At 36.1% G+C, this 121,896-nt stretch overlaps 17 protein-coding genes across 30 annotated transcripts in view; 9 read left to right on the top strand and 8 right to left on the bottom strand.

Moving 5' to 3' along the window:
• The window catches only part of LOC111806044 (FAD/NAD(P)-binding oxidoreductase), a 4,620-nt gene extending 2,648 nt beyond the window's left edge, over positions 1–1,972 (bottom strand). For all 3 annotated transcript variants that reach the window (XM_023691383.2, XM_023691381.2, XM_023691380.2), the window contains exons 1-7: positions 1,756–1,972; positions 1,424–1,466; positions 1,206–1,281; positions 750–809; positions 588–638; positions 133–187; positions 1–24 (exon numbers count right to left, since the gene is read on the bottom strand). The exon at positions 1–24 is cut by the window's left edge and continues 47 nt beyond it. In XM_023691383.2, coding sequence (XP_023547151.2) covers positions 1–24; positions 133–187; positions 588–638; positions 750–809; positions 1,206–1,281; positions 1,424–1,466; positions 1,756–1,923 — 477 coding nt within the window. In that variant the 5' untranslated portion in view covers positions 1,924–1,972. The remainder of the gene's footprint in view (positions 25–132; positions 188–587; positions 639–749; positions 810–1,205; positions 1,282–1,423; positions 1,467–1,755) is intronic.
• A 5,372-nt stretch (positions 1,973–7,344) lies between these two features.
• LOC111805111 (protein kinase PINOID 2) lies at positions 7,345–9,977 on the top strand. Its single transcript, XM_023690006.2, has 2 exons — positions 7,345–7,982; positions 9,005–9,977. The coding sequence occupies exons 1-2, from the start codon at positions 7,426–7,428 to the stop codon at positions 9,882–9,884; spliced, it is 1,437 nt and encodes a 478-aa protein (XP_023545774.2). The 5' UTR covers positions 7,345–7,425; the 3' UTR covers positions 9,885–9,977.
• Positions 9,978–17,063: 7,086 nt separating this feature from the next.
• On the top strand, positions 17,064–19,172 carry LOC111805031 (early nodulin-93). Its single transcript, XM_023689893.2, has 4 exons — positions 17,064–17,260; positions 17,772–17,833; positions 18,745–18,820; positions 18,895–19,172. Exons 1-4 carry the CDS (start codon positions 17,170–17,172, stop codon positions 18,999–19,001), a joined length of 336 nt encoding a protein of 111 aa, XP_023545661.1. The 5' UTR covers positions 17,064–17,169; the 3' UTR covers positions 19,002–19,172.
• A 934-nt stretch (positions 19,173–20,106) lies between these two features.
• Positions 20,107–21,398, top strand: LOC111805906 (uncharacterized). Its single transcript, XM_023691196.2, has 4 exons — positions 20,107–20,135; positions 20,197–20,511; positions 21,012–21,076; positions 21,203–21,398. The coding sequence occupies exons 2-4, from the start codon at positions 20,219–20,221 to the stop codon at positions 21,214–21,216; spliced, it is 372 nt and encodes a 123-aa protein (XP_023546964.2). The 5' UTR covers positions 20,107–20,135; positions 20,197–20,218; the 3' UTR covers positions 21,217–21,398.
• A 407-nt stretch (positions 21,399–21,805) lies between these two features.
• Positions 21,806–23,907, top strand: LOC111805646 (zinc finger CCCH domain-containing protein 39). The gene is made up of 2 exons (XM_023690793.2): positions 21,806–23,142; positions 23,355–23,907. The coding sequence occupies exons 1-2, from the start codon at positions 22,353–22,355 to the stop codon at positions 23,600–23,602; spliced, it is 1,038 nt and encodes a 345-aa protein (XP_023546561.2). The 5' UTR covers positions 21,806–22,352; the 3' UTR covers positions 23,603–23,907.
• Positions 23,908–24,762: 855 nt separating this feature from the next.
• NUDX19 (nudix hydrolase homolog 19) lies at positions 24,763–28,552 on the top strand. Its single transcript, XM_023691332.2, has 6 exons — positions 24,763–25,400; positions 26,360–26,500; positions 26,609–26,713; positions 26,807–26,906; positions 27,876–27,968; positions 28,056–28,552. Exons 1-6 carry the CDS (start codon positions 24,780–24,782, stop codon positions 28,325–28,327), a joined length of 1,332 nt encoding a protein of 443 aa, XP_023547100.2. The 5' UTR covers positions 24,763–24,779; the 3' UTR covers positions 28,328–28,552.
• A 2,398-nt stretch (positions 28,553–30,950) lies between these two features.
• Positions 30,951–36,776, top strand: LOC111805066 (Plant Tudor-like RNA-binding protein). Of its 3 annotated transcripts, XR_015422815.1 has the most exons (5): positions 30,951–31,149; positions 32,009–32,425; positions 33,094–34,350; positions 34,441–34,529; positions 35,393–36,768. XR_015422815.1 is itself a non-coding variant. In XM_087128016.1 (3 exons), exons 2-3 carry the CDS (start codon positions 32,024–32,026, stop codon positions 33,862–33,864), a joined length of 1,173 nt encoding a protein of 390 aa, XP_086984142.1. In that variant the 5' UTR covers positions 30,951–31,149; positions 32,009–32,023; the 3' UTR covers positions 33,865–34,361. The 3 variants fall into 3 exon arrangements, 1 of the variants encoding a protein (XP_086984142.1); XR_015422814.1 differs by having other exon boundaries at positions 34,441–36,776; XM_087128016.1 differs by lacking the exons at positions 34,441–34,529; positions 35,393–36,768 and having other exon boundaries at positions 33,094–34,361.
• Positions 36,777–41,450: 4,674 nt separating this feature from the next.
• On the bottom strand, positions 41,451–44,633 carry LOC111805330 (cytochrome P450 734A1). The gene is made up of 5 exons (XM_023690357.2): positions 44,229–44,633; positions 43,403–43,626; positions 42,876–43,120; positions 42,407–42,770; positions 41,451–42,280 (listed from the first exon to the last, which is right to left on the bottom strand). The coding sequence occupies exons 1-5, from the start codon at positions 44,488–44,490 to the stop codon at positions 41,822–41,824; spliced, it is 1,554 nt and encodes a 517-aa protein (XP_023546125.2). The 5' UTR covers positions 44,491–44,633; the 3' UTR covers positions 41,451–41,821.
• A 9,654-nt stretch (positions 44,634–54,287) lies between these two features.
• On the top strand, positions 54,288–58,148 carry LOC111805333 (uncharacterized). Of its 2 annotated transcripts, XM_023690363.2 has the most exons (5): positions 54,288–54,447; positions 54,544–54,620; positions 54,717–54,807; positions 57,293–57,372; positions 57,652–58,148. In XM_023690363.2, exons 1-4 carry the CDS (start codon positions 54,419–54,421, stop codon positions 57,321–57,323), a joined length of 228 nt encoding a protein of 75 aa, XP_023546131.1. In that variant the 5' UTR covers positions 54,288–54,418; the 3' UTR covers positions 57,324–57,372; positions 57,652–58,148. The 2 variants fall into 2 exon arrangements, with proteins under 2 accessions (XP_023546131.1, XP_023546130.1); XM_023690362.2 differs by having other exon boundaries at positions 57,293–58,148.
• Positions 58,149–58,356: 208 nt separating this feature from the next.
• On the bottom strand, positions 58,357–59,713 carry LOC111805332 (EG45-like domain containing protein 2). Of its 2 annotated transcripts, XM_023690361.2 has the most exons (4): positions 59,422–59,713; positions 59,022–59,328; positions 58,765–58,810; positions 58,357–58,612 (listed from the first exon to the last, which is right to left on the bottom strand). In XM_023690361.2, the coding sequence occupies exons 1-3, from the start codon at positions 59,564–59,566 to the stop codon at positions 58,804–58,806; spliced, it is 459 nt and encodes a 152-aa protein (XP_023546129.2). In that variant the 5' UTR covers positions 59,567–59,713; the 3' UTR covers positions 58,357–58,612; positions 58,765–58,803. The 2 variants fall into 2 exon arrangements, with proteins under 2 accessions (XP_023546129.2, XP_023546128.2); XM_023690360.2 differs by lacking the exon at positions 58,357–58,612 and having other exon boundaries at positions 58,675–58,810.
• Positions 59,714–60,847: 1,134 nt separating this feature from the next.
• Positions 60,848–64,600, bottom strand: LOC111805331 (26S proteasome regulatory subunit 8 homolog A). Its single transcript, XM_023690358.2, has 9 exons — positions 64,333–64,600; positions 63,739–63,836; positions 62,906–63,130; positions 62,720–62,782; positions 62,464–62,627; positions 61,964–62,120; positions 61,767–61,865; positions 61,474–61,584; positions 60,848–61,393 (listed from the first exon to the last, which is right to left on the bottom strand). Exons 1-9 carry the CDS (start codon positions 64,529–64,531, stop codon positions 61,253–61,255), a joined length of 1,257 nt encoding a protein of 418 aa, XP_023546126.2. The 5' UTR covers positions 64,532–64,600; the 3' UTR covers positions 60,848–61,252.
• Positions 64,601–72,853: 8,253 nt separating this feature from the next.
• GONST4 (golgi nucleotide sugar transporter 4) lies at positions 72,854–74,547 on the top strand. Its single transcript, XM_023691019.2, has one exon. The coding sequence runs from the start codon at positions 73,309–73,311 to the stop codon at positions 74,326–74,328; it is 1,020 nt and encodes a 339-aa protein (XP_023546787.2). The 5' UTR covers positions 72,854–73,308; the 3' UTR covers positions 74,329–74,547.
• Positions 74,548–77,151: 2,604 nt separating this feature from the next.
• Positions 77,152–80,461, top strand: LOC111806093 (RNA-binding (RRM/RBD/RNP motifs) family protein). The gene is made up of 9 exons (XM_023691448.2): positions 77,152–77,322; positions 77,880–77,978; positions 78,085–78,548; positions 78,678–78,744; positions 78,847–78,900; positions 79,219–79,287; positions 79,404–79,469; positions 79,553–79,621; positions 80,003–80,461. Exons 1-9 carry the CDS (start codon positions 77,212–77,214, stop codon positions 80,042–80,044), a joined length of 1,041 nt encoding a protein of 346 aa, XP_023547216.1. The 5' UTR covers positions 77,152–77,211; the 3' UTR covers positions 80,045–80,461.
• Positions 80,462–82,220: 1,759 nt separating this feature from the next.
• LOC111805381 (myb family transcription factor EFM) lies at positions 82,221–85,782 on the bottom strand. Of its 3 annotated transcripts, XM_087128127.1 has the most exons (5): positions 85,623–85,768; positions 85,465–85,530; positions 83,840–84,505; positions 83,503–83,579; positions 82,221–82,794 (listed from the first exon to the last, which is right to left on the bottom strand). In XM_087128127.1, exons 2-5 carry the CDS (start codon positions 85,481–85,483, stop codon positions 82,336–82,338), a joined length of 1,221 nt encoding a protein of 406 aa, XP_086984253.1. In that variant the 5' UTR covers positions 85,484–85,530; positions 85,623–85,768; the 3' UTR covers positions 82,221–82,335. The 3 variants fall into 3 exon arrangements, with proteins under 3 accessions (XP_086984253.1, XP_086984252.1, XP_086984254.1); XM_087128126.1 differs by having other exon boundaries at positions 85,465–85,778; XM_087128128.1 differs by having other exon boundaries at positions 82,367–82,786; positions 85,465–85,782.
• A 9,960-nt stretch (positions 85,783–95,742) lies between these two features.
• Positions 95,743–100,286, bottom strand: LOC111805380 (putative inactive receptor kinase At2g26730). Its single transcript, XM_023690446.2, has 2 exons — positions 98,617–100,286; positions 95,743–96,657 (listed from the first exon to the last, which is right to left on the bottom strand). The coding sequence occupies exons 1-2, from the start codon at positions 99,914–99,916 to the stop codon at positions 95,990–95,992; spliced, it is 1,968 nt and encodes a 655-aa protein (XP_023546214.2). The 5' UTR covers positions 99,917–100,286; the 3' UTR covers positions 95,743–95,989.
• Positions 100,287–104,953: 4,667 nt separating this feature from the next.
• LOC111785448 (ABC transporter G family member 32) lies at positions 104,954–114,508 on the bottom strand. Its single transcript, XM_087128409.1, has 24 exons — positions 113,965–114,508; positions 113,456–113,576; positions 113,242–113,330; positions 113,067–113,151; positions 112,797–112,956; positions 112,651–112,727; positions 112,488–112,541; positions 112,248–112,338; positions 111,869–112,170; positions 111,506–111,787; positions 110,981–111,297; positions 110,725–110,885; positions 110,541–110,644; positions 110,287–110,446; positions 109,663–109,785; positions 109,455–109,546; positions 109,042–109,374; positions 108,670–108,960; positions 107,695–107,778; positions 107,484–107,617; positions 107,178–107,405; positions 106,312–106,483; positions 105,989–106,243; positions 104,954–105,295 (listed from the first exon to the last, which is right to left on the bottom strand). The coding sequence occupies exons 1-24, from the start codon at positions 114,237–114,239 to the stop codon at positions 105,023–105,025; spliced, it is 4,263 nt and encodes a 1,420-aa protein (XP_086984535.1). The 5' UTR covers positions 114,240–114,508; the 3' UTR covers positions 104,954–105,022.
• Positions 114,509–117,879: 3,371 nt separating this feature from the next.
• Positions 117,880–121,240, bottom strand: LOC111805662 (serine/threonine protein phosphatase 2A 57 kDa regulatory subunit B' kappa isoform-like). Of its 6 annotated transcripts, none has more exons than XM_087128420.1 (3): positions 120,980–121,240; positions 118,797–119,990; positions 117,880–118,593 (listed from the first exon to the last, which is right to left on the bottom strand). In XM_087128420.1, the coding sequence occupies exons 2-3, from the start codon at positions 119,940–119,942 to the stop codon at positions 118,237–118,239; spliced, it is 1,503 nt and encodes a 500-aa protein (XP_086984546.1). In that variant the 5' UTR covers positions 119,943–119,990; positions 120,980–121,240; the 3' UTR covers positions 117,880–118,236. The 6 variants fall into 6 exon arrangements, with proteins under 6 accessions (XP_086984546.1, XP_086984544.1, XP_086984545.1 ...); XM_087128418.1 differs by having other exon boundaries at positions 118,797–120,095; positions 120,980–121,239; XM_087128419.1 differs by having other exon boundaries at positions 118,797–120,103; positions 120,980–121,239.
• Between the last annotated feature and the right edge of the window lie 656 nt (positions 121,241–121,896).

Consider the following 121,896-nt stretch of genomic DNA (forward strand, 5'->3'; position numbering starts at 1 on the left):
ACTCATTTTTCCTTGAGGATATACCTGCAAAATTCACGAAAGAAACCACAAATTAAGTAATCATATAGAAGTTTTGTCTTTAAAAGGATAAGTAGATACATTAAGGAAATATACATGTGAAGAACAACATACCTTAATCAGTAGATCAAAGTATCCCTTTGAATCAGGATCTGATATAGGTGTATACCTGGACAGAATAATTATACAGGGAATCACATTACATACATCAATAAATACAATCGAGTCTCATCTTGATGTTTCAAAAAACAGACTCGCAAACAAAATCATTTCATGAAGATCAAGTAAATATAAAGAAGAGAGGTTGGATTGCTGGTGAATAAGAAGGTAGCAAAGTAGCTGGAATATCATAAAGATTGAACTGTGAATATTGAATGGACTGGCTGGAAGTCTCAACTTCCCAAGGAGGTAAGTATTTTGAAAACATAATCAATTGGCTGAATTATAAAAGACTTTTTATCATTATGCTAAACCCTCAAAAACTCCAACTTACTGATACCAAATTTTCAATAATCAAATATAGGTAAAATCAAAATCAAGCATGCCAATATTTGCACAAGATGACTTACGGGCGTACAACGTATTTTACTTTCCCCTCAGCATCTACTCCACTTGGTGCTCTGTGGTTACAACAACACACCGGGATGAATAACCAGAAGCATAATCCTTTTAACTTAGCAGTCATGACCAAATTGAAAAAGAAGGGTGGAAGAGGAAAGAGAAAAACTTACCTCGTCAGGAGGCATGAAGCGACATGCAACCCCAATTTTTCAGTAGGATCAAATGAAAACCTGCCCCAATTTGTGTATTAGAAAATATTGCATACATAAAAAGTCCCTACTTATAATTAGTAGCATTACTGCACAAATTACTTGGGTGAGGTTATGATATATTGGAGTGTAGAAAGAAGAAAGGAGCTGAGAGCAAACACAAAAATACATAGTAGTGTGACGAAATGTATTGAGACTAGTGGCTCCGGTCATTATTTCAAGGGGAAAAGTTTGGGGCGTAGTCTTAGTAATTGTTTTCTGCTAACCCCACATCAATTCCATACCTGAAATCTAAAATTAAAGACATCTCTATAAAATGGGGATCCGAAAATTGAAGCATCTATATAGTATTCAAAGCAAATAGATGCTTCATTATCCTACTAAAGTGCCATAAAACGGGGATCCTAAATTTTGTACCTGAATAACTGAGTATCATGAGTAACCCGTGCAGTGTCTTGCAGCTTGAATTCAATCCATTTATCCGACTTGAGTGCTGGAAATGGAAGTGCACAAAACCGTTTTTCATGGATTATGAAATGTAAGAAAAAACTAAAAAATTTAAAAGTTCATTCAAGCCAGATTCTTCTTTCTTTTATAACAAATTGTTCTAGAAATAGCAAATGAAACAAACTGACCAACTTTTGGGCCTCCCGCTTCACTGTTTTGATCTAGATGAACCTGTGAATAACATTTACCAATAGAACATTAAGCTCCAAAGAGATGCTTCATCCTAGACGTCCATTAAATTTCGATAATCATAAGAATAAAATACGCCGCAACAACCAAATCATACGAACAAACGACGAAAATGAAGCTCAGTAATAAACCAATCCATCACAACGATTTCAAATCATGAAAATAAATAAGAATGTAACAATTCAATACAATCAACCTCCGAAATGGATCTTATAACCGGCACATACAATTAAAAACAAGATAAGAAAACACGAAAATCCAGCTGAATTACCAAATCCGATGATGAAACATAATACATATACGAGATTCCGCCAGAAACTGCAGCAATAGCTCCGATAGGGAATCTATACTTAGAAGAATGGATCTTTGATTGGCCTCCAAATGCATTGGAGCGTAGAGCTGGAGCAGCGTTGCCAAGCCTTCGGAGGAACGTAGCCATGATCGCCAGAGGAAAGAAAAGAGTACGAAATGTGTAATGGAATAATTGCAGCACTGCACACAAACAAACCCCCTGCCTTTTGATACTTTGAGAAATGGACATGTAACGGGCCCACTTTTGAAAATGGGCCTAGCCACTGGGCCTGGTTTCTTGGTCCTACTTGAGCCCAATTCGAATGCAATTATTTGGGCCTCTAGTTTGTAGCCCAATTCTTATTGGGCCACCCGCTGCCCTAAAACAAATATAAAATTATATGTTTCCGTACGGCCCTTTTTCTCATACTATTTTATTATTTTTTTTAAAAAATACCGTCGATACAATAATATTGGGAAAAATAACAATTTTGCCCCCAAACTTTCAATTTTTTTCAAAAATACCCTTCAATTTTAAATATTTTCATTAATACTTTTTTAATAATAATAAAAAATAATAATGTATTTAAATATCCATAAATTTTAAAATTAGTATTAACACGATAATTCTTATAAACGAAGTTTTAATTTTTTTTTCTTTTTTTACTATCAACACTTTATAAATTATATCTCTTTTTAAAATTATTTTCGAAACGTGGTATAAACGATAAGATCATTTTTTTTTTTTTAAGTTTTTAAAAAAGTTGAAAAAGTTTTTAAAATAATTTTAAAAATTAAAAAAGGTATATTCGGAAACTTTTTTGAAAGCTTAATGATATTTTAGAAATAAGACTACGGGCGCGAACACAATGGTCTCTGACAAGGACCAGGAACTCATTCGAATTTTGGATCTTTATATGTCAGTGCTTTTTAACCGTAGGCATCTTGCCAGTAAGTTAGTGGGCTCATCATGAATTAGGTCGGGGTGAGATGGATCAAAGAAAGGTAGCTTGCATCTCTCCTGGACGGATGGCGACTTATATAGTGGTCGGCCTTCCTACCAGGATGCCTCCTTCCTCGAAGAGCCCCCTTTACCAGTATTAGTAAAAAATAAAATAAATGTATTTTTTTAGATTTTTTAGATTTTTTAAAAAATTCAATTAATTTGAATATAATAAATTAAATATAGGAATTAAATTTGAAAATTTATAAAATAAAAAGAAAAGAAATAATATTTAAAATAGAGGGAGGGAGTAATGATATGAGACAGTAAGGCATTCAAAGCACAGTTTTCAAAACAGTCCTTTCTTGGATTAACTTTTATTTTAAGGTCCTTTTTGGATTGACTAATGAAATGTGGATTAGACCAAATTGCCCTTGCCCCAGCTGGAAGAATTCCCTATACATTTATTTAATATACTTAGGATAAAAAGTACATTAATTTCTCTGTGACACGAATCTTTATAATAAAAAGCTAACATATTTATATATTATTCATTTTAATAATGTTTTACTCTATAGTTTATAAAAATATAAGGACAGCCCCTTTTGACCAACATTATTTTTATATACAATTAATTAAATTTAATTATAAAAAAAAACATGAGAAGAAGCTGCCCATGATGATATGTCTGAAAAAAACAACAGTTCAGAAGTCATCTATGCATCCCCATGTCTTTTTTTTTTTTTTTTAATTATTATTTTAAATTTTTTACATTTTCACTGAATTTTATGCCTTCCCATTTATAATTTAACCCTTCCGTTTTTTTTATATAAGGATGTGGAAATTTCTCTTTAACATATGCGTTTTGAAACTATGAGGGTGATGGTGATACGTCATGAGTCAAAGTCGACAATATCTACTAGCGATGAGTTTGAGCTATTACAGATGGTATCAAATCCATGTTTTGAGCCGTGTGCTAGCAGGTGGATTGTGAGATTACACGTAAGTTGGAGAGAGGAACAAAACATGTTTTTATAAGAATGTAGAAACCTCTCTTACCGAACATGTTTTGAAACCTTTAGGAGAATCTAGAAGGAAAAAACCTAAATAGGACAATATTTACTAGTGGTATTGTTACAATATATGTCTAAACTAATAAATATCGAGCGTTAAAATATATATATATATATATATATATATATCTTTTGACAGTGTAGAGCTGTTGGCCATGTTTGGTTGCTCAGTAAAATTAGTACAACATAACTCCAAGATGCTGACCGTAGGTCTTTGGTTTTTTCCCAACTTTTCTTCTAAATTATTAGGGTATACACGGATCGGGTCGGTTGAACGGTCCGAGTAATCCACGATAATGTTAACTAAAATCTCATAAAACTCAAATATCAAACATTTATAAGTCACAACGCACCATCAACATCGATTACAAACATCAAACATTACTGATTTTCATAATAAAAGTACAGTAGAATTGAGTTGAATTGTAACCTTATTTTTCAGTGGGTCGAGCTAATAAAAAAAATATCGACTCGTTTCCATTACTTTCTCTCGAATCTTGCTAAACTGTAACTCATGATAGCTCTCGACTCGTTCAAGCTTATGGCTTATGTCACTAGCACTCGGTTCTACTACTGGCTATCGGCTCTCACTTAACCAAAACGAACATTGTGAAGTGATCCGAATGCTAGTATATACGCATAACGATAACGTTTCTATAGTAAGACGATTGGTTAGAGCGTAAAACGACGTTTTAGCGACGGGATGTTATGGAAAAGGTGAAGTAAAGGGGAGAAGAATGTATGGGGCAAAGTGATGGAGGGGGGGAATGGCTATGTGTGTTCAAACTTCTGCAGCTCTGCAGGTTTTTCTGAGATTGCTGACTGAAATGGCAACCAAAGAGAGAAGATGATAAGATCTTGCACACCAAAAGTGGTGAATTTTAAAAAAAGATTGAACAAAAAGCCATCTCAAAGTCCTTTGCAAATCCCACATAACTGGGGGATAAGATTTCGTTCGTTCTCTCTCTCTCGATTGTGACTTAATTTTCAAGAAACATCTCGATCGATCGAGTTATGTTCGGGTTTACGATCTAACAATCTGTAACAGCTCAAACCCACTAGTAGTAGATATTGTTCGTTTTGACCTGTTATGTATCTCACGGTTTTAAGATGTGTCTGTTAGGGAGAGGTTTTCATACCCTTTCTTATGATATATTTGTAGACTATCTTTACATACCAAACCGAGTCATTTTAAAATGTTTGTTGTCATTCACGTGCTTTTAACACTGTTCTAAACCAACCATGCTTTAAAGTTTTCATGGTTGAAGCCTATTAATCATCATATCCTCGTGAGCACTCTCATTCGGATGTTATATTCGTTCGTTCATGTACTTATCATTTACTCGAGCATCACGAAGAGTAAGTGAAATCCGACCAACTAAAGTTTGATTTTTCATCGCTAAAAAAAATTTATATAATATTTATTGTCACCCATCATGATCGGTAAGAATAGTTTTCACTCTTAAGAAGCGAGGAGTAGGTAACCTGACCTATCGTAGGTGATGCATAGGTATGTCGGGGTCATTTGATGTCGAATCTTGAATATAGAGCGTTATATTACATTTCTAGTGTAATTTCAACGACATTATCGAGCGGCGGAGAGATTTGATAAAAAAAAAAAAAAATCAATTTTTTTAATATTAAAAAACTTTATAATATATAATAATAATAATTTGTAGATTGTTTGGGTTCACATGTGTGAGAAAAGCGAGGATGGAAAAGTAAATTAAAGGACCGAACTACGTGACAGTAGGTGGTGGATATCAATTAGAGGCACGGGCGCTTCGTGCACCGCTGCCGTACTGAAATTACTTAACTACCCTCATCTTTCCACGACGTCGTTTTACTCTTAGGATACGTTTTATTTTATACGCTTTGATCATCCGCCTTTTTGACCGTATATATTTCCTGAATTACCCACATGTTTTGGAGAAATAACAAGAATGCCACGCTCGTTCTCCTTTGCCACGTATGTAATATGATAAAAAAAAAACATGGATAAAATGATGGGAAAATAATAAAATAAATTTTGAATTTTGATCCATTTGGATAAGATATTGGATTGTGCCACTTGCCTAAAATCGGTTCGCCAACTAATCCTTAAATTATATGGTCGTCGTGCTTAATAGCGACGATTCATTAAATTCAAAATTGACCGTTCGAAACCCGTTACAAACTTCGTGAGGACCGAGACAGGGATTTCATACATTTTTTCCATCTTCTACATCTTGAGAGATTATGTAAAAGATTTGAATCAAATCCTAGCAGCACGACGAGTGTAGTGCTCTCCCATTATACTGTTTTTACAGTTTAGGGTGTTCCCAGATCGAAAACTCTATCCATGGCAAGGTACTGATCTCGATCTCGATTCTTGACTCAACATAGATTTTTGTGCTTGAGTTATTTCAAAGATATGATGTAACGTTAAGTATAATTTTTAAAAACTAAAATTTTAATCTTAATTCCACACTGTGGAGACGACATATTGAGACGGTGGGCAAAGCTCAGGTCTTTGTTATGCCTGTGGAGACGTTGTCATCCCGATCGTGGTTGGCATATATAGTGAGGGAGCAGAGATTTGGGAGAGATCAAGGGTACAAATGACAATAATCCATGTCTCCAGTCTAGAACCTTATTCCAAGAGCAAGATGTTGATCTCGATCTCCCTTGGTGGTGTCATTCTCAATGATTGTTGACTCAGTTAGATGAACACGACTCTCCACAATGGTATGGTATTGTTCACTTTGAGCATAAACCCTCATGCCTTTGCTCTAGGCTTCTCAAAAGGTCTCGTACCAGTAGAGATAGTATTTTTCGATTATAAACCCATAATCATTCCCTAAATTGGCGGATGTGGGACTTTAATCAACATCCAACTGACTCAACATGGATTTTGTACCTGAGTTGGGCTGTTAAAAAAAAAACATTTAAAAAAAAAACGGAAGAAATCCACGTCCTCGTTCTATAGTTTGTTCTCCTCCCCAACCAATGAGGGACATCACAATCCGCCCCCCTTCGGGGCCAGCGTACTCGCTGGCACTCTTTCTCAAGGCTTTAAAAACGTGTCTACTAGGGGAAGGTTTCCACACTCTTATAAATGGTGGTTTGTTCTCCTCCCCAACCAATGTGGGACATCACAATCCACCCCCTTCTGGCCCAGTGTCCTCGCTGGCACTCTTTTCTTCCTCCAATCGATGTGAGACCACCTCCAAATCCACCCCCATTTGGGGCCCAACCACCCCTTTCAGGGACCCAAATGATGGTTTGTTCTCCTCCCCAACCAACGTGTGACATCACAAGCCACCCCCTTCGGGGCCCAGTGTCCTTGCTGGCACTCTTTCGTTCCTCCAATCGATATGGGACCGCTTCCAAATCCACCCCTGGTCTAGTACACAGGAACAAACCTGTTTTCACTCCCTCTTTCATTCTCCATCGAAACCGAATTATCTATCTTCATTCAAGTAGAGTTCCCGAGTTAATTGGACATCTCGGGCCAGATCAAATAAAAACAAAGGAAAAAGAAAAAAGAAAAAAGAAAAACATTATAATGTCTCTATATATAAAAACCAACACAAACACAACAAGAATCTCAACCAAGCCTTCTCTCTTTGAGTATTTTCCTTTCCGTTCCGCCATGGCAGCCATAGCCAGAGACGAGTCAGACTACGACAGCAGCTGCTCCTCCATAACACTCCCAGACTCCACCCGTAGCTGGATGAGCAACCTAAGCTTCGGCAGCAGCAGAAGCTCACCCACAGACGCCACTTCTCCAGTACAAAAGCCACACAAAGCCAACGAAGTAGCATGGGAAGCGATGCGGTGGCTCCGGGGAGCAAAAGGGGAGGTGGGGTTGGAGAATTTCCGGCTTCTACGGCGGTTGGGGAGCGGAGACATTGGGAATGTTTATCTCTGCCAGATAAGGAAGCCGACGCCGACGGCGCGTGTCGGGCAGTGCTGCTACGCGATGAAAGTGGTGGACAGAGAAGCGGTGTGTGTGAGGAATAAGGAAAGAAGAGCGGAGATGGAAAAGGAGATCCTGAAAATGATTGATCATCCGTTCTTGCCCACGCTCTATGCCGCGTTTGAAGCTTCGCATTACTCTTGTTTGGTTATGGAGTTTTGTCCCGGCGGTGATTTGTACGCCGCTCGCCTCCGTCAGCCGGCGAAACGATTCTCCATTTCTTCTGCCAAGTATGTTCCTCTTTTCCATTTTTAATTAAATATTAAAAATTTAAATATATATATATATATATATATATATCTATTTACTTTACTTTCATTTTATAATTTTTTTACTATTTATTTTCTAACGAATCTAAAAAAAATATAATTTTTATAATTTTAATTTCCTTTTTAGATAAAATTTTTTATTAAATATTTAAAAATAAATAAATCGAGGTTTTACAAATTTACGAGGTTATATGGGTTGAAAAATTATTATATATATATATATATATATATATAATAATTTATTTATATTTATATATATATATATATAATAATTTATTTATATTTACTTTACTTTAATTTTATAATTTTTTTTACTGTTTATTTTCTAACAAATCTAAAAAAATATAATTTTATTTTTTTTAATTTTTTTTAGATGAAAATTTTGATTAAATATTTGAAAATATATATATATATATATATATATATATTTATTTATTTATTTATTTTTGAGTTTAGGAGGGTTATATGGGTTGAAAATTTTACGGGGTTGAGTCTGGAAGATGTTACAACCCGACTCAACCAAATTCACGAACGCTCATAATAATTACTCTAAAAGTAATTATGGATTGATATGAGTATTTTACTGTTAACCTAAGTTTAATTATGTAAATTAAACACATTTTAACGATAATTGACATATATTTGTACAGGGTTGAGTCTAAAAGATGTCACAGCCTGACTCATCCATGATAATTATTCCAAAAGTAAATACGGACGGATATGAGTATTTTTCTGTTAACCTAAGTTTAATTATATAAATAAACATATTTTAACGATAATTGACGTATACTTGTTAAAAAGAAAAATTATGACTTAGAGATTAAAAATTTGGATTTCTGGGTCGTGACGTGACGTTGATAAGAAAGTACTAAAAGACGGGTATTTTTTTTTAATGAATTTAGGGACGAAAGTAAAATAAAATAAAATAGAGATGATATTATAATTTTATAAATATTAATGTTTTTTTTTTTCGTTTGGGACAGGTTTTATGCGGCGGAGATAATTTTAGCCCTAGAGTATTTGCACATGATGGGCATAGTTTACAGAGATTTGAAGCCGGAAAACGTGCTGGTCAGACACGACGGTCACATAATGCTGTCGGATTTCGATCTCTGTCTCAAATGCGACGTCGTTCCGAAGCTAATCCGTTCCAGAACCACCGCCTCTGACGTCACCGAACGTTACGTCCGATCTTACTCCACGTCATCAACCACCTCCTGCGCCGCCGTCCCAATTAAGCCAGTCCTCTCCTGTTTCTCCATTTCCCGCCGCAGGAAACCAACCACCGTCACGACAATCACCGAACACGCCGACGACGATGGATACAACGAGGAATTCGACACGGAACCGGAATTAGTAGCGGAGCCGATCAATGCTCGATCGAAATCCTTCGTCGGAACCCACGAATATTTGGCGCCGGAGGTTATTTCCGGTCAAGGACACGGCAGCGCAGTGGATTGGTGGACGGTGGGGATTTTCTTATACGAAATGGTGTACGGAAAAACCCCATTTAAAGGGGAAAACAATGAGAAGACATTAATGAACATATTGAGACAGCCATTGAGGTTTCCAAGAATTGGGTTTAGTAGCAGCAAAGAGTATGAAGAAATGGTGAAAGTTGAGGATTTAATCAAGAAGCTTTTGGTGAAGAATCCCAAGAAGAGAATTGGAAGCTTAAAGGGTTCAATTGAAATCAAAAGACATGAATTTTTCAAAGGAGTGAATTGGGCTTTAATCCGCTCGGTTCGACCTCCCCATGTCCCGAATTCCGACCACCTTAATCGCTCCAAAAACCCTAAATTGACCAAACAACAACGACAACAACCCTATCAAATCCCTTCTGACCGTTTCGATTACTTCTAAATTAGCTTCAGCTCATTTCTTAGTCTTTTGTATGTATATAGACGAAACTGAAAAGAAAAAAAAAAAAAAAAAACAAGAAACGATCGAAAGATATATGTATTTTGTTACGAGTGATTTAGTATTAGATTAACGTGTTTGTACTTAGATTCTCCGCTTATAATCTATATTTAATATAGATATACAAAAGGAGTAAAAAGAAAAAATTCCATAATTGCTTCAATGTGATTCTCATGATGATCACTATTGTAAAATCATGTGATGTCAATTATTACATTATATATATATATATATATATATATATATATATATATATAGAATAGACCAAAGAACAAAAGAGGGGAAAGGTAGGGTTTTCTTTTTGTTGGCTTTTAACATTCATTTTTATGAAACTAATTTACTTTTTAAAAAAATATTTATAAAAATAAGAAAAAGATAGATCCCGTGACGATTATCAATCCTTTCTAACCGATGTGGGATCTCACAGTTTGTCTGTTTTGGCCCGTTACGTATCGTTGTTAGTCTTATGATTTTAAAACGAGTCTACTAGAAAGAGGTTTCTATGCTTCATTCTGCTCTCAAAACGATGTGGGATCTCACAATTTGTCTGATTTGACATGTTAGTATCGTCGTTAGTCTCATGATTTTAAAACACGTCTATTAGGGAGAGGTTTCTATACTCTTATAAGGAATGTTTCGTTCCGCTCTCCAAACAATGTGGGATCTCACAGCTTATCCACTTTAGTCTGTTACGTATCGTTGTTAGCCTCATGATTTTAAAACGCATCTACTAAGAAGTTTCCACACTTTTATAAGAAATGCTTCGTTCCTCTCTCCAAACGATATGCGATCTCACAATTACACTTTTATAAGGAATGATTTGTTCTACTCTCCAAAACGATGTGCGATCTCACAATTTGTCCGATTTGACATGTTACGTATTGTCGTTAGCCTCATGATTTTAAAACACGTTTGTTAATGAGAGGTTTCTACACTCTTATAAGAAATGTTTCGTTCCGCTCTCCTAACGATATGGGATCTTACAGTTTATCCACTTTAGTTTGTTATGTATCGTTGTTAGCCTCATGATTTTAAAACGCGTCTACTAAGGAGAAGTTTCCACACTTCAAACGATATGGGATCTCACAATTTGTCCGGTTTGACCCGTTACGTATCGTTGTCAGCCTCACGATTTTAAAACACATCTACTTGAGAGAGATTTCTACACCCTTGTAAAAAATGTTTTGTTTCCCTCTCCATCTGATATGGAATCTCACACGGTTGGTCGTATATGAACATTATAAAAGTATTTAATTTTTTTTTAATATAATAACATGATTTAGAAAACTATATAATTCTATTTGGTTCAAAATTAAAAAGTAGATAAAAGTTAGTCTTCCTTGCTTATGATTTTCTTTAGTTTTACTCATTACCAACAAAGAAAGAAAAGGAAAAGGAAAAAGGAAAAAGGAAAAGTAAAAGAAATGTATAGCATGCTCCCATTGCATTTTCTAGGTGGAAAAAGCTCTTTTTTAAATATTATAATTTCAAAAATCTCGACACGAGGTCAAAAATTCAAACCGACCCACAATATTATTTGAACGTTCAACTAATATTAGCTTCAATAGGCCTGTTCAAATGATTTGATAACTTGAATAACTCGGACTACATAACTCACACTAGATTGAGCTGATTTTTTTTTTTCTTTTTTACTTGGGTTGAACTGGATTTTTGAAAAACCGCTCTTGAGTTGAATTTTTTTTTTTTTTTTTTGTCACCCTTTGGGTTACACCCCGTACTGACCCAATATGAAATGGTAAAAACCCATCTAGGATGAAAGCATGTAAAAGGGGTTTGGAACGGGCATGCAACCATAGACAACACGTTCTGGACAAGCAAGACTAGGATATCTGTCATGCGGCCATTGACAACATGCCTTGGACATGCATGACGGTGACATCCTCCTTCACTCAATTGGTTGACGTCCCTGTCAACAGACATAGACAAGCAAGAATGTGACATCTGTCATGCTTTAGGCAAGCATGACCATGACATCTCCTGTCAACCGACTCGGATAAACAAGACTAGAGTTTACAACTCATCCCAACCCAATTATGTATTTTAGGGTTAGGTTGGATTTGATCGCACGTTGTTCTTTTTTTAATTATTTAAAAGATTCTCCTTATCACGATACATGTTACGTTAATATCTAAAATGTCATTAAGTTCAAATATCAAATAGTTTCCAGTCACAATGCATCACTAGCATCAGTTACAAACATTATTGTTGGATGGGTCGGGCTCATAAACAATTTAACCCAACCGAAACTGGAAGAAAAAAAATCTAATTCAATTCAACTTTCATAGTTCGGGTTGGTTAAGTTATTTAGCCATATAAACATACCTGTTCAGTTAATCAACCTGGTTGGTCCAAAAGTTTGTCCGAACCCCGGGTTGTGCGTTACATTTATCACTAAAATTAGGGTTAAAAATACAAAAATATTTACCATTTTTTCATGATCTCTAGTGGTATGATAGAAAATGATTAGGCTATGTAACAAAGCTAGTAATAAATTAATTGGACACTCCAACTTAATCATTCTATTATAATCTTTTTGAATTCCAAGCAACTCCATGATATAGGGATTATTTGAGAGCGTTAAAAAGTAAATTTATGAAACATATAGTATTTGCTTCAATAATTATTTGAAAGTTACCATATATTTTTAACCCTAACTTTTTCGAAAAGAGAGTTTCATAATGTCAAGGTAGAAATTATATAACGTTATAAAGATTCGTCTTTATGATCTGTTCGAGGGAAAGAGAAGAAGAGTATAACAGCCCAAGCCTATCGCTAGCAGATATTGTCTGCTTTGGCCCCATTAGGTATCGTCATCCGTCTCACGGTTTTAAAACGCGTCTACTAGGAAGAGGTTTTCATACTAAGGAATGCTTCGTTCCCCTCCCCAATGAAGGTAAGATCTCACAATCCACCCTGTTTAGAGGCCCAACGTCCTCGCTGACACATCGTCCGATGTCTGGCTCTGATATCATTTATAACAACCCAAGCCCACCGCTAGTAGATATTGTCCTCTTTGGCCCGTTACGTATCGCCGTCAGCCTCACGGTTTTAAAATGTATCTACTAGGGAGAGGTTTCCACACTAAGGAATGCTTCGTTCCCCTCCCCAACCAATGTAAGATCTCACAATCCACCCCGTTTAGGGGTCCAACGTCCTCGCTGACACATCGTCCAATGTCTGGCTCTAATATCATTTATAATAACTCAAGCCCACCACTAGTAGTTATTGTCCTCTTCGGCCCGTTACGTATCGCCATCAGTCTCACAGTTTTAAAGTGTGTCTACTGAGGAGTATTTTGTTTTCCTCTCTAACCGATGTGGAATCTCACACACAGAGAGACCCTTAATAAATAGCTTGTTTCATCCAACGATGTAAATGTCGGTCTCATTATTCCAACCTCTCAAATAACTTCAACAGTGAGAAACTACTACTCGTCCCAACTAGGGATATGCTGAGATTTGCGAAGAGAAACACCTTACGACGTTCATAACCAATTGAGAATAGGCGAAGCTTCGTTTGTATTTGAAAATAACAGGCGACTATTTTCGAGCTACTTTTTACTTATTACTAGCCACGTTACTAATTTTGAGCCACAACTATTTATTATAGTTGGTAAAGTTTTTTCACAAGATACAGTGATCTAACCATTGCAAGTGTAGGGATCAAACTATCAACGTTTAAGGCGATAGCCGTTGATATCCACTGAACTATGTTCAAATTGGTATAAAATGAAGAGTTCCCGACCTAAAAAAAGGGCGTTTTAGGTCTCGAGGAGGTGATTGAATGGACGAAAGTTTGGATCGATAGAGTGGTCAGCTGGGTACCTATGTGTGGCTGTTCAAGCACGCGAGGCCCCTCTCTTCTTCCCCACACACCATTAAATCTTCACAATTCAAGAAAAACTAAGCACAAATCACAAACTTTCACTCAAAAACCAAAAAGAAACACTAAGTTCATCATTTTGTTCATCAAACAACAAAAGAAGTGATCCATTGGCCCCATTTTCCCTCATCATTCCTCTCTATAAATCAATTTTATTAATACTTTCTTCGCCTTTTAATGGTCGGTAAAATGATCTATCAAACAAACGGGAACGTCGTGTGTAGTTGACATAATATATAGCTCGTATGGTTCGAGTTCAAACAAGGTTTTATATTGATAACAGAGAGATCTATAGTTGTTCGAGTGCTTATGTGTATTACCAAGACCCAATCTAATTATTATGAAAAATCATGTTAAGATGGTAATACGAGCCTAATACGTGCCCATGACCTAATCAAGCTCTGGGGAAGGTTGCCTCAACCTCAGCTCGGGAGAAGCCGAGACTGATGTGAGTATGACCTAAGGTACTCTCGGTTGAGTTGCTTTCCTTCTTCATTTTAAATTTAGAGGAAAATCGAAAATTTTAATTTGTCTCGTATAAATAATAATAATAATTTATAAAATATTAATATTGAAATATTTCATTTATATATGGAAATTCCAACAAAAAGAAATAAATAAATAAAAGAAAATAAAGGTGAGGAGATGATCCGATCATAATGTAAAAAGATTTTGTATTATGATAACTCCCATAAATTTAAAATCATTTTATTATATTTTTTTTCCAATTTTTTAAAAATAAAAAATAAATAAATAGGAGAGGCTCCCCCTATTTAGCTAACAGCCAAATTATAGGCTAGCGTGAAATTACCATATGGCCCACTAATTGTAAATTATTAACATGTGCAAAAATTATTATTATTATTATGACAAAATTTTAAATTTATTTTTTATTTATTACTTATTATTATAATTAGAATAATTTCTAATTACCCAATAATTTATTATAATATATAATAATAATAATTTTTTTTTTAATACATAATAAAATTAAAATATTATTTGAAAAAATAAAAATAAAAAAAAGCCTTTTGTTTTTCTGTGGGTTCAAAAGGGAGCAAAATGCTGTTAGGCCAGTTGGTTTTGCTCCAAATGGGAGTCAAGTCCAAACATGGTAAAAAAATAGTTACTTATTTTAGCGGTAAAAATTCAATATTTGTGGTTAAAAATTAAATTAAATTAAATTAAAACGGGTTTTCAACCTTCTAATTTTACTTTAAAACGTGTCTAATAAACTTACTAAGTTTAATAAATAAAGTATTTAATATATAACCGCCTTAGACCACTCCCAGCAGATATTGTGTGCTTTAACCCCTCCCGTATCTGTGAGTTTAGGTTTTTATACTCTTCTAAATGGACAATATTTGCTAGTAGTGGGTTTGAACGGTTATAAATCATATCAGAGCAAGACATTAGCGGTGTGTCAACGAGGAAGTTGGGCCCCCAAAAAACAAAGTATTTCTTATAAACGTGTGGATACTGCTCCCTGATGACGTGTTTGAGGCTAACGATGATACATAACGGACTAAAACGAACAATGTCGGCTAGCAAACCGTCAATCATCTACGATTCTCTTTATCCAAAAATTGAAAAGGGTTGAGTGTCACCCACCAAGATTTGTCAATTTTTTTTATTATTTATTTATTTATTTACCAAATAAAGACACTCATTTTAAAGCAGCTTGAGAAAGCCCATAGGTGCTTAATATGCAAAACAACCAGAAATCACAGCCATTCAATTTGACACGTGTTCAAATCCTATACGAAATTTCAGGTTCATAGAATCAAAATTCAAAAGCACCCATAGTTTTTAGAACAACCTCTCATATTGCAATCTCGTGGATTTTGTTTTTGTTAAAAAAAATAAATAATAATAATAATAATAATAAATAATTGAAATATAAATTTAATATTTTAACCCATCTATTTAGACTTTTTTTTTTAATAGTTACCATACTTGAAAAAAAAATATATTTAAATTAATTATTAATATGGTATTTTTTGTAAATGAGTTTGTCAAATTAAAAAATTAAATATTTTAATAATTACTAAAAAAAAATTATTAAAAAATAATTTAGACATGAAATTGAGTGAAGGGTAGGAAATAGACCAACATTTTGTCCTTTGTCTTTATAAGTTCTTGTTATTAATTACTAATTCATTTATCATGTTACTTGGTATGAATTTGTAATATTTTATGTTTAAGATTCAAATCACGTAACCCAAATAAAGAATTCGAGACTGTATCCGAATAAGAGTGATCATGATAATAGCTGTAACAGTATAAGTTCATCACTAGTAGATATTGTCTTCTTTAGCATTTCTCTTCCGAGCTTTAGTCAGGATAAATCTGACCACTTTCCCTGTTCCCGCCTATTATATGGGATATTTTCAAGAGTGAACGTTACATGAGATATTTTAAGTCCTCTCTAGCCTTTATCTTCCGAGCTTTAGTCGGGATAAATCTGACCCTTTCTCCTGTTCCCGCCTACGTATATGGGATATTTTCAAAAGTGAACGTTTTATGGGATATTTTAAGTTCTCTTTAGCCTTTCTCTTCCGAGCTTTAGTCGGGATAAATCTGACCCCTTCCCCTGTTCCCTCGGGATAAATCTGACCCCTTCCCTTGTTCCCGCCTACGTATATGAGATGTTTTCAGAAGTGAACGTATATGGGATATTTTAAGAAGTGAACATCTTTCTTAGTCGCAGGGTCCGGGAAAAGAATAGGAAAGGTGATTTCACTATATTTCTGACCAGGAACAGGCCCTATCAGTTTTAAAATGTGTGCTAGGGGGAAGTTTCCACACCCTTACAAAGAATGTTTAGTTCTTCTCTCCGACCAATGTGGGATCTCACAATCCACCCTCCGTCGGGGTCCAATGTTCAATCAACCCCTTTTCAGGGCTAAGCGTTCTCGTTGGCATACTAATCGACCTGGGGTCTCACTGCTAAAAATGGCTTAAAAGAACGGAAAGTTATTACTTAATTAGAATTAGAATTAGAAGTTAATTTCTTAATTAACTTTTTAAGAGGAGGGCATAAATGGAATTTAGTAAAAAATAAGGGACATTTTGGGGAGGAAGATTGAGGGAATCGAGAAACTACAACAGAAACCAGATGAAAAGAGAAGAAAACAAGAGACTGAGGAGACGCTGGAATTCGGGAAAACCATCAAACTCACTCCTACCACTGAAATCATGTGAGCTTCAATTGCTCAGATTCACTTCATTTCATTAATTCATTCATCTTAAATGTTTATAAATACTCAGCCATTTTTCAATTACACTTCAAACTGAATCTTCCCTGTTTTTTGATCTTCCAACAATGGCGAAGAATTTGGCTCAGGGATTTCTCGAGAGAAACAATTTGGCCTCTCATGACCCAAAAGTGGCCATGGCGAAGCGCTGTGCTAGAGGTAAACCTTTCGATCTTTTCTTTTTACGAGAATTTTTATGAGGAAAAGAAATTTAATGGGTCTGTTGGATTTTTAATTGCTCTGCTTTGATGATACCACGCTGTGATGAATTTGATGAGTTGAGTTGTTGACAGTAGTGAGTGATTGATCATTATGATGGGTTTAAGATTTGGTTTTTTGATAGTGCCTTTTAGGTGTTCGACGAAATTCCCCAAAGAGGGTTTTGTTGTTTTAGCTTCAAGAATGGATTGAAGTAAAAGTAATATGATTGGGAACCATTTTCAACTTCCCCCACCAACTCTTCTTTTTTAGTTAATGATTTAAGGTAAAAGCTAAAGAGAGATGGGGTGTGATCGATGCGCATGTTGTGTTCTTGACTGATTTGATTGTTTTGATGTATTGGGTTGTGGCCCATGATCCACTTCAGATTTGGTGCCATGAAAATAATTGAATTCTGATGTTGTGTTTTTCAAATCATTCTCTTCACAAATTTGCTTTTATTGATGAACAGAGGGTGTGATAGCTGGAGCTAAAGCAGCTGCCATTGCAAGTATTGCCACTGCTATTCCCACTGTAAGTTTCCACCTTCATAATGCACATACAGATCTTTATATTTCCTTTTCTGAAGAACTTAATCATCAACTGATGTAGATTACCTTAACGCACTACTAGTCATGAATTGATGTGGATATTTGGTTTTATTGCTGGTGTAATAGCCCAAGTCTACCGTCATCGCTAGGCTAGTAGATATTGTCCTCTTTGAGCTTTCCCTCGAGATTTTTAAAATGCATCTACTGGAGAGAGGTTTTCACCTCCTCAATTGATGTGGGATCTCACAATCCACCCCCTTCGGGGCCCAACGTCCTCGTTGACACTTGTTTCCTTTTCCAATTGACATGGGATCCCCCAATCCACCCCTTCGGATCCAGCATCTTTACTGACACACCGCCTCGTGTCCACCCCCTTTGGAGCACTGCCTTTGGAGCTTAGCCTTTCGCTGGCACATCGCCTGGTGTTTGGTAATGGCCCAAGCCCACCACTAGGTCCTCTTTGGGCTTTCCTTTTCTGGTTTCCCTCAAGATTATTAAAATGCTTCTACAACAGACAGGTTTCTACACCCTTACCTTATAAAGAATGTTTAGTTCTCTTCCCCATGAAGCCTACTTTCTATTTTGTTCCCTAAAATTTGTCCCTCCCCATGAAAATTTCTGGATCTTCCCCTAATGAGATAGAGGCACCATGCAACTGCTCTTTCACCGATCATGGTGGTTGGAGCTAGCTGCTGGCTGGCCACATCCTTCAACCTGAACGATAAGAGACATGTTTGAGAGTGATTTTGAAATGGTTAGAATCACTTCCATGCATGCTTGTAATCGATTTTGATGGTACAAAAATTGAATATAAAAGTGTAAAATCAACGTGATTTTAGATACTACTAGATTTGAGCTATCCAATCCATAAGTAGAGTTGTTATCATTTTGCAGCTGGCCAGCGTGAGGATGCTGCCATGGGCAAAAGCTAATCTGAATCACGCAGCTCAAGCTCTCATAATCTCTTCAGGTTTATCTCTTTCTTCTTCCCTCTTAGCAATAGCCAAATCATTTCGTATTCTTACATGGACTTCGGAATGGCAGTGGCTGGAGCAGCTTACTTCATAGTGGCTGACAAGACTGTTCTAGCAACAGCAAGAAGAAACTCCTTCAAGCAAAAACCCAACGCTGAAACATATGAATTCAATTGAATTCTCAACCTTCAAATTTGAGTGTGACCATTGGACGAAGCTAAGGGACTTACACACTTGAAGAAGCTACCCATTTCAATATTAGCTCTTTCAATTTACCCTTCAATCTTGTACTAAGGAAATCTATGTAAATCCCTTTGATGTTCGAATAAAAAAGTGGGGTTTTGGTTATTGGTTTCGTCAATCCTATCTTTTCAAAAGTCTAATTGATTCACTCGGAAAATTCTAGGGTTTAAGTTATATACAATTATTAGTTTGAGATTTTAACCGATACAACGGGTTAAATTCATCACATTGTGATATCATTATTCACTCGAAGTAAATTATTCTCGGTCTTATAATTTTTTTTATCCAATGGATTGGATTTTATAATTTTTTTTTTATTTTGTTAATACAAATTTATAGGTTAATTGTCAAAATTATAAAACCATAAATGTAACAAATTTAAAGAACACAAAATTCTTTTTTGTTTTGCTTCATTATTACTCCATAAGAAATGTCTTTGGGATCGTGATTGATGATCTAATTTAGAGAGTTGGTATTTGAACAGATCTATTAGACATTTAAAAGTAAATAAAAATTTGAAGGTCCTAGAAACACGAACCCGAAAGTTTAAGTTAAAGAATAAAATATAGACCCAAATAACTCGATGACTCAGAAAAAGAATTCATTGTCAATTGACTAAGAAAAAGAATGAAAATGACCCACTAAGGAGAGGTGTTCAAAAGACTCGATGACTTGAAAATCCGATTAACCGAACAGAACTCTTATAGTTTGGGTTGAATTATGAACTTGAAAAAAATTTATGGTTAAATTGGATTGGGTTGAATTCATTATTTAAATAAGAGTTGTTCGAGTTTAAGGATTTACAACCCGAACAATTGGGTTGAATCTAATAGATGTCCTAACCTGACCTAACTCAACCCACGAACACCCCTGAGTTGAGTCTAAAAGATGTCCCAACTCAACTTAACCCACAATCACTCTTAAATTGAGACTAAAAGATGTTGAAATTTGAACCAACTCAATCTACGAACACCTTAGGCATCTATATAAACCCTCCAAAGCTTCACCAAACTTCATCATTTCAAAATTTAAACTTCTACAAAAAACGAACCCTTTAACAACTCCAAGGTGAGCTTTTACTTCATTATATTTCTTCTTTTACGTTCTTCATCCAAGGCTTTGATTTTAGGAAGAAGAACAAGAACAAGAATATGAACTGGTCGAGAGGTGATTGGATGTGTGGTGCTTGTGAACACGTAAACTTCAAGAAAAGAGAAGCTTGTCAAAGATGTGGGTACTTAAAATATGGAGGCCCTCACTCCGAGTATCCAACTGCACATGAACATGGTATCAAAACAGAAGAAGCTTTGGCAGGAGATTGGTATTGCAAATGTGGAGCTCATAATTATGCTACCCGATCAAGCTGTTATAGATGTCATGCATATAAGAGTCTTGATCTTGGTGCATTTCCTGGTTGGAAATCTGGGGATTGGATCTGCACAAGGTATGTATACACGACCAACCACTGTTATCGAATAGGTTTCAATTATGTTTCTAAACTTCAAACTGGTTCGAAAAAGTTATTCTTTACTCAAACAAAGATTGAAATTAACCCAACAGCTGAACGGGTAAAAATTGAAAGACTTAATGATATTATTTAGGAGTGTTCGTTTGTTAGGTCAAGTTGAGTTGAGACATCTTTTTAAAACCAATCCAATTGTTCGAGTTTAAATTTTTTCATTTTGGCATAGCGGGAGCGCGCCCTTGATAATTGCGTCGTTGTTCTTGGACTCTGAGGGCTCTCAGTCACAAGGATAACTAATTTGTAAAATTTTCATTTATTTGAGTTTGAAACCCAACCCAAACCGTATGAGTTGGGTCGGACTGATCTCGTTTTTTAGGTCATCAAATATTTTAAACAACCCTGATATTATTTATAACGATATGCCATTTTATTCATCCAAAAAAACGACGAGTAATGATATTACGTTGAAATTTATGCAGATGTGAAACCCACAATTATGCTAGCAGAATGGAATGCTACAGATGCAAAACTAGAAGAAGTTTCGGTAAGAAAATCAAATTCTTGACCTTTTTTTTTAGCTCACGGGAAAGATTCAAATCTCTGACCCATGGTTTAACTAATTGAGTTATACTCGAGTATTAGAATTAATAATTTTGAAACATTTGTGTAGGAGGAGCTGTTTGAAACCGAGGGGTCTTGACATAGAAAACGAGAACTCCCGGACTCTAAGCATCTAATGTATGCAATACTAAAGTGTATCTCGCACGGAGTATCTGTCAAAACTTTCTCTTATCTTAGTACGGAACTATACAATCTTTTTTCCTAATCGTATTGAATTAGTAAAAAAAAAAAGGTTGGTGCTACGACCCCTATTGCTTGACTCAACATTTATTGGAGACAAGTCCCGACTTACTCTAGTGTCACATGCCCATCGGTTTCCATCTTGATTCGTCCCCGAGCCACATTCTACTCGAAAAGGTATTGCTTTAACACATGTAACGACTCGTGCACAAAATTTAAATAAAGATTTGAAATTTGAATTTGATATATAACGACTCCGAGATGCTACACGAGAGTAGTACTAAGGCATCAAGAATTGAATATAACATTTACTTTTAAAAAAAAAAAAAAAAAAAAAAATTTGATAATTTCAAATATAAAATAAAATAAAAATCTGTAATTTAAGAAAAAGAGTGACACGTGTAAGAAGAATAAGTAAGTGGGGCCCACAGAAAATCTGGTGCCATGTCATCACGGTTAGTTCTTTTATTAAGACCCCGTAAAATCAACTATCGTTTAGCGCATTAGGGTTTAGGGCTTTAGGTTAATTTTTTTTAAATATATTCTCTCTTTTGACTACTTCGCTTACATTCCTTTGTGGCGATTGTGAAGACTCCATGGTTTTTGCCTTCCTCAATCTCTGATTTCATTAGGGTTTTTGATTCTCCTTGGCGGCTAGGGTTTTGATTCTTAGATTAGTTTGTTTTTTCTCCCTGTTATGTAATTACATGACTATAAGGCCTCCACTTTCGCCATTGTTTTGATTGCTTCTTCCATTGATCTCGATTCCGCCGGCATATGCGTTTCTACAAACTGTTTTGATTATTATTCCAAACACACTTTTGTTTTTTTTGGCGAATTGGATTTCAATTTTGGTTAGAATCGTCGCTTTTGGCTGTTTTCGGCGTTGTTTTCAGTTTTGGATATTGAATCCTCTAGTTTATTGTTCTTCTGGCGTTTGATCACATAGTTAGATTGATATTTTTGTTGATTCGTTGTTCTGATTGATTAAAGAGAATTGGTTTATTTGATTTTAGAAGATGAGTTTCAATGATATGCGAGGCTCTGTTATACCGCCGCCATTGCATTCTTATGGTGCTAATGGCGATGCGTCTGGTTGCTGGTCTCAGTATCCTAGGAACGATCTATTTGATCCACAATCACAATTTGAGGTACAGCAGCCTCCATTCAAAAGAGCTAGAACTTTCGAAGAAAATCAATCTAGTCCTATGCCTTATCCAAATCCACCATCCAATTCCAGAGTTCAGCCTCCAAATGCTCCGATGAATAAAGGAATAAACAACATCTTCTTTAAGACAAGGATGTGTGCGAAATTTAAGCTTGGTTTGTGTAGGAATGGTGCTAGTTGCAACTTTGCGCATGGTGTTGAAGACATGCGGCAACCCCCTCCAAATTGGCAAGAAATTGTTGGTATACGGGAGGATGATCAATCTGTAAGCAACTGGAATGACGATCAGAAAATTATCCAGAAAATGAAGCTGTGTAGGAAGTTCTATAATGGAGAGGAATGCCCTTATGGAGATAGGTGTAATTTTCTTCATGAAGATCCTGCTAAGTTTAGAGATGATTCAGGGAGGTTTAGGGAGAGTTCAGCTATAAGCATTGGAACCACAGGAACTCCATTGATCAATGGAAGTGATTCTAGTTACCCTGAACCTATCAAGGCAGCTTCTAGCTCTGTTCCTGATGCTCTTCGTGCTAATGGAAATTCTAGGCCTTCATTTTGGAAGACGAAGCTTTGCACCAAATGGGAGATTACAGGCCATTGCCCCTTCGGTGAAAAGTGCCATTTTGCTCATGGCCAATCTGGTATTCATAGCTCTCTCTCTTCAATGAATGGAGTTCTGAGTAGCTATTTGATGAACTGAAAATGATGATCTGCCTTGAATTATCTTCATAGTTAGCAAAACCATGTTTAGTTTGTATCATTTGTTAAGTATTTGTGTTCTGTTCTCTGTGAAGCTTTTGACATTGTCATTATGCATACTACTTTGAGATGCTTATTGTTATTTATGAATCAGAGTTACAACTATCCATTGGACGTGAAGGGGAGGTATCTAATACTGCCCTCAATGTAAAGCCTCTCGTTGTGGCCATGGAAGCACCTTCAAGTTTGGCGGCGAGTGTTCCGTCCTCCGCCCTGCCAGAGGGCCAAGCAAAGCAGTCCTTGCTGAAATGGAAGGGACCCAAGAAGATAAATCGGATTTATGCCGATTGGCTCGATGATTTGCCTCTATCTCCAAGCTCAACGAGCCAGTTGGAGGGTTGAGTTAGTTCGAGTTGAAGAAGTTCATTGTAGTTTGGTTTCGAAGGTGGTTTGCTGAGATTCAATTGATTAGTAAAAAGGGTTCTGCTGAGAATTCATTGGGAATAGAAGAGAGTGAGGTATATCTTATTGTTGGTTCTCTATTATTCAATTATTTTGTTATTTCATATTCGTTCTACGTTCAAACTCAATCTCATTTACGAATGTAATTAGAACATATATTCAAATTGTCCAAGAGGCAACCTACATGTGCATAGCTCGTTATAGTTGACCTTTTCTCGTGGTTGGAGGTTCCAATCACCATACCTCATTTGTTGTACCAACATATACATAGTTCTTATCTTTAACAAATTTTGCCAAATGAGCTAACTATACTATTTAACGGCGACATTCTCTTAAACTAAAGGAGCCTTTTAAGGATCATTTAGAATCATTTCTCAAACTTAACTTAAGCGAGCTACTCTGTGATACATGCGTGTGTCACAGTGAGGGTGAGCGTTTCGATATGAGTGTCTCAAGTGACTTCTTTTGAAATGAGTTTTTTAAGGATAATACCAGACGACACGGATATGTTGATATTGCATTCGAGTCTGCTTGTTGGAGGTTGAATTATATATCCGCTATTCGGTATGGTATTCGTAAATGACATGACATGGGCACGGAAGGGCCAATGCCACGATAGACTCGAATTGATGGATGCTCAAGATGTCCCAACGAGATGAGTGACATGTGTGTCCATCCTCGGTGGACATAACTGTGTGAGTTGCGATGACGGACGACACCTCGAGACTTGGGATGACATCAAAGATATGAGACATGTCGATTGGAAATCAAGATGAGATGCGAGTGAGAGACCAAAGTCGAGTTGGATGACTTAGCCTAACATAGAGCAGCAGACAATTGAACATACATGTGCAAGTGATAGACCCGATTATGAATCTTTGTTGCATGACATTTTAAAATTTTATGATAAAAAACTCTTAAGACCTAATGAAATTTATTTATTTATTTATTTTGAGAATTTTAATCTTTTTTATTAAAAGAAATTAGAAACTCATTAAAAAAATAAAAAAAAATAAAGGAACCGTGACACGTGGTACCAGTGGGACCAACAAACCCTTGGCGCGCTCTCTCTGTGCGTGCTTCCCAATCCCATGGAGGAAAGTTGCGATCCAAACAAATGAGATCAATTTCATTTTCTCCTCTCATCTCCACAGCTCCTCTGCACAGTAACTTCAACAAATCCTTCGATTCCCACCATCCCTTCAATCCAACATCACCATCACTCTCTACCTCCCCCTCAATCCCTACCATGTCCCTTAATTTACAGTCTCATGCCTTCGCCGGCAACCCCATCAAGTTGAAAACCCCAAAACCAGAAGACCCATTTTCGCCTTCTTCAGCTCTCCAATCCCTCAATTCCCAACTTCTGGACAACACCCAGTTACCTTCTTCCATCAATTTCAAGGTCTTGCCCTTCAGAAAGGGCCGGCCGTTGGCCACCTCCAGTGCGCGACCTAATGGTGCCGCCCCGAGCTGGCATCTGGGTTGGCTTGGTTTGGCTGATTTCAAGGCCCTGTTTGCCAATTCGACGGCTGAATTGACTGGGGATTTATTCGTCTATCTGGGTTGTTTGGATGATGAGAACACTGTTTATTGGGCTATTGATGTGTCGAGCGAGGAGGGTTTGGTTCCTGAATTCGCGAGCAGGCTACTCTGCTTTGTGGAGGTTAGAACTCTCATGGTGGCTGCAGATTGGGCGGATGCTCGAGCCATGGGAGAATTGGCTATTGCTGGTCATGTGAGTGCTTGTGGTTTTCACTTGTTATCTCTGTATTGATGCTGTTTTAGTTTCATATGAATCTACTTCAACTCTTTGTGTGTATTTATAGACTTAGTTTTCTTTAACTGAGTGATGTGTGAATGAATTCGTGATGGAAATGTTGAGAATTAGTGGCAGCAACTTTTTTACATTAGTCTTAGGTATGATTAAGCTAGTGTTGATTTTGATAATGTGAAAGTTTTAACAATTGGTTGAGTGAATGTGTGATCCCACATCTGTTGGGGAGGAGAACAAAATGTTCTTTATAAGGGTGTGAAAACCTCTCCCTAGCAAACGCGTTTTAAAAACTTTGAGAGGAAGTTCGAAAGGAAAAGTCCAAAGAGGACAATATCTAGTGGGGGGCTTGGGCCATTACAAATGGCATCAGAGCCAGACACTGAGCGATGTGCCAGTGAGGAGGCTGATCCCCTAAAGGGGGTGGACACGAGGCGGTATGCCAACAAGGACGCTAGGCCCCGAAGGGGGGTGGATTGGGGGTGTCCCACATCGATTGGAGAAGGGAACGAGTGTCAGCAAGTACGCTAGGCCCCGAAGGTGGTGGATTGGGGAGTCCCACATCCGTTGAAGAAAGGAATAAGTGCCAGCGAAGACGCTAGGCTCTGAAGCCAGCAAGGATGCTGGGCCTCGAAGGGGGGTGGATCGGGGAGTCCCCCATCGATTGAAGAAGGGAACAAGTGCCAGCGAAAACGCTAGGCCTTGAAGGGGGGCGGATTGTGAGATCCCACTTCGGTTGGGGAGGAGAACAAAACATTGGGTGTGAAAACCTTTCCCGAGCAAAAAGTTTTAAAAACTTTTTGGGGAAGCCCGAAAGGGAAAACCCAAAGAGGACAATATCCTCTAGAATTTGGGAACTTGCTTGATTTCTTCTTGTTCTTTTACCCTCTTTTACATGGCTAATTTATTTTAGCTTCAACCAGGCCAGGGCATTGCTAGAATGGCACGGAGTATCAAAATTTTGTGGACACTGTGGAGGAAGAACAGTACCCGTGGAAGCAGGGAAACGGAAGCAATGCTCTAATCCCTCCTGCAAGAAGAGGGTTTACCCCCGTGTTGATCCAGTAAGATTATTGTTACACTTACTCCGACCACCTCTCAAAGCGTTTATCAAACGATAGATACTTTGAGCTCGACGTTTAATATCTCTAATCGTCGATGGTCTATGACAGGTAGTCATTATGCTAGTCATTGATCGAGAAAAAGATCGTGCGCTCTTGAGCAAACAATCAAGATTCGTTCCACGAATGTGGAGTTGCCTAGCTGGTTTTATAGAGGTACGTTACTGATTAATCATCGAACAATTGTATAGAACATACATCTTATGGTAGTTAACATTAATCGTTTGATTCCGTTGTTTCGGGTTCAAGCCGGGAGAAAGCTTAGAAGAGGCAGTAAGAAGAGAAACATGGGAGGAGACGGGCATTGAAGTAGGGGAAGTTGTCTACCATAGCTCTCAGCCTTGGCCTGGTACAACTTACGAAACTTTGTTTTCCCTTTATGTTGCTCTGCTCGCTTTTTTCGTCATATCATGTATTCATGCTTTAACGACTGAGATCTCTTTTGCTACTAGTACAATCACTTCTCACGAGGTTGAAGTAGAGTCAAAATCTGTTCATGAAACTGTAAAACATTCTTTCTGGTGCTTCCCGAGAAACTCTACAATAATTAGTTTAATCGATTGGAACAAAATCTGCGCTATTCAAGCAAGCTTTCCCCCTTTCTTTGTTGTGGAGTTCAACACATTGTTGTCTTATAGAGCGTGATTCCGTTCTACGTTCTGCCTTTTTATTTCATTACGTATCCATGATATCAGTACTTGGTACTTTCATGATTATTGGAAACTCCTAGGAGGCCATTCTTTCAACACCGAGAGGAATTTTGTAGTTAGCCTGTCCTGGTAGGAACGAGTGCCAGCAAGGACTCTGGACCTCAAACGGAGGTGAATTGTGAGATCCCACATTAGTTGGAGAGGAGAACGAAGCATTCTTTATAAGGGTGTGGAAACCTCTCCCTAGTAGACGCGTTTTAAAACCTTGAGGGGAAGCCCAAGAGGGAAAGCCCAAAGATGACAATATCTAGTAGCGGTGGGCTTGGGCCTTACAGTAAGACAACAATGTTGTGGGGGTACTCGTGGGTGTTTGGGTCGATCAATGATTTAACATGGTGTCGGACTAGTAGGTCCTATGATCGAACCCATGTAATGTCATTTCCACCCCGGACTTCTACAAACTTTCAAGCCAACGAGTGAGGCGAGGGTTAAACTAATGATATGATTAAACGCACCATAACATATCAAGATTTTGGGTTACTTAGTTACGCTCGTTACTCTCTTTAAGTTCTTTGTTACTTTGATGCTTTCGATACTGATTTTATCCGTTCGTCGAACTTCATGTCTTACTCTTTATTTATTGGTTCGTTCATGTACCTCGATCTCAGTTGGACCAAATAATATGCCATGTCAGCTGATGGTTGGTTTCTTTGCGTATGCAAAATCCTTTGATATAAATGTGGACAAGGGAGAGTTAGAAGGTATGTAGAACTTTCTCCCACATCGTCAAGTCCCTTATTTATGGTCCATTAAGTATCGAAATTTAACGTTTCTCGAGCTTGATTCAGACGCTCAATGGCACGGTAGAGAAGACGTGAGGAACGCTTTGACGTTTGCAGAATACGAGAAGGCTCAAAGAACAGCAGCGGCAAAGATCGAACAAATGTGTAAAGGAGTTGAGAGACAACAGAGCTTATCTTCGGATTTTAATGTCGAAAGTGGCGAACTCGCTCCGATGTTCGTTCCGGGGCCGTTCGCAATCGCTCATCATCTCATCTCTTCATGGGTCTATAATGAAGGATCGGAACTGAAAGGTAGAAGTTCTTTGTCCAGCTTGTAGCCATTTGGTTCAAGAAACTCTTGTTCGTATGAACTTCCCAGCAGTTTATAGAAGGATCAGAGACACAATTTGCAGGGAGAGACAAGATTGTCTTAATAGTTTATAAACGAATTTGATCCCTATCATATTTTTTCGATCGGGTTGTAATGCATAACGACTAAGTTGTTTAAACTTCCGGAGAAAAAATTGTTATAAATAAAAGCTTAGAGATTAAATTATTATTAATAGTGTTTGTTTGACCCGGAATGGTGTAGTGTTGACTTAGAACAGAGTGAAGACTCGAATTTTCATTTCAGGCCACCTATAGGACTTTTTCTCAAGGTTTTTAAAACGCGTTTCTTAGAGAGATTTCCACATTCTTATAAAAAATGTTTTATTCCTTTTCTAACCGACGTGGGATTTCATAAACCGCTCCCTTTCGAGGCCCAACGTCCTTGTTGACACTCATCCTCTCTCTAACCAACGTGGGAACTCATAAAAAAAACCCGTCCGGAGCAAGCAAGAAATGGAGATTGATGGGACATTTAGAAGAAAGTAAAGCTGAAAGGGCATGATGAAGTGTTGTGTAAACTTCCAAGATGAAGATGCTTTCTTGTACTTTGGAAATTTCCTTGCTTCAACCTTCATTTTGCTTCAACCATTGTAGAATAAGCTACACGATGGTTAGCGGATCAGGTCGAAGCCGATATATATTATTATCGATAGCTAAAATTTTGAAATTATATGTCCGTTCAACCGAAACGTTGTTTTACAACATCAAATTTTATGAAATTCAGTGACGTATTAAACCTATTCTTACGTTATATTATCAAAGTGAAAATCAAAATTTATTTATTTTAAGTAAAAATGTTAAAATTGATGATTTTTTTCTTTTTTTGAGTAAAAAAAAGGTTAAGAAATAATAATTAGCGTAGAAATTTGATTAAAAGAAATAATTCTTTTATTTAAAAGTGAAATATTTTTAAAGTTGACTCTAGTTTTTTCTATATAAAAAAATTATATATTTATCTGTAAAAAAAAATTATTTTTCCTTAAAAATGATTTTTACCCAACATAATTATTTTAAATGATAATTTTTATAATAATTTTAAATTTTAAAATAATATTTTTTAGTGTTTCGTAATTATTTAATTAATTAAAACGAATTTTTATTATAGTTATTATAGGTAAAGATATTTAATAGTAATTTTGTGGTCAAATAATCCATTATTCATTTGCTTGTTTGCCACGTCGATTTTCAAAGTAAGGATGCTTTGACTTTTTAGTCTCCTCATAAAGTTTGGTCAACGTTAACTCTATTTCCATTTTTTAAAAACTTTACCTTTTTTATTTACAACTTTATTTATTTATATTTAGAATTTGTTTTGTTTTTTTCTTTTTATTGGAATTTTTTTATTGTCTAATAAAGTTGTTGGAATTTCCTAGGTTGTATGCATGTTTTATTTTTTTTTAGCTCCGTCAATAAAACATCAGTTATTATCTTAAAAATTGATGGTTCGATTTTCTATTCATATAATTGACCTATTTTTTTTTTAATTATCATATTCTCTCAAAATAATAATAATTTATTTAAAAATTTTGTTTCTTAAAAAAAAATTCTTTCGTTTGAGCTCAATCGGAGAAGCAAAGTGCCACAATTGCATTTTTGTGGCAACGAGACAGTAATTGTGCGACATTTGTTCTAACTCAACGAACAAGTTAGTCGTGAGAAATTTAAACTTCGCAGACAACGTCGACATATGCTTGAGTCTCGATTCACGTTTGAGAGAAATGTTTCGAGAAAACACGTTGAAAACAATTTGAAAAAAAAAAAATGTTATAAGCTGAAGGCGATTAGGCAACAATAACTTTGATAGGATATTACTCGGGCAGAAAAAGTGACAATTAGTCATATTTTGGGACATTTTAGCCTTAACGGACGTAGACATGATTTTGGTGAACAGTCATACATTCTGTATCTAAGAAGAAAGCATGTAAAAGGGGTTTGGAACGAGAATGCAGCATTGGACAACACGTCCTAGACAAACATAACTAGAACATCTGACATATGGTCATAGTTAACACGGCTTGAACAAGTATAACAGTGACACGAAACCACTTACAGTGAAGCTGATAGATACTACGCATAAATGTCTAAGAAGAAAGCATGTAAAAGGGGTTTGAAACGGGGATGCAGCGTTGGACAACACGTCCTAGACAAACATAACTAGAACATATGACATGTGGTCATAAACAACACGACTAGGACAAGTATAACAGTGACACGAAACCACTTACAGTGAAGCTGACAGATACTACGCATAAATGTCTTAATCCTTATGTTACGAGTGACTGTAATCTCGCACGTCGTTAGCTCCGACATTATTAATTGATTTCGATTAGGTTAGTTTATAATTTTTGTTTTTATTTAGAAAGTTAAGAAATATTCTATTTTTTTTTTTTTTTTTTTTTTTTTAATTTTTGAAAATCATATTTTTGAGCGTGGGAACATAAGCGTACAATGAGAGAACAGTGAAAGCCCATGAAAGCAAGCTATTCTTGGGACCTTGGCAACTTCAAACCGTAAAATAAATTTTAATTATTCGTCGTTAGCTCCATTTTTTCTTTTTTCTTCTCGGGAAATTTATTGATCGATTTTAAAACAAAGATTTAATGGGTTTTTGAAGAATCCAACAAAAAAAAAAAAAAAAAATGGAAAAAAGAAAAAAAGATTTTCAATCTCACCCTTGAATGTCAAATATAAACAAAATTAACGAAGCCAGAGGCAAATTACAGAAGCAGTGAAGAATTCTTGTGATACCAAATTTCTCTCAAATCCCAAGGTCAGTGAATTCTCTTCCTCTTCGCTTCTTCGATTTCCATTATTTTCTGGGTTCAATCCGTGTTCTTCTTTTTACCCCGCAGATCATAATTGCAATGATCCTTGATTTTTGTTACCTTTTACAATTTAGTTTTCGTTTCTTTGTTCATCGAACTCTACTTTTTTTTCTTCTTGTTTCAATTTTGATTTTCCGACTTGCTGTTTGGTTGCTCGGAAAACAGAACAATCGTTGAGAAAATTTTGGTTTCGGATATGTTTGTTGATTGTTTCTGTTTGTACTAGAGACATTTTGAAATTGAAAGCTGAAACTATGCTACTTTTAGTTCTATCGAGTCTATTTGAATGTCGAGTTTATGATTTTGCGATTATATTTTCGTTTCCGTTCCAGCATTTTCTTAGCAACCGAACATCGTATGAATGCGATTTCGAAGTCGTTATGGTCCGATTCTAGTGATGGAGATACTTTTGCTTGATTGTCTGGTTAGTTGATGAACAAGCGATTGAAGAAGAAAATACCAAATGATTTCCTATTTTATTGTTGTAATCTCGCTTAGCAATCCAGATTTGAGAGACGATTGTTCATTCAAACGTTCATGATTTCAGTTTTAATATCGCCTAGCGTTCCCTTTATTTCTTTTTTTTGATATGGGATCTGTTCAATTGGTTATATACATTCAGAAGAGCTTCAGAAAATCTGTTTTTATGTCCTTCGATCCTTTTGAGTAATTTTGTTGCATACTGAAAGTGTTTTTCATATTGTTCGTTGGGTACTTCTGATTATTTCCTTATTTTAGTTTCATTTAAACAGCACTTTGTGTTGTAATTCTCAAGTTTTTACTGTTTCTGCTTGAAATAAACAGATAGTACCAGAAAATATGAGATTCAGGAAGGGCAGTAAAGTTGAAGTGCTAAGCAAAAACGAGTTGCCTTCAGGCTCGTGGCGTTCTGCTGAGATTATGTCTGGAAGTGGTCACTATTATACTGTTAGATATGACAAATTTGAGGGTGGTAGAAATCAAACTGTTGTGGAGCGATTGTCGCGTAAGGCAATTCGGCCTTGTCCAGCTTCTCATGAGGTGTTAGAGAATTGGATTCCTGGCGACGTCGTGGAGGTATTTAATGAACGTTCTTGGAAAATGGCTACAGTTACTGAGGTTTTGGGGAAGAACAACTATTTGGTTAGGTTACTTGGATCTTCTGGTGAATTTAAGGTCAGCAAATTCGACATTCGGGCAAGAAGATCTTGGCAAGATGATGAACGGGTTTTGATGCGCAAGGTAGGTAGTATTTCCTTGATTACTTTTCACTTGTAGCTATTTTTGTTGAAATATTAAGTGTAAAATTTCAGAGGCTAGAATTTATTTTACATTATCTTGGTTTTACTTTTCAGTTTCAGTTTTCCTGCTTTGCCGCTGATGAACATATAAGTCCATTAGCTAGTGCCTAAGTTTTGTTTCAGTAAAAGCTCGGTAGTATTTAGTGTAGTGAAGTGTAGTGTGACATCTCACATCGGTTGGAGAGGGGAATGAAACCTTCTGTATAAGGGTGTGGAAACCTCTCCCTAGCAGATGCGTTTTAAAAACCTTGAGGGGATGAGATCACACATCGGTTGGGGAGGAGAACGAAACATTTTTTATAAGGATGTGGAAACCTCTCCCTAGCAAACACGTTTTAAAAACCTTGAGGGAAAGCTCAAAGAGGACAATATCTGCTAGCGGTGGGCTTGGGCTGTTACATGTAGCTTCTCCCTTTTTATGGTTTGAGAATGATCTTTAGTTTTGTCTTTGAATTTTTAAATTTTTGTAAATGGAAGCATGTATATCAATGTCGTTTGACTGGAAGGTTGAAAGTGTCTATTATGAGAGGGGGATTAAAAGCAATATTTATTTGTCTCCTTCAAGCTATTTCATCTCAGTCTTTTTCTAATGTTGTTTTGTGCATGCAGAGGTCTGGCAATCATGGTGATGATAGCAAAGAAGATGAGAAGGCAAGCACTAGATTTTATGGTCTGAGCTCCCAAATTCAGAAATGCCAAAATGTTCCCAACTTAGAAACCTGGAAAAGGGGATCGAACTACGAGTATTCTCAAACCGAAACAATGGGTAGAGCTGGCTTGAAATGTAGAGTGTTGAAGAAAAAGCAAAGGTATCATAGATCGGTTGCTGGAAATCCATCCATGTTGCATGAGCACGTAAAGTCACTTGTTATCCAAAGAGGTATGCTGGGGGAACAACTTGGAGGTGCTTCTTTTGATAGAACCAACGTTTCTGAAACGAATGGCGATAGGAAGAAACAAATGGGTGTGGCTTACCATTCTTTTGAAGAAAATTTCGAACTAAACGATGCTGATAGAGCTACATGCTCGGTTGGAAGTTGCAGTATTTCCAACAGTAACGGCCATGGGTTACCTTGTCGTGTTACTATTGGCCGCAACGAAGATACAGATGGTTCGTCAAGTGATGCTGAATCCTTTTGTCATTTGGGAAATGAAACAGGCAATCTTCTTCTATCCAGAGACAAGCCATTGGAAGCTAAAATCCATGGCTTAGAGTTACATGCCTATCGATGCACGATGGAGGCGTTATATGCTTCGGGTCCTTTAAGTTGGGAAAAAGAATTATTGCTTACTGATCTTCGTCTGTCTCTCCATATATCAAATGACGAGCATTTGATGGAAATAAAAAATTTAGTTTCCACAAGCATTTCAAGTAGATGACAAGTAAAATGCATTTCTCCTCTTCAAGTTTTAAATTTTTTTATCTGTAGAATGCAATATTGATTCTTGTGAAGGGTTCCCTCTAATTGTAAAAAGCAATATGAGAATGTTCTTCTTTTTTTTCTTCCTTACAATAGGTAGGGGTATAATTTTATAGTGTACAAACAACTTTATTGAATTTGAATTTATCTTAGCTCCTGAAAGTGTTGTGTTCTTCTTGTTGTTGGAACTCTGAGAAATTTCTGATGCATTTGTTTCTTGTGAAGATGCATTGTTTTCAGCAGAAAAACACAATATTCTGTACATCTTTTGTAGGTATCAAAACTCTTTACATGCTTGGTTTCTTGGATCTACAGATATCAATGTTTCACTGACCCTCTTGACATTGCCTACTGTCAATAGTTTTGGTAAGGGCTTCATGAACAGTATTATGAGTCGAGGCGTTTGATTGTGCCTGGAAAGGGACCGAGCTACCTGCTAGATAAGGTAAACTTTTGAAATGCTTGTCTGTTATCATTTTACTTCGTTATATGCTTGTCTGCAATTTTCACTGGATTATACCTCTTCCTGATGTAGCATCAGTTTATGTATATACATAATGATTCGGGCAATCATCTTCAAGGAACATCACACTAAAGAAGGAGAAAGAAACTGACAACTTTTAGGTATATGTTATGATAACATCCTCTCCTCAGGTATTTTGCAAGCTTAATCCCACCGCTAGTAGATATTGTCCTCTTGGGGCTTTCTCTTCTGGACTTCCCTTCAAGGTTTTAAAACGCGTCTGTTAAGGAGAGGTTTCCGCACCCTTATAAAAAATGTTTCGTTCTCCTCTCCAACTGGTGTGGGATCTTACAATCTACCCCCCTTTGGAGCCAGCGTCCTCGTTGACGCTCGTTCCCTTCTTCAATTGATGTGGGACCCCCCAATCCACCTCCCCTTCGAAACCCAGTGTCCTTGCTGGCACACCACCTCGTGTCCACCCCCCTTCGGGGATCAACCTCCTCGCTGGCATTTCGCCCGGTGTTTGGCTCTGATACCATATGTAACAGCCCAAGCCCACTACTATCTGATGTTGTCCTCTTTGGACTTTCCTTTCTGGGTTTTACCTCAAGGTTATAAAACGCATCTGCTAGGGAGAGGTTTCCATGCCCTTATAAACCTTCTTTATAAGTACACCACTGGTTATGGAGCTATCAATTTAAGGTCTCAATTACGATGATTCTTCATGGTATTAAATTAAAAAGTTGTCATTACAATGACAGATCTGTTTCTGTTCGATGAACATGCTGACTACAAAGTCAGCTGCTCCGGAAGAGTGAGTTTTCCAACTAAGTAAATTTGTATAGTGCAGAATTCAATAATGATGAGACAACCCGGCATAGGGTACATGATTTGGGTACATAAAGTAGAATTTACGGATTCTGTTTATTCCTCCTTATCCATTGCATGTTTATGTTATTTCCATTAGAGTAAAAAGAAGGTTAATTTGAGAAGGCTTGATAGTGTTCTTATGTACATCCTGCAGATATATCAAACTAGAGATGTGTATAGTTCCAGCTCGGCATTAAAGCCCGTGTAGAACTTGTCTCAAAGCTAGCCCATCACTAGCAGATATTGTCCGCTTTGTTCCGTTATGTATCACTGTCAGCCTCACGGTTTTAAAATGCGTCTACGAGGGAGAGATTTCCACCCTCTTATAAGGAATGTTTTGTTCCCATCTCCAACTGACGTGGGATCTCACAATCTACCCTCTTGGGGGCCCAAGCTGACACAGTGCCCGATGTCTGGTTCTGATACCATTTGTAACAACCCAAGGCCACCACTAGCAGAATTGTCCTCTTTGGGCTTCCCCTCAAGGTTTTAAAACGCGTCTACTATGAGATCTCACATCGGTTGGAAAGGGGAATGAAGCATTCCTTATAAGGGTGTGGAAACCTCTCTTTAGCAGACGCATTTTAAAAACCTTGAGGGGAAGTCTAAAAGAGAAAGCCCAAAGAGGACAATATCTACTCGCGGTGGGTTTAGACTTTTACAAATGAAATCAAAGCCAGTCACTGGGCGGTGTGTCAGCGAGGACATTGGCCCTAAGGGGGGTGGATTGTGAGATCCCACATCGGTTGGAGAGAGGAACGAAACATTTCTTATAGGGTGTGGAAACCTCTCCCTAGCAGACACGTTTTAAAAACCTTGAGAGGAAGCTCGGAAGGAAAAGCCTAAAGAGGACAATATCTGCTAACGGTGGATTGGTTTGGGCTATTACAGTGGATTTCCCCCTCGTGCTCTTCAATTGCTTTCAGATGCACAAGAGTGAGGTCTTGCTCTGTAACTATCATGCTTATTTTGAATATTTGAATTCAAACAAACCTCATCTCATCATTAACTTATTTGTTATACTTTCTTAATTAATCTCCATTTCCTTAGACTGACTCCTGAGCTGAACTTGCCTACTTTAAAGGAATTAGCAGAAGCATTAGAAGTGAGTTGTAAGTACAATTCACTTAAATTTGTTTATACCTTCTTCTTCTCTCTCTTTTGGCTTTTGTTTCTGCATATTTAAAATTTTGATTCACTTCCATTTTTATTCTTTTGGAGCTACTTTAGTCCTTATCATGAAACTTGACCTCTAGTCCATTCCATGAATCTATGTAACGACCCAAGTTCACCACTAGTAGATATTGTCCTTTTTAGACTTTTTCTTTCGGGCTTCCCCTCAAGGTTTTAAAACGCGTCTACTAGAGAGAGGTTTCCACACCCTTATAAAGAATGTTTCGTTCCCCTCTCCAACCGACGTGTGATCTCACAATCCACCCCTTTCGGATCCCAGTGTCCTCGCCAACACTCGTTTCTTTCTTCAATCAATATGGGATCTCACAAGCTAGTTAGTTATGTCATAAAAAATTTAAGGAAATGACTGAATGTGCAAGACCAAAGGAAATGACTGAATGTGCAAGACCAAAGGACGGAAATGAATGGTTAAAATGGAAAATAGATAAGGTTTAAGGACTGAAATCAAAATTCTAGAAGTTTTAGGGATAAGGAATGAAAAGAAAAGACCAAAAGGATATCTAAACCTATAAAAAAAAAAAAAAAACATTTATTTGATGGTATAGAAGCCTTATGAAACATTTAATGTTTGAAGTAGGTGACATTTGAGGGATGTGTGATATTGAATATGAAAAACCATAATGCCTAATCGTCCAACAAGATAGTAAAAACGCCCACTATGTTTTGTTGGAGCAGCAGGTCAAGTCTAATCAATGCTTTGTTTGCAACAGTCTTATCTTACAGTCAAGTCTATAACAAAGTCATACTTTTGAACTCCAAAGCTTTTGTTGTTTCATTTCTTGTGTCCTCTTCTTCAAAAACAGCTTTTTAGTGTGAAGCTTCTTCAACCTCAATGATAAATGCTTCTCCATTAATGGTACAGTTAATCCCATTGCGTGAAGGAGTTTCCTTCGAAGTTTTTAAAACGTGTCTGCGAGGGAGAGGTTTCTATACTCTTATAAAGAATGTTTTGTTCCCCTCTCAACTGATGTGAGATCTCACAATACACTCCCTCCGGGGCCCAGTGTCCTCGTTAGCACTTGTTATTGTTTCGTTTCCCTCTTCTACCGATGTGGGATCTCACAATCCACCTCCCTTCGGGGTACAGCTTCCTCGTTGGCACATGACCTGGTGTTTGACTCTGATACCATTTGTAACGACCTAAGCCCACCGCTAGTAGATATTGTCTTCTTTGGACTTTCCTTTTTGGGCTTCCCCTCAATGTTTTTAAAACGCATTTACTACGGAAAGGTTTCCACACCCGTACGAAGAATGCTTCGTTCTCCTCTCTAACCGATGTGGGATCTTACATTTAAACTGTTTCTTTTGATTTTTACTGGACCAAGAGAGGCAAATGAAGGTAAAAGCCTCCTTCTCTAATTGGTATGTGAAGTGTAAATAGTTAATGATTGTATTGATGAAAGTTAGAAGGGGTAAATGAGATATGATTGGCACATGGGAGTTTAGTGTGTTCATGTTAAATCACATCATTTCATATTTATTGAGAGGGAAAAAAGTGATTGTGGCTGGAAAATGGGTCTGTTTAGAAACAGGGAAGAGGCATAGCTGTAGGCTTAAGCAGGTGGAATTGTCATCCAGTTAACAAACAGAGCTCTAAGTTTTGCAGTGCATTTATGTGGCTCCACGAAATCCTCTCTTGTTGTCTCGTTTGCACCTCTTCATGATTGCTATTCCCATGTGGTTTTGCCTCCCACACACACACACAGGGAACGAAGCTCTGTTTTATTCAATTGTATATGTTCTTCATTTCAGTGGCTTTGTTCTACAAATATGACCATCTTGTTGATGTTCGAGTGAAATGAATTGTCTTGATCGTCTTTGTAACAGTTTAAGCTCATTCTTTGTAACAGTTTAAGCTCATTACTTGTAAATATTGTGTACCTTGGTTCGTTACGTATTGCCGTCAACCTCACAATTTTGAAATGCATCTATTAGGAAAAGATTTCCACATCCTTATAAGGAGTGTTTTGTTGCTCTCTTCAACTAATGTGGGATCTCAAAACGCGTTTCAAAATCATGAGATTGACGGCGATACGTAACATATCAAAGTGGACAATCTACTAGCGATGGACTTGAGCTGTAATGTTATCGTCTTAAATATGGGTGTCTTGCTTTTTTACCGTTGGTCCCAGTAGTTTAATTATCGTTTTATTTTAGTCTTTATCATTTCAAATATTTAAATTTAGTTATTGTATTTAGGATTTATTGAAATTGAGTAGAGCTAAATCTTAATCTAATATGAAAATTGACATTAATTTTTGATATTAAATTAAGTGATTTTGTTATGAGAAAATGGGGAAAAGAAATTGTACAATTATATTATATACAATCTTACTTTGATTGTTTTAAATGTAGGTGCATTATTGTGAATGAAATAATAAGGGTTAATTAAAGATAATATTGTTGAAAGTGACGGTTTTATGTACGGGCGTACACGGGTTAGGTTTGGTTGGAAAAATCTTTTGAACCGACATGAAATTGTTATTGACCCGAACAATCCTGAATAGAGTTGACCATCCAATCCAACTAGTCGAGCGGAGTTGAGTTGTTTTTTTTTTTTTTTGTTAGTTATTTTTAAAAAAACCTAATTATCTTTGCTACACGTTGCATTAATAGCTAAAATTTCATAAAACTCAAATATCAAACATTCACAAATCACAATACATCCAAACTGACTCGAATTTTTTGTTTAAAACAAATACAATCCAACCCAAGTCGGAAAAAAAAAAAAAAAAAAATCTAACCACAGTTCAACATTTATAGTTTGGGTTGGGTACTTCCGGTTGATGATCTTATTTAAAAAACAAAGCTAGTAAACACTATTTTCACCTATAAAACATCCGTTATTATTCCAAACGTCAATAGCTCGATCTTCTACCTTTGCAATTATCAAAATGAAAAATAAATTTTATCGACATAGTTCCATTGAGATCAAAATCAACAAATGAAATAGTTATGTGTTCGGATGGTACAAATAAGAAATCGAGTAACAATCGCACGAACCTACTCATCGTCTCCATTTCAAAACATTATCGAGTAACAAAGCCAAGAATTTTGAGCTCATAACATAAAAAATTCCCAAAAAAAAAAAAAAAAAAAAAGCCTTATTGTTTATAATATAATGAGTGAGATTTGCATTAATTTGAAGTAAATGAAGGTGTCTTTGGTGTAATGAAGGCCAGGCATCAACCAGCTCATCTCCTTTGCTTTCAAGACTAAATTAAAATAAGGAATATTAGAATGTTGATCTTGTCTTGTAGTGCAGGTGGAGGAGACAAAGGCTTTGATATTAATGTGGAAGCATGCCAACTTACACAAACCCATGAGTCATGGAGAAGCCTTCTAATAATCAATTAAAATCAAATCAAACTACATCAATTTTATAGTTAATTTATTAATTCCGTCCCCGGATCACCTTTACATTCCTCTACGACATGATCACGCTACCTATTTGTCTTGAATTCCTTCTAAGAGTGAAGACTATACCCATAATCCCGAACAGGGAACCTAGATCGCTCCGAACCAAACACGATTAACTTTGAAGTTCTTATGTTGGATCATCGGAAAAGAAGACGTCTCTAGTAGATATTAAAACTCTTTCTTAACCATAATTTCATAATTTAGATATGATCACCGCCCACAAACTAATACAGTTGAAATTCTTATGATTGAGCTACCGAAAAAGAAAATGTTTGTTGTTAATATAAGTAATGACTATATGGTGTTAGTTCGTTCGTGCACAAAAAAAAAATGATATTAATTACTCGATAATATCATCCTACATGGGAATTATTATTATCCAAATCACTTTGCATGTGATAATAATGGTTTTGGTTTCTCTTTTAGCTCAAATTTCAAAATGAGTATAGTGATGTGATAAGGAAGAATAATATTTTGAGAGAGAATAATAAGAATTGTTTAGAGAGAATGAAAATAATTAGAGCCATAATTAAGACTCACATGCTATTGATTCCTTCAACCAAAATTAAATTAGTAAGCACACATTTGAGTTCGAGTATAAAAAACAAGCTTAAAGATTAGAGCTTTTTTCTTCAAGATACTATAGAATATCTCAAAAGTTTGTAGATTATTCTGACCAACAAACACGAGTCATTTTAACAAAATTTGTCATTACCCACGTAAAGTTACTTCAAAATGAGATTCTCATAGAAGATGTGTCACGTTGGTGTATCGTCATGATCATTATGATTCGAATATGATCTCATTTCATTCATTTACTCATTTATTCAAACGTCACACTTTAAAAGCTCGTTTTGTTTCGGGTTTTTTCTTTTATTAAAAACGTTTGATTAACCCTTTTCTTAAACCTATTCTCAGAAGCCGCAATTTGAAAAGAAAAAGTTTGAATTTTTTAGAAAAACAACCAACAATGCCTCTTGATATGGTGACAAAAAGTAGAAAAGCACAAGAAAGCAAAGTGCTTTTATAGTATTATCATTGGAGATTGTAGAATTTTGGTGAGAAATTGGGAACACAAGGATGTGGAAAGTAGATATCACCAAAAGAAAATTGATACCCATTTCCCAAAGTCCCTATCTTTTGTTTCTTTAATCCTTATTGGTGAAGGCATTGAAATGAGAGCTTGGCCTTCATTTGTGGATCATGGAAGGGTTCTCTTGTGCTTGCCCAAACCAACACCCAATCATCAACAATTCCTTTGCTTTTAAACTCTCTTTTTCTTTCATGGGGTTTCTCAATTCTTAATTATTCAATTCTCAACCTTCAAAATAAGCAACCTCACATCTTTGCATTGGTAATGCCAAACATTTTGGTGTGATAGTTCATCACAAGATCAGTTTTCGATATTTGAAATGGTAATTGTAACAGTACATATTGTCTTTTTTGGACTTTCCCTCAAGATTTACAAAACGGATTTGCTAAGGAGAGGTTTCCACGCCCTTATAAAGAATGTTTCGTTCTCACAATCTGCCTCCTTTTGGGGCCTAACGTCCTCACTGACACTCGTTCCTCTCTCATATTTATCCACCGAAAGTAACTTTACTCGGGTTAGGCACTTGATTAAGCGAGAAACAAGTTCACGATCATATACAAAAAGAAGCGTAGAAATAGATGAAAAGAATATACATTACATACACACGAGAGAGAAACGAGAGAAGGAGGTACACAAGGGATCTTCATTTACCCTAAGTTGTTAGTCTCTCTACATTCCTAAGCCAAAAACACAAGTTTACATGCCAATAGAGTTACAATGAAGAAGGTTAGGGCAATCTTTTTTAGGGAAAAAAAAGAAGCCAAAAGGCTTGAAGGGAGGTTAGTTTGGGATGCATTTGTTGCAAAATATGTCAAAAGGGTTCGAGGGTAGTTTGGACATTTCACTAGGTAGGACGATATTTTCAATGTGGCATGATCATGACCGTTGATCTTGATGGAGCAATGAAGTGGATAACTTCTGGAAGATAATAGGTGCACCATATCGTGGATAAAGTAACATCTGAACTGCTGGTGAGTGTTGATAAGAGGGACCCAATCGAAAAGAGAACTTTTGAAGAATGAGTGCGAGAGCTAATTTTGCTTGCAATAGAGCCAAGTTTTGGCCTATACATGTCCGAGCTCCAAGCCCAAATGGAATGAATCCAACCCGATGATTGGCTGCCTTTGCCACACCTTCTGCAAATCGTCCTGGATTGAACTCGTTCACATCATTGCCCCATATCGTTTGATCATGATGAACAGCCAAAATTGGAATCAATAGCTCAGTGCCACGTGGAATCATGTAACCACCAAACTCCACATCAGCTTTCGCTTGTCGAATAGTTGCCACTGTCGGTGGATATAACCGTAAGGATTCGTTGATAATCATACTCAACTGCACATCGATCAGACAACAACTAAATAATTATTTTTACTAAATATATCATATAATTTTAACAAAAAATAAAAAAAAGGAGACATAATATTTTGTCCTAATATGAATACATATAATAAAGCATACCGTTTTGAGCTTTGTAACATCATCTTTGGAGGGTACGTCACGTGCTCCACACACCCTTAGTACCTCATCACGTGCCTGTATCTGCCATTGTGGGTGCATTGCCATGAGGATCATTGTCCACGTCAGCAAATTAGATGTGGTCTGTTTGCCAGCAAAGAAAAACCCCTTGCACTCTTCAACAATGTCATTAACAGTGATTGTAGATGAAGGAGAAGACTTGGATGCTCGAATCATCAACCCTAATAAATCCTTCGAGCTCGACTCGATCGAATTCTCGTGTCGTCGGTCGATCAATTTCATCAACGATTTTCTTATTTCTCTATCCAATCGCCACGAATTCACGTTCGTTCTCGTGGGTAAGAATCTAATCACGATAAAGTTAGCGTTAGATAAGATAACATTTTAATGAATTCATACCGACATTGTCGATCGGATCGAATCGAATCGAATCGAATCGGGGATAGTGTACCTGTAACCAGGGATGTAAACTTTGTCGAAGGCTTGAGAAGCAAGGATCATTTGTTGAGCTTGTAAGCGAAAAATGGCTTTTCCATCTTCATAGCTTGAGCCAAAGGCGGTTCTAGTGATGACATCTTCCGTTAGGGTTTGGAACCATTCCGACACTTCAATTTCCACCTCGCCGGAATCTGCTGACATTGCCGACCATTTCTCCAACATTTCCACAACACTTTTTGCCATCACTGGAATCAACAACTAATCCAAAAACATAGGACCCCATAAGAAAAAATTCATCTTTTTTGAAGCCCCATTTGAAAATAAACGAAACCCATAAGAAAAAAATGATTTTTTTTAAACCCCATTTGAAAATAAAAGAGACCCATAAGAGAAAATTCATCTTTTTTGAAGCCCCATTTGAAAATAAAAGAAACCCATAAGAAAAAGATCATTTTTTTAAAACCCCATTAGAAAAAATAATCTATCTATCTATATATATATATATATATATAGAGAGAGAGAGAGAGAGAGAGAGAATACTTTGAGGTTGTCCATGTGGAAAGAGGGAGAGATGATCTTGCGATGAAGAGCCCATTTTTGGCCTTTGAGGCTGAGGAGGCCATCGCCTTCAAGCTGTTTAACGAGTGGGTGAGGTTCGTTTTTCTCGCACAATTCTGATTTTGATGTGAAGATTTCTCGAATCAGGTCTGGATCAGACACTGCCAATCTTACCGTTGGCCCGAACCACACTAGAAATTTTGACCCTTTTCACCACAAAACACACAAAACCATTATTCTCAACTTCTTTTCTCCACGATCCATACAAAAGAAAAAAAAAAAAAAAAAAAAAAAAGAGCTTCAAATCTCTATATTATGTTCTTCAAATACTAAATTTTTCAATTTTAGAAGATGGGTGGCAAAAGAGATTCAAATACTAAATTTTTCAATTTTAGAAGATGGGTGGCAAAAGAGATATCGTGGATCATTGGGCAGGATCCCACATCAACCACAATCATGAATTTATAAGTAAGAAAGACATCTCTATTAGTACGAGCACAGTTGTAAAAATCAAAAGTAAAGTCACGAAAACTTTTGTTTTAAAGTAGTCAATATCGTACAGGGAGATTCGTGATTCTTTACCTTCCAACTAGTAAAGATCAAAGTTTAGGAGAGGGAGATGGGGTAAAATAGCTAATGGGCAATGAATTTTTATGGAAAAAAGAGCATCTTTTAAGGGAAGTAGTTAATTTTCAGACAAAAAACACAAAACAAGCAAATGGGTAGTAAAAATTTTGCCAAAAAAGTGGGAAATTTGAAAATTACAAATCTAGGAGAGAGAGAGAGAGAGGGAGGAGAGAGAAAATACCGTAAATCTTCTTCCAGTGATGATAGAAAGGAAGAACACGAGGAAGAATATTATGAGAAGAATTAGGAAAAGAATGATCGGAGGAAGCTTTAATCATCATTCCGACAATTTCCTTAACATTTCCGATGAAGAAACGGTAGGGAGGGCCTCTGATTCCTTGGCGGCAGAAATGGTGTTCTATTTTCCTCGGCCGCCACCACAGAACCACCGCCGCCCTCAAAACCAGTAGAAACAAGAAGGAACACAAAATCCAGGCCACCATTTTTGTTTGGTTGGGAGCGTTTGGGGAATTCCTGAATGGTTAGTAGCTTTGTGGGTTTGGGTTTGGGTCTTAAATACTCCAACACACACCCAACTCAGGAGAGAGAATTTTATGAGAGAGAAAGCAAGGCCACCGCCGTAGGGGCCGCCATTGGAATGCTAAGGGTCAACCACCAAAGGGTACCTTTTAATTTTATGGTACATTCTTGGACTGAGTCCCACGTTAGTTAATTTAATATCTTCCTTAATTTAGTAAAAGATCATGAATTTACTAGTGAACAATACTATCTCCATTAGTATAACGTCTTTTGAGAAAGCCCAGAATAAGAAGAGTTTATGCTCAAAATGGACAATATCATACTATTGTGTAGAGTCGTGACTCCTAACATGGTATCAGAATCATGTCTTAAACTTATTCATGTCAATAGAATCCTCCAATATCGAATAAAGAATTGTGAACATTGGAAGTGTAGTCAAAAGTGACTAGAGTGTCGAGGGCTCTGGAGAACGGAGTCTATTAAGGGTCAACCCACCCAGGAGAATCAATTGACCATTCTAATTCATAAAATTTCATTTATTTGAACCCAACTCCACTATTATTTTTTTTTTTTTTTTTTTTTTTTTTTTTTTTTTAGAAAACATTAGAAAGAGAAATTAATGGGTCAAGAGATATTCTTAAATTGGTGCCTAATAGAGCTTATCTTCTTCTTAAAATAATATACATATACATATATATACATATATATTTGTATATGGTAAGATATTGTGTATAGTATTTTTTTGGATTAAATTATAATTTTTAAATTATTTATTGGATTGAATTATAACTTAAATTATTTTCATTTTTTTATTTTATAATATTACATTATTAATTTTTATTTTTAATACTCTCAATTTTATGTTTAATTGTTTGGTAATTTAAAAAAGACATGGGTTCAAAAATTCTAAAGCTATTTAAGCTCCAATTTTTATTTATTAAATATTTAAATACAATATATTATTTTTATTTTGTTAAATTAAAAATGGGAAAAAAATTATAGTTCAAATATAAAATTTAAATGGTGGGAAATAGAACCTTCATATAATATCATATTAAAGACAAAATTTTCCTTTATATTAATTTAAATTTAAATAACTAATAATATAATATTTAGTAATTAATTTTTTTGTCACCCCATAATAAATATATTCTCTCTTGATGTGGATCCAACTCAGGTCAAACGTACAAAATAATTAATAACAAAGTAATTAAATAAATGCAAATATTTATCTCTAAATATATTTATTAGTTAATTAAAGAATATTATATTAAGGTAGGACATTCTAATTAAAAAACGTGCCCCATTTTGTATTATGGTATTTTATTGTGGAATAAATGCAATTAATTATTTCAGTTTCCCAAAGAAAAAAATAAATATAAGAGAAAGAAAGGGATCCAAATTTTAATTTTTCTATTTTTTGTGGACATTTTGTAATTAATTAATTTCTCAAGGGTTATTTATTTTTTTAATTTTTTTTTTTAATTTTGAGGTGTTTTTTAAGGAATGATTGGAGATGACAGATCAGCATGAGTTGTTTATTTTGATTCACATACCTAATTAGGATCTTCTTCATGCTGTTTTTAATTAATTAATTAATTAATTAATAATAATAATTAACCATTTTTTTGGACCTTAAAACAAGGATATTATCAATGAATTTAATTATTAATTATTTTATTTCAATTGACTTTATTGAAATTAATTAAGGGAAGCAATTGTTGGGCATGATCAATTAACAGTTAATATGTGTATATTTATTTAATTAACATATTATATATATATATATATATATATATATATATATAGTAAATAATTTCTTAAATTAGGTATAGATATTAAAATGTTTGACTTTAATATTTATTTATTTATTTTCATAAAAATAGAATTTTGTATTAACTATTAACTTATAAGTCGAGGACAGGATGATTCAGGGCTTAGTCGAGGACAGGATGATTCAGGGTTTAGGTGCATCGAGCTCCAACTTTTTCTTTTAGCATTGTGATTCGAGAATTTCAAATTATTCTAACTGAAGGTAGAATATAGATGGAATCGAGAAGGAAGAATTGGGCTCATCGAGCTCCAACTCTTTGTTTCTTTTTCAGTGGATTCATTAGAATATGATTCGAGAATTTCAATCCTATTGATTCAAGGCAGAATATGGATGGAATCGAGCAGGAAGAATCGGGTGCATCGAGCTCCAACTCTTTCTCTCGACATCATGATTTCCTCTTCTGTTGACGCACGAGTATTTCCTTTAGCATTGTAATCATGGATTATGAGCAAAACCGTTTTAACCGATTAGGGCATATACCCTAGATCGACAACTCAAATTCTCGTTGTATATTCTCTTTATATTATTTAGATTATTATGAAAATAAAAATCTCCCTTGTGATTATATTTGTATGTTTGTTTAGGGAATGATTGAGAAGAAATAAATTCCAACTTTCCCACATAATTTCTTTCATGTTCTATCTAGGAATGATTAGCTCATTCATTTTCAAAACCCCACTTTTTTTTTGTAATTTAATATCAAATGCATACATTTCGGACATATTATGAATCAAATTATTCACGTCATTGCACATGTAAAAGTGTAAAGATTATCAGTTAATGGAATCGACCTTTCATAAATGTTTCAAAACTATCATTAAAGTAAAAATCTGTTAGAACGTTGGATGAAAATTGAGACCTAAATTGAGTATAGCAGTGACCTGGAATGATATGACATTGTTCGGGATCCCAATATTTGACTTGGGTCACTACCCCACCATCAACACTGGGGTCACTACCCTTTATACTTTAAGGGTAGTTTTGAAACGTTTATAAAAGATCAAAGATGATATTGCAATTTTTTTAACAATAAAGCTTAGAGATACTTCTTATTGTTCGAAACCCGAATAGTGTTTATATAAAAACTTAGCTTCTCTTCTCAAAAAAAGATGTTTTTTAAGAGAGGGAGAGAGAAAGAGAGGCACAAAGGAGGTTGTCGTTTTGGAATGTTGCTCTTAAATTTGAGCACATGGGAACAAGGCTGTCTAGTCTTAGGGTTTGTTTGTATGGCTTAGGTGGGGAAATAGGCTATGTAGTTGACCCAACATTGGGGTACCCCACACAAAGGCATCTATCCCTAATCTTGTCCTAATAATCCCAAGACATCTTGGGACCTTATGCCCCTAATGTGCCTCCTATAGTAAATTAAACATATTACCCATAGTTGTGTGTGCCCAATTTCTTACCTTTCTCACTTTTCATAAATCCCATATAACATATGCTTTGAATTCCCCGATCTCTACATTTGTGCTGCTCCTTACTTCGTTTTAACGTTCATATACTTTCGAAGTATTTTGTTCTAGCTTATAATCGAATTGACTTCTTGCATTTCAATCAAAATTAAGCTCGAGATTTTAAGTAGACCTGTGTAGTCGAGTTTATCTCTAAGATCCCACAATGGTTAGAGAGGGGAATCAATCATTTCTTATAAGCGTGTAGAAACCTCTCCCTAACAAATACGTTTTAAAATTGTGAGGCTGATAATGATACGTAACAGACCAAAGCGGATAAGATTTGTCAGCGATGGGCTCAGGCTGGTACAAATAGTATCAGAGCTAGATACAGGATGATGTTCTAGCGAGGACACTTGGCTCTAAGGGAGTGAATTGCGATATCCCGCATCGAGGAACAAAACCTTTTTTATAAGGCTGTGGAAACCTCTCTCTAACAGACGCGTTTTAAAACCGTAAAGCTGAAGGCACTAACGGGTTGAGACCCACCAATATGTTTGGTCATACATTTGTATGGAATATTAAGAAAACACAAACCCTAAAATTTGGAGGCACAAACAAATTACAAATGTACATAATTTGTAAGGGCAAAAAAAAAAAAAGACAAGTGCATGTGCCTAGTGTGTATATATATATATATATATATATATATATATATATATATATATATATATATATATATATATGATTATAGGGTTGAACTAGGGCCAACTATTATTTTCAATGTTATATGCAACAATTTGATGGCAAGATATATAAATAAATAAGGGTTATCCTTATTTTGAGCATGTATTATAGCATAATTTATTTAATTTTCATTCTCGTGAGCCTTTATAGTTGTAAAAAATATTCATTTTTTAGGTCTAATTAGCTCGGGTCTCTCTACAGACCAATATGAATCTTTTCATTATGTTTTTTTCTTTGCGCCACTAAACAACTCTTTTGTTCGCTCTAGCTCATTACGTATCACCATCAGTCTCACTGTTTTAAAACGCGTCTACAGGTTCTGGTGGCATGAATAGGATGAGTATACGAATGAGCCAGAACATGGATAACGTAGTGGTTCGAGCCGGTCGAGAGTACGAGATTACTGACCGAAGACTGATCAATTGAGATGGGCAGAAGCCCTGCTATCGAAGGAATGCATCCAACAGTGTTCTGTCTCATGGGTCTCATGCTAGAATTGGCTCAACAATCCACTTTGTTCTCTCGTAAATCACTGAAATTAGAATACATGACTGATGTTACTTTGATCTGATACCTCTCGATTCAGAGAGGAAATGCGCATTTGTCTTATTTTGAGTGTCCCAGAGATGTTTCTATACCCGTGTAAGAAATGTTTCGTTTTCTTCTCCAACTAATGTGAGAGATTTCACTATCCACACTCCTTGTGGGCTCAACGTCCTCGTTGCCACACCAACCGATGACTAGCTTTGATACCATTTGTAACAATCCAAGTCTACCGCGAGTAGATATTATCCATTTTGACCCATTACATATCACTATCAGACTCACGGTTTTAAAACACGTCTCTTAGAGAAAGATTTCTACCCTCTTACAAGGAATGCTTCGTTCCTATCTCTAACTGATGTGGGATCTCACAGTAACGCTATCAGATACATATAGGAGCGATGAAACGTATAGAGATCGAAAAGAACACCAACAACAAAACACTTTGCTTGAACGTTTTAAGGTTTTGATCGAGAAACCTAGGAAAAGAGGTACAAGATGTAGGGCAATAGATTTGAAAATTAATTTGAACAACTTTGATAGAAACATATGATGATGTAGGTAGAGTAAGCTAATTGAACTCCACTTTCACTCATTCTGCCACAAAAATCCATCATCTTTTCTCATTGTATGGTTACATCAATCACCACAACATAACATTGAGAATTTCCCAATGGAATATTTTTGTTTTATTTTTGGAATTTTTTCCCCATGTCTGTGACAACTACTTCACACCTGCAAACACTGTCTTTTTTAATGTTTGCAGCCAATTGTCAAATCTTTGAATCAACCACAAAAATTCCCCCCAACAAATCTCCACCGTCCATTTTTCATCAACGACTCTCAGTGAGAGTCCACATTAGAACGAAACACGGTTTATAAGAATGTGGAAACATTTACCTATTAGACCTATTTTAAACCCTTGAGCGGAAACCCGAAAGAGGACAAAGGTTTGGGCTGTTACAAATGGCATCAGAGCCAGACACTGGACTATGTGTCAGTGAGGAGGCTGGTCTCCCTCCTTGAAGGAGTGTAGACACGAGACGTCTTAGAAGGGTTCGGGATTTTGCACGAAAGGTAATAGATATGCATCGAAACCCTTTTAAGAAAGGTAAAGACAAGCAAGGTATATATGACAAAGATTCAATACAGGATTTGAAATTTGTCGTGATATGTCTATGAATTCGACATCGACATAAGAAACGAATCATTATCTCTGTTATACATAAAAACGAGAGCATAAAACAAAAACGTTACCTTTTTTTTTTTTTGGTAAAAATTTTAATTTTATTTTTTGAAAAAAAAAAAAGGAAAGAATCTAAAAAGGAGAAGGAATCAGGTGAGGTTTTTGAGTACAAAGATAACAACCTCTGAGATTTGGCAGAAAAGTTATATAAATATAAAGAGAGAATATGATGAGGAAAGCGAAGAATCTGTACTTTTTATGCCTTTTTTCACTTTTTCAGTTAAAACCCATCTTTTCTAATGAGGTTTCACTGCCACCATCATCCCCTTTTTTTTTACTTTTATTCTTTTTTACCTCATCACGATAACGGATACGTTCTTACGTCTAAATTTTTATAAGTTCATGAATTAAACGTTGATATAACGGGTGAATTGTAAGAGAGACGATCTAACGACACCTTATACCCCATTCAGAGCTATAACTGAAGCAAGCGAGAAAAACGAAACACTGAATGTATGAAGCACACGAGGTAAGAAGGAAACTTCTCCGGTCATATGCGACCAACGCGCTAAGTTTATCTTGATTTGACAGCTCTTCGAGTCTCACACAAAAGAAACAACCCTGATCTTTTGTTAGGCTTACCGACCCTGGAAAATCTTCATATTTTTTTAAGTAAGTATTTAAATTACCGACCAATGCACTCAATTTAACTCGGTGTTTTAACCCTAAAATCTTCAAGGTTAAACGTACTTATCTTGGAGTAATCTTACTCTTGTGAGTGAGAACAAAACATGCTGAAAGAATTTATAATGGTTTATGGGGATAATTTTCCGTTTTAGAAGCACTTAAAGACAAGTAGACTATAAAACATGTTACAGGAATATGTCGAGAGTATCAGGTGTCAAATCCAAATCCTAGTTTAAAACATAAACCTCCTCGTCTCGTGTTTGGACCAGCCGTGTATTTAGTGTCTTATCCACTACGTGAATATGTTAATAAAAAAAATAAAAAATAAAAAACGACAGAAAAAAAAAAAAGGTAAAGAAACATAGGAGTGACCAACCAAATCATTGGAGGGACACACAAAAGCTCAACACTTCCTTCAAACATTATCCTCTTTAATGTTTGGCCTAAGCAGACAAAAAGAAAGCTCTCCCCTTTTCCACCTCTCTCTCAAATCTAACCTAATCATAGTTTAAATTACAACGTTTAGCCCGAGTTTTTTATTTTGTACCTAAAACAATACGTAAGAAAAAGGGTTAGAGAGGGGGATTGTATTCTCTATCATGGTCTCCACTCGATCTCCTCTATCTCATTTAAGACAAGTCCTTACGAGAAACGTCTCTCAATCTTCGTGAAAAAGAAACATACGTACCTATCTATATATAAAAACTATTCAATTTCAAGCTATACGACCTCAAATTTTCTAGACTCGTGAGCTGAATATCTCGTTTTGATGGGAAATGGAAGTATGAACACAAAAGGCCATCGTTGAGTTAGCATCAGCAATAGTTGATATAAGGTATGGAGAGTGACAAGTGCTTGATATCCTCTAGTTTATGCCTTCCCACATGCTATCTCCTTCCACAACATGATATTACAACCTTCATTCAATTGTTCTTTCTCTTATCATCATGTTTCCTTGCCCTACCATTAACTTCTCCTCTTCTTTTTCCCTTTAAGATATGATTTCCCTCATAAAATTTTGTGGGTTTTGTATGAAAATACCCATGATGGATTGTTTTCCTTGATAAGTCCCGATCTTCAAGCAAAAAAGGGCTCAACATGGCCTATGAAAATACATAACACGAAGGATAATACTCTACTCAATCATGGAGAGAAGCTGTGAGATCCCACATTGGTTGGAGAGGAGAACAAAACGTTTTTTATAAGGGTGTGAAACCTTTCCGCGTTTTAAAAACTTTGAGGGAAAGCCCGAAAGGGAAAGCACAAAGAAGACAACATTTGTTAGCGGTGGGTTTGGGCTGTTACTCAAGCATTACCAATTCCAAACTATAAGTGTGATACGTGAGTAAAGGAAGAGTACATGAATCAACCGAGATCACATCTGAATAAGAGCAACGCTAAAACTAGAGTCACTGCCTATACTAATAAAGTGCACTTTTCTTTACTTAGAGAAATTCTATATTGGGTGACTTTCTAGGAATTTTTCTAAGATTCATGTGAGTGAGGACAAAACATGTTGGAAGAACTCATGTTGATTTGTGGAGATAGTCTTTACTCTTAATAAACGAGAAATAGGTAACGTGACCTAAAACAACGAGGCCCACTTGAAAGGACTATGAGGCCCACTTGAAGGACTATGGGACATCATTTTTAGGACATCATTTTTAGGGCATACCCCAAAGATTGTCCAACGCCACTACCATTGGCTGCAGCCACCACCACCAACCGACACTGAAAATCACTCATTTTGCCCTTAAAAAGCTTCCATTTCATTCACTCTCTCTTTCACTTTGGGACCTTTTACTTTTGTTAGGGTAATGAGCTGACATCTCCACCCTCTAGGATTTTGAGCACTGTCCTTTTTGGATCCACCCCACATATTGTAAACATGGTATAGCTCAAGAACAGCGTTAGGTCTCGCTCGTGTTAAATAATTTTATTGTAAACCGTGCTTGTAATAAAGCTTTTGTTACCAAACGATCTAACCCTATTTGGATCCCGCCCTACGATCACATAATTCTTAATTAATACAGTTAACATGTTGTATAAACGTTAAAATAAGATCTGATAGGTACATAATCGAAAGTTTTGAGATTTATACACGAGAGAGTTTAGGGTTTGGGTGGCATCCCAACCATTTGGATAGGATCTTTTTAGGATAAATCAAAGCCTTGTCCGACAATTTAGTGGGCATAACAAAAAAGCTAGAAGCTTTGGGATGACGGTTGAAGCCGACACCGACAAGGACAAGTCCTATAATTGTAAGAAAAGAGAAAGAATGGGGCTTTGATGGGCTAAGGAAGATGATAATGAGAGTGGGGGGAGGTATTGGTTAGAGGATTTGGAGGGTAAACCCAAGAGTAGGTGGAGTAACGTGTTGTCTATGGACGTATATCGGTTGTCTCGATAATGCTTGTTTAGGATGTATTGTTCATGGCTGCATGCCCGTTCCAAACATGTTTTACATGCTTTCATCTTCAATAGATATTACTATTTCATGTTGTGTCAATACGAGAGTATATGACTGGTCACCAAAATCATGTCTACACCCGTCACCGCTAGAATGTTCCAAAATGTACTATACGAAAATGCGACTAGTTGTCAATTCTTCCTACCCGAGTTATATGATATTTAAGCTGTGATGTTCTATTTTTGCTTATAGTCATACAAGGACTTTCAAACTTTCTTTCAACGATTCTTTCTCCAATCCTCTCAAATTATTTTCAACTGTATTTCCTCACTCACGTTTTCTAAAACAATACTTGCAAACGTGACTCAAGGCTCGAACTTACGCCGACGTTGTCTGCAAAATCTGAATTTCTCACAGCTGAATTGTTCACTAGGTTAAAACAAGTGTCGTACAATCGTTGTCCCGCTGCCGCAAGAGTGCAATTGTAACACAAAGCACGCTTGATCATAGAGTTCCTATCACTAAGCCACTGATAAGAAAAATGCACCTTGTTGGTTTAGGAATCGACTTTCAATTCTTTTAAATCTTTCTTACTCATCCTATCATCGAAATCGCTCTCATTCACATGTTGTCTTGATTTATTCATATATCCCTGAGTTACTTGTATCACATATATTGTTGATAGATGATTACTAACTAGAGACAGTGTAATTGTAATTTACGATTTTCTTACTTACAACTATGATCGATATTGATAATTTACGATTTTCTTGCTTACAACTATGATCGATATTGATACATACTCATTTTCTTCGAACGCTAAGTTCAAATACTCGTAATTCAAGTCCTTAAAAACATTAGGCTAAAAAAGTTTTAAACTTTAATATGTTCACACTTTCAAATTTTTTATTTTTAATTAATTAAACAAAAAAAAAAAAAAAAAAAAAAAAAGAGAGAGAAAACCGTGTGGATCGTCGATGAAACGAAACTAATTACCAGTTTCGATTCCAGTGTGCTGAGGGTGAAGTTAATTTTCTAATAGCCGCCGCCCGCCATCAAATCGACAGCCGCCGGTTCCGCCTCCGCCTCCGCCATGGCCGCGCCCTTCGATTCCAATTCTCGGTCAGTCCTCGAAACATTCTTCTGTGCTCGATTCATTTTAATTCCCATTAGCGATGATTTTCTGAATCTCCCATCTGATTCTTTTGTGCTGAAAAGGGAGGCTGTTCCGAAGAAGCGATCAGCTCCAATCAAGTTCTTGGTTCCTCTGGTTTATGCTCCTGTTCTTCCTCTCAGTAAGTTTAATCCTCTGGGGTTTTCATTTTTTCCAGATTTTGTAATGATTTTCCATCTGGGTTTTGTTCGAACGAGATTCTATATTTGATTTTCAGTCAGAATTGCTCTGCGGAAGAACCCTGTTATGAGGGATCGGCTGTTCACGGCGGTTTTGGCTGGTGCTTTTGCCCATGGCTTTTACTTGGTGTATCCTTTTAAACCCTTATATCTGCTTTGATCATTGATCATATCATATTGAATGCCAGTTCTTGAATCTTGGGATTTTCATGCTTCTCTGTTCATTTGTTGATGATCTGCATCCGCTGTTTCTTAAAAGTGTGTCTTCTTGTTTGAGAATTGTTATGGTATTTTAATAGAGGTGTAGTCGAGTCAAACTGTTGAGAATTGTTGGGAGAAGAGTCCCACGTCGGGTTGATCATGGGTTTATAAGTAAGGAATATATCTTCATTGGTATGAGGCCTTTCTGGGAAACCAAAAGTAAAGTCATGAAAGCTTATGCTCAAAGTGGACAATATCATACTATTGTGGAGGGTCGTAGTTTCGAACATGGTATCATAGTCATGGCTTAGCCATGTCAATAGAGTCCGCAAGGGTCGAATAAAACAGTTGTGAGCCTCGAAGGTGTAGTCAAAAGTGACTCAAGTGTTGAACAAAGGGGTGTATTTTGTTAGAGGGCTTCAGAGAAGGAGTCGAATCTCGATTAAGGGCGGCTGTTTGTGGACTCCATAGGTCTCAGGGGAGACACTATGGTGTACTTTGTTTGAGAGGAGGATTGTTGGGAGAGGAGTCCCGGCCTTTTGGGGAAACCAAAGCAAAACTATGAGAGCTTATGCTCAAAGTGGACAATATCATACTATTGTGGAGATTCGTGGTTCCTGACACAAATAGTTGCCTCGTAAGTATAGTAGAGGTGTGTACAATTTGGCTCGGACATTGGTGGATATATATAAAGGGAGGTTAGTGTTTAATTATGGAGTTTTTCTTTGTGACTTCATGAGTGAAATTTGTTGGGTTTCTGAATGTTGTTGATCTAGTGTACAAATGATTGTCCAGGGATCAAGGCTTTGATGGCTCCTGAGGTGTGTTCATAGGTCTCAAGAGAAGCTAGTGATTTCAATTGTGAGATCACACCTCAGTTGGAGAGGGAAACGAAACATTTTTATATGGGTATGGAAACCTCTCCCTAGCAGACGCGTTTTAAAAATCTTGAGGGAAACTTCGAAGGAGAAAGCCCAAAGAAGACAATATCTGATAGCAGTGGGCTTGAGTTGTTACAAATAGTATCAGAGCCAGTCACCGGGCATTGTACCAGCAAGGTTGTTGAGCCCCAAAGGGGGGTGGATTTTGAGATCCCACGTCGATTAGAGAGAGGAAAGAGTGCCGGTGAGGATGTTGGGCTCTATAGGAGGGTGGATTGTGAGATCCCACATCGGTTGGAGAGGGGAACGAAGCATTTGTTAAGGGTGTGGATTCTGTCCCTAGCAGACGCATTTTAAAAACCTTAAGGTTAAGCGCGAAAGGGAAAGCCCAAAGAGAACAATATTTGCAATATCTGTTAGCGATAGGCTTGAGCTGTTACACCAATAACCGTTGCTTATTATCAGGGTAACATCCTGAAACGAGCTGCGCGGTTCTATTATTAAGGTTATGCAATCTGAATTAAGCAGATGAATGAGTTATAGAACAACGCACCAACCATGGGAGGTTTGAGAGTAGCTCAATTAGCTGAAGGTATGAGAATATGAAACTCACATTTTCCTATTCCAAAAGTTAAAAGGGTTTGTATCAGTGGGTTGGCTCAGGTCGGGTTTCATGCAAAATCGACCCGTCCCCACCTGGTTCGTTTTCACAGAAAAGAGACCTGATTGTCGTTAGAGAGATCAAAATGAAAATAAGGTTGATGTCGATTTTAGCTTTCGAATGTCGTGGTGACATCATGGAGGAGCTACGTGTCACAATCGCACTTTTGCAGTAGCGGGATAGCGATTGTGCAACACTTGTTCTAATCCAATGAACAAGTCAACCGTGTGAAATTCAGACTTTGCGGACCATATTGGCGTACGCTCAGTCTCGAGTCATGTTTGAGAGAAATATTTTGGAAAACGTGAGCGAGGTCATACGTTGTACACAATGTTATAAGCTAAAAGTTAGTAGGGAACAACGACGACTTTGATAGCATATAACCTGAGTAGGAAATTGACAACTTCCCTTATAGTAGATTTTGGGTCATTTTAACCCTGTCATGTGTAGACATGATTTTGGTAACCGATCATACACTCTCATATAGTAAAGGCCTATCTAACATGGAAGCAAGTAAAAGGGGTTTGGAACAAGCATGCAGCCATGGACAACACGTCCTGTACAAGCATGACCAGGACAACCGTCGTGCAACCTTAGGCAACACGCTTTAGACAAGTATGATCATGACACTATGTAGTGAACAGTGACTATGAGTACTAAATGAGACAATGAAATACTCGAGAGGAAGGAGAAGGGTTGAATTTGAGAAAGAAAGGTCGGTTTTGTTTGATCAAAACTGAGAACCGTACTGACCAAGGTCCAGTCCGATTTTCGATTCGGTTCCTTTCAGCATTGTATTGTTGAGTATAAACATCATTTTTGTTTGTTTTATTTTCATAATTGTGTTGTGTTCCTTGATGGGTATGTTCAGAAGTGATATCTATGATGCTGAGAGCAAGTGAACTCAATTCCCCATCTCCACATGATCATGATCATGATCATGATGATGCTGTGAGTTTTTTTAATGCCTTTACTTTTCTTCTTATTATAACAATGAATTTAATTTTAAATTTGAATGGCAAAATTTAATATTTTATGATCTCATTCGTTATTCAATAAGAGTTACTCGAAATAGATATATTCATCATATTCCACTTTTAATAATTACATGTTATTATAAAGATAAAGAAAGAATGTGATATAAGATGGGGTATCCGTTGAATCACCGGTACCGGAATCTCACATTCTTCTTCCCCTTCCTCTTAATCTATTTTCCGGTGTCATTCTTAGTGTTTGAGAAATCCGAAGCCAGACGAGATGCGACGCCCGAATGGTACATTCCGTCATGAAAACAATCGGTTTTCGACGTCATAATTCGGAGTTGCCTCGCTTTCTCTGCCGTTAAGCCACCGGGAGAGAATCGATTCCCTGCTGCCTTCTCTGCCGAATTCGAATTCGAATCCGAATTAGGATCTGGCTGCGCGCCCTCGGTGATTTTGTTCGGCGGGCAAGGTTTCCACCAGGGCTTGTAATGGCGCTGGGGATCTGGTTTCCGGTGACCGGTGCCGGCGCTGGCAGATGGTCGGAGTCCGATGGGGCGGAAGACGAGTAGATTGGTGGTCATCTTTTTTGGGGAGAGGAAGGAAGGTGAAAATGAAGCGATGAATTGGTTGGCTTTTTAAATTTGTAATTATACCCAAAAAAAGATATCATAATAATAGTTAATTTCTATTCCACAAAAATACCTATTTCAACATTTTTCCATATATATATATATAACATTTTTAGTTCGTGGATTTTCGAGTTGTTTCTAAATTTGGTCGTTTGTGGGGGGTCGAGCTGAATGACGGGTGTCTTCTTATCCTTTTTTTAAAGGTTCTTATATGAAGCTAACATGACTAGCTTAGCCAAAGAAAGATGACGGGATTGATGTTTAGAGGCTATAGCGGGACTACCATAGGAAAGTCTACCCCCTCCTGCTAACATAAAAAGAGATTCTTGTAACAATAGGCTCTTCCCGACCAAGTTGAATATATATCGAATATGACTATTGGCTTAGCTATATTGATAAAAGTATTTAAGCGTATCTAACCTAATTGATTGTTGTTATTTGGTGTAATTTTACCGGCCCAATCTACCTGAAGCCAGATATAGAAGGAAAAGTGAACGAAACCGGTCTCGAGCATATTTAATCCTATCCCCCATGCCAATGAATCATCTTTTTTTGCACCAACTCGACCCGAAAATCTTCCTAAAGAAAACCGTAAAAAACTTACGACAAGCATCCATCACTGTTTAGTTCATAATCCGCAATAATACGAAAAGAATGATACTATTTATAATTATTATTCGAGCATGGATATTACAATTTAAAATACAAGAATTTGCATTAATTTCACTCACAATTTGGTAGCAATCCCAGTCTCTCCAAACCTTTACCCATCATACCCTGCATCAACAACCAAGAACCAATGTTTGAAATAACTTTTTAAATATTTAAAAAATACTTAAATTTTTGGATTAATAATTTTATATAAAAAAATTTATTAAGTAAATAAAAGGGGTTTTTCAAAATTATTTTTGAGACACTGTAATTATAAGTCAACCCAAGTAAAAAATTATTAAAAGGAATAAAAAAAATTCAGAGTGGAGAAAATTACTGCAGAAATTCAACGGTGACGAAATTGACAGTCGCGGAGGTATTAACAATGGAATTATACGCCGTCGTCGACAGAATCATCGTAGTTCCGGTCGCCGTCGGAACTGAAACGATCGACGGAGCGTAATCGACGATCGTAATCTGAATAGTCTGATCAGGCACACAGGCTTCCGGGTCTGACGCACTGAAACACCTAACAAAATACTGTCTCCCACACGCTGCTCCGTTCTCCCAAACTCCGTCTCCGGCCGCCGCGAAGAGGTTGCTGGTCGGAAACTGAGTCAAATCCCCACCAAAACACTCCGTCGCTGCAACAAACGGAGACAAACAAACAAAAGTCAGAATCCCGAAATTTCAAAAAACCGGAACTTGGTGTTGGAAATCGAAGCGTGGGTTCTTACGGGAATAGGGCGGGGGGTATCTGGAAGCGGTGCCGAGATCGGCATGGGAGAAATGGAGAAGGTGGGAGAGGAAGAGGAAGAGGAAGAGGAAGAAGCAGAGGCGCCGCCATTGGAGGGGATTGTTTTGAGGTCTTGATATGAACATGTTTTCCAGGAGAATAAGGGATTGAAAGATTGGTTTTCAGTGGAATCCAATTTTAAAAAATTGGGGATTTGAAAGTCAAACGGGTTTTCGAGATCTGGAATTGGGTTTTGTTGTTCGTGTGATTGAATCATCTTTTTTCTTTCTTTTTTTTTTTTTTCTTTTTTTTTTTTTTTTTTTTTTTTTTTGTAAATATTCTAAAAAATATATTGAAAAATAAGAATTTCATTCTTGTTTAGACAAAGACCTAATACAATTATTAAAAAAAAAAATGAAATGTACATTTATTGCATAGAGATAAGTACTTAGGCAACCAAAAAGTCAAAGGCAAAATAAATTCAATCATCTTCATGCAGTTGGATGGGAGGCCGCAATCCATACCATAATTTATTATTTTGCTTTTTCACCAACAATCATTCACCTATCAATCTCTTTGTTCGGTTTGGAGATTCAACTTCTAATATCTTAACTAGAAGTGAGCGAATGTACAAAAGTTTAACTACATCTCTTATTTCGAAAGCAAGTGGATTTGGACGTTCAACCCATGTTCTCTTAGTTGGGAGTAAAGGAGGGTTTGGAGATTCAACCATTGATCTCTTAATCGAGCATTCAACTTGATCTCTGGATAAAGAGTACGTGGAGTTTAGGAGTTCAACCTTTGATCAATAAGTGAGCATACAAAGATTAAATCTGAGCTCTAATCTCCTGATCGAGAGTAAGTAAAGGTAAGGAGATTCAACTATTGCTCTCTTAGTCGAAAGTAAGTGAGTATGAAAATCTAACCTGATCTCTTAATCGAGAGTAAATAAAGATTTGGACATTCAATCACGGATCTAAGAGTACGAGTTTGAAGATTCAACCTCTAATTTCAATTTCTTAATGGTATTTAAAGATTAAACTACTTTAGTGTATTTATGTTCCATAACATTTGCTTTTTGACCCAATGATTTACCAATCAAAACGTTTTGCCCTTAAAAAGGGCAATTGACGTAAGACGCCTAATAATGACAAAATGCATGTTCAAAATTGACCAAACCCACATGCAATTAACATACAATAATTAATAGCCAAGTCTTCACAAAAGTATCATCCCTATTTATCTTTATTGTATAGTTGACCAGGTCAAAGGGTGTCATTCTCAAGGCCTGTGACACTACTAGCAAAACAAAGTTGAATAAATACTATTTCTAAGGAAGAAAACTTAAAAGACTTGTATCCCGGGAATTAGATGATCGTCGACATCGACATCTCTATAGGCTCAGCATCGACACAAGGGGTCGAATATTGTAAAACAAAAATTATCCATTCACATTCACATTAACATTTTATCAATATTTTCATACCCGAGAAAAGAGAACGAACGAACAAAAAAAAAAAAAAAAAAAAAGAAGATGCTGCCATTTTTCAACCGAAGACCTGGAAAGTAGAAGAATGAGGACAAGAAAGTACAAATGCCCTTCAGGAAAAAAATGTATAAGACAGCTCAGACAGCTCAAGAGGGTCCTCTAAAGTAATTACACTTTTCAAACAGGGGAATAGGAAGACGCGTTTTGAGTGTAAGGGCTTAGAGAAACTTACATGGAGGGGAAGATTCTTTTGAATTGCTATCACAGCCAACAGCGCGTCCTTTGATTCCCAAACAGGGATAGGTACTCAAATGGGGTCGAGTAGAACGGTAACTTCGATCTACTACTTCCAGAGCTTTCGCAGCGACATGTTCTTATCTGTATCCTTCTTCATTACCTTCGCAACCGCCATCTCGAAATCTTCCTGTGTCACATGAACCCTTCTTTCCCTTAGAGCAAACATTCCAGCTTCTGTGCAAACAGCCTGCAAATGAACGAGAGATCAATATTTGAAGAACACTTGAAGCAGAAAACAGGAGAGTCTTGCTTAAAAATCTAACGAACCTTAAGTTCGGCACCGGATGCGCCGTTCATCTTCTCAGCAATCTTCTTCAAATCAATCCCCCGCATTAAATTCATTTTTCTTGAGTGTATTTTCAAGATATCGAAACGTGACTGCAATACAGAAATATAATACCGAAAGGTAATCATACTAAAATAGACTTCATACAAACAATTTGTATTCGAATATATCCGATAAGATACAAAACTAAAAGTTATTAAAGAGAAACACAAGAAAAACATTTAGGAACTGAAGAGGAAACTGTTCACCAATGACATTTAACATTGTTATGTACCTCCTCATTAGGATTTGGGAACTCAATTTTTCTATCTATTCGTCCAGGTCTCAAAAGAGCTTGATCGAGAATATCAATTCGATTTGTGGCCATCAGAACCTGTTGATACACTGGTAGTTAGTACACCAAAACAACAATCGTATAACATTCGTCTAATTCTTCTTATAAAGAAAGTCTACAAAGCCAGCTACACTAACCTTGATCTTGTTTGATGCTTCAAATCCATCCAGCTGGTTAAGAAGCTCTAGCATTGTTCTCTGCACCTCACTATCACTATTACCACTCCCAGATTCCATACGAGCCGACCCGATACTGTCAATTTCATCCATGAAAATGATAGATGGAGCATGTTCCCTGCAGTAAGGTATTAAAAAATGTGTTTCATAAGTTGACAGTAAAAAAATACATCTGATTCTGAGGAAGAGAAGCATGAAGTAATAACATCGTAGAAGTCAAGAAAATTACATTCATTCCATCCATTTTTTTAGTGAATATAAGGATCCGCCATTGACAGCATGGATAACAATCAAATTATAACTTTTATTTATTTATTACTTATTCTTTAGGTGGTTGAGGGATATTTCATCAAGCAATTTAAGCATAGAGCATAAAGAATAACAATAATAGAGGAAAACTTAATCAAAATCCAAGACGTTCAATTGTTGAAAACAAATACTAAAATAAACTCGAAACAGACCTGGCCATCACAAAAAGTTCTCGAACCATTCTAGAACCCTCTCCAATGTACTTCTGTACCAACTCAGAACCAGAAACCCTGATGAAAGTACAATCAGTATGATGTGCAACTGCTCGAGCCAAAAGAGTTTTCCCAGTGCCAGGAGGGCCATATAGCAAGACACCCTACGCATGATTTAAGAACGAAAATATGAGTGAGATTAGAGGGAAAACAAATCAGCAATTAAAAGCAGTTCATGCTTTACACTAGACTTTACCTTTGGTTGAGCTATTCCAAGACTCTCAAATAATTCTGGATGCTTGATTGGAAGCTCAATGACCTGAATTCAATAGGAAAATATGACACAACGATTACAAGTTTCTAACAGAAGTTCACGATAGACTTTATCAACATCCTACAAGCAATGAAGGTAAATCAGGGAACACAAACTGATGAAAGATACCTCTTTTATCTCCTTAATTTGCTGATCAAGACCACCAATCATGTCATAAGTAGAATCAGGGACCTTTTCAACTTTCATAAGATTCACCAATGGATCGACTTTGCTTGGCAGAACTAAATGAAGAACATAGCTGTCATTTCGAAGAGCAACCCTAGTTGATGGGGTGATTTTTGTGATATCAATGCTTTTATCTATATCAACAACATATTTCCCTTCTGGATGCACCTGTAAAGAAAACGGGAGAAGTCAAAAAAGAAATGTAGCAGGCACCTGTGACCTATAGCTTCACATTATGAATCCTAGCTCAAAACCTACAGTACCCGTGGAGTCATAATTACTAGAAACAGAAAACACTCTGCAAGCTTAATGTGACGCACAATCCTCAGAACAGGGGAAAACGTCATACTGTGGTTATTGAAAAAAATTAGAAGCCACATGTGAAACCATATTGCCCCGTCCCAAAGAATGCAAATTTGGAGAATTAAAACTAAACTTCTGTTCAAAACAACCTAAATTCTTTATGCAAAACAAACATGGTTTATACAAGTGAGATAATTTTGCACAAAGTTGATATAAACATTATAAACAGAAGTTGCCAACCACATATTTGCTTTACAATAAACAATATTAATTCTACCAATCACTTTTGTGTGGAAAACCCTAGCACTAAAACCCCTTCAGAATAATACTTCTTACAATAAGAATCACCACCTGTACATCCATTATTAACTAATATGGATAGCTTGGTACAGATAACACACACCGAAATGTGGATGTAACTAGTGGTTACGTCTTCAGGGAAAACATAAGTTACTTTTCGAATAATCACTAACCTTCACTAAAACCTTATTCTTTCCCATGACTTTGACCACTTCGCCAACGTACGATCCAGGTTCCTGAAGCAGCTGAAGTTCTTCACGAAGCAACCTCACTACACAATTTCAACCCACACAACTAGTTCAAATGTGAGTCAAGAGCTAAAGCATCAACAAATATGATCCCAAACCATTCCCGATCGTAACAAAGAATGCAAGAAATGATTTGCCGAACCGTACTGATATCTAACAAAAACTCAAGTAGTCTGGTAGATTCAGCTAACTATTCCACATTTCTACGTCGCATAACAAAGAAAAAAATTGTTCATGTCCTGCTTTAAAAGCACCAAGAACCCTAGTTTTGAATCGTAGCCAGTTTCTTACTTCAAGTTTCATTGAAACATTGAAAACAATTGAAGAAAAACATTCCACGCTCCAAGAAAAGGAAACTTCACTACACGAAAATAACATAAAAATTCAACTCATCGTTGATCTGACAAGGTTAAACCCGATCAAGACAACTCTCCGTCAAAAATTTATAAAACTGCCAGCGATTACAATTCCAAACACTAGACTTGGACAAAAGAGTTACTGTTGAGTAATCACTGTTACCTCTAGAGTTGAGCTCGTTTCGCTGAGCTTCGAGACGATTGAGATTGTGAGTTTTCAGGCGGAGTTGAAGCTGGAGGTCCTGAATGTGTTGAAGATAATAGTGCCTAAGACCTTCGCCTTGCTTCGCCGCCAGCTTGGCGGAGCACGTCTCTTCAAGTGTGGCCTCCGGTAGCGTGGTGTCCAACTCCATCGTCGCCATTGAAATACTATAGGTGCTTCCTGAACTACTTTGTTTCTCTTTCAGTGATTCGAATGGGAGAAATTGCAGAGAGACAGAGAGGTATTTATATACGAACAGAACTGGGCCAACATTTTTCATTTGTTCTCGTGATGGGCCTTTCGGAAGCCCATATACACAAGGCCTCGGCCCATGTAGTCTTGGGCCAGTATATCCAAATTTTATTTGTAATGTCAATCCTTTTATTATTATTATTATTTTGGAATATTGTTAATAAATTGAGCCAATGGTTGAATGAGAAATTTTGGTCAATCACATCATCTATCAAATAATGAGTTAAATTTGGAACCAATCACAAATTGACAAGTGTCTCAAATTATGGTAAATTTTATATAATGTCACACGTCTCATTTATGGTCGTTTAATTGATAAATTTAGTCCGCCAAATTGGGTCAAAAATCAAACGAGCTCTAGATAAATTTGGCTCAAAACCTAAATCCGAAAGTCTAAGCCAATCGGGGTTAGTCAAAAGTTATCGAAGTCCAAGTCTACCGACCCACGGAAAGCTCTCAAAACAGATAGTAAGGGTGTGAAAATCTGTCCCTCGTAGACGCATTTTATAATCGTGAGACTGATGACAATAAATAACGTATCAAAACAGATAATATCCACTACCGGTGGGCTTGGATTAGTATCATAGCCAGACACTGGATAGTGTGTCAGTGATGACACTAGGCTCCCAGGGGGGAGTGGATTGTGAGATCCCATATCAATCGAAGAGGGGAACGAAACATTATTTATAAGAGTGTGAAAACCTCTCCCTAGTGTACACGTTTTAAAAATCGTGAGGTTGATGGCTATACATAATGGGTCAAAACAAACAATATCTATTAGCAGTGAACTTTAGCGGTTGCAAAGGTAGATCCAACATACAAGATCAACAAACTAAAGATCAATCCAATGTACAAGTTGAACAAACCAGAGGCTGCATCCCGTGTACAAGATTAACCAACCTAGTTTACTCAAGAATAAATGCTCGAGCCCTTAAGTCAAGTGTACATCATCGTAAACCTCATCGTAAAAATAAAAAATGAAAAGCATGAATCCAACTCATTGATTTAATTTTCAAATTAAAAGCATTAATCCATGACCTTATACTCTTATTGGCTTTTTATTTAATGTAAAAAAAAAAAATAAAAAAAATAAAAAAACAAACAAACAAACAAATTCCTCATATTGACTTTTAAAAATTAAATTAAACGTTGACTCTTCAATTAATGTCGGGTTGAAAAATAAAAGTCAACCTCTCATTCTTCCTCACCCTCACCTTCGATGTTATAAATACCTCACTCAATGCTTCCAATATTTTCATCCCTTTTTAACTTTCAAATCTCGATCTTTCTTTCCTCTCTTCGCTACTAAAAATAATGTCTATCGTTTTCAAGATTGCAGTTCGTTGGAACGTAAACAACTCATACAAAGGAGAGGATGACGGTACTGATCTCGACATTATTTATGCTACAAAGATGAACACCGAAGAAGATCGTAACAGTATCGATTCATATTATCTAAGGCCATGCTTCGATGATGATGGTGATGATGAAGATCCAATTTACGATTACGCTCCAGCTGCTTGATTCATGGATAAATTATTACACGAGAGTTGAGTATAACCTTATCGTTTTAAATTTTCCCTAATAAAAAAGAACAGAACAGATGAATATTCATTTTGTTTTTAGTTTTTATTTTTAAAAAAATAAGTCTCGTCTTTTGGAAAACGAGAGAATTCATTAAGAAATATACTTTCTTGTTGTTCTTTATTATTATCAATTCATTATCTTTTCAGCTATTACTTATTATCGTCCTACGATATATTTGAAACCATATAGTTTTTATTACGTTGAATATTTGAATTTTAGTACGTTATATTCAAGATAAACGGACTAAACAAAGAAGGCTACGGGAGCTCGGACAGATCAAGGGTCTTCTCGATATCTTTCTCAACAAAATAAGTGATAGTACGTGAATTTTTTGATATCCGTGCAACCCACTTGGTTATCTTTTACCGAGTGATATCGTACAAAAAAATGAGGAGAAGATAGGTCAGTAACCCAGTGTCGAGTTCTACGACATAAGCTTTAAAGAAGAGAGCTATCAATTATACGAAATCTAGGGTTCGAGCAGGTCAATGCAGCTCGACTTCTCGTGAATTAAAATTAAAATTAAATTATAAGAATAATAATAATAATATAACACATGCATACTTCTTCATTATTATTGCTTTCTAGCCCTCAAAGTCAAAAGGTTTCAAATTAATATTTGGAATTTTGTATTGTTTAAATTCTTTTTTTAATATTTAATTAAAAGTCAAATAATATAATATTCAATTATTAGTACGAGGTAAGCTAGAGACGTGGGATTATAATTTGTCGGAACCAAAATAGAATCGTAATTAATTAAATAAGTATTTTAGAATTATAATATTTTAAACAATTTCAAATTTTAAAATAATTAAAATTATTTGTTAGAAAATATTACTTTGGAATATAATTTAATTTCAAAATATTATTATTATTATTATTATTACTAAATTTACTTTCAATTTGATCCATAAATTTTAATGTATCTTAAAAAATAAATTTAACTAGAAAATAAAAATAAATATTATTTTCTAGCAAACATTTATTAATTTTTCATTTCCTTATTAATAAAATATTTTCATTATTTTTTCTTTTTCTTAATTATTTTCATTTGGGACCAAGTACCGAATTATTATAAGTTGTGGAATATCCAAGAATATGCCTTAAATAATATACATATATATATATATATATATATATATATATATCTATATTGTTCCTAAAAAGAAAAAGAAAAAAAGATACTTTTGAGAAAAGACGAGCACGACATACTACGATCACGTACAAAAATGCTGCCCTTTGGCTCAGCAATATGGAACCTCTCATTCCCGTTCCTTTATGAGGTAGGCTCAAGCCTTTGACCTATTCTCGATTGAGCAGTAGTTCCCGACGGTTTACATATAGGAATTTTGACCCTTTGACTTTACCATATTCCCTTCCCTTCTATGGAGTTATCTTTCATTTGTCCTTGCTCTGTCGTTGTCATTGTCGGCCACTAACGAAAGTTGAATCCATATTCTAGAACCAATACTTACATACTTACACGAGTCATTTTTATATGAGAGTACGTGTCAAAGCTTTTCTAATATGTCTACACGATTTGTACAAAGTGGGTATTAGGTTACTCATCGATAGTGCCCCACAGTCAAATCGGCTATTGGACATAACTCGTCTATGGTCAACGTTGACCTCACGTGTCGTCTAGTGATTAAGCCACGTTGCAAGGTTGCAAGTTCCGCTCAATCTCGTAACAATATCTCTACATGTTTTGATTCACATTTGTTGCAAAAGACATAGATTATATTCTATTCTTATCTTCATATAAATGGTTCTTTTCTCAAGATTCTTTCATTTGGGATTTGTTTGTGGAAAAAAACTTGTCGTTCCACGTGTTTGATGACATGTCAACTTGAATCCAACGTGGCTATACCAACATTGAACGCCATTGGTGGGTGGCGTTGGGCACTCAAGTGCACCATCACGAGCCCCTCACTCTGGCTCGTGCCCACCTTGCGCCACCAACGAGCCCACTCATAACCCAACCCCTCCCCTCTTTTCATCTTTCCCTATATATAAACTACTAAACCACACCTTATTCTCAAAAGCTCTTCGCTCAACTCATTTTCTTTAGCCTTCTTTGACATGGTTCCCATTTCTAAGCCTATGGCTTCGTGGTTGACGAGCCTCGGAGCTGGTCGACATGACTACCGTGAGAGACGTGATTGTGGTTATATTGCTCCCGTTTCGATGGTCGAAGAAGATGGTGACGACGATGACGACGATGGCTACGACTTTGCTCCGGCAGCTTGAGTTTCGATAAGAGATCTGAACTGACGACCGTGGTGGTGACTACGAAGTGGGAGAAAGGGTAGCGGGTTTGTTTTCATTGTTGAAAAATTAGGGTTTTGGGGAGAGAATGGAGGTATGATGGGGTGATCGAGAAAATTGGCATAACGAGTTAGGGTCGATCCCCTTGAATCGTTCATAAATGTATCAACCTATGTCTTCCCCTACGTTCTGTTTGGATAAATATCGCTCATGCATTGTATGCATTACGTTCTGTTATAAAATAATGTCTTATTATTTATAATTGTATCGACCGAATTAAAATTCGTGAAAGGGACTTTGTTGGATCTTTATTCAAGCACGTGCGTTCTTAGCTACTTGTTTTTTAAATTTTAAAAAATAATTAAAATAGAAATTTGACTAAACATTTAAACGTTTCAAAAAAAAATATATGAAAAAATAATTAAAAATTGGAAAATTTTAAGACTAAAAAGCGTAAATTATTTAATTCTTTTTTAATTTCATCTACCACTATAAAATAATATTAAATCATTACTAATTAAACAATTAATTCTGAATTAATTTATACATATAACTTTTTTGAAAAGTAAAGTTTTGGAATTTGGCATTAAAGTAAATATCACAAAGTTATTTTTTTAAAAAAAAGTTTCTTAATTAGTTCCAAATTTATAATTTTAAAATAAAGTTATATACAATATGTTTACACAAATCATCATATTATATATAATATTAAGATAAGGTACATTTTAATTATTGAATTTGACTGTTTCACGAGATAAACTATAGGTTTAGTTGAAGATACAAATATAGTCTTCGAGCGTAGAAAGAAGAAAACTTCATGAAAAACAAGACTGTTGTAGTATATACAGTGCAATTAGCTAAGACATACTGTATTGTACGCTGATAAGTTTGTATTCGACACTTGATGACTTTGATATTCTCTGACAACTTTCACGACACGACTATATAACCTAATTGTCTCGAACTACTTCTATGAGTGAAGATTATCTGCATAGACCAACACTATAACAACTCAAGTCCATCGCTAGCAGATATTATCCTCTTTAGACTTTCCCTTTTGGGATTCTCCTCAAGTTTTTAAAACGTGTCTGCTAGAGAGAGGTTTTCACATCCTCGCTGACACTCGTTCCCTTCTCCAATCGATGTGGGATGCCCCCAATCCACTCCCCTTCTGGGCCCAGCGTCCTTGTTTTATAAGGGTGTGGAAACCTCAACTGTCTAGTTTATATCAGAAATAAAATGACCATCAGAATGATACTAAGAGTTTTATTGTCTTTTTCCGTAATATGAGATAGAAATAGATAATTGAAAAGTGACCCATTTGTATATATATACATTTGGTTTGTACTCCGAAGATATCTATGATAATTTGCCCTTTTACGTTCTCAAGAGTCTCTCTTCATTGTCAAATGCCTTTTGAATTAGCTTGCAAGGGTATTTTCGTCAATTTGAATGATTAAAAGTATGTTTCGAGTAACTTTATCTGTTTCAAAATCATTCTCGAAACATATCCTAAAGCCAACCTAAGATGACATACACAAACGAACGCTAAACATTAGCTTAGCTTTATTGAGATGTAGAAGATATGAATATTAGTCCTCGCACGTTAGGTTCTAGAATGAAGAAAGATACGTAATATCTAAAGGAAAGACAATGTTTCTGTTCGATACGAGTTCTTTAAAATGAAAAAAAAAAAAAAAAAAAAAAAACTCGAGTGAGCTTAAGTATAAAATCGAGTACAAATAAGACAATATTTGTCAGTGATGCGGTTGAATCGTTACATTAACCGAATTAGCATACAACACGTTAAGGACAATGAACTCTCTACATAAATTTTCACAAAAGTACGATATTGTCCTATTTCGGCTTTCCTTTTTAGCTTTCCCTTAAGGTTTTTAAAACGCGTTTGCTAGGGAGAAGTTTCCACACAATGTGAGATCTCACGATCCACCTCTTTGGGGCCCACGTCCTCGTTGGCACTCATTCCTCTCTCTAATTGATATGGAATCTCATAATCCACCTCATCCGGGCCAGCGTTCTCGTTGACACACCACCCAGTGTCTAGCTATGATAACATTTGTAACCGCTCAAGCCCATCGCTAGCATATATTTTTCTCTTTGGGCTTCCCCTCAATGTTTTAAAACGAGTATGCAAGGGAGAGGTTTCTGTGATGTCTCACATTGGTTGGGGAGGAGAACAAACCACCATTTATAAGGGTGTGGAAACCTTCCCCTAGCAGACGCGTTTTAAAGCCTTGAGGAGAAGTCCGAAAGGGAATGCCTAAAGAGAACAATATCTGCTAGCGGTGGATCTGGGCTGTTACATTTCCACACCCTTATAAACAATGTTTCGTTCCCCTCTCCAACCGTTTTGGGTCCCAGCGTCTTCCTGACACTCATTCACCTCTCCAACACTCCTAACTTTATTTTCTTACCTCATTCCAAACGTCTCGTACCAATAATGAAGATGATTATCCTTACTATCAAATCAATACGAGACAACGAACAAGCTCCATAGTATCCAATCTCGTATATTTGGTCACAAGCGATCGAAACAATGATCACATAATTTGGGTAAAAGAAAGCATCCAACCACCTTCCTTTTGAAGCTCCCTTCAAAAAATATGCTACGAATCTCTTTCTCTATGTCTCTTTATGAGCCCACTTGATGAACAAACGTGGGCAATGGGTTAAAGACACCACATGAGAGTTGGTGTTGGACACTCTTTGTTGCCCATTACCCACAATCTTCCTCGTGTATTCCTTGTGCCCTAAAACCTCACCTTTTTCGCTCTCTCCCTATTTAAACCCCTTCTCCCCGTCCTCTACTCGTAACTCAATCGAAACTCTTAAACCTCTCTCGCTCTCTCTCAACATGGCTCTCGTTTCTAAGTCGGTTGCTTTGATGATGAAGAACAATTCGTTTGAAGATGACAAGCACCGTAGAGAATTTACTACTTTAGCACTTGTCGTAGAACGAGAAGGAGATGATGACGATGACGATGATGGAGGTTATGATTACGCTCCAGCTGCATAACCCTAATTGTCAAATTTCTCAGTACTACGATATAATCATTAGAAGGGTTTTTCTTTAGGGGATATGAGATATCTAGAGATAAAGCAGTGTTTAAGTTGAAGTAACTAAACGATGTATATGTCTATTCTTATATATCGGTAGTTTATATGTCATTTCATGCTCTCGAGAGTCTCGGATCCATGTCACATGCTTCATAATGAGCTTTCTAAAGTATTTAGATGAACACAACTCAACTCAATCATAAAATATTTGAAGTTTAGCTCGGGACAAATGAATTCATTTATTCAAATTTTTGTTTTAAATAAAAATAAAATGTTTATACGTACATTTATTCGAAAGATAATTATGAAATTAAATAAAATTAAAAGAAATATATGTATATCGGAGATCCCACGTTTGCAAGAGAAGCGAATGAAAGATTCTTTATAAGAGTGTGGAAACCTCTCCGTGACAGACGCGTGATAATCTCTCCCTAACAAACACGTTTTGAAACCGTGAGACTGACGACGATACGTAACGGGTTAAAGAATTTAGGGAAACCCACGAACCAAATCAACCCATAAACTTTTCATTTATTTGAACTCAGCTTAACTTACATAAGTTTAGCTTAGGGGTCGTGCAAGACGAAAGTCTCATACACGATTTTGAACGAGAGAAAGAAGTGAGGAATCCTCTTTTCGACTCTCGCGCTCCAATTGTTCTTTTTCTTTCTGTTACTTCGAAAGTAGCTGTTTTAGCTTCAGCTACTCGAATTTTCGATATTCCTTCTTATTTCTCATCAAACAAATGACGTCTTCTTCTAAAAATTCTAGCTATTCTTAGCATGATAGTCGAGAATCTCATTATTATTACTCAAACAAGCATGAAACAAATGCTTACGTATGCGTCCATCGGTGAAATCAGATAACTCAACCCAAACTGTATTAGTTGGGTTCATTGAATAGGTTCTTGAGTAGCCAGATCTCATATATCTATATATATATATATATATATATATATATATATATATATATATATATATATATATATATATATATATATATATATATATATATATTTAATTTTTTTTAAAATGATAAATAAATTGTTAAATTATAAATTTAATTTTAAAATTTTGGAATTTATGTTTATTTGATTATTAAATTATAAAAAATGTATAGTAAGTTCAAAAATAAATTAATTTGAATTTTATGTTTTGTAAAAAGTTGAGAGAAAAGAATAAAATTGGAAATTTATATTAAATTTGTAATTCTAGAAATAAACGCCATACGACGTCGTTACATGTGAGATATTTCCCACGAGGTAATGGGCTTTACGTGGGCCTCATTCTGTCATCTCCAGCATCCCCATTGATTTCTCCTCTGTGAGCAGTTCCCTGTAATTTCCTCATTTCTCTGTCTCTGTAATTCATTCAAATAAAGATCAGATCCCTCTCTCTCGAGCCTCAGACACTCGGCTCCACACCCATTTGGCTTTCTCCGTGTTCATTGGGTCTTTGGATTTTTCTGATTCCGCTGTAACATCATTGGCGCATCTGTACGATTACAAAATTTCCATCCATTCTTGTTCCAGATCCGTGCTACCAAATTTTGTCGGTAATCCGAACCTCCTCTTCTCACCATTTACCATTTACTTTGAATTTGTGGAGAATTCGAGGATCTGGATAAGTATCTCCGATTCTGTGCTTTGATTTCTCTTTCGATCTTGATCCGTATGCCACCGTGATTCTTTTTGTTTTGTTCTTGAGTTAGCGAAGTTTGGGCGTTGATTTTCGTTGAGTATATACTAGAACAATGTCTTCCCTTCGATTGGATTCGAAACAGTACTTCACAACCAGCGGTCTTGTGATTGGTTATGCGCTTTGTTCGAGCTTGCTTGCTGTGATAAACAAGTTCGCCATTACCAAATTTAACTATCCTGGCCTTTTGACGGCTCTCCAGTATCTAACCTCTGCTGTTGGAGTTTGGGTTTTAGGGAAACTTGGGTTTTTGCATCATGATCCCTTTATATATGCAACTGCTAAGAAGTTTTTGCCTGCCGCGTTTGTCTTCTATCTAGCAATCTTTACCAACACAAATCTTCTTCGTCATGCTAATGTGGATACCTTCATAGTGTTCAGATCCTGCACTCCCCTTTTAGTTGCCATTGCTGATACCGCGTTTAGACACCAACCCTGTCCATCTAAACTCACGTTTGGATCGCTGCTGATCATTTTGGGTGGAGCTGTTGGGTATGTAGCTACAGATTCTGCATTTACTTTGACTGCTTATTCATGGGCATTTGCTTATTTGGTGACAATTACTACTGAGATGGTTTACATCAAACATATGGTTACAAATCTTGGACTGAACACATGGGGTTTTGTGCTTTACAATAATCTAATTTCCTTGATCTTGGCTCCTGCGTTCTGGTTCATCACTGGAGAGTATGTTGATGTTTTCTCTGCCTTAGGTTCAAGTAAAGGAGATTGGTTTCAATATGATGCATTTTATGCAGTATCCTTATCTTGTGTATTTGGTTTCCTCATAAGCTTCTTTGGTTTTGCGGCACGAAAGGCGATTTCAGCGACTGCCTTCACGGTTACTGGTGTCGTTAATAAGTTCTTAACAGTTGCTATCAATGTCGTTATTTGGGATAAGCACGCGAATCCATTTGGTTTGGTCTGCCTCCTTTTCACAATTTCAGGGGGTGTTCTCTATCAGCAATCGGTTTCTGGAGTTGGCAGTGCCCCGTCGACCGCAGATAAGCCTACAGGAAACGATAACGATCCCGAGGAGAATCGTGGCAAGCCTGGTAAACTTTCCTCCGTATGAAGTTTTTCTTGGAACTTAGATTTTTGGCTACTTATGATAAAAAGTAGGCTATTTGGAACCTATATGAACTTAGGTATTGGATATTTCTTTTTGATCTTATTATTGATGAAGTATTTTTCATGGGATGTCATTCACACATGCTAGTTTTAAGGATTTTATATGTATACTACTCTACTACTCTTCTGATTTTTAATGAAAGGGTTTTATGCATTTAGCTCAGGGATTCATTTGACATAAACATTGTAGCTTGTTCTTAGTAGTATCTTTTTTAATCTTTGAAACTGAGAACCCCTGAGACATGGACTAGATATTATCGTGTATACCCTCGAAACGTCGCTAATATCGATGGTGTGGCTGGTTAGGAGTCTCTGAAAGGCTATATAAACCTTTACCTTCAAGTTGTTTCTTCAAGTTTGCTCTGGCTAATGAATTAAGAGTCATTTTGCCTTTCCTTTCGTGTAGACCTGAGTCGAGAGTTACGTTCCAAGACTTTTCGGGTAAGGATTGATCATCCTAGTTGTGGAGTGTTTGAATTTTGATCTAAGAGCAAGGACTTTGATCTTAAGACAGTCTGTTTCTATCTTGAACCTTATGGTTTGTCTCAAACTGAGTATACTCTAATTCTCTATTAGGGAGTTCATATCAAGATATCACCAGAAATCTCCACATGAACAACTCCCATCCTTAAAATGGTGAAATCTATTGTGGGCTCGAATAATTACTTCTCTTTTATAAACGTGTAATAGCCCAAGCCTACCGCTAGTAGATATTGTCCATTTGGCGATGTACTAGCCAAGAGGCTTAGCCTCGAAGGGTGTGGACATGAGGTGGTGTGTCAGCAAGGACGCTGGACTCCAAAGGGAGGTGGATTGTGAGATTCCACGTCCCACTCTTCTGCATCTCATTGAGATACTTCAAAGCCTCTTCTCTCCCAAGCCAAGGAAAGGATCATTGCAGTCCAAGTCATAACATCTTTCTCAGGAAGTTCTTTGAAAACCTAATGCACCCAAATGGCTGCACCTTTCGTGTTTGACCCCCACAAAATAGCAGGAATGTCTCTGTAACGCTAATAGATATTGTCCTCTTTTGACTTTCTCTTTTTCCTCAAGATTTTTAAAACGCCTCTGCCAGGGAGAAGTTTTCACACCTTTATAAAGAATGTTTCGTTACCCTCTTTAACTGATGTGGAATCTCTCACAGCGTCTTTATAATTGCTATTATGTACATGTCCATTAATTATGATATTCCAATAGAACAAGTTCTTTTGAGGCATCTTATCGAATAGTTCTCTAGCAATGGAAACCGAGTCACACTTAGAGTAATCTTCCAATAGTGTTGTCATCAAAACGCTATGATATCCATGGTCATTGCCATCAATGTTCTCGTGCGCGGTTTCCAAATCCCTTGCCATGGCACACAAGCAGTCAAAACGTGAGTCAAAGCAACCTCATTGGCTTTCACGTTCTCAAGCTCCATCCATCTCAAAAGGTTCAATGGCCTTCTCTGCTTGATCCCACTGTGCATAAGCACTAACCATGGTTGCCTAAGAAACCACATTTCTGTCTTGCATGTTGTCGAACACTTTCTGAGCTGAAACCGAACACCCACAACTCGAGTACATATATATATCGAAGCGTTCTGAACATAAGAATATGAAGCGAACCCAAGCTTTGTCGAAGCGTTATGATGTTAACATTTATTTTAAGGATATCGTAAAAATCAACTTCTACATTGTTGTTATGTTAATTATATGAGTGATGTCATGTATGCCTGTCAATTTTTACGTCTATTTTATCTCATTTTACTTAAAAATTTCTTTAAAAATTTTCAACCGTTAAAGTTAATATTTCGAAACATGGGGGTACAATTGTAATTTACCTCAAAGTTTATTAGTATTTTATATTATTTAACTTATATTAGATTTTCTAAAAAAATTTCATATTTGTTTAAAATGTTCTAAAATGGTAAGTTTAACTAAATGACGGGATCAAATTGAAATTAAGATTAAAATATAGGGATGAATTTAATCCGTAAAACTTTAGTATTTACTTCATTTGTCATCTCTAAACTTTCGGACAATATTACATTAATACTTTTAATTCTACGTTGCAGTTGCCACTCGGAGATATAAAGCAAAAGGAATGCCTTAGTTCGTCTACTTTTAAATATTGTGTTTTAGTTATTAAATTTTTTGTCGAAAATTATTTTAGTCTTCGAGCAAACCATTAATTGCATGTCAATTTTTTTTAATTAAATTATAAAAATTAACGATAATAATTATATAAATGGATTCAAAACAAAAATGAGAATTTTAACGCTATTATTTTTATTTTTTTATGGGGTTCATTTTATTATACGTTTCTCTCGAATGAAATATGTTCTCATTTAAGTTTTAAATATTAATTGATAAGTATATGAATTAAAATTTTCATTTATGTTAAATAAATATTTAATTTATTAGAGACTTTGAAATATAAAAATAAAACGTAAAGTTTGGGACATATTGGACAAGTATTTAAAAGTTTGTGGCCAGAAGTTGTAATTAACAACAAAAATAATACCATTTAAGCAAATTATTAATTATTTGGGTCGGTAAAGAAACTAGTTCGAGACGTCCAAGACTTAAACTAAGCAACTATATCAGGGACTTACTATGAAAATTATGAAAATATATGGGTCTATTAAATATTTTTAAAATTTCAGGGACTAAATACGAATATATATATTATATATAAAAAAAGTAGGGAGTGACGATGTGTCGTTAGGTTTGGCACTTACTTCCGACATGTCGGTGAATGGTTCCTACAAACGAGCAATTGTGGAGTCCAATCGTATTCTTCCCCACTTTCTTCATTTCCCTGAGATTGGATTTTCGCGGTGGTCATGACGGTGGACGACGATAGCTCGATATACGTCGGTGGCCTTCCTTATGACGCAACCGAGGATAGCTTGCGCAGAATCTTCGATTTGTACGGCGCCGTCGTCGCTGTTAAGGTTAATTCCTCCACCAACCGTGTTCGCTGTTTCCATCTTCTTGTGTAACGATTATTCTTTTACGACTGTAGATAATGGCGTTGTTGCTTCTTGTATACTTCAGAATTATGCAGCTGTTTAGGTCTTTCTGATGGAATATTTAATTGTTTGGATATAAGTTTGTGAGTGGTTTTCTTGTCTTTCTTTTTTTTTTTCAAGGCTTCTTCAAGTTCAGAGAGTAATTCAAACCAAAATTTCTGGCTTATGACGTTTTTTTAGGAGTTAAGACGTTGGTAGTAGGTTTCTTGGAGAATAAAGCATGCCTTCTAAAAATGTATCAACGGTTTATACCTGGTCTGAGTTGTGACATGGTGGAAAAAACTGGATTTGTGGTGAAGATTTTCAGTTGTTAGTTTACTTTTGTTTCAGTAAAATGCTTCCATGATTTGTGTCTGCTATGTATTTGCTAAAATGCTTCAGTTAGGCATGTCGAACTTTTTATGTGTTTGAATGGCTTTGTTTCATGTGTTTTCGATTCAAAATGTAATTCTAGTTGGACACTTTGATCTTGTCATCAGATTATCAATGATCGTAGTACTAGAGGAAAGTGCTATGGGTTTGTTACCTTTACAAACCCTCGATCTGCTATTGATGCCATCAAAGACATGGATGGAAGGGTATGTTAATTTATTGCTGGAAACGAATCTTTAGGTGTTGGTTGTTTATATATTTTTCATTATGTTTTTTAGTATTGGCTCCTAACATTGTAAGGCTTTGAATTAGACTATTGAAGGGCGAGTTGTCAGAGTTAATGGAGTGAATACTAGAGGTGGTGGAAGGTTTGGTAGAGAAAGTAATCGGTTCGATGTAGAGAGGGATGTGAATTGGGAGAGGGATAGAGATCGAGGGAGGGATTATGAGCATGACAGATATCGTCGTAGAGGTAGAAATAATGACTGGTCTAGAGAGCGTGATCGGTCTCGAGAACATGATCTGGACAAGGAAAGAGCATATGAGCATTCACAAGATCGTGATCTACCAAAGGATATATTGTTAGATAGGAATCCTGAGTTGGAAAAAATTCCAAAGGCTAATGAGCAGGAACGTGATTTGAAGTTGAGCCATGGTCAAGATTGGGAAAAGGATCACGATGCAGATTGGAATGGAGGTGGAGGCATTGACAACACTGATGATTATGATAAAAGCCTTGGGAGTGATAGAGATCAACTCTCTAGGAGAGATAACGGGTGAGTCATCAAACTTATTGAAACCAATGTTAAGTTATCTTATATAAATTTCTTTTTGTCTTTGATGGAGGAAGTGGAGTAACTTTTTGGCCATGATTATATGATTGCTATTATGGCTTCTGTTTTCAGTCTTGCGATTGAAGGTCGAACTGCTCGGGAACTTTCATCTGATTCTAGTGATGATTATATCCATGAAGTATGCTTAACATTTTTCACCTTTTAGATTTTCTCCTTTAAAAGATTACAACTGACTAGTAAGCATCTAATGAAACTTTTGCACCTATTGTTTGCATTGTAGTTAAAGGAACAACTGGAGATATCAACAGAAAGATTTGAAGAACTTAGAAAAGAGGTCTGTTTCTATGTATATTGACCAAGAGGTCTGTTTCTATGGAAATGGTTGGCAAAATTTTCAGAGAAGTTATAATGTGGATTGACATAATTTAACGCTCTCAATCTCAGAATATATATGTATACATATAGGTCCCAAACAAATATAAGACCCATGCTCGCGGAGAAACTAAGCCAATGTATTATATTTAGCTGCAGTTCATACTTCCATTTGAATCTAATTACAGTTTTTGTGCAATGTTTTGTACTTGTTTTGGATCATTCTTGTAAATATCTTGATTGCACTTGAATTTAATGCCTTGGAAGTTTTCCTTTTCAGATTTCTCAAATAGAGGAGAGGACTGGAGAGAAGGGTAAACTTGTGGTTGAGTTGCAAAAGAAAGCCAAGGTAAAAAGTTACTTTATAACTTGCAACCATGAGGCATTTGTTGTGTTCTCATTGTTATCCTGTCCTTCGAGCTTTATAACCGATATCCAGTTCATGCCCGACTGACTTGGATGCAGAAACTGGAAGATGCGTTGATCAGTGCAAAGAAGCGCTCTTCATTCCGTCAGATGCAGCTGACCAAGGTAACTACCTGTTTAATATTTTACGTTGTCTAGAAACTATAACGGAAATGATGATTTTGGTTTCGTTATGCAATTAACTGCAGCTCCATAAAAGCTTTCTTCTAGTGAAGGATTATTCTGAGAGACTTAAAATCAGTGAACAAGAACTTCAGGTTTGTGTTTCAACATTAAAACACCTTCATTCTCTTCTCTCGAAGGCAATAGAAAAAATGTGCTCATGGATGAAATTGTTGGACAGGATTTTATTAGAAAAATTGTACTATGTTTCAATATTTTGTAGGGAATCTCATATGCTATTATATGATATGAAGAGATTTATGTATATATATTTTATGTATATAGTTCTCAGAGATTTATCACATATTATACCTATGTAAGCATGCATAAACATTTCCTAAATCTCCCTTTTTGCTATTGCCTTACGTTTGACCGTCTCTGTATCCGATTACTCTTCTCCAAGGATGCTTGTAATTCATTCTTTTGACATTGCCCATGAATGAATAAAACACCATTACCATTTGCTTGCTTTACAGGCTCTAGTTGAATCAACTGCAATAGAAAGTGATGTTGGATGAAGTATGAAGTTCCAGCTAATTGCAGTTCCAGTCATAAGCTGAAAAGGCTGCACTGGTCGGGGTAGTCGTCGTCTTCTGTTGATACTGATGACAAGTTGTGATGTAGAATTTGTTTGTAACTTAATTTCTCCCAAGATTAAGCTGTCCCTCTCTTTCATGGTACGTTCACAATCAACTATGAACATGTTTTTACTTGCCATTGGCATCTTCAGTGGTTCATTGCTTCACTGTTGTCAAGTTAGGTAGGTAAAGATATATGCTGAAAATTAATTCTAACTTCCAAATAGTGTTTTTCCAGCTTGCCTGAAGTTCCTTCCCATGAATGCAAATTTGAAGTTTAGGTTATAATCCTTTTCTAAGAACATTATGACATATTTCAAACCGACTTCCGTATTGTTATATCATTAAATTTCTACCCCTCTTTATCTTTTACTTACAATTTAGCACATCTGAATAGCAAACTTTGGTAAATTCTCCTTGGAAAGTGAATCCTGGACAGGATTTACTGCAAAAAGACATAACAGGATGCCAACTTCGGGTTCGAGACCGAAGAGGACGAGGATATGCTTTCGGTTTTGATTGGCATAATACGGTCGTGGAAGAAAAAGTGTTGAAATGCATCAAAAGGTACACTTGAAAAGACATTTTAGAATTTTATACTGAACATTTTTGTTGTAGAGGGTGTATAGATTTGTTGTTGATGCTCATCTCTGTTAGTTTTAGAATCCCCTTTGAGGCCTTTTATCTTTGAAGCCTGACAGAAGATGAGATAAATAATGAAGTAAAAAGTAACAGAGAAGGTGTGGGGATGGGAATGTTCCAAACAGGCCTTTCTCGTCAATAGCAAAACTTAAAAGAGAGAAAAGTGAAAGCAAAGTGGCTAATAAGCCTAAGGTGGAAAGTTCTCTGCTTAAAAAGCTTCAGATTTGCTTAAACAAATGAGAGGCAGGCAAAGCTTTAGCCACCCTATCCCTATCCCATTTTCTCTTTTCCTTTTACCTTTGATTGCTTCATATAATCCTTCAACTTCCCAATGGCTGCATCTAGCTAGGATTTTTTCTTGTGTCGTGTTTTATTGATACTGCATCGTGTTTTCTATAGAATTCTATTACAGATTTAGTCTAGGATTTTTTCTTGTGTCGTGCTTTATTGATACTGCATCGTGTTTTCTATATAATTCTATTACAGATTTAGTCTAGGATTTTTTCTTGTGTCGTGCTTTATTGATACTGCATCGTGTTTTCTATAGAATTCTATTACAGATTTAGTCTAGGATTTTTTCTTGTGTCGTGCTTTCTTGATACTGCGTCGTGTTTTCTATGGAATTCTATTACAGATTTAGTCTAGGATTTTTTCTTGTGTCGTGCTTTCTTGATACTGCGTCGTGTTTTCTATAGAATTCTATTACAGATTTAGTTTTCGAATTTTGAGATTTGTATCTATTTAGTCCTTGAACTTTGATTGCTTTATATAATCCTCTCATTGGTTCCATCTAGCTCCGGACGTAAGAGGATTTTTTCTTGTTTTTTCCCTTTCTTTATATTCATAGAAATTGATCATGTGTTGTGTTTTATTGATATTGTGTCGTGTTTTCTACGGAGTTCTATTACAGATTTAGTCTTCGAACTTTGAGATTTGTATATATTTGGTCCTTAAACTTTCTAATGAACTTTTATATATTTTATAATTCACCGATCTATCAGACACAAAATTGAAAGTTCTAGGTTCCTTTAGACATTTTTTTTTTAATTTTTCAAAGATCTATTAGGTACGAGTTTGAAGACTTATTAGACAATTTATATATAGACGGGTTAAAAGAAAACAAACATTCACTTTCTTTCCTTTTTTTTTTTTCTTTTTTCTTTTTCTTTCCACCAATGATTTCCTATTATATTAATTCCACTAAATATTATCAACAAATATTTATTTGTTTTAATAATATTTATGAAATATAGTTTAGGGAAAATAAGTGAAGTTAGTAACAAATTTAATGTATAATGAGGCTTTAAATTAAAGTTTCATAAAGATAAAAGAAAAAGAAAAGCACATAAAGATTTGGGCACTTTTATTTTTATATATATTATGCCCTCCTTAAATATCTTTTGGTTCAAAATTAATTAATTAATTAATTAATTATAAATTAAAGTGACTTGTATATATATATTTTTTTTAAATAATAATAATAATAACAAAGGACTCTCTCTCTCTCTCTAATATATTCATATTTCTAACTCTTAAAATTAATTAGTCTAAACCCCCTAATCACATCTTAATTAATCGCTTAATTACACTCAGAACTTGAGTGTGATTTCACTCCCATTGCTCTCCTCTCCGCCCTCTTGCCTTACCGGCGCCAACTTCCCCTTTCCCTCTCCGCCGCTCTCCACCTTCCGGCTGCCGCTCTCCGACTTTCCGCCGTCCTCTATGCTCTCTGACCGGTCGCCGTTGCCTCCTTCATCTGAATGTGGCGAGATTTGGGGCTGAGCAGTGGCGGCGGCCTTGTACATTTGTAGCTGCTGGTGTAGCATGTGCTGGTGATGAAGCTGGTGGTGCGGTAGCGGCGGATAGAAATCTTGGTGCACCGGCGGTCCACAGTAGGTTGTTGGGTGTGGTCCGTAGAGGGCTGGTGCTCTGCCATGCGCGGCGTAATCCGGTGGAACCCAGATGCCTCCTAAGACCACCAGCTGCGGCGCAGGAGCTCCTGCCGCTTGTGGGCTTGGACTGGGCCGTCTCGTGTGCAGCCTGTATTTCTATGCAAATAAAAAAAACAAAAAAAAAAATAATAATAAAAGCTTTTATTCTTTAGGTTAATTTCTTTCTTTTTGATCTAAACGAAAATTTTAAAACTATAATAAATCACAAAGTTCAATATTTTCGGATTTATTTCTTATTTTTGTTTAAATTTTTTAATAAGTTGAGTTATTGATGGAATTTAAAGAAAATATTAATATGTTTCGATCACTAAGGTCCCGTTTGATAACTGTTTTATTTTCTTTTTATTTTTAAAAATTGAACTTATAAATATCATCTTTGTTTGTTATCTATTTTGTTTTATCGAATCCAACATGGTTTCTAAACTTAATGATAAAAAAAAAAAAATGGGATTAAACAAGCACATTTTTCATAAAAAGACAAAAAAAAAAAAAACCAATGATTATTAAATAAATCTTGAAAAAAGAATTTATTAAATCTAAAATTTAGCTGGACCATTAGTTCGAGATGTTCAAGTTAGGCTTCTCTAAAGAAGACGAGATGCTAAAAATGAATAATCTAGTCTGTTTTGAAGCTCCAACCTATACCAGGTGCCTTGACCTAGCTTACACAGAGTTGGTTCAAGACCGACCAAGCAACCCCGAGACGAGAATAGTGAAAGAAAGATATGAATAGAAGCGGGGTTACCCGAAAAATAAAAAAACAGTATCTTGTTTGTCTCGAAGAGAGAGAGATAAAAAAAAAACCTGTAGATGGCTTTTGACCTCATCATTGGTCAACCCGTCGACCTTCATCAGCTCCCTGATTTGCTTTGGCGTGGCAACTATATATTAAAAAAAATAAGTAAAATATTGCCAATTAAATAGGTGAAAATTAGTAATAAATTATATTTTAAAAATAAAAGAAAAAAAAAACAAACCCTTTTCATTTTCTTCCACAATAAATCAAAATTCATAAAAAAAATCATTAATTTCCTCAAAAAGACACGAACTTGGCATTCATTGGGACTTCAATTTCATCCTAAAAAGAAGAGATTTCATATCCAAATTGAAAGAATAAAAAGCTCAAACCTTTGTCACTCACCTTGTGAACCACCAAGCATTTGAAGAGCATTAACGAACCGCCGGTGCAAATCCGGCGACCAGCACCTTCTAGCTTTCCGGTGACCATTCTGAGTGGTAGAGTTGTTAGTATTGTTATTACTATTCGCATTATTACTTGTAATAACTTCTCCCTCGCCGCCCAAATTCACTTTCCCGGTGACCATATTACCATTTTCCGGCTGGTGGTGATCGGAATTACCACATTTATTTCCATCAACCTCTTGCCGATTACCACCACCGGTGGCGGGGGCAGCGGCGAGGGCCAAATCGGGAAGCTGAGGAGGAGTAGAATAGTGGGTATGGCTCAAAATTGAATCTTTTGAGAAGGGAAGAAAAGCTCCACGATTATTGGAGTTTGTATGAAGCTTTTGGATGAATCCAAGTTGATGGTCAATGGGTTGTTGTTGTTGTTGTTGTTTGGAAGAGGAAAGAATTGGTTTTGATTCATCATTTGTTGTTTGGCTCCAAAGTTGGGCTGACGTCATCCAGTTTGCCCTATCAGAAATGTTTGATAGGGTTTGTGAGGGTTGCGAGGTTGATTGTTTGAGTGGAATGAACTCTTCAAGAACTGGTTTTTCCCCATTTTGTTGATGGATTTTGCTGTTTACTCTCCATGCTTGTAGCTGTTGTCTACAACTCTCCAAAGCTATAAAACCAAACCCAAAAAAATAACCTAATTCAGTTGAGATGTTCGTTTAATTCACGGGACCCATCTTGAACTCGATGGGGAATCCCCGTTTAAACGGAAAATAGGTAGAAAGAATCGAAATTAGAGATGTTCATTTAATTCACGGGACCCATCTTGAATTGGATGGGGAATCCCTGTTTAAACAAAAAATAGGTAGAGAGAATCAAAATTAGAGATGTTCATTTAATTCACGGGACCCATTTTGAATTGGATGGGGAATCCCCGTTTAAACGGGAAATAGGCAGAGAGAATCAAAACTAGAGATGTTCATTTAACTCACGGAACTCATCTTGAACTGGATAGAGAATCTCCATTTAAACGAAAAATAGGCAGAGAGAATCAAAACTAGAGATGTTTATTTAACTCACGGGACTCATCTTGAACTGGACGAGGAATCCCCGTTTAAATGGATAACCGGTAGAGAGAATCAAAACTAGAGATGTTCATTTAACTCACGTAACCCATCTTGAAATGGATGAGGAATCCCCGTTTAAACGGAAAATAGGCAGAGAATAGGAAAAGATTTCTCCATGTTATCTAAACGAAGCTCGAGAGAAGATAAGATTATATTATATTATAAACGGAAAATTATCCATTAGAGAATTCGTGGGAACTCGATTCCGGACAATTCCTCAGCAAAGAATCCATGCTCCAATTCCCAGAAAAATAGATGAAGAATTTCGCAGAGATAAAAATTGAAATAAGAAGCTGGAGGACAGAAACAGGAAGGCTTCCGTCTCTGCCCCAATCCCCACAAAAATAGATGAAGAATTTCATAGAGATACGGATTAAAATAAGAAGCGGGAACAGGGACAGAAACAGGGAAGGCTTCCCGTCCACGTCCCCGTCCCACTACATGAACATCTCTCGTATGCTAAAACTCAACACGAAAATAGCGGAAACGAAAGGGTAATTACCATTGTTTAAAAGGTGCATGCAAAGAGGAAGTTCACGTTTGAAAGCATCAATTTTGAGTCTTTCACCTTGAAGACAAGACAGCAAATCTTGAAGTTGTGTTTGGGAATGTGAATGATCTTCTTCAACACAAACAAAAGACTTCAACAACATAAAGTACCTCTCAGCCTTGCAATCCATACTCTTTGCTTCTCTCAACTTCGGATTATTTAAGGAAAACAGCTCAAGATTTCATGTCCAAACAAACCTTAACTAAAGAGGGTGTCTGGTTTTTTGTTCAATGAAGAGGGAATAAAGAAGAAGAAGGGTAAGTTCTTGCAAAGAACAAAGGCAAATAAAGGCAAAAGAGAGAGAGAGAGAGAGAGAGAGAGAGAGGAATCAAGGAATCAAGGCAAATTTTGGAACCTTTGAGAAATATTACAAAATTTTGAAAATCACTAATAAAAACAATGATTCTTCTTCTTTTTTTTTGTTCTCTCTCTCTCTCTCTCTCTCTCTCTCTCTCTCTCTCTCTCTCTCTCTCTCTCTCTCTCTCTCTCTCTCTCTCTCTCTCTCTCTCTCTCTCTCTCTCTCTCTCTCTCTCTCTCTCTCTGATATCCGAGTTGGTGGAAGAGGAGAACGAAACATCCTTTGTAAGAATGTGGAAACCTTTCCCGAGCAAACGCGTTTTAAAGTCTCTCTTTCTCTCTCTCTGATATCCGAGTTGGTGGAAGAGGAGAACTAAACATCCTTTGTAAGAGTGTGGAAACCTTTCCCGAGCAAACGCATTTTAAAGTCTTGAGAGAAGCAGGTAAGGAAAAGCCCAAAAAGGACAAGATCCGCTAGCAATGGACCTCCATCGTTACATTCTCTCATGCTCTTTTTCTCTCTTTTTCACAAGTTTCAAGTTGTCATTTTCTAATACATATCTACAAACTTATCTACAATTTTTTTAACCCGAGTTTAGAATTCTAGTGAATGGAAGAGCTTTGTATCAAGTTATTAGCCTCATTAAATCTCAAATCCCACATCGGTTGGGGAGAGAAAAATGAAGCACTCTTTGTAATAAAGTGAAAACCTTTCCTTAACCAACGCATTTTAAAACCTTGAGAATAAGCCCGAAAGAGCTGCCCAAAGAGGATAATATCCAACCCATTCATGCTAACTTTGTTTTAGGGGTAGTTCATAAAACCCGATAGCCCAAAAAATCTGATCAACTCAACTGAATCCATACGGTTTGAGTTGGGTTATGAACTTATTATAAAATATACATTTTGGTTACCCTACTTTCTTTTCGATTTCAAAAGTTGCATCATTCTTCTAAAGCTTTTGTGTATGGTATATTAGTTAAAGGGTTTAGAATATTGTTTGGTATATCTATATTTGTATGCCATTTAGTCAATCCAATTACTTGAAGCTTAAGTCAATATGAGTTTGCTTTTAGATTATGGCTCCATTTGGGATTGTTTGTGCAATTAGGGTAGAATCTTCAACGTCTTAAAATCACTTTTCAATTTACTCGAACGTACGAGAGCGGATAAGAATAGATATAATAGTTCTAGATTTGATTTTGCTAAGGATCTGTCACTTTCTGTAACGACTCTATTTTTCTTAGTAAGAATAAGGTTATCACGGTATGTATGTATGTATGACATGTCTAATATGAGCGAAAAAATTCATTTAAAACATTTCGTAAATGATGTCATGGACTTAAATGTTCGAAAAATCCATTTCAAATAAAAATAATCATCAAGGAACGAAAAAGCTCTGATCTAACCGAAGGGCTATAATTTAGACATAAATACAACTATCCCGTCTTTGGTCCCATGACCTTCGCTGTGACGTTGTCATTCGTATAAGGGGTGCTTTACCTTTACTTGAAAATTAAGAGTAGTACATGACGAGTATTTTAAGAAATACTCAGTAAGAAACCTCACTATTAGGGTCGGGAAATGCGTATACAAGCAATCATGATGAGACTTATCTTTTCATAAAAACATTTCTTAGCCTTGAACTCTGCTTTCCCGTCTAGGAAAAATACGCACATGGACCCATCAAACGAGCGTATACGTACCTCTAGGTCTGCTCTTCAGCTAATGCGCACTCACACTACTAGAGCTACGGAGGGAAAAAGCTCGCATAATATCATGGTATACATATATATCGTAATGCATACGTCCGTACTCATCATATCGAGAAAGTATCCTGATGCATGTAACATACAAAAATACATGAAATCTCCATGATTTTAAATCATAACATGAACGTATGATTCACGACATAAATTCGTTTTTTCTAAAGCCAAGATTGGAACAACAACTAAGAAATTGGGATAAACATGTAGGTAAATTTTTATATTTAATTTCTAATTCACAAACATATTATAATAAATTATAGATTAAATATCAATATAAAAACGATTAAAAAATTTCAAACACTATTTTTTACTTCACGAACCAACTTACGTGATACTTTAGTTATTCTCGAATATCTGATATCTTTATCGAAAATTTCAACCAAAATAAAATATATATATTCCTCTAAGAAAGGAATATCTTAATTCCAATTCTACGACTCTAAACGAAACACAACTCAACTCAAAAGCGTTTAAAAATAAAAATAAAATAAAAAATAGTTTGCTACTACTTTCTTATTAGGAAAGTGGGAGTAAGAAGGTAACAAGATTCTCATTCACATTTACGTTATATTCCCTTTATTTTTTATTTCAATTAGATGGGTTCGGGTTGAATTTTTGAAAAATCGAAAAATTTAAGTCGGTTTGTTGGGTGACGTTTTTTTAGTCGAGTTAACCCAATCAACCCGAAAATAAGGTTACAATCCAACTCAACCTTACCCTAAATTGACGTTTATAATCGAGTTAGTGATGCGTTGTGATTTGTAAACGTTTGATATTTGAAATTTATGAGATTTTAGTTATTAATGTAACATATATTATAGACAACCAAATCTGATTGAGTTGTGAACAGTTTTCGAGTTATTCTGGTCACTAACTCAACCGACTCGAAATTTCAGATGTCTATAATATATGTTATTAATGTAACATATATTATAGACAATCAAATCTGATTGGGTTGTGAACAGTTTTCGAGTTATTCTGGTCACTAACTCAACCGACTCGAAATTTCAAATGTCTATAATATATGTTACAGACAACCAAATCTGATTGAGTTGTGAACAGTTTTCGAGTTATTCGGGTCATTAACTCAACCGACTCGAAATTTCAAATGGGTCCAAAAGATCTTCCAATCCAACCAAGCTCGTGATACACCCGTCCAAATTAGAACGTACGAGATATGTCCGAATTTTGATGGAGAAAAAGAAAGTAAAATTTTGTATGGGAAAATTGAAAAGTTGGCCACAAGTGAGTACTCAGCCATCCCTTCAGCTATAAGCTTCCAACTCTCAACTTTTCTGCACATTCCCTCTCTCTCTCTCTCTCTCTCTCTCTCTCTTTTAGGGTTTGTGGGAGAGAGATGAAGAAGAGAGGCTCTTCCTTGTGATGACACGTGTCCAGTTATTCTTTCAAAATTGTCCTTCAGAATATCCTTTCTGTCTGGATGAAATACATTATATTATGCAGTAAAGAATATTCTTCCACTCAGACCCCATATTTTTCATTTATTTATATTTTTTTCTCTTTTTTAACTTTGTTTATTATCCATAAGACCCTTATATTTTACCCAAATTGCACACCTTTAACCCTTTATTTGTTTTCAAATCTCTTTCTTCTTGTATGCAACATTTTCCCCCTTTTGTTCTTCTCTACTTTACTTTACTATCTCAAATTCGTGACCGAGTTGATTTTATTCGAAGTTTTGAATTCTTTTAGAAACCCTAATTTCGGAGATCGAAACTCACTTAGAACACTGTTTTACGGTTATATCCCACATCAGTGGAAGAGGGGAACGAAACATTTCTTATAAGGATGTGAAAACCTCTCACTATCACTAACAGGCGCTTTTTAAAACCATGAGGTTGATGATAATACATAACAGGTTAAAGCGAGCAATATATGTTAACAGTGGGTTTGAGCTGCCGTCTAGTTTGATAATCGTATATGGGTTTTTTTTTGGGGGGGAGGGGGGGTTTGACAAATGTTTTCAAAATCCATTTCAAAGTCGAGGGTTCGATCTTTTCTGATTAAATTCCAACGATCACAATCATATTCTCGAAAACTTGTAAAGCAATTGTGCAGCACCTGCTTTCACCTTTGAGAAAGTCAGCCAACTTAATTCCGGGATGCCAATGGTACAACAGGTCTATCTTGCAATTGCTTCAATCCCGACCCGTTTTCGGGAAAAGGGTTTTCTTTTAAGCTAAGCTTTGGTTGGAAAATTGAAAAGGTAGAGAGAATGGATATAAAACATCATCACATTAAGAGTATAATAAGTAATATAGTATAGGAAAAAATAGTTTATACTTTATACTTGAATGTATAATATATGCTTAATTAGTGGAACATATTCTTAAGCTTTGAACCCAATTGTGTTATGCAAAAAAGAAAATATTCTCTAAATGCTTTGTTCGGGATTAATACGAGATTCGTTGTTTCTTCGTTAAGACATCAAGCTTTCCCGATCTCGTAGGATGTTGTCTATTTTGGACAGAAACGGATATGGATTTACTTTTAGAGTTGAAAAATATCTTGATATTTTAATGAAGCTTTTATAAACGATGATCTTTTCTACTTGTTTAATCAACGTTCGGGACTTTCACTACATGATTTTTCAATTTTTTCGATCGAGAAAACCTACATTTTGTTGTCATTTTGTTGTCATGCCCTTTCCAAAGTGATTGTTGACGAAATGTTGGATCGTGTTGATGTTCGATCAGTTTAGTTGAACATCATTACCAAAATGAACATAGCTCAACTATAATTACATATACTATTCCTTTAAAAATCGATGTGTTGTACGAAAAAAAATATATAAATAATTTTATATCAGTAGAGGTGCACTTCTACCGATGCATGACCTAGCATTGGGATAAAGTTTCTCTCGACATAAGGATTTGCATCGGGAGAAGTACATTTCTGCCAAAAAAAAGTGTGATTGTGTTGGGAGAAACTCTCTCTTGACCCGACCGTTTAGGTCAAATCTCCTGAGATAAACATACAATACTTTCTTTCAAACATTTGTAACAACATCTAACGATTTCGCATCAGTTTCAAAGCACTACTTAAACATGCAACCCACGTGAGGATCTCCAAGCTCGACTCAGCCGATGAACACCAGCCTAGTTCACGAATTTGATACACCGACCTATTTGACACAAAATTTCAAGAGATATTTTACATTAATTACTTTAAAGTCTTTTTATATAATTTATTTTTAAAAGAAAATAGGAAATCAAGGAGGATGAAAAGGCCGACAAATGGGCTGGGCCATATCAAAGAGATGAGATACATATGGGCCTGGGCCTGGGCCGGGATTCTGATGGCCGACCAAACATAACTTGTAGCGTAGGTTTTAATAATGTTTTTTTCAACCAAAAATAATGTAACTAAATAAATAAATCCATTAATTATTGCCGGGAACTTTGGTAAATTTGGAAGAAATAAAGTACCCATCTCCAATTATTGAAATTTACTTTAAAGGAAAGAAACTTACTTTTTTTTCCACGTGGCTTCATTTCATTGGCTAAGAAATACTATAATAATAAATCTTTGAATATGACTAGGGTTTAATAATTCATGATGAAATTATTAGATAAGTTTCTACTTCAATAATTTGAATAAAATTGAATAAAAAATAATTTTGTTTCATTTTTTTAGGGTTTTAAAAAGAAATTTGATGTTTAAATTTTTTAAATAATTTTTGTTTAATAGGTCCATCATATTTTACACAAAAATAATAATAATAATAATTAAATGTTTAAAGATATATTATAAATTTTTTAAAGTTCACGAGTTTCTTTGACACAACTTCAAAGTTGAGGGATCAACTTTGTAATTTAATAAATTAACGACCGAGTATGAATGAATCAAATAACTGACCTCTATATCAAAAAGAAATATAACACCAATCAATTGAGTTATGTTCGTCAATTATAAAACAGAATTGTGAGATCCCACATCGGTTGGAGAGGGAACGAAGTATTTCTTATAAGGGTGTGGAAACCTATCCCTAGTATATGTGTTTTAAAATCGTGAGGCTGATAACAATATGTAACGGGCCAAAGCAGACAATATCTACTTAGCAGTTGGCTTGGACTGTTACAAATAGTATCAGAGCCAAATGTCACGGTCATGCTCGTCCAAGACATGTTGCCCATGACAAGCCAAACCCTTTTTGTCTTTTCATATTCTAGTATTTTACTTTTGTATTTCAAGGAAGTATGACGTTTCATAAATATCATGTCTAAGCCTGTCAGACATGAAATGCCTCAAAATGTACTATATGGGATATGACTAGTTGTCAACTTCTCCCTACCCAAGGTTATATACTGCGAGCCGTTGTTATTTCTCTCTTGCTTGCTTATATAACGTCTTTTTCAAAAATCTCTCTCTGCCCACATTTTCTAAAACCTTCTCTTAAGACCGAGGCCAGAGGCTCGAGCATACGTCGCTTGGCCGTAGGCGACGTAAGAACGAATTGGCTTAGCTCACTTGTCGTTGGAAAGTGAGTTCTGCACAATCGCAAGTCCGCTGCCATCAAAAGTGCGATTGTGACACCAGACACCGAGTGGTGTGCCAGCGAGAATGCTGGCTCCCAACGGAGTGGATTGTAAGATCCCACATTAGTTGGAAAGGGAACAAAGTATTACTTATAAGGGTGTGAAAACATATCCCTAGTAGACGCATTTTAAAATCGTAAGGCTGACGGTGATACATAACGGGCCAAAATAAACGATATCTGTTACCTGTAGGCTTGAACAGTTAAAAAATTATAAAAGAAAATACGTGGGACATGGAGGTCTAAAAGTGACCCTATGCTTTAAGGGTTTTTTTTCTATAAAAGGTGTTAGTACAAGATGCTTGTCACAATGTTTGTGCAATTTAGGGTACAAAAGTTGTGACAGGCTAAGGGCAGCTACTTTAGAAGGAAATTATTTAATAAAATTAGATGCAACTTTTACAATAAGGTCCATAGTAATATCAAACTATAGACTATAGTACTCTTGTAGGACATAGATTGCTTCAAAAATGGACCATCATTTTAGTTATATAAATAATTTTACAAAATAACTTAATATTATTTATTTATTTATTTTAAATGAAAAAAATCATAAAAAGCATTAAAAAAAATTAAAAATTTCCAAATCAAAATAATTGTGAATTGGCATATTTTAAATATAATTGGACCACAACTTAAGTTAGGTATATATAATTAATTTAATTGTTATCATTTTCACGGTCATGATCATCCTAATCATTTTAGAAGTACTTTTTTTTCTCGGAATGGAATAACGATGGAAAAACTAATTAATTACAGAAACGTATTTCATTTAATTAAGACTAAAGATGTTTACAGGGAGGGGCGGGGATGGAAAAACTGTTCTCTTCCCCATCCCGCTTCCTATTTCAATCCCCATTTTCGTGAGATTTTTCATTTATTTTTACACGGGTCGGGGGAAAATTTTATAACAGAAAATTCGTGTTTAGCTAACGGAAAAAATCTCTCTCCACTTCTTCCTCAATTTTTCGTTTAAACAGAGATTCCTCCGTTGAATTAGGGGCATAATTGTAATTTCTTTTAGATAAAATCTTTTCCTAAAAGAATTTTGATAATATAGTGAAGGAAAGGTCAATTGTGGGATCCAACCAAAAGCGCGCGTGCAAAAGCAAGAATCAACGGCCAGCATGCACCGCGCGTCAGGTCGCCTTCGCATGAGGAAAATAGGCTATAAGCTTTTTTTTTTTAATTATTATTATTTCGAAAAAAAAAAAATCTATATTCAAAGACATTATTATTACAATAATTTTCTTTTTTCTTTTTTTATATATATAAATACTCCCCTTATGACTTTTTTTTCATTATTATTTTAAAATATCCCAATTATATTTTAAAAAATAAAAATAAATTTAAAGGAAATTTATTTAATTTAGTTACTTCTGGAATTTAAGACCATAATAAACACGTAGGAATAATGTTTATTTTCGAATACTTAACTTTAAAAAGAAACTGATGAACTATATTGAAAGTGACAATCATAAAGTAATTTATTTAAGACGTACATCAAATTAATTCAATAATAAATCAAATTGAATTTCAATTTTATTAAAAAACTAATAATTTTAAAGAAATGTTATATATTTATTTAAATTTGAGTTGTAATTAATTAATTAATTAAAAGTTTAAGATTAAAATGGATAGAATTTAATTTGATTAGACATAGTTAGGAGGTGAAGGGACACCGGGGGAGGCAGCGGGGTGGTCCACGGTGGCCGGAACCAAAGGCTGACACACAACCATTGGGTTCACAAAAAGTCAGCCCACCAGCCCCAGCCTGTCGCCCGGTCCACTACCCCTAATCATCAAAATCATTTTCTCACCACGTGGCAGCCTTTCATTGCCCTTTTTCTTTTCACTCAACTCCAAGTTTCTCCAATAATAGAAAATTATCTTTCTTTTTTTTTTATTAAAAAAAGTTAAATTATAGGAAATAACTTTGGAATATATACTCTTTTAACTTTAACTTTTAAGTTTCTACGAGTAAATTACTGGAAAAGAAACTACACCTTATTTGTATGGATAGTGTTAGATGATGAGAGTCCCACATCGACTAATTTAGGAAACGATCATGTGTTTATAAATAAAGAATACTTTCTCCATTGGTACGACGCTTTTTAGAGAAATTCAAAGCAAAACCATGAGAGCTTGTGCTCAAAGTGGATAATATCATACTATTGTGGAGAGTCGTGTTCTTCTAACATGGTAACATGGTATTAGAGTCATGCCCTAAACTTAGTCGTGTCAATAACTCCCAAAGAAAAAAGGAGTCAAGCCTCCTCGAAGGCAGTCAAAATTGACTAGGACTCCAAAGGAGTCGAGCCTGGATTAAGAGGAGGTGTGCTTTGTTCGAGGGGAGGTGTTGGATGACGAAAGTCTCACATCGACTAATTTACGGAATGATCATGAGTTTATAAACAAAGAATACTCGTGTTCTTCTAACAGATAGTAACTTTCAATTTTTTAAAGTTTTTCTTGGTCATCATATCGTCAGAATGACCCTTTTTTTTATATGGTCTCGATTCATTCATATACTCTAATAAAGTTCAAAGTCGAGCATGACTGAACTGCACTCTAAAGTTTAAGGGTATTATGTTTATCAGTACAATTTCATATTTTTCATTGATTTGACCTAATATCTATAAGATAAATATAATATAATATATATATATATATATTGAAATAATTTGGATGAATTGATTGAAGAAGCTAGGTTACATGCCCATGTGCCTGTTGATAGAAAAAAGTAAACATTTTATCTTTTCAAAGTCAAATTTTTGGGTACAAATAATGTCCTGATTTGTTATTTGGTCTCATTGCCAGCTTGTATGTAAGAAATTAAAGCATTGCTTCTCACTTACAAGACGATAAAAAGTAAACCCGAACTTTAAAAAATATCTCTAAAACTGGAAAAAGGGTATTTTGGGTACGTAAACTTTTGTGTTCGTTTGTATAGCTAGAATCTTTAGCCTAGGGTACCCATCGTAATTCTCGTGAAATTTTGATTTTAAAAAATTAAGATTCGTGTGAGGGGAATGTTAGGACCGTCATGTATCGAATGTGGATTCAACACCTAATAGCTCTAACGATGAAAGGGTCACTTGTAAGTGAGTCGTGTTAAACGTAGAATAAATCATATCTGTACATAGTAAGATAATCTAGTGATTTACTCGTTTGTTACCAAATCTATGATTTACAATGTAATCTTTATTCTACACATCTATAAATACATGAGGTCGTGACCCATATAGGTCACAGTGCCATTCAACCTAACATGGTATCAAAGTCGTGCCCTAAACTTAGTCATGCCAATAGATTGGTAAATCCTCAAATGTCGAACAAATGACTCTAAAAGAAAAAGAGTCAAGTCTCATCGAATACATAGTAAAAAATGATTAAGACTCCAAAGGAGTCGAGCCTTGGAGACGTACTTTGTTCGAGAGGAGGCGTTGGATGATGAAAGTCTCACATCGGCTTATTTAGGGAATGATCATGTGTTTATAAACAAAGAATACTCTCTCCATTGGTCTCACGTCTTTTGGGGAAGCGCAAAAGCTATAAGAGCTTATGCTCAAAGTGGACAATATCATACCGGTATGGAGAGTCGTGTTTGTCTAACAAATCGAACTTTGATTAATAAGAACGAGAAATTCAATTAAAATGATTACAAACTAAAAATAAAATAACATGAAGAAATAGAAATGGAAGAATTGGATAATTTCTCCTTCAATCAAACCCACCATTTAGCTCCTTTTTATGCACATTTTGAAGGAGGCCCCACCATGTTCTTACCCTGTTTGTTTCCCGAGAAAATATGGATTTAACGGAATAAGATTCGTTTTGGTTCTTGCCCTTTCTACGGCGTCACTCGCGGCGGAGTTCTAGACTCCGCCGGCGGCGTGTTCACGTCCGATCCTTTCGATGGGTCATCGGAAGACTGACGCAACCCATCATCGGTCTCGCTTCTATGACTGTTCATATCTTCGATCATCCGTACAACTTCCGGCATCGTCGGCCGTTGATCGGGGACAGTCGAAACGCAGGACATTGCAATTTGAAGCAATTGAACCATTTCTTCTTCGATATTGTGGAACCGCATTAGCTCTGCGTCGAAAACCTCCGCCGTCCATTCCTCCCGGACGACGGATTGGACCCATCGTGGAAGGTCGATTCCGTCTTCGCCAAGGGATTGCTGGTTGGGGGCTTTTCCGGTTAGAAGCTCGAGGAGGAGAACGCCGTAGCTGTAAACGTCCGATTTGAATGTGACTTTTCGGGTCTCGACGACCTCTGGTGCTCTGTAGCCGGCGACGCGATTCGGCGGCGTGGCGGTGCCGAAGAGGGAGTTCAGGCCGAAATCGGAAATGCAGGCGTCGTGGTCCGGCCGGAGAAGAATGTTGGAGGATTTAATGTTGCCGTGAACCACCTTGCCGACGACGTGGAGATGGGTTAGTCCCCGGCCGACGCTTACTGCTATTCTCATTCTTGAATCCCAATCCAGCGGCGTCCTGCCGGAGCCTCTGCTTCCTGTGACATCGAATTAACTATTTAATTTTTAATTTTTTAAAAAATTATATATTTCTTTACAATTTCTCATATTTACATTTAAGGGCTTACAAAGTTAAGAAATTAAAAAACCTACCACTACTCGATCTAAAACCTTATATTCGAGCCTTCTAAGCTCGCGCTCGTTGAGTTGATCCTATTCAAATTATTTTATTTCCGTAATATTTTGAAAGAAAAGCCAAGTAGGGACTTTTCTGCAAAAGGGTATTTTGGTAAATATTGTTTCCGAACTTGAAGAAGTAAAGTGAGGCAATGTGATAAAAGCCTAAAGCTCAGGCTTCAATTATAAGCTTAAAGCAACCCAAAAAAACATGCCACCAACTTTGAGCTACAAAAATTCAACACTCCATTGAGTGACCCATCTTTCTTTATTCACAAGCCATCTTTTTTTTCTCTCTCTCGAACTTTTTCCGTGTCTTTCGAGGTCGGGTTTGACCGTAGTGGCTTGGAATGAAAATTGGAATCCGAACATTACCACAAAGTCTCGGGTCGTTGCTACACTACTAGGTCATAATTTCTATAGGTGTATACGGGTTGGGAAAATCTTTTGAATCAACCTAAAATTTTATATTGGTTGGGTTGGTGACCTGAATAACCCACGGCCCGAACAGGCTTTACAACCCAACCCAACCCAACTTCTCTATTTTGGGGTTGGATGGTCGGGTTGTTTTTCTTGAATTATTTTGAAAAAAATATTAAAATATCATAAAATTCAAATATCAAACCTCCACCGATCATAACACATCACTAACATTCAATCAATAGAGTTAACCTAACCCTAACCGACAAAAATCTAACACAACCTGACCTTCATGTTTGGGTTGAGTAATCCAAGTTGGTCAGACTCTCCGGTCATATGAACACTCCTATATAGTAGTGGCTTGGAATCCGAACACTACTACACCATCTTAGGTCATTGCTACACTACCAAGTCATAATTTCTAGAAAGATCATTTGAACCAACTCAAAATTTTAGATTAGTTGGGTCGATGATCCGAACAATCCGAACATTACGACCTAATATTACAATTTTTTGTAGAAAAAATGAGGGGTAAAAGAGTAATTAAGACAGTGAAATAGGGTAGATTTGAGAAAACAAACAGAAATTAATAAAAACATGAAATAATGATGAATAATGTCTGAGCAAAAACTAAGAATGTCTCTAGACAGTGAGGAATTAAAGCAAGTACACTTTTGAGCTGGTCGGCATTAAATTTATACCAAATTAAAAAAATAAATAAATAATAAATATTAAAAATTAAATAAATAAATTTAATTATATTTTTTTCAATCACTACATGCTCATAATGTGATCTCTTGAACAAAAAGCCACCCCCCATGCGCTGTCACCCATCTTCCCAATTCTCTCTAATTATCATTTCTTTTTTTTAAATAAACTAAAAAATTTTCAAAATATTTTTTTATTTTCCATATAAAGTCCACTTATTCATATATATATATATATATATTATAGTTATTTATTTAACGAAATATCTTTTATTCAAAATTATTAATTTTCAATATTTAAATTTTTTATAAAACATAGGATAAAAACTCGCTTATTTATATATTTTTTAATATACCAATATGAGCATAGTTCAACTTTTATATATATATATATTAATTATTAAATTTTTATAAAACATAGCATTTCCAATCTACCCATATACATTAAAACAAAATTATTAATTGTTAACATTAAATCTTTATAAAACGTAATATACTAAATTTTTTATTTAAAAAATTAATTAACTTTTAATTGACCATAAAATTAATTTTTTTAAAAAATAATTAAACACACTTCCCAATATGTAGTCAACCTCACTAAGAACAATGCAAGCAATGGAATAAAATAAAATTAAAAAAATTAAAAAAATTAAAAAAAAAAAAAAAAGACGACGGAGGAGGAAGGGAACTGACCGTGGAGACTGGCGGAGAAGCTGCCGGTGGAGATGTAATCATAAACGAGCAGTTTTTCGTCTTTGGAGAAGTAGAAAGCTCTGAGCGGAACCACATTTTCGTGTTTGATTTTCCCTAAAATCTCCATTTGTGTCTCGAATTCCTTCTTCGTCACCACCACATCCTTCAGCCGCTTCACCACCACCGTCGTCCCTTCCTCCAGCACCGCCTTGTACGACGTTCCCACGCTTCCTTTCCCCAATACCTCCGCCGATGCTCTCAACAAATCCTCCAAATCGAAATTGTAAATCCCTCCTTCGAAGAACACTAGCTTGTTCCTCTCCGTCGCCTCAATTGACCCTCCGGTAATGTCGTCTTTTGATGATGATGTTCCCGCCTCTGCTATTGGGATTGTTCTCGCCGTTGTTCCCACTGTCGATGGTGGTTTCTGTGACTTCGCCGGCTGCCTATTGGACCGCCGTCGAAGACAGAGGATGAGGAAGAGGAGGAGGAGAAAGGCAACGAAAACAGCGCCGATGATTATTCCGATTATCGCCGCCGTGGAGAGCTTCTTTGATTTTCTGATTCCGTCGGTCGGTGGGGGGTTTTGCGACGGAGTTGGAGAGGGTCCGCTGCAGGATGGGAATGGTCCGCCGCAGAGATCTAAGTTTCCGGCGAAAGAGGATTCCGGGAATTTAGCTAACGATTTCGGAATCGAGCCGTTGAGTTTGTTGTTAGAGACATTGAAGTTTGTTAAATTCACGGCGGAGATATTCGGGAGTGAACCGGAGAACCCATTGTTCTGCAAGAAAAGCCCACTCAGATGTGTCAGATTGTCAACAGACGGCGGAATCGGACCGGACATATTATTCGACGACAAATCGAGCCGAGTCAGCCGAGTTAGCTGAGTCAAACTCGGCGGAAACTCGCCGGAGAAAGCATTATCCTGAAGATACAGATTCCGCAGCATTATCAAATTGGAAAAATCCGATGGGATCCCACCGGAGAGACGGTTGGAACGGAGGCTAAGAACTCGGAGCTGAGTCAATTTCCCGATGGTATTAGCCGGAATCGGACCAACGAGGCCAACGCCGGGCAAACGAAGAGAGTAAACAAACGACTGGTTGGAATCGCACTCGACGCCGATCCAAGTACAGACGGAATTGGAAGGATTCCATTGAACCCGATTGGCATGAGGGGTTTTAGAGAGGAAATCGAGAAGCGCTTGTTTGTCCTGAGTCGGCTCCGAGTTGACCCACTGAGTCAGAAGAAGAAGAAGAAGAAGAAGAAAAACAGAGCAGAGAGAAATCGCCGCCGCCATTGTGTTTTTACAGAGACAAAACAGAGGAGGAATTAGAGAACAGAGATGTTGGTTGTCTTCTACAGGGCTGTTTGGAACAGTGGTATGTAATGGTGGTATTTGGCAAAACCAGAAATGGTTTGCCGGCGAAAAGCCATGAGAGAGAGAGAGAGAGAGAGAGAGAGAGAGAGAGAGAAGAAATGGGGGATAGTGAGAGAAAGGGGAAGAGGGTGGTTTTGTAGAGAGAGAGAGAGAGAGAGAGAGAGAGAGAGGGATCAGGAGGACGATGAATGGCCCACGAAAGTTAAAAAAAGAAAAAGGGAGAAGAGAAAACAGAGAGGAGCAGTAATGGCGGAGAGCATTTGGAAACGTTCCTCTTTTTTTTCTTTTTAATCTTTTTATAAACTGTCGCTGTGAAATCAAAGGAAGAAGATGATGAAGAAAAAGAAATGCAACGCTTCTTTTTCCATCCCCCACGCGCTTCTCCCGCTCGTGTATTCACTCTCCAATACTATTGCAATTATTCATCTTTAATTTTTTCTCTTTAACATCTCTTTTATTTTATTTATTATAATAAATCTTAATTTTAATTTCTATATTTAAAAAAATATATTAAAATTAATCATTTCTTTCAATGTATTAAGAGTGTGACTAATACCAATTAGTCAACCCAAACCATCAAATTGGGTTGAGTTGAATTTTTGAAAAATCGAGAGTTTGGTTTGGTTCATGGGTTGACCTTTTTTTCAGGTCAACTCGACCAACTCAAAAATAGGATTATAATTCATTCTAACCCTACTTACTTTTTTAAAAAATTAAGAATATATAACGTTCGTAAGAGATGTTATTGGTGCTTGTAAACATTTGATATTGAATTGTATGAAATTTTAGTTATTAATGTAATATATATTGTAGATAAATAGAACTTTGTAAATAATAATAATAATAAAAACAACCGGGAACCCAACTTGAGAATAGAGGGTTGAGTTGAATTAGGTGTGAACTCTACTCCAATTTCTCGGGTCACTAACCCAATTTTTTATTGGTCTAAAACGTTTTTTTAAACTCAATCTTATTAAACCGATGTACACCTGTAATTTAGAAAAGAAAAGAAATAAATAGTGATTAATATTTTTTTTGAAAAAAATAGGTTTATAACCTAATTGCTATAATTAATTTTGAGATTTATTAAAAATAGAGAAATTAAAAGGTTTAAAATAATATTTTTAACAAATGTTTTTAAAAACTTTATTTTTTTTTTATGTTTGAACATTTTTTATATAAATTTATGTAAAATAATTTTTTTTTAAAATTAGCCCAATAATTTTATGTGAATAAAAAATAGTTTAAATAGTAATCAGAAATAGCCCAATAATTTAACTAATTTTAAATAGTAATTAGAAAAAAAAAATATATATATATATATATATAAAATAAAAATTTCTGGCTACGTTTAACGCAGTGCAACGAACGCGCCGAGATTGGAGATTAGGATATCAACAGAAGGGGTGAAAACTCGGAGGGTTAAACGGCGACATTGTTTTGTCGTTAAGGCAGTGGGGCCCATGAAGATTTGACGGTCCAGATTGTCCCATCAAATGTTTCGTCTGATAAATCTGATCACCAACCCGTTTTTACGTACTAATTTGGGCTAAATCCAATTACACCAACCGTTGGATCGAAACTTTGATTCTTCGTAAACGGAAAATTAACGGCCGGTTTGACTTTGGACCGAAATTCCGTCTGTGAAAAAAATCTCACTCGGCCGGTCGAGGGCATCCAAATTGAAGATGACTTTATTAATTTTAAATAATTTTAATATTTTTATATATAAAAAAAATAAAATTTCAAGAAACATTAATGAAATGTTTACTTTAAATTAATTATTTTATAATTTTTAAATTCTTTCCATTCAGAGATATGTGATTCGTTGAACCAATTTTTTTTTTTATAAAAAAAATAGCATTTTATATTCTTCTAAAATTTAATTTCTTATCGATTTTAATTACGTTTTATATATGGTCGTTACGGGTCGAATTGAGTCGGATTATGACATTTTTGTAAATTCATTCTAATTATTCGAGTTATAAATTTTTTAACCCAATCATTAATTTTTTTGGGTTGGATTTGTTCGAATTATTTAAATTTAAATTTTTAATAAAATTAAAATGTTAAATTTAATTAAAATTTATAACTCAACTTTAATATCTATTTTAGAAATTACTTAGTGAATAAAATAATAATAAATGCGATAATTAAGTGTGACAAATGGAAGTATAATTAAAACTATAATATATAATTACAACTATAGTTAGAAAGTATAATTAAAACTATAATATATAATATTTTGATGAAATAAAATGATCCCAAATGGAAGAATGAGGCATCAATTTGTCTTATTATAATGTTTGCAAATGCCAATTATTTTATCTCTAATATTCAACTTCTTTGGAAATACTTTATGATTATATATTATGTATATATATATATTATGAGATTCATGAAGAAGTTTCCTTAGGGTAATTATAAGTTATGATTTTTATTTTTATCACACACTCAAGTAAGAGGAGAAAGGCACCCCATCAATGCCCAACTTATAAGCAAAGCGATTTGATTCTAACACGTATTAAGGATTTTGTACGTGTTTTTTAATTGGTTTTTAATTATTTAAAATTAGTTTTGACGGAGTAAAAATTACATTTATAAAATTAAAAGTGGGTCTAGATCAGCGGTAATTGACATGTAGAAAATTCACGTTAAAGATATAAAACTAAGCTTAAATACGTGTGTTTAGAGTAATTTTAAGTATGATGATAACGAGAGGTTATGTTCAAAGTTGACAATCTCATACCATTGTGGAGAGTCGTAATTTCTAACACAATCAACGTATTTTCTCGATCTCATTTTGTATTTTTTTTTTAAATAAAAAAGTTATTTTAATTTTAATTGTAACATATATTTTGTCAAAGAGCACTTATAATAAACCAAGGTTTGCCCTTCTGGCCATGATTTAGCCATCTAATTTTTTATTTTATTTTTAATATTATTACTAATTATTCCATTTTACAAATTTAAAATAAAAAAATAATTATTTAACTAAATGGACCCACATAAGCTTGATTAAATGTATTAATGTGACAGGTCGGATTGATTATTGTTGTTGTCTATAACTAACCACATTGGGACAAGATAAGACCTTATTTTGCCTTAATTTATTTCATATTATTACTTTCTTTGAAAAGAAAAAAATATATATATTTATTTAATTATCATTTTCCGACATTAGAATGTAATTTCTATTTAGTCTCGAAGTTTAAAATATTACATTAAAACTTTGAGGTCGATAAGGAGAACACATCATTCCTTATAAAAGTATAAAAATATATGTGTATCACACGCGTTTTAAACCTATGAGGTTGACGACGATATGTAACGAGCCAAACCGGACAATATTTGTTACAAATGGTATTAGAGCCAGACAGCAGATGGTGTGTCAGCGAGGACACTAGACTCCAAAGAGAGTGAACTGTGAGATTCCACATCGTTTTAATTAATGAAAATACGTAACAATAAACAAAATCTATATCATAATATTTAAATTAATTAATGAAAAAGTCAACCCTAAAGACCAAAAGTAAATATTAATAGTGAAAACTCGAACCAGAGTAAATGTAACATTTTAAATTCTAGATGGTCTCAGTCAAAACTATACTCATAATTTAAAAAGGATATTTTTCAAAATAATAATAATAATAATAATAATAATATATAATAAAAGATTATAGGATGATATTGGAATAAAGAAAGGTGTGTGGTTTAATTTAATAGCATAGAATTAGATTAATATCTTATTTAATGTGAAAGTTAGATCAAGAATTAAAAGAAAAAAATTAATTATTAATTTATTAAAGATATTGGAAAAGGACTTAAAATTATTATCCACTTAGTTTAAGACCACACATGATGAAAAGAGTTGCATTTTGGTCACATATGATTGTCTTACCACACAAGAATATATTTGTGCTCTCTTTCTCTCTCTTATTGTTTATTGTTTTTAAATTATACTCGTTAAACTCTATTCAAATTCTCGATAATCTGATCAATTGAGACTATCTAATCTAATTTGATTGGATTGGTTGGATTGTAACCCTATTTTCAAAATGTTTAATAATGTTTAACGTCTCGAACCAATGTTAGTGATGCATTGCTACCGATGAATAATTGATATTTGAATTTTATGAGATTTTAGTTATTAATGTAAACTTTACTGTGAATGTATAGGATTTTTTAAAAATAATTTGTCTAATAATTTAACCTGAAAATAGAGAGTTGGGTTATGTTGTAAACGTGTCTCCGACAATTCTGCAATTTTTAAGAGTGAAACCGTATAACTTTTTTAGCAACTCCTTATTCTCGTTTTTCTACCTTCGTCTTTTTCTTTGTTTTTCTCTTGTCATTGTCATTGACCATCGTTAAGTATCAGAAGCCTGTGTTACACATGATTTTTCACTTGACCATGAATGTTTGTATTAAAGTATTGATTTGAACTTAATTCAATTAGTTATACGAATAATGTTTTTTTTCCTTATAAAATTAAGTGTTAGTGTCACATCCACGCAATGAGACAAAGATACATGTGGAGAGGATCAAATTTTGGATTTTTTTTTTTTTTATTTTGAATAATTTTAAATGCTTTTTTTTTTCCTAATTAGAAAAGACAACAGAAAAGTGAACGAATAAACAAAATTATCTTCTACATATTTTTTCTCCTTCAAAAAAAACTTCTAAATATGTTTTTCTATATCGCTAATTATATTTCCTTTTAATATTTTGTGTTCTTAAATAAATTAAACAATACTAGTTGAGGTATTTATTTTAAAATAAAATAAGAGTAGGATTGATTTTGTCTAACCCAATCTTAAAAAGTGAAGGTCCAAGTCTGATCGACCAAGTCCAATAGATCTAGACATTGTTTAGGACTAGGTTGAACCGACCGACTTTCAATAGCCAAACCTGTGACCCAGAAAGAAGAGGAACTGAGGAAACTATTATTTCTTTCTATATAGAAAAATTCGAGCCGAGTGATCTTAGGTACATACTATACAGAATCAATAAGAACCAAACCTCTCATCTCCTTTGGAAGTTGAAGGATTTTATGGCGAAAGCAAAGATGGTGGCAAAAAACAGGCAGAAACCAAAGACCATGATGGCAGCTACGCCTAAGAAATCATGTCTAAACCCGAAAACATGCTTGAGAACGTCGTGTATCGCTACCGAGTTAATTCCATCTGATAGCTTTACAAGCTTATTGTCATCGCCATATTGTGATACTTGGAGTCCATATAAACTCCAAGCCACAGGATTAGCCCAATAATACCATCTCCACCATATTGGGATTCGCTGAAATAAGCAGGAGAGCAACAATTTAGGTCACCTAAAAATGAATATGAGCAAAAGCAACAACATGCTTCTATTGTCATTTGACAGTGGTTATGGTAGGACGAACCCTCCGCTCGTTCACGCGTATGTGGAGAGAGACAAAGAGAACTGCTAAATAACTGATTAACTCGAAAACTTTAGTGGATATTGTCCACGTTAGCCTCACAGTTTTAAAACGCGTCTAATAGGGAGAAGTTTCCACATTCTTATAAGAAATGTTTCGTTCTTCTCTCCAACCAATATGGAATCTCACAATCCACCCCCCTTGAGAGTCTAGCATCCTTGCTGGCATACCGCTCGGTGTCTAGCTATAATACCATTTGTAACAACCAAAACTCACCGCTAGCAGACACTCTGCTTTGGCCTGTTACGTATCGCCGTCAGCCTCACAATTTTAAAACACATCTAATAGGAAGAGGTTTCCACACTCATAAGGAATGCAACGTTTCTCTCTCAAACCAATGTGGGATCTCACAGTTAGCATGACTTCAATTATAATCTATATTTATGAAAGTTAGAAACGAGACAATGTTTTGTGTTTCTTTCTAACGGAGGGGAAACGTAGAGTACTAACCCTCCTAGAACACAGAACTATGAAGCAAAATTGTGTTGCTGAACAACTAAAAACATGCAAGAGAGACAGTATAGCAATACCTTGTGAGGAATCATGAAGCCACTAAAGAGGTTCCAAAGCATATAGAAGGGAGCAGCAATGATGGCACCCACATTATGATTTGGTGTGATAGCTGTTGTCATCATTCCGTAGAAAGTGAAGTATAGCAAGGTAAAATACATAAAGAAAATATACCAAATGAACTTCAAAGCTGTCCAGTCAAATGCAGCCATGGAGTAGAAAATGGCGCAATAAATAATTGTCTGTGCAAACACATAAGGGAACTCGATAGCCACCTATATATAAAAACAATGCATTAGCCAACTTTAAGGAAGCCAATTACAGGGTACAAATAAGACGGTACCTGAGCAAATGCAAATGGTAATGCAGAATACAATCCAGCGGCTCTTTCTCGATACGAGACAAACCGCTCAATTGAAACAACTGGTTGAACGGCAGTGGCATTGGTGATTCCAATGAAAAGAACAGCAGCATAGAGGGATCCCATAGCATTAAATAAGTCTTGTTGGGTTTCCCTGTGAGAGAAGAAAACAATAAGATGATGTTAGGAATCACTGATCTCCATAATGGTATGATATTGTCCACTTTGAGCATAAGCTTTGGCTTATGCTTTGGACTTCCCCAAAAGATTTCATACCAATGGAGATGTATTCCTTACCTATAAACCCATGATCATTTCCTAAATTAGCCAATGTGAGACTTCCTCCCAACAATCCTCCCCTCGAACAAAGTACACTATAGAGCCTCCCCTGAGACCTATGGAGCCCTCGAACAGCTTCCCCTTAATCGAGGCTCAACTCCTTCTCTAGAATCCTTGAACAAAGTATTAACTTTTGTTCGACACTAGAGTCACTTTTGACTTCACCTTCGAGACTCACAACTTCTTTGTTCGACATTTGAGGATTTTATTGAATGACCAAGTTAAGGGTATGGCCCTGATATCATGTCAGGAATCACGGATCTCCACAATGGTATGATATTGTCCATAAGCTCTCATGGCTTTGCATTGGACTTCCCAAAAGGCCTCACACCAATGGAGATGTATTCTTTACTTATAAACCCATGATCATTCTCTAAATTAGCCAATGTCCCTCCTAACCATCCTCAACAATAGTGTGCAAAAATAATGGTGATGGCATGGAAATAAAAGCGAGAAAAAGGTCAAATGTTTCATAGAAATGATAAACAGATCAAAGTTATAGTAGAAACCTTTTGGCACCAAATCTCCAACATATTGTTCCAAGCATCAATGAGATAATAACAGTGTAAAAGAATTTCACTGCAGTGTACTGTGGGTTCCGCCAGTAAGACAAATTCTGTTTCCATAGGCAAGCTAAGAACTGATTGAAATATGACTGAGAATACTTTGTTAGGAAGTTCAGTTCTTTTGAATTACTGATGGGCCTGCTCAAGGTTTCCACCAAGTCTAGATTTCGTCTAAAACAAAAAGAAGTGAACCTAGTCAGAAAACAGATGGCATCTGTATGAAAAATAAAAGAATGAACAGATGCATACTGGAATAAAGTTGATCTCCGGTAAACTTCAGCAAAATCAACTCCAAGACGATTTTCTTCAACTGCAGAAGTGACCTCAAGCATCCATGTAGCAGGATTATAGCCAGATTTGATCTTTGGCACTCCTTCAACTGCCTACATAACATAAGGATGGGACATCTGAGGATTTGTGCATATAAAAATATTTAGCAATCGGCTATAAATAATTTTACCTCAAGGTACTTGATAAGTTCACGAGACTTGGGTCCTAATGGACCAGCATAGATGAGTTCTCCTCCACGCTTCATTAATAAAAGCTGCAGAATAGAATGTTATCATTAGGAAAAACTTCATGAAAACTAATGAATGGAGATAAAAAGAAGTCTTCAAGCGGTGACAGGAAAAGATAAAAATAGACCATTAAGATGAAAGAAGCATAAGAAATTCCAAACCGATGACGTCTCCATTACTCTTCTACATATAATTAAGTAATATAGAGATAAGTGGGAAGAAGAAAGAAAGCCGTTCTTCTCAAGTTGGGAATATATAAGATACATGAATAGAAGTAATTGTGTATATTGTAGACGTTAGTGTTGTAGGTAATTGTAAAGTACACAAGATATGATAATAGCATAAAAGAGAGACACGAGGATTGTGAGATCCCACATTGGTTGAAGAGGGGAACAAAGCATTCTTTATAAGAGTGTGAAAACTTCTCCCCTAGTAGACGCATTTTAAAAACCTTGAAGAAAAGCTTGAAAATAAAAGCCCAAAGAGGACAATATCTGCTAGCAGTGGGCGACAGTTACAAATGGTATCAAAGACAAACACCGGGTAGTGTGTCAGCGAGGACGCCGAAGGGGGGTGGACATCGGGTGGTGCGCCAGCGAGGACGCTAGGCCCCGGAGGGGGTGGACACCAGGCGGTGTGCCAGTGAGGACGCTGGACCCCAAAGAGAAGTGGATTGTGAGATCCCACATCGGTTGGAGAGGGGAACAAACCTCTCCCTAACATACGCATTTTAAAAACCTTGAGAAGAAGCCTGAAAGGAAAAGTCTAAATAGGACAATATCGGCTAGCGGTGGGTTTGGGCTTTTACAAGGATGCACATATAATCATCATAATCAAAATTGATAAAAGAAAACACAATATATGGCACTTGGTAACTCAAAAGTCAAGCAAGTTCATGAGAAAAAAATGGAGATTACCTCGTCAAAAGATTCAAAAATGTCTATGCTAGGCTGATGGATTGTGCAGACTATTGTACGCCCGGTATTGACAATATTCCTCACTGTCCGCATGACAATGGCAGCAGACCGAGCATCCAACCCTGACGTAGGTTCATCCATGAACACTATGGATGGGTTCGCTACAAGTTCGACAGCAATTGTTAATCTTTTCCTTTGTTCTGTTGATAAACCATCAACACCCGGTAGACCAACTAAGGCTCCACTGAGTGGAGTAAGCTCAACAAGTTCCATCACCTCATCAACAAAAGCCTGCACAAATATAAGCTATCAAGTATCAATATACATTATTTACACACCATACTTTAAAAGAAATCATCAATCGGGGTATACCCTTTGTGTCTCCAAGTCAACATCTGAAGGTAATCGCAGCCAAGCCGAAAAGAGAAGTGATTCCATAATAGTCAAACATGGGGAGTGAATATCTGTCTGTTCACAGTAACCAGCAACTCTAGCAAATGTATCCTGCCTTTTGGGATAACCAGATATATGTATGCTTCCTTCAATGACCCCACCAGTTTTTCTACCAGCCAATACATCCATGAGAGTAGTTTTACCAGCTCCACTGACTCCTAGTAGCGCTGTAAGCACACCTGGTCTGAAAGATCCACTAACATTAACCAACAGTTGCAATTTGTCCTCTGTTACCCCTTGTTGCTTCAGCTCCTGTAGTAATACTTTGAATCAGATAATAACCAACCAAGAAATGCCCAAATAATGAAAAATGACATTGATTCATATCTCACCATGGGAACATCAACATAGTAATTAATGTTCCTGAAAGACAGAGAAAGTTGTTGGAAGGGAAGTACCATCCCTCTCTGTTTAAAATACTTTCCTGCCAAATAGTTGAGATGGTTAAATTATAAATTATTTGCCACTGGCAGCAAGCACTTCACGAATAGCTAAGGAAAACTGTACTAATTTTTTCAAACAGCTTAATCAGATTCAGACCATTCAATGATCCTGAGTATTGCAAATACTGTCTCAACTCAATGACAGTAGTTTCTCCTTTCCTTCTTTTCTCTCTTTCTTGCAGTTCTTCCTTGGAGACTACAGCTTGGCTTTTACCCAAAGCTGTGAAGAAAAGGTGAAGCAACAAATCAGTCATAATAATTTAGAAACATAAATGTACATTTAAAAATAATCATCTTCCAGAATGTAACTGCCCAAGCCCACCGCCAGTAGATACTATCCTCTTTAGGCTTTCCCTTAAGGTTTTAAAACACGTCTACTAGAAAGAGGTTTCCACACCCTTATAAGGAATGCTTCGTGCCCCTCTCCAACCGATATGGGATCTCACAATCCACCCCCAGCGGCACACCTCCCGGCGTCTGGCTCTGACACCATTTGTAACAGCACAAGCCTACCGCTAGTAGATATTTTCCTCTTTGGGTTTTTTCTTCTGGGCTTCCCCTCAAGGTTTTAAAACACGTCTACTAAGAGGAGGTTTCCACACTCTTAAAAGGAATGCTTCGTTCCCCTCTCCAACCGATGTGAAATCTCACACAGAATCTTTGGGTCCTAAAATAGTGCCAGAAGTAAAATAATATAGTTAACTTGTAACTGATTGCATACGTTTAAGGTACGCCAGGAAGAATGTGAATAACGTATTCAAAACCACTGTATATCCAAGCAAAGCACCAACACCGATCCAATACCAATAGCTCTCTGTAAAAAGACTGCGTGCTTTTAGTAAAGATTCTCCTAGTGACATGCTTGTATTCTTCCCAACACTCTATACAATGAAGAGAGAAAGAAACAAGTTCAACATCATTGAAAACGCTATGTGCATCTGGGATAATTAACAGTCGTAGAAGTGAGATTATTACCTTGTCCCAAGAATGCCCAAGAAACTCATTAACAGATGCAGCATTTTGGGCATACATCAAAGGAGACCACCAGTAGCCCCATATCCACCATTTTGGTATACGATCTGTTACAATGAAGGAACAGATGTGATACTTGCACACTTCATAGGTTAAGACGTTGATATAGAAAACATGCACTATTAACCTCTTGAAATAATATATCCTCCGAGAGCCATAACAACTAACATAGTAAAGGATCCAAAGGTATTGGCAACAATCATGTTACGGCCCAATGATCCCATGAGGCGAAAGAGCGCTATAGACATTTGATGCAGAGAAAAGAATAACAAAAATTGCCGCAAGAATCTGCATATGAAGAATCCATTATCAAGTCCATCAATGTCAACATACATGTAATATCTCACCAAATTCAAAAGGAATACACGATTTTTACCACTTACCTAGTGATAGCAGGATCATATCCAATCACATAATACGTGACTGCAACCCAGAAACCAGATTCCATGACTGAAACTGGAATACTCAAGATCCAAGAAGGAAGAGTATAAACCCAGCTTGGATAAAAGTGCAAGTCCCTGTGCTTGTAAAGTACAGGAATTTTGGCCACCAGCATTGACACCTCTGTAAATCCATTAAAAAGGATGATAACAGTAGAAAAGTAGAGTGCCCCAAGATAAATTCCTCCGCCATCAATTGTGTCATGATCCATTGTTGTCCGGAAAAAGACACTCATTGTAATTATTGCAACCAATAGTAACTGCATAATAGAAACAATGAGGACAACATTACAGATAAATTTCATCCTTCAATTGTTGCTTTTATAATGGTCGCATTAGTTGTTTCTATCCTAGCTTACAGACAAAGCAGTAACAACAAATGGATTTATTTCAACCTCTGAAGATAGTAACATAAAGGCAAAACAAAAACAAAACAAAAAAAATGATAGAGAAGAACTGCGTTACTACCTGAACAAATTTAAAAATGTAGATAAATGAGTTTCGCTTCATTAATAGCCTTAGCAATGAAAAGCTGGTCTTAAGAAGTTCACGCCTTTTTACGCCATATTGAGAAGATGACAAGGAAGCTGGATGGTTATAACGTCTATCAAAAGGAACTTCCAATTCTTCAGATAAACTCTTCCCGATGTGATACAAACGAAAAGCTTTGGCAAACTTTGCTGCGGGGATAAATTGGTAAGGACGATCAGGAACTGACCAGTACTGCTCCTGATCCTTCTTTGATATAACCTATAGTCATTATTGGGTAAGCAAAAATATCAGAAAAATGTAGTGGGAATTTGCAGTTAGATCTCTTCACTGCTTGCTTACTTCTTGCAAGAAGTCTGCAACATTCTTTCTCTCTGGACAGGTGAATCCCATAGCTGCGAAGAAATTAAGAACAGCTTCTCTGGGTCCTTGATATACAATTTGGCCTTCACAAAGAAGTATAACATCATCGAATAGCTCATAGGTTTCAGGAGCAGGCTGCAGCAGAGAAACTACAGTGGTTGAGTCAAGTGCACAGGTAGAATGCCTAAGATATTTGATAATTTGATAGGCTGTTGAACTATCAAGCCCAGTTGATATCTCGTCCATGAATAAAACTCTTGCCGGACCAATGAGCAATTCACCTGAAGTCACGTGTTGTTATTATCAATACCCATATTAATATCATTCAACAGTGTAGAAGAGGTTTATGGTAGCAAACCAGTTGTAAGACGCTTTTTTTGACCTCCAGAAATCCCTTTTAGCATTTCATCTCCTACCAATGTGTCAGCACACACGTCCAACCCTAAAATCTTCGCAGATTTCAATACTTCAGGTATGGAGCAATGACTTCAAAGCATTACAAATAAAACAAAAATAGGTGAAATCTAACAGGGCCAAGGTTGTAACTTCTATTAGCAGTTCAATACATATCAAAATGTGAAAAGCAACTTGGATGTACCTTCATAATGTACTCCACCACAAGGCTTGTCTCTTGACCCCCTAGAGCCAATGACTAGAGAGAAAATTACAGTAATTTACAACCAATCAAATTCAAATCATTTAATATATATCTGACATTCAACACGGTAACAAAAGGAAATAAAACGAAAAACATCACATACCTTCATAAATATATCAAGATCTTCATCAGGTTTTATCCCTGCAATCTTTTCCCTTCTTGCTAGTTCCATGAGCATGTCTGTCACAGTTCAAATAAGTATTAGGAGAAGTATTAGCTATCACACTGCAAGATTTTTCATAGCTTTACCATATTTGAACCCCACGCCTTGACAACGGCCTGCAAAATCAAGGGTTTCTCTAACAGTTATCTCAGCAATATGTCGATCCTGCTGACTAACATAAGCTGCTGTCCTCTGCGGAACAAACTCATTGAAGCCATGCCCATTATATGTTATTCTCCCTGATTGCTGACCAAAGAATTAAGAATAAATAGTTTAAATAATCGATGAAGTTAGAATTCATAGCTAATATGAACAATGTTTTTGAAATGAAGTGCAAAGTTTCAATTATTCAGTACCTGCAAATCACTTCCAAGGCGACCAGCAAGGGCTAGAAGAAAAGTTGTCTTTCCAGAGCTTGGGGGACCCAGTAACAAAGTCAATCTACAAAAGAGCTCGTGATCTTGTCATGTTAAAATATAGAAACATAATCAAAGATTCAACCTCTACTATTCTAAGAACTAGGAAGTTTACCTGGAAGGTCTTATAATTCCACTGACATTGTCTAAAATTGTCAGCTTACTTCTCTGACTGCTGTATATTTTCAGTTTCCTAAGAAGTGTCTGCCACAATAAATATGAACATCAAGTAACCTTCAGACGAACAGATGAAGAAGGCAATTTTCCATGGTTGATTAACAGAAAAATGGCGTACCCCTGTTCGAGATACAGAGTAAATACTACCCTACCTCCATCATGTTGCACATGAAGTTGGGAATAGTCGGCAGAGCCCTGGTTCCAATGTGAACAAACGATTCTACTGTCAACTGTTGAAATCTAACCTCAATCTTTGGGAACTCCAAATCAACTCTAAAAAGTCAGAGAATGTTAATCAATTTAGCTATTCCAGTGGTACAATAATCATATAAGTTACAAGTTCACAAGCCAAATTCAGCAGGAAAAAGAACTGGCAAGCATTGCTAGTAGCTGTACGATTAACGACCCTCAAATTGACACAATCTCGAACTTCTAACGGTAGTAATTAGTGAAAAACAGCTCCGTGAAGCAAGAAAACGACATTCTACCCAATAATCACAGGTCCTGTTGTTCATTAATTAATAAGAAGCAAAACAGGAATATTACCAAAAGAAGATCGCCATTATCCTTTTGTTTTTCCTAAACTTTTTCCCAAGAAACAAGAACAGTAATGAACACATCAAATAGTAAGCAATTAACAAAAAGGATGAATTAGAATTACGCGTCGAAGCGCCGTCGCATTCGTTGAAAGAACACCTCGGGATCATCATTAACCGAACTAACCAATCTGTCAATAAGAAGCTTCTGCTCTTGAGCCTCAAGCTCAGTAACATCAACCTCCTTGGTATCTCCAACAATGTTCTTGAAAATTCCTCTCCGCACACGCGAATACGTCGGTAGCCTCTCGAGTGCCGCCCACCGGAGCGCCTCCTCATCTTCCCCCTCCTCCCTGAACGACGCCGTCCGAACGAACACGTTCTCTGCCGTGTTCCACATGGTGGACCGCGATCTATGAGCTAAACCAGAGAAAGGAAACAGACAAGTAATCCAGCACCAAAAGAGAGAGAAAGTTACTAAGAAACAATGCAATGCTTGAAGAGGAGAGTATCACATTGGTGAATCTGAGGCGTCGTTAATCTCTTTGTGGAATGTGAGTGAAGTAATATTGCCCTAGAAATGGGTGGTTGAGCTCTGCATTAATGGCTTCTTCCTCCTCCTCCTCCTCTCTCTCTCTCTCTCTCTCTCTCTAACTGAAAGAGCAGAGTGGAAGAGCAGTGTGGGTGAGAAGGATCATTTAATGGCCGCGGGAAGGACAAAAAGAGAGGGTGATGCCTGAAGCATTCCCAATCCCACTCTCGCGCGTATGAAAATCGATATTACTCGCCCGTAAGGATACTAACAGTAGTGGGGTCCACTTGTTTAGTTTAGTAAATGATCAATTTATTTTTTAACATTTAAAACTTATTTTAAATATAAAAAAAAACTTATTAAATTAAATAAATATAGGTATATATAAAACCACTCAATTCACAAAATTATCATGAGCTAACGCAACTCAAAATCATATCTGTTCGGTTAGGTTCCGATCTAGTTTTAAGGTAACCCGTAAATTAGCTTAATTCATAACTCAACCCAATTTAAAATCATACCGGTTGAATTGGGTTGAACGGAATTTTTCGGTCATTGAATATTTTGAACACCCTTCCCTTTATTAATCTGCGAAAGTAAAATTAATATATCATTAGAGAAATTAAAAAATATATATATATATATATATTGAATTTATATCCAAATTTATTATATATAAAGAGTGGGAAATTGAGTGTGAAATTACGTCAGGGTCCTTTGGAGCGATTGTTGATTAAGCACGACAATGGCGCGCGTGGGACTGGAACATCCGGACAATGTTTTGATTAAAACGGTTGAAATGGGAAAAGTTACTGTTGTACCCCTGAAAGAATGGTTGTTTTAGAAAGGGCGGGTAAATATCCCATTTTTGTAGCTTAGTGTAAAAATGGAAACTTGAAATTTAGAATAGGAAAGTGGGTTAGGCTTTGACGTGGACCTCATAAACAAGCACGTTTTACCAAATGGTTACTTTTTTTCTTTTTTTTTTTACCATTTACTCAAATGGTAACAACGGTATGATATTATTCTCTTCGAGTAGGTCAATGTGGCTCTCGATAATAATAGTATGATATCATTCTCTCTGAGTAGGTCAACGAATCTCTCGATAATAATTGTATGATATTGTGCTCTCCGAGTAGGTCAACACTCTACCATTGACTTCTCTTCCATTTTGTTTAAAAAGGTAGCGTCTGACAGTGAAGACTAAATAAGACCATAACAAACCAAAACTAAATTCGCGCAAGGCGCCGGAGCTTGTTGGATGTGCTAAGCATAACGAATCAGAATCAGAGACGGATCAAGGTAGCTTGCTGCCAAGCTACTAGACAAAGGGTTGAAAGATGGAGCGTGCAAAGTCAGTCGTGCACCTTTTGTGTAATCCGGTGGTCCTAGCAATATCTTTATGTTAGGGGGCACTAAAATGGAACTTTGGTTGGATGCTGGTAATTGCCACTGAGATGTCAAGCAGATTCTTAGGTGTCGACGAATGGTCGACCACCTCGGAACATAGCTAGATGAACCAATGTGAATGAGTGTAAGGTTCATGACCCGAACACGATTGGTGCCAACCACCTAAGGACTACCATGGTAGTAAGAGAGGTCAAGTAGGGACAATCGAGGTACAATAAATGTTAGTTGAAATTAATAAATAGTAATAATAATAATAAATGGTTGTTAAATTAGATTAATGGTAGGTATAATAAATGTTGTATTATAGTTTTATGAGGTGTGACAAAATGTTATAAAAAGTAAAAATAAAATGAGTCAACTTAGAGCTAATAGTGAGTAAAAGGTAACATTAAGTAGGGAACATAATTCATGGCCATCATTTAATGAATAGGATCAAACCCATGTCGTATTTTTACTCAAAAATATTTTTTTAACGAGCTTTCCGACAAAGAACGTGTTAGATGGGAAAAATTACAACACTTAATTTGAGGTGAAAATTGATGATTTATAGTGAAAAATAATACAATTTGAACGGGAAATGAGAAGGGAGTGAATATATATTTCTCCCTGTTAGCTTAATACGGCCGAGAACGGAGATTATAAAATTTCCGCTCCAATCTCGTAATAACAAATAGAGAATTTTACTGAAGATCAAAACCCGAGAGGTGGGATGGTATTAGTGGGTGAGGAAAAGCTTATATTGGTGGCTACCCTTGAGATAGGGAAGTTTTGAAATATGCACAAAATTCCACCATGTCTTTGTATTATTTCTTGCCAAACCATGTTTGGTTTGTAGGTGAGAATATTAATGGCAAATTCAATGGTAGTGTGACTAAAAATATTTAATAAAATTTTAAATGAAATGGAAGAGAAATTAATAAAAAAAAACCGGTACATTAATTTACTTTGTCATTTCTTTATTATGATAAGGTCAATGCATCAGTCAATCGGTGTGGATGTGATCAACTATGTAAGTCGTAGCGCTTGTAGAAACCGTCCTTTTTGTAGAGCATTGTTGTCGAGGAATGTTGGAGGAAAATAGAGGAAGATTTTGGAGAATGCTCGGATGGAGGCTGGTTCATGTGAGGTAGGAGAAGCGGTCCGATATCTGATTCGAGTGGTTCGATTTGGTTTGGGTCCATATGCTCAATGGAGACAAGATGTGGGATGCGACTTGACTCAACTCATATTTTTTTAACACTTTCATCTGTTAGGTATATATGCATGTAATCAGGTGTATGTATACATGAAACTAAATAGACACGAAGACTTATAATTTGACCTAAATACAATCATTTGTCAAGAAATATTATATCTCGAAGAAAAATGCACGGAAGACGAAGCCAAAATTCGCTTCTCTTTAAGAGTGCAAGATATGCAGACGGGAAGTATGCAACCAGACCACAGAGCTTCCAACAGTGATAGGTGCTGCTACTAGATGGGCCGCCCAAAACCTGAGCTAACATTTCGATCGAAAATCCACGTCAGATCATTACGAGACGAGATGAAAAAGGCCGACTGAAACTCCGAATCCATGAGGAGGAAAGAGAGTGAGGAAAGAAAATGATATTGTCGGCCGAATGGTAGCTAGAAGAACACAATTATTGTACAATCTATTGTCCTTTGTAAAAAAAAGAGCCAAAGTTACAGTCAGGCCAATGCAGAGGTCAGAATTTGGCTGGTTTTGTTACCCACCTTGAATCATCCTCTGTTGCACAGAGTAGCCAACTTCCCTTTCTCTCTCACAATCAGAGCCATTCATTTCTATCAGACGGTTCTGATCTTAAACATCATAGATCGTCATAGATCCCTAAAAGATTACGCGAATCCAGCAAACTCAATGTATAAAGCATCCACTACCATTTAAAAGTTGATAGTCCGATCTTCATAAACTCAAATATAAATATGTATATATAGTAAAGTATTACATTTTATTATATAATTTTCGAGATCGAAAATAGGGTTGGAGGTATGAACCGGAAAAGCGTTCCTCATCTCCGTCCCCGTTTTAACTAGAAACGGGGATTCGCCTCAGTTTCTGCAATTTAAACTCAGAAGATAAGAGAAAAAGACATGGAATTTTCAGAAGAACAAACAAGCTCAAAGCTGAAGGCTTCAATATGCTACCAATGGAACTCAAAAGCACAAAATCCCATCATGAATGAGATATGAAAAACAGTGAAGAAACACACTGTTTGATAAAGGATACAGATTTCGTCAAATCTATGGCAACCAGAGAGGCTGCTTTTACCCACACACCTGTACAGATAGTTTCAGCAGGACCTGATCAGATCATCCATAGCTTGTTTGTTGCATCTCGGCATGGAACCGAAAACTCGGTTGAATCAAAGAACTAGATCCCGGGATACTGCGTAACTACCGTCGTTTTGTTGAGTTGATCTTCCAATTCAAGTGACTAGCCAGCAACTGCACATGTTGCTGGTTCTACCAGAAACGAAATGTTAGTAGATACAGGCTGTGGAGTTGCAGCATTCTCGAGTCGCTCCCATGTCAATCTCCTCTTCTCTGATGCTGCAATCGACCTTGATTGTTCCTCCTTCGAGTCAAGCTCGCAAGCTAGCACAAGCTCCTCGTCCATCTCAAGAACCAACTTCTTCACATTTAAAGTTAGATTTAGTACCGCGTTGCTCCAATGCTTTTGTGTATTTCGTTCGAGTGCTGGGATAATAATCGGAATGATCGCTTGTCGGTTGTGTGCAACAAGATTGATGATGTGTTCGTTGTTCCAAAGCAAGTGAGCTTTCTCTGCCACCTAAAAGAATTGGAAAATAAACAAATGTACCAGCCAAAACTCAACTAAAAGATCGAAAAGCTCCTAATTCTTCATATTTATCAAGGAATTGATCCATTTGAAGCTCTTCAATGCTTGTGAAATATGCATACACTATAATATATGAAAAGCCAAAATCTAGTGAATTGCAAAGAAGAAAACAGCAAATAATCACAGATAGCTACCTGGTAATGAGAGCTATTCAAGCAATATCCGATTCGCCGAAAGAGAGAGACCATGATCTTCTGGAACTCGACCATGCTGATCATTTCCAGAATCTCTTCTGTTTCACTTAAAAACATCAGCTCTTTCTGGCTATTTGTTAAAGGCCAATATCTCAAGAGTCCCCTTATAACTGTACTGGCCAACTTGGGATCCTTGTCTATGAACTGTACAATACAATACGTCAATTGTTTATGATAAATTCCAACCGATTTTGGTTTGTGAAGAGGAATGAGCACCCTCCATAAAAATGTCTTGTGTTCCTCCTTCAATGGCAATGCAAACCCGGTAATCACGCTACCAAAGATCTCCAACAGCTCTGCAATTCCGTTATGCCGCTCTGTCTCGAAAACAAAATGATATATGACATTGCTAATAGCCTTCCTGATGAAAAGCCTGTGTATCATGAACTTCCCATAGACACGGTGAAGGATTGTTTTCAAGCAATCTCTTTCTCTTGGATCATCAGAATCGAAGAGATCGAGTAATCTTGAGATAAAAGAATGATCGAGATATTTTTTGGCCACTTTTGCATCTAGAGAATTGTTACTGACAAACTGAACCAGCAGATCATATACATTTTGCATATGCGACCAAGCTGGGTCAAATATTGGTTCTTCATCCTCCGTTTCTCCACCAGACGAAGTTGAGCGAGATTTGGGTGGGAATACGCGAAAAAGATTAGCAGCACATAACTTACACACTGCTGAAATTGTTGTCTCGTTGAACTTCGCAGATCCAGAGGTAACAAAATCAACAATGTCTATCAACATTTGACGTTTAAGATCCTGCTTCTCCATATCGTTCAAATCGAAAACCTCAGAGCAATAGTTCAATTTACTGACAAACAGGTTTTGCTTCTGTGGATTTGGAACATCTTTGAATGACAGATGAGGATCAACTGCTTCTGCTGCAATGCTTGCAGGGAAAACTGCTGAAGAAACACGTTTGACGACATTTAATTTACTCGAGAAAGCACTCCCGACATTTGTACACTGGAAAACATGTCCAAGACGGGAAGAATTATTGCCAGAATCATTTGTTGCAGAATCCACGGTCTCCGACTTCTGCAACTTCCGAGGAAGTTTGCTCAATATTTGCTTGAGCATGGCGAGATGCTTCACGATCTGGACGACGAGCACTTAGAATCAAGGTGCCTGGATAAATTCAGAACATGGTATGTGAAAGAGCTCTTGCCTAAAAATCTATCCTAGCATCCACAAGACAATGGAAACTTCTCTTCAGCAAACTTTCTGATGTATCTGCAATTCTTTAGAAACGACTATTCAGCATGCAGCATTCAAGGAATTGAGATATAACTCTTTAAACCATAATTATGAACCCGGCATCGACAAATTGAAGCTTAAAACTATGAACACCAGAATTAAAGTAAGATAAGAGGACCCAGATAACTTTGAAACCTTAGCTATTAAAAATAGTATTAAGGGAATAGTTTCACGCTCCAAAGGCATTATGTACAAGAACTTGTATCGAAAATCCTTATGAGTTGAAGCTCAGTTTAGCAAACTTGTGTAGGTGCGAAAGCAAGATAAGTATTCTGAAGCTACTGGGAAAGGCAGATTCATGAATTAACAAAGAAAGTTCAAGAAGAATTCACGAAAAGACAAGCAAAAAAGTGTTCCAGAGACAACAGAAGCCATTCTCCAAGTTAAGATCGAGAGGCATTTGCCCCAAAACCTCCAAAAAGAAGAAACGCCTCTTTTCATAAAATCCAAGCATATTGCATCGGAAAATCCAGATTCGAAGCCACAAAACAAGTCCAAAGCCAGAAATAGCAATCAAAAGACAGACTGAATCACAGATCTGGTGGAAGAAAATTTCCAAACTTAGCAAAATAGAAGCAGAAGAACAAAGTCGATACACTTAACAACCATAGAGCACAAGCAACATCTGCGATCATCTTCATAAACAAGCAAATAACAAGCTTCCAATTACAATTTCCAACAAAAAAAAAAAAAAAAAAAAAAAAAAAAAAAAAAAGAACACCAATCGAACGAACTTCAGCAATCAAACAAAAGTAGAAATTCAGAGAGAAAGAGACCTGGAATATGAACTGAACTCCCGAAGATGAAAATGCAAGGAAGAAAACCGGGAGAGGAAGAAAGTGAAGTTGAACTTCAAAAACCTGGAAAGAAAAAGGAAAAGGTTGCTATTGAGTGAGAATCCGTGAAGTTGTTGAGAAGATCAGAGTCCGCCATGGATGTGAATCCAGAAGAAACTTGTGACGGTAGGTTTCGATCTGAATCTGATCTCTCTGGACATGAAGCTCCATGAAAATGGTCGCAAAAACTGAGCTCCTCGAATCAAGAGAATAACTTGTATGGCATTTTGTGCCCTTCCCCACCTCCAAAAAAGAAAAAATGGCAAGTACCAGTTCGCCGGTAACCACTCCCAAAAATTTTAGAAAAATAAATCCTAAATTATAAAATTAATAAATAAATAAATAAATAAATAACTTATATAATTTGGAATTTATTTTTAAAAATAATTATCCTCTTTTAAAAATTACATTACAAAATTATCCTTAATTATAAATTCTTTCTAATATTAAATGAAAAAATTGACAAATTTTGGTCAAGATTTACGTCCAAAAAAATAATATAAATATAAGATATTATTAGCTTTAGTCTGTTAAATATATTCTACCATTTGTAACTGTTCTCAAGTTTATTGCTAATAGATTTTGTTTATTTTGGTCCGATATCATCAGTCTCATGATTTTAAAACGCATCTAGAATGTTTGGTTTTTTTATAACGTGGATCTCGTAAATATGAATTAAAAATTTTTGAAAGAATATAATTATTTTTTAAATAATTAATAATGTAATTAATAATGTAATTTAGGTAAAAGAAAATTATATAAGGTTATAAATAATAATAAATAAAGGAATCAGATGGTCCCATTTTATGAAAAATTGAAGTCAGAATATTCTGTGACTGTGTTGGTTGAGTTGTATTAATTTAGATCTAATTGGGAATTTTCCTCCATGGATATAAAAGCTAGTTTAATTATTTTTAAATAATAATTAAAAATAATTGCTG

The sequence above is a fragment of the Cucurbita pepo genome, chromosome 11 (genome assembly GCF_057944985.1).
Source record: "Cucurbita pepo subsp. pepo isolate OVF chromosome 11, ASM5794498v1, whole genome shotgun sequence".
Classification (NCBI taxonomy): Eukaryota; Viridiplantae; Streptophyta; class Magnoliopsida; order Cucurbitales; family Cucurbitaceae; genus Cucurbita; species Cucurbita pepo.

Bases quoted from the DNA above. Each gene is read 5' to 3' on its own strand.
- LOC111805111 (XM_023690006.2), top strand. From the start codon at position 7,426: ATGGCAGCCATAGCCAGAGACGAGTCAGACTACGACAGCAGCTGCTCC. The intron at 7,983-9,004 runs GTATGTTCCTCT...CGTTTGGGACAG, and splicing joins TTCTCCATTTCTTCTGCCAA to GTTTTATGCGGCGGAGATAA.
- LOC111805031 (XM_023689893.2), top strand. From the start codon at position 17,170: ATGGCGAAGAATTTGGCTCAGGGATTTCTCGAGAGAAACAATTTGGCC. The intron at 17,261-17,771 runs GTAAACCTTTCG...ATTGATGAACAG, and splicing joins GGCGAAGCGCTGTGCTAGAG to AGGGTGTGATAGCTGGAGCT. The intron at 17,834-18,744 runs GTAAGTTTCCAC...ATCATTTTGCAG, and splicing joins TTGCCACTGCTATTCCCACT to CTGGCCAGCGTGAGGATGCT.
- LOC111805906 (XM_023691196.2), top strand. From the start codon at position 20,219: ATGAACTGGTCGAGAGGTGATTGGATGTGTGGTGCTTGTGAACACGTA. The intron at 20,512-21,011 runs GTATGTATACAC...AAATTTATGCAG, and splicing joins GGGGATTGGATCTGCACAAG to ATGTGAAACCCACAATTATG.
- LOC111805646 (XM_023690793.2), top strand. From the start codon at position 22,353: ATGAGTTTCAATGATATGCGAGGCTCTGTTATACCGCCGCCATTGCAT. The intron at 23,143-23,354 runs GTATTCATAGCT...TTTATGAATCAG, and splicing joins TTTTGCTCATGGCCAATCTG to AGTTACAACTATCCATTGGA.
- NUDX19 (XM_023691332.2), top strand. From the start codon at position 24,780: ATGAGATCAATTTCATTTTCTCCTCTCATCTCCACAGCTCCTCTGCAC. The intron at 26,714-26,806 runs GTACGTTACTGA...TTCGGGTTCAAG, and splicing joins GCCTAGCTGGTTTTATAGAG to CCGGGAGAAAGCTTAGAAGA. The intron at 26,907-27,875 runs GTACAACTTACG...CCTCGATCTCAG, and splicing joins TAGCTCTCAGCCTTGGCCTG to TTGGACCAAATAATATGCCA.
- LOC111805066 (XM_087128016.1), top strand. From the start codon at position 32,024: ATGAGATTCAGGAAGGGCAGTAAAGTTGAAGTGCTAAGCAAAAACGAG. The intron at 32,426-33,093 runs GTAGGTAGTATT...TTGTGCATGCAG, and splicing joins AACGGGTTTTGATGCGCAAG to AGGTCTGGCAATCATGGTGA.
- LOC111805330 (XM_023690357.2), bottom strand. From the start codon at position 44,490: ATGGTGGCCTGGATTTTGTGTTCCTTCTTGTTTCTACTGGTTTTGAGG. The intron at 43,627-44,228 runs GTATTTTCTCTC...TGTGGTGAAAAG, and splicing joins TCACTGGAAGAAGATTTACG to GGTCAAAATTTCTAGTGTGG. The intron at 42,771-42,875 runs GTACACTATCCC...TATCGTGATTAG, and splicing joins GTTTACATCCCTGGTTACAG to ATTCTTACCCACGAGAACGA.
- LOC111805333 (XM_023690362.2), top strand. From the start codon at position 54,419: ATGGCCGCGCCCTTCGATTCCAATTCTCG. The intron at 54,448-54,543 runs GTCAGTCCTCGA...TGTGCTGAAAAG, and splicing joins CCCTTCGATTCCAATTCTCG to GGAGGCTGTTCCGAAGAAGC. The intron at 54,808-57,292 runs GTATCCTTTTAA...GGGTATGTTCAG, and splicing joins GCCCATGGCTTTTACTTGGT to AAGTGATATCTATGATGCTG.
- LOC111805332 (XM_023690361.2), bottom strand. From the start codon at position 59,566: ATGTTCATATCAAGACCTCAAAACAATCCCCTCCAATGGCGGCGCCTC. The intron at 59,329-59,421 runs GTAAGAACCCAC...CGTTTGTTGCAG, and splicing joins ATACCCCCCGCCCTATTCCC to CGACGGAGTGTTTTGGTGGG.
- LOC111805331 (XM_023690358.2), bottom strand. From the start codon at position 64,531: ATGGCGACGATGGAGTTGGACACCACGCTACCGGAGGCCACACTTGAA. The intron at 62,121-62,463 runs GTCTGTTTCGAG...ACCTTACTGCAG, and splicing joins GAACTTTTTGTGATGGCCAG to GGAACATGCTCCATCTATCA. The intron at 61,866-61,963 runs GTTAGTGTAGCT...GTGTATCAACAG, and splicing joins AAGCATCAAACAAGATCAAG to GTTCTGATGGCCACAAATCG.
- GONST4 (XM_023691019.2), top strand. From the start codon at position 73,309: ATGTCTTCCCTTCGATTGGATTCGAAACAGTACTTCACAACCAGCGGT.
- LOC111806093 (XM_023691448.2), top strand. From the start codon at position 77,212: ATGACGGTGGACGACGATAGCTCGATATACGTCGGTGGCCTTCCTTAT. The intron at 77,323-77,879 runs GTTAATTCCTCC...TCTTGTCATCAG, and splicing joins GCGCCGTCGTCGCTGTTAAG to ATTATCAATGATCGTAGTAC. The intron at 78,549-78,677 runs GTGAGTCATCAA...TTCTGTTTTCAG, and splicing joins CTCTCTAGGAGAGATAACGG to TCTTGCGATTGAAGGTCGAA.
- LOC111805381 (XM_087128126.1), bottom strand. From the start codon at position 85,642: ATGGATTGCAAGGCTGAGAGGTACTTTATGTTGTTGAAGTCTTTTGTT. The intron at 84,506-85,464 runs GTAATTACCCTT...TTGGTTTTATAG, and splicing joins CATGCACCTTTTAAACAATG to CTTTGGAGAGTTGTAGACAA. The intron at 82,795-83,502 runs GTTTTTTTTTTA...TTATTTGCATAG, and splicing joins AGGTCAAAAGCCATCTACAG to AAATACAGGCTGCACACGAG.
- LOC111805380 (XM_023690446.2), bottom strand. From the start codon at position 99,916: ATGGCGGCGGCGATTTCTCTCTGCTCTGTTTTTCTTCTTCTTCTTCTT. The intron at 96,658-98,616 runs GTCAGTTCCCTT...TCGATGTCACAG, and splicing joins CTTCTCCGCCAGTCTCCACG to GAAGCAGAGGCTCCGGCAGG.
- LOC111785448 (XM_087128409.1), bottom strand. From the start codon at position 114,239: ATGTGGAACACGGCAGAGAACGTGTTCGTTCGGACGGCGTCGTTCAGG. The intron at 112,339-112,487 runs GTACATCCAAGT...AAATCTGCGAAG, and splicing joins TGGTGGAGTACATTATGAAG to ATTTTAGGGTTGGACGTGTG. The intron at 110,645-110,724 runs GTTAATAGTGCA...TCATTGTAACAG, and splicing joins AGGATATATTATTTCAAGAG to ATCGTATACCAAAATGGTGG.
- LOC111805662 (XM_087128420.1), bottom strand. From the start codon at position 119,942: ATGCTCAAGCAAATATTGAGCAAACTTCCTCGGAAGTTGCAGAAGTCG. The intron at 118,594-118,796 runs GTAGCTATCTGT...CAATTCTTTTAG, and splicing joins TGAATAGCTCTCATTACCAG to GTGGCAGAGAAAGCTCACTT.